General features: G+C 48.2%; 2 protein-coding genes across 2 annotated transcripts; one reads left to right on the top strand and one right to left on the bottom strand.

Moving 5' to 3' along the window:
- The first annotated feature begins 58,594 nt into the window (after positions 1 to 58,594).
- On the top strand, positions 58,595 to 115,100 carry CDCP1 (CUB domain containing protein 1). The gene is made up of 9 exons (XM_052646921.1): positions 58,595 to 58,676; positions 85,415 to 85,618; positions 94,236 to 94,601; positions 95,826 to 96,194; positions 103,337 to 103,558; positions 104,534 to 104,914; positions 109,328 to 109,693; positions 111,989 to 112,076; positions 114,668 to 115,100. Exons 1-9 carry the CDS (start codon positions 58,595 to 58,597, stop codon positions 115,098 to 115,100), a joined length of 2,511 nt encoding a protein of 836 aa, XP_052502881.1.
- A 20,228-nt stretch (positions 115,101 to 135,328) lies between these two features.
- CLEC3B (C-type lectin domain family 3 member B) lies at positions 135,329 to 141,432 on the bottom strand. Its single transcript, XM_052641567.1, has 3 exons — positions 141,180 to 141,432; positions 139,008 to 139,106; positions 135,329 to 135,847 (listed from the first exon to the last, which is right to left on the bottom strand). Exons 1-3 carry the CDS (start codon positions 141,286 to 141,288, stop codon positions 135,447 to 135,449), a joined length of 609 nt encoding a protein of 202 aa, XP_052497527.1. The 5' UTR covers positions 141,289 to 141,432; the 3' UTR covers positions 135,329 to 135,446.
- Positions 141,433 to 143,336: the final 1,904 nt, after the last annotated feature.

Below are 143,336 nucleotides of genomic sequence, written 5' to 3'. Positions count from 1 at the left end.
GGGTCTCACATGCTGCAACTAAGACTTCGAATGTCACAACTAAAATATCCTACATGCCACGAGTAAGGCCCCAAATAAATTCATAAATATTTAAAATAAATAAATTTATTAAAAAATAAGTATCTAAAACTCCTTTCTGATATGAATAAGTGATTGAATAAATAAATGGAGAGAAGAAACAAATCTCCCTTACAGAAGCATTCCAAATAATCTATGTAGGTCTCCACTCACAAGGGCGTGGAACACAACTCCTCACTCGTAAGTGTGGGCCGAGAGTCACTTTACAGTGGAGAACCATGGCAGAGGCCACCTCGGCCAGTTGACTGAGGTTTACATCAACAGTGATAGTCATGTCAACAGTAGATACCCTTGACCTGCTGTGATGACAAGGGCGTCTTACCTTTAGGGTCTTTCTTCCCAAAACCCATAACCCCAGTCTAATTATGAGAAAACATCAGACAATTCTAATTCTAATTGAGGGACATTCTACAACATACCTGACTGGTAGTCCTCAAAAAACTGTCAAGATCATCAAAACCAAGGACAGTGTGAGAAATGGTCACAGCCAGGAGGAGCCTAAGGCGATGTGGCGTGACATAGTGACCTGACAGGGATCCTGGAACAGAAAAAGACATTAGAGAAAAACTAGGGAAATCTGAATAAAATTCAGTCAATAATATATCACTGTGAAAGTGAAAGTGAAGTCGCTCAGTCATGTCTGACTCTTTGTGACCCCGTGGACTATAGCCTGCCAGGCTCCTCCGTCCATGGGATTCTCCAGGCAAGAATACTGGAATAGGTTACCATTTCCTCCAGAGGATCTTCCCAACCCAGGGATATATCAATGTATCAAAACTGGCTCATTAACTGTTACAAATATATCCTATGAATACACTTTTATTTTGAAAAACTTTTTATTGAAGTATAGTAGATTTACAATATCATGTTAGCTTCAGGTATACAGCACAGAGATTCAATTATATATATGTATATCCTTTTCCAGATTCTTTTCCCTTATAGATTATTACAAAATATTTAGCATAGCCCCCTGTGCTATACAGTAAGTCCTCATTGGTAATTATATGCTAACAATATTAAGATGTTAATAATTGGGAAATTGGGTGTGGGGCATATGGACTTCTCTATATTATCTTAGAAATTTTTCTGTAAATCTGAAAGTATTCTAAAATTAAAAGTTTATTTTTAAGAAGGAGATCTAGGTGAAATTAATTTTAACGACATATTTTATTTAACCCCATACATCTGTCAGGCGAGTGTGTGCTCCTTGGTTCTGTCTCTTCCCAACCAAGGTTTGGAGTGACGGACATTAAAGCCCTCGGCATGTCACGGCTCTCGGGTCTTGGACAGACCATGTTATAGCTCTCAGGTCTCAAACGGACCGTGTTATAGCTCTTAGACAAATCAGTGTTACCGCTCCGTGTTACAGCTCTATTTTATTTAGATAATAGCAGGAAAATCCATCCTCGAGGCGTGAGGGCATGTTGACCCAAAGACGCGAAGAGACGAGCGCCCCAGCGCGCGCGCACGAGAGAGAGAGAGAGAGAGAGAGAGAGAGAGAGAGAGAGAGAGAGAGAGAGAGAGCGAGAGAGAGAGAGAGAGAGAGAGAGAGCGCGTGCCAGCCCTTTGGCTCCTCTTTCTATGCGTTCCCTCCCCCGGGCCTGCCCTGTGCAAACTGGGCTCGCCAGAAGTGCTGTTTGTTCTACCTGAAGTCCTCACTCCAGTCCTTGGACTTCCTTTGACCTTCCTTTGTTTTATTTTCATGGGCTTTTCCCTTCCTTGTCTTTTCAGTTCAGTTCAGTCGCTCAGTCGTGTCCGACTCTTTGCGACCCCATGAATCGCAGCACGCCAGGCCTCCCTGTCCATCACCAACTCCCGGAGTTCACTCAGACTCACATCCATCGAGTCAGTGATGCCATGCAGCCATCTCATCCTTGTCGTCCCCTTCTCCTCCTGCCCCCAATCCCTCCCAGCATCAGAGTCTTTTCCAATGAGTCAACTCTTCGCATGAGGTGGCCAAAGTACTGGAGTTTCAGCTTCAGCATCATTCCTTCCAAAGAAATCCCAGGGTTGATCTCCTTCAGAATGGACTGGTTGGATCTCCTTGCAGTCCAAGACTCTTCTCCAACATCACAGTTCAAAAGCATCAATTCTTCGGCGCTCAGCTTTCTTCACAGTCCAACTCTCACATCCATACATGACCACTGGAAAAACCATAGCCTTGACTAGACGGACCTTTGTTGGCAAAATAATGTCTCTGCTTTTCAATATGCTATCTAGGTTGGTCATAACTTTTCTTCCATTTTGGACTCCTGTTTCCTATTCTAACTACCTAACACATCCAAAATATTGGAGTAGGAAATGGCAACCCACTCCAGTATTCTTGCCTGGAAAATTCCATGGACAGAGGAGTCTGGCTGGCTACAGTCCATGGGGTCGCAAAGAGTTGGAAACAACTGAGTGACTAAGCACACACATATTCCAAATATTATCATTACAACCTGTGATCAACAGAAAACATTCACTAATGGGATAGCTTATGTTCTTGTTTCATACTAAGTCTTTGAAATTCACTGGGCATTTTATACTTACAGCACATCTCAGTTTGGATGGTACATTTTCATTGGAAATATTGATCTATTTAGTTAGGTTTCATAAAAGTTAAGAGTCAAAAATAGATTCACATATCCAAGTTGTTCCAAACACACTTAGCAGTTTTTTCCATAACTGAATCAAATATCAGCTTTTTTTTTTTTTTACCTTGCTGCTTGGCTTGCAGGATCCTAGGTCCTTAACCAGAGATGGAACCCAAGTTCTTGACAATGAAAGCACAGAATCCTAACCACTGGACTGCAAGGGAATTCTCAAGTATCAGCTTTTAAATTCAAATTAATTGAATTAGAATTTAAAATTCCATTCCTTAGTCACATTAGCTCAACATCCACAGGTGGCGGATGGCTGCCATACTGGACAATGCAGGGATGGATAGCTAACGACAGTATGTTCCAGCTTTTCTGCAACAGTCCTAATTCCAAATATCCTTTCCCACTGTCCCTTAAGTACAGTTGGCCTTGTCAGGTTGAGCCTGGATTGTTAGTTTGAAAAGTACAGTTCACAAATGTGAGTAACCCGGGAAGTATTTGGAAACCTGGCTTGGACCTTCCTTCACTAGAACCTCCAGTAGTGACACTCTCTTCAGACAGTTAGTTCTGCCATGTCTTGATTTCCCTGGCTTTAAAAAAAGGTAGCAGTGTCTTCTATCCTACATGAGATCACACCAGAAATGAAGCCTACAGAGCCATTCTGGAAGGCAGCTTTGCATTATGTATCTAAAGCCTTAAATATTTTCATAACCATTGATATAGGAAGTTCCCTTCTACAAATTTAATCCAAGAAGCTAGGAAGGCATGCCGAGATTCATGAGCATGCGTTATTCAAATGGAGATGAGTTTAACGGAAAACAAATCGAACATCATATAAATGCCCAACAGTTAAGTAACCAAGTGAAATAAATGATGGTATATCCCAGTAAATGTCAGACAGCTATTAAAAGTGTTTTTTTGAAGAAAATTTAATCATTCATGAAATGCTCAGGAAGTGATATGAAGAGGAAAAATAGTGTCAACAATATAGGTCAAGATAATCAATGAGAAAAAAGCTATAGTTGCTGTGTGACAAGTTTTTATCTAAATCAGGTCAGTTCCCCCCATCTGATAGGACTAAAAAAAAAACCCAAAAGACCAAACCATATCTGAGAAGTCAGAGCTGATAATGTGAGCAGCCCCCGACCCACTGCCCTTTCTCCCATCTCAGCCGGCGAAGAGGCAGCCCACTCTCTGGACTGAGGGAAGGAGAGAGAAATATGTACAAGAGTACGGATGAGCTGATGAGATGAGTGCTTTTGTAACTGCTACTCAGGTTACAAATCATTTTCATTGTGGGCCTCTTCTGACTGCATTTTAAGGCACATGAGAGAATCTGATAATATTAGAGATTTGCAAGCAAATGTTTCAGGAAGTTTAATTTATCACACTTTCATCAATGTTTAAGCACCTGGGGAAATTCGATTGGATGGTTTCTTACATTTTCAACCTGGCAATCATGACTGCTATGAACTTTTAGAATTGTTAATTATTTAAAGATAATAAATAAAGCACACATAGTGGTGGGTATTCTTTTCTGCAAACAAACGTGCCTCAGACATTAGAGACTCTAGTCAACAAACAAGATGCACCAGGGCACAATCACAGTAATACACACACACACACACACACACACACACATACATGTACATAGAAAAAAGACTGGAAGGAAATACACCAAGAGAGCGCAGTGGTTATCTGTGATTGGTGAGATCAAAGAATGATTTTTCTTTTTTATACTGTTGCTCTCCATAGTTTCTGAAATGAAATCATATTGCCACCAAATGGAAAAAAAATAAAGCATATTATTATAGAAGTCATGAAGGTGGTGTGTGCTGAGATGTGCAAAACTCAACTGAATCAACTGTCAGTAAGATCTCCGGTAGCTCACAAAGCTCCTTTTCCCACTGTTGGCAAAACACTCTTGTTCATGCCATTACAGTATCTCAGACTTTTTTAGCTTAAAATCTTCTCCTTTGGGTAATGACTTCGTCTTTCGTCTCTCCATCACTACAAGGGTTCTCCTTCCTCCTCTTCATTCTAAGATAACAGCTGGTTTCAGGGGAAGGTGACATGTCGTCAGGTCTGCAGCAGAATTCTATGCTGCCTTCAAGGTTGGAGGACTGTCTTGCCGTCTACGTCTCACCTGGCTCTTTCTGAGGCTCCTGATTGCCCAGGGCCTGCTTGGGAAAGCCATCCGATCTGTGGTTTGAGAAGTCCATCATGTTGCTCTCTGTTAAAATGTCACTTTGCTTTTTGCCATGGTGACACCCTAGTGAACTCACCAGCCAGCACCCCAGCTACTATTTGGGTCCTCCTGTGGCATACAGAAGATTCTGGACTGCCTCCACATCTCACACTGGACCAGACATTATGACCCAGGGCTGCCATCTCAACCCACCCGAGCATCCGCCCCCTACCCCCGCAGTGAGCTCTACTCCACGGCTTGGTCACCATGTTGGATGCAGTGTAAGGCTGACCCGATGGTCCCATGAGAAAGGTCAAGCCTCCTCAGGGGATACCCAGGGAAGTGGGGACCCCAGCCTGGTGTTCTTGGAGTCCTTAAAACTACCTGGGAGTTTCTATCCTCCCTTACATCTTGGGTTTGATCCCGATGAGGGGGGAGGAAAGAGTCAGAACATTCACAGACTGACCCCTGCCTGCTTTTTCTTGCTCTGGTTCTTGAGTCTTTCCCCAAGTCCCAAAATAACTGTATGTCCTGTAGAATAGAAACCTCTCTTTTGTCATATCTGCATTCTGCCGTCTCCTATGATTCACTCAATCAATGATCACTTAACTTCTCGCAGCTTTGATTTCTTGATGTGTGAAAACTCCAGCCTTGGGAGGTTTAAGAAAACCCTTTCTTCTCAAAGAGTCTGGCTTTAAAGACCATTTCCTGCTATGAGATTTTAAGACTACCTCGAAACTCAAGGTGGAGAAATGACGTCTTTGACTGAGACTCTAGCCACTTCCCGCTTCCTCAGAGAGCTTTTCCTCTGTCCCTCGCCTAGGCTCACTGGCACAGGCTGTGAGGGTGGAGAGGAATGGGTTATGGAGAAAGGAATATCTATTAGATGATATTCAAAGCATTATCCCACTGCATTATTTTAAAATAGAGATAAATGCAAACAAAAACCAACCCTAAATATTACTTTATAACTGTCAAATGAGGAAAAAGTTTTCAAAAAACCTTAACATCTAATGCTGGTGAGTTTGATCAGTTTGAGCAAGCTCTGGGAGTTGGTGATGGACAGGGAAGCCTGGTGTACTGCAGTCCATGGGGTTGCAAAGAGTTGGACAAAACAGAGTGACTGAACTGACAGGTGAGGATGTCCTCATGCAGGCACTGATGAGAGTACACATGTGTGAAAGCAACTTGGACTCAAATTGGGAAATATATATCACGATCAAGCCCCTTCCAGTAGGACGAATGCCCTTGGCAGGACTGGATATTCCTGGAAAATAGGCTTTTACTTTATCTATGATGTTATTTTCATGGTGAACACTCAGGAATGCGTTATTCTATCAAAGCCCTTGCACCGGTGAGTGGGCAGGTAAGTAGACAGAATCTCTAAAACATCCAGGGCTGCAGGGGATGTAACAGAAGAGAAACCACTCACCCTTCTTGTGAGGATGGTAGAGGGCAACTGGCAGTGCCAACCAGCTGCCCTGGCAGAGCCTCGATGTAAAGCTGACTCATGGGGGGCTTTCATTGTGGGGATTTGGGGAACCTGGGAAGCCTGATCGCTCCCTGGAAGCAGGCTGGGTTGCCTCCAGCTTTCTGTAACCATTTCCACATGTTTCCATGCATGTGTTCAGTCACTCAGTCATGTCTGACTCTTTGCAACCCCATGGACTGCAGCCTGCCAGGCTTCTCTGTCCGTGGGATTCTCTCGGCAAGAACACTGGAGTGGGTTGCCATTTCCCTAACGTCATCATTAAAGAGACTCCACTTACTCCACCTAAGTGTTGCATCTTTCCATCAGATACATTACTGCCTGTGGTGATAGTCATGTCACAGTGGCTTCTTGACACAGGATTCCCAAAAAGACCCTTTTGGCTGCTCCTGGAAAGGCTGTACTTCTATAAACACTCAGACAGGTCATCAAAATCCAGAGCTGAAACCACAGAGAAATGTTGCTCGGTCTGGCCAGCAATCAAAACAACTTAATCTGCTTTCCTGACAATGTCTGCATTTTTGTCAGCCTGTGAGATTCCCAGAAATGTTTCATCATGCCCCTAAGATAAACCAGCACCTCAGGTGACACGTCCTGGGTCAGTGAGCCTATTTCCTGGTGTTACTATGTCACATTCATCTGATCTGTTCATTGCGCAAACACCTATTCGTCAAGCACCAGCCGAGTTCTAGGCCTGAATCTTAGTGGAGGGTGGTGCTCACGCCGAGACTGAGCCCAGATTTTTGACAACCCTGATGATTAGAGGGGGAGCAGGTGAAAGGTGGGCAACTTTGACTCAGTCTTTTAAAATGTGAAGCAATTTTTTTTTTCTGTTTTCCTCAAGCCAGGAGTTTGAATTCATCTTGGAAGGAAGATGAAATCCCAGGTTCCCCAAGTCCCCACCCTGACAGCCCCCCACGAGTGATGCCAGCTTTAGATCGAGGCTCTGCCAGGGCACCGCCAGTTGCCCTCTGCCCTTCTCACAGGAGGGGTGAGTGGTTTCTCTTCTGTTACTTCCTCTGCAACCCCAGATGTTTTAGAGATTCCGCTTCTCTGGGGGGGAGAAAACCCTTTAATAGATGTATTATTGTTTAGTCACTAAGTCATGTCCAACTCTGTGTGACCCCACGGACTAACCATAAGGAGAAATTTTAATTAATTGGACTATAATAAAATGAAGGATTTCAGATTAGCAAAAAACACCCATAAGAGTGTGAAGATTCTCCAGGCAAGAATACTGGAGTGGGGTGCCATTTCCTTCTCCAGTGGTTCTTCCCCACCCAGGGATCAAACCCAAGTCTCCGGCAGCTCCAGCATTGGCGGGTGAATTCTTTACCACTGCGCCCCCTGGAAAGTGCGGTATGCGCGCTTCTCATTATAGAGGTTTGTCTTGCTGTGGAGCCCAGGCTGTAGGGCATCTGGGCTTCTCTTGTTGTGGCGTGTGGGCTCAGTAACTGCGCCTCCCAGACTCAGGAGCACAGGCTCAGGAGCTGTGGTGCAAGGCTTTGGTCGCTCCGTGGCATGCGGGATCTTCCCGATCAAGGGACTGAACCTATGGCTCCTGCACAGCAGGCAGATTCTTCACTGCTGAGCCACCAGGGAAGCCTAACAGATGTATTAGTCAGGAATTTTTTGATTGTTGAGGACCTAAAACCATCTCAAACCATCATGGGCCAAAAGAGGCATTCTCTGGATTAACTAACTAAAGGAAGTTGAGACTTTCCGCAGAGCCTCAGGGGAGCCAAGGTTCACTCCCACGTCTCTGCATCTCCCTCTGTGTCTGGAGATAGTGAAGGATAGGGAAGCATGGCGTGCTACAGCCCCAGGGGTTGCAAAGAGTCAGACAGGACTGAGATCAGAACAACAGCAGCCCTCTGAGCCTTGTGTCTGCCGCTCTCAGCTTCCTGGCTGTCTCCACAAAGACAGAACCAGCTCCACGGCCAACTCTCACCTCCCTCTGGCTCCACACCTGCCATTCCGAGAGAGAGCCAAGGAAGTTCTTCATATATTCTCAGTCTTCTGTTGAATTTATTTATTACAAATATCTTCCCTTAGCCTGCAACTTCTTTTTCACATTCTTAAGGGTGTTTTTTTTTTTTTTTGCTGATCTGAAGTTCTTCATTTTAACATAGTCCAATTAATTAAAATTTCCCCTTATGGTTAGTGTTTTCTTTGCATTATAGTTAAGAAATCTTATCCTATTCCAGAGACTGTTCATTTTAAAGGCAATTTTAAGTAAAAAGACATTGAACATTCAAAGCAGGATGAATCATTTAGAGGAGAGAAAAAATTTAAGCAATATTTTTATGTACCTCCGAGTCGTAACGTGAAATTTCCAACTCTATAACATATACTTTCCACCTAATTAGATTTTGAAAATGAAGTTAACAGAGGAAGCACTTTTTTAAAAAATCATTTAAAACATTTATTTATTTCTGGCTGTGTTCGGTCTTCACTGCTGCGTGGGCTTTCCTCTAGTTGCAGAGAGCAGGGGCTCCTGTCTAACTGCGATGCTCAGGCTTCTCACTGCTGCGGCATCGCTTGTGCAACACGGGCTCTAGGGCACACAGGCTTCAGCAGCTGTGGCGCGTGAGCTCAGGAGTTGCGGCTCGTGGGCTCTGGAGCACAGGCTCAGTAGTTGTGGCACAGGGGCTTCGTTGCTTTGCCGCATGTGGGAAATGTCCAGATCAGGGACTGAACCACTGCGGTGCATATCCTGCACTGCAGGCGGATTCTTTACCACTGAGCCACCAGGGAAGCCCGGGAAGCACTTTTTGAAATCATGGAGTATTAGGACTGGGAAAGTCTTGTAAGTCTTGCCTTTCATCAGTCTGATTCAGATCCACAGATGTCTACTGAGCACGGCTCTGTGCAGAGCTCTCGGCTGGGAATCAGGAGTCTGGGAGGAGCCTGGCAGGGAGGGCAGTGTGCACTCAAGTCAAAGGAGGCAGGTCCCAGGTGAAAGGAGGCCCCAAAGGAGAAAGTGCTTGAGAGGGGAGTTCTCAGAGGAAATAGAGGGCATTTTATCCCAGGGGGAGGGAATAGGTGATCTGTGGTGTGTGTTTGTGAGGGGCTGGACTTAAATGGGGCTTCCATCGTGGCTCAGTGGTAAAGAACCTGCCTACCAATGGAGGAGACACAGGATACATGGGTTCGATCCCTGGGTCGGGGAGATCCCCTGGAGAAGGGAATGGCAACCCTCTCCAGTATTCTTGCCTGGAAAATCCCATGGACAGAGGAGCCTGGCAGGCTACAGTCCATGGGGTCACACAGAGTCGGACATGACTTAGTGACTAAACAACAACGGACTTGAATGGGGCACATGGATCTGCCTTACAAGGCCTCTGTGCCTCACAGACTCATAGCAAAAGCCCTTTCTAAACCTGTGATGGCAACAGGCGAAGGGCTGAGCAATCGGGGATCCTCAATCCAAGGCCCAAGGCCTAAGGCCAGGATGCTGCGTGGGCTGTATCCACAGCTTGGTAGCATCCGGTTGCCTAGACCTGCACTTCTCACTTCTCAAGAGGAGATGGATTTTCAACTCACCAGGAGAAGATCTATTTGCAGAAAAATTCATTTGCAAGGCTCACACATGAAAAGGAAATCAGGGAAAGACTTCCTTTGCTGAATCCCCCAGAATGATAACGGCCTGCCATTTAGTATAACTATGTTTCAATTTAAATGCACTGCTTTATGGAGACACAGACATAGAGAACAGACTAACAGACACCCAAGTGGGGTGGGGGAGGTGGTGAGGTGGGGTCTTGTGAGGAGAGGGTGGGATATCTGAAGAGACCAACATAGGAACTTATATTATCATATGTAAAATAGATAGCCCGTGGGAATTTGCTGTATGACTCAGGGAACTCAAACCCCGGCTCTGTAACAACCTTGAGGGGTGGGATGCGGAGGGGGGCTCAAGAGGGAGGGGACATTATGTATACCTCCGCTGATTCATGTTGATGTTTGGCAAAAACCAACACAATTCTGCAAAGCAATTATCCTTCAATTAAAAGTAATAAAATTATTTAAAAAATAAATCTTTTCATTTTCTTCTAGCTATAATGCACACCACTCAAAAGAAACAAGTTAAAGACTGGTTACGAAATGAAACACGGCACTCTTTGGATAAATAAGAGGGAAAGGAAGAGAACAGACTTAATTAAGCACTAACTGGGTCCAAGGCTATTCCAGACACTTGATTTTTCTGTTCTCTCATTATTATAACACAAAGGTAGGGGAAAATAGTCCCCATTTTACAGTTTTCATGAGCAGAGATTCAGAGACGTTAAGTGACTTGCCCAAAGTTGCACAGATTAATAGTGACAGAGCCAGAATTCACACTTGGGTCTGAGTCCCGCCTTCTCTGGCTAGAACTACCACAAAGAAATGGAAAGGTATGTGTGGGGGGGGCCTGGTTATTTCATGGACATGTGAAAAAGGACACATACCCCAAGCAGGAGAGGGCAGCAGTTAAGTGTGGCTGCAGGGGACCCAGCTGATTCTGTGATCCGGTCTCTTGTGGCCAGAGCTCCGTGCTTCTCCAGGCGGCTCCCTTCCTCAGCCACATAGAATACCCCTGAATTTCTGCGGTCCTGCCTCTGAGGGTTCATGACCTCTTCCTAAAGATCATCCTCCAGGCTTCTAAATAGATTCTCTTTTCTCTTGACTTAAAAATAGGGCTTTGCTGATGGCTCAGTGGTAAAGAATCCGCCTGCCAATGCGGGAGACACGAGTTCGCCTCCTGAAGATCCCACGTGCCGAGGAGCAACTAAGCCCAAGCATCACAACTATGGAGTCAGTGCCCTAGAGCCCATGCTCTGCAACAAGCGAAGCCTGCACACCGCCGCCAGAGAGGGGCCCCTGCTCACCACAGCTAGGAAAAAGCCCACGTGGCAACGGAGACCCCAGCACAGCCAAAAAGAAAGGAAGTGCTTAAATTATAAAAAACAATAATAATGGGACTTCCCTGGCAGTGCAGTGATTAAGATTTTGCCTTCCAGTGCAGGGGGTGCCTTGCAGCCAGAAAACCAAAAAACATAAAACAGAAGCAATATTGCAACAAATTCAATAAGGACTTTAAAAATTGTCCACATTAAAAAAAATCCTCAATAAAAAAATAATAATTATTATTATTTTAAGGCTTTGATTCTAGGCCTAGAGTGGTATGTCATTATCCTCAACTGGGCTGCATGATAATAGGTGATGATTCACATATTGGCGATTTGGGAGTGTCCTTCCATGCCTGCAAGCTTGGAAAATATTCCCTGAGAGCCTTTCCCGGTCTCCAAGTGCATTTATCTTCCTGGCATTCTCCCCGGTCCTTACACTCCCTGGGTCCTTCCAGCCCGCCCAGCCCCCTATAATGAAGCCTCTCAGTGGTGTGTGCCCAGCTCAGATCTAAGAACACAGGGCTGTCTCAGTCAGCGAGCTGTCCCACAGCTGCCCTGCCTCACAGTCAGTGATCTGATGGATTTCCGCACTCTTTTCCACTCGTGAGAACTGTTAGCTCAGCGCCTTTTTAGGAAAAGACTCCTCAGCGGGAAAGCAGGAGACCTGGAGAGGTTTCCATCCAAGGCCCTGACTGTTAAGCAGGGCTCGGAGGAGATGAACTAACACGGCTGAGGAGCTGGGAGAAGAGGAGACAGCAGAAATTCCAGCACATAGAAAAGGTGGTGGGAAGGTGATCCAGATCAAGGCTGTTGGAAAGGAGGCCAGCCTGGAGGGAGGGAGACTCGGACGAGTGATTCCACCCAGTGTGGAGAGGGTGCATTTGGGTGCATTTTCCAGAGATGAGTGCAGCAAAGTCTCCCTCCCTCTGCCCCCATTACTCTTCTAGAAGCTTGCCACTCCCCCATCAAAGAGTGGGGTCCAGCAGAAAGAGCGGAATCTAAAAAGACATGATACAAACAAACTTATTTACAAGACAGAAATAGACTCACAGACTTAGAGAAGGAACTTACGGTTGCCAGGGGAAAGGACAGGTCTGGGATCTTGTACACACTGCTGAATTTAAAATGGATAACCAGGGCTTTCCTGGAGCTCAGTGGTACAGAATCCGCCTGCATTTCAGGAGACCCAGGTTCAATTCCTGGGTCGGGAAAATCCCCTGGAGGAGGCATGGCCACCCACTCCAGTAGTCTTGCCTGGAGGAGCCTGGCAGGTTCCAGTCCATAGTGTCGCATAGAGTTGGACACGATTGAAGCGACTGAGCACATGCACGCACTCACAACCAGGGCTTCCCCGAGGGTTCAGTGGTTAAGAATGCGATTGCCAATGCAAGAGACACGGGTTCGATCCCTGGGCCGGGAAGATCCCACATGCCGCGGGGCAACTAAGCCAGTGGGCTGCAAGTGTTTAGCCTGTGCTCTAGAGCCCAGGAGCCACAGCTGCTGAAGCCCACACGGCCTAGGGTCCCTGCTCTGCAACAAGAGAAGCCGCCACAGTGAGAAGTGCGTGCACCAAACTAAAGAAAAGGCCACACAGCAGTGAAGACCCAGCACAGCCAAAAACAGGTTTAAAACTATTTTAAAAACGGATAACAAGGGCCTGCCATATAGCACAGGGAACTCTGCTCAATGTTCTGTGGCAGCCTGGATGGGAGGGGAGCTTGGCGGAGAACGGATACACATATATGCATGGCTGGTCCCTCTGCTGTGCACCTGAAACTATGACCACATTGTTAATCGGCTACAGTCTAACACAGAATAAAAAGTTAAAACAAAGAACAGTGGGTCTAGTTCCCTGCCCTTGTGAAGTGAGTTTTAGAGACTGAATTAGCAGTGAACCCTTGGAGTGATGCTAGGTGACACTTGGGAGGCTCCGCCGTAGAAATCCACATTCATCCCCAGGCCTCGCCTGTGAAGCCCTCAGCCCTCCTGAAGCATTTCAGCTTCCTTGAGGCCTCCATGCTGTGAGAAAACCTAAACTAGGCCGCACGGAGAGGCCACACAGAGGCCCCGACAGCCCATGAAGAGACAGAGGTGCCTGGCCAGCCGCCTGCTGCTTCAGCCTGGCTCTCTGATCACAACTGTCTGATCACAACCACATACGAGACGCAAGCTGCAACCGCCCAGACGAACCTTTCCCAAGCTCTTCACCTACAGAAATCATGGCAGGTTACACAGTGGTTACTGTCCTAAGACACTAAGTTGTGGGGTGATTTGTTACACAGCACTCGACAGCTGGAACAGTGGTTCTGGCCAAGTTCAGATTAGACAGGAAACAAAGTGGGCGGGCAGTGACGTCACTGCAAATCATTTGAGGAAAGAAATGTTTGCCTGTCTTTCCTGAACTTTTCATTAAATTAAATTGCTAGAATCTTTACGAGACTATGACTTCAAAACGATGCTAACCTCCGTTATTACAGCCAGATGGTGAGGGACCAAGCTCCGCAGCCTAACTGCTGGTTATCAGCAAAACCGTGGTCCAACCTGCTCCTTCTAGGAGTCCCAGAGGGGTGTCCTCTCGGTCTTGCTAATACTGCTGCCATTTCTACCCCCCAATGCCCCACTTCCTACCCTAGCTCCACTCTTCCTGGTCAGGAATCACTGCCCACAAGGCCATCTAACGGCCATCAATGTCAAGACACTAAGATGCAGACCAGGGGCTTACCTTCAGTGGTTCTGGGGCAGAGGCAAGGTGACCAGTCCTCCTCACGGCCAGCTTCCCATTTTCTTCCTTGAACCCTCAGGCAGTTGTACTTGGATCCAGGGTCTTAAAAGCTCTCACTTGAGCAGCTACAGTCTCAAGTCTCTTTCTCTGCCTTAGAGCATGTGTGTGCTCAGTCGTGTCCAACACTTTGCGACCCCATGGGCTGTAGTCCACTAGGCTCCTCTGTCCAGGGAAGTCTCCAGGCAAGAATACTGGCTCAAAGAACAGGTGACATAACATTCCTCCTGGAGTCCTTCTGTGTCCTCCAGCCCATCCCCCAAATAAAACTCATGCTTCCTCCTCTCAATACAGATCAAAAACTCTTATGTATCCAAAGAGTTGCTAGGTGGGAGCAGAAGAGTGTTTTTATACATGGAGGCTCTGAGCAGCCCAGCAAAACTGCTCTCTTAACTGAAATCATCTCAACCAATGCCCCCCTCTCCACAGTGTACACCAGATCTTTGAAGAGCCAGAAATTAAGAACAGGACTATTTAAACTGAGTTTTAGTGAAATGGGGGTGAAGGAATGGAGACACAAAAGCTGCTGGCAATAAAACTTTCAGTTATGAGAATCTCTCCTGGTGGATGTGGTGGGAGCATCACTTCAAGTTTCATTCTAGACTTGAGCAGACACCAGCGCCATCATGGGAACACAGGATGGCAGAGTTATTTGCAAGACACTTGGATTTTAAAAGTGGGCTTCCCTCATAGCTCAGTCGGCAAAGAATCTGCCTGCAATGCAGGAGACTCAGGTTCTATTCCTGGGTTGGGAAGATCCCCTGGAGAAGGAAATGGCAACCCACTCCAGTATTCTTGCCTGGAGAATCCCATGGACAGAGGAGCCTGGTGGGCTACAGTCCATGGGGTCACAAGAGTCAGACATTACTGAGTGACTTTCACTTCACACTCACTTGATTTAAAAATGTGTTTAAATCACACCACACCAATGGAGATGACTTTATACTGTAGATTGGAAATTGGCTAAGAGCTGATTATCCGAAACAAGATCTATACAGGATTATTTGAATCCATTAGTAGAAAGGTATTTCCATGTAGGCTCTGGAGGTCTGAAAGGACCACTGTGCTTGGACTGAACATTTTTAGAACTATGCAGAACAGAATCTGAGCTGAAATCTCCATCTGTTTCCTCTACTTGGAGGGTCCAGACAAGACTTTAAAAACGAGGAAACTATTTCTTGAGCCTTTGTGAAAATTAATGATGTGGTAAAAAACAAACAAACAAACAAACAAAAAATTGATGCTTTCAAACTGTGGTGCCGGAGATGAGGGTCCTTGGACAGCACGGAGATCACATCAGTCAATCCTGAAGGAAATCAACCCTGAATATTCATTGGAAGGACTGATGCTGAAGCTGAAGCTCCAATCCTTTGGCCACCTGAGGCAAGGAGCTGAATCATCAGAAAAGACCCTGTTACTGGGAAAGATTGAGGGCAGGAGGAGAAAAGGGCAGCAAAGAATGAGCTGGTTGGATGGCATCACGGACTTGATGGACATGAGTTTGAACAAACTCTGGGAGAAGGTGAAGGACAAGGAAGCCTGGTGTGCTGCAGTCCACGGGGTCGAAAAGAGTCGGACACGACTGAGCGACTGAATACAACAAAAGAGAGAGAGAACAGAAAAGCTACTAAGATTCTGAGATAAGGAAAGACATGCCCAATGTGAGAGGAAGTCAGTGGACAAGGAATTGGAGTGGAAGTGTTGCGGCAGAAACGAGTGTGATCACACCCTGCAAACAAGATCTCATCTGAGGGTCCCTTGAGGAGCAGCATATTCAACAGAACTTATTCTCAGGGCCGCTCAGCCAATACCTTCTGCGGCCCCTATCTGCCCTGAGGTTTTATAGGAAATCACAGAAATGTCCCAACTGACAGCAGTCCATCATCCCAGCAGAGAAATATAACCCACCATCTCTTTCCTCCCCACCCAAGGAAATGACACCCTCCTTGGGCTGTGCCTTCCTTCCCCTCTGTCCTCCATGACTGGAAGATCAGTTAATTCATGTGGCAGACACATGGCTGCAAATGCAACCACTCACCCAGCAAACCCACGTTTATCCTGGTATCCACCCTCCTTGTGGCAGTTACATGAGCTGTGAGGGTTGAGTCCATCCTCATTCCCGGGAGTGTGTCCTAATTAGTCTAAGCCAAAGTCGGTGGTACTATTGCCTTGCCTGTGATTCGTTTAGGCAGGGACATGTGATAAGACAATTCTGTCTAATGAGATATTAGTGAGGGGCTCCGGGGAACTATTTCTTTGAGGAAAAGAGACACACAGGGGAGATGCTGACCTTTTCTCACTGGACGTTGCTGGGTCTGCTGATGATGCTTGAAACTGAGGCCACCGACCTGGGACTAAGAGGAGCTGAGGATGAAAAGAACCTGAGATTTTGATATCTGTCCGTGAGATTTCCCAGGCAAGAGTGCTGGAGTTGCCATTTCCTTCTCCAGGGGATCATCCCCACCCAGGGATCGAATCCGCATCTCCTGCATCAGTTGCTTTGCAATCAGATTCCTTTACCACTGAGCCATCAGGGAAGCCCCTGGGTATTTTTATAGCTTAATCCATTTCCTGTTGGTATTTCTATTACTTGTATTTGGAAATATACTGACATGACACTTAACTTTCTCCCACTTTCATTCTTCCTACCTGTCTGTGCCTTGTCTGCCGCCTTTGGGAAAGGGGGTTAAGGATACTCTATCTCAGTTTTCCTTTTTAATTCTTTGTGGTTGTTGTTCAGTCGCTTGGTCATGTCCGACTCTCTGCAACCCCATGGACTGTAGCCTGCCAGGCTTCCCTGTCCTTCACTATCTCCCAGAGCTTGCTCAAATTCATGTCCATGGCGTCAGTGATGCCATCCAACCATCTCATGCTCTTTCTCATGTGAACCCAAAGACAGCTCTGATCGTTGCTGTGAAGGTTAAGAGACAGCTCAACCTTGCACCTGTACCATACAAATAGAGACTCTTACGTTGTGACGTGACATGAGACATCAAGTTCCACAGCAGTGGTTCCAATTTCAGAGGCCAACGATATTTGGGGAAATCCGATAAGAGAGAAGCAGCAGCAGCAGAAGAGTGCACAGGCCCACACACAGCGCCCAGAGCCAACGCTTTCAAAGAGGCTTCAGAAAGAACTTCTACAGCCCGAAGAATGGCTACAGCACTGCAAGTCCAGATCGTTCTAGACATTTTTCCCTTAAGAAATGAGATGGAGAGTATTTTTTTCACCGGAATTCAGGAGAAGGCTTTAAAACAGAGCAGTGGGTTGGGGCCAGGGTAGGGAAGTATGGCTCTCGGGAGGAAAGTCACAGATCAGAGTGTATTCTCCAAATGTCTGTGGGATGGAAGAGGAAGTGGGGAGAAGAGAGGGGAACTCTGAACGACAACCAAGTGGAAAGGAGAAGAGGATCTGGAACCGTCCAGACAGCAGATGGTCATGGTGTGTGATGAGCTCCTCTGTTATCGTTCAGTCGCTTCAGTTGTATCCGACTCTTTGTGACCCCAGAGAGCCCACCAGGCTCCTCTGTCCATGGGATTTCCCAGGCCAGAATACTGGAGTGGGTTGCCATTTCCTCCTTCAGGGGATCTTCCCAAACCAGGGGTAGAACCTACACTTGCTCTTTACCACTGAGCCGCCAAGGAAGCCCTCCTCCATATAACCCCTCAAACCCATCAAGTTTCCAAACTCAGGAGGTGCTGAGAAAGGTTATGTTTCCTGTGGAAAAGAGCGATGGGGCTGAAGCTTGCATCTGGGTTTGACGTGAGCCAACAGACAGATGTGGAGCGTGGGGACAGAGTGCAGCATAAAAGAAAAAAAGAGTATTTTTTTAAAAAAGCCTTAGGGATAGAAATTTCCAGAAATGATGAGGAAAACTCTGGGATTACCTAATCCACTCCACAGGATGTTTCAGTTAAATGTGCCAAGTCTCCAAGGGGCAGGAAGGCCCCACATGACACTCAGATCACACACAGCCTTGAGTTTAAGCACAGTGCTCAGAATGATACAGTTAGTAAGAGATGAGCCGGGACTCCAAGCCCGTCCTAACTCGGATCCTCAAAGCAGAGAAACATGGCTTCAGTTTTTTTTTTTTTTTTAAGTACTGGTATTGCCACAATATTATCTTCTGGTTTTATTGTCACCGGGCAATAATTCAGCTTCATTCACTATTCTTTCCCCCAGATTAATCAAGAGTCTGTTACATGTAAGGTATTCAAGCTTGGGTTTTGGTTTCCAGATCCTGACTTTCCTCTCCTCTCCCTCTGGGACTTCTCACCAAAGGAGCTCACGAATGAGAACCAAATGGAAAGCAATGAACTGCTGCATGAATACAGAGCAAAAGCCTGACAACGAGGGGGACCAGAGCCCCTAGGTGGCTGGAAGCGCCCTGTCTGTGACTTTTCCCAGGGTCAGTATTAGTAACCTCTCCTTTCATTGTCAAAACGCCTGACTTGGATGATGGATTGCATGGTGGCCCAAATGAGACTCTCAGCCTCAAGGACAAGCTGGTTTGGAGACAGCAGTTCAGGTTCGTGGTTACTAGGTGGTCCCTTTGTTCTCACTCACCTCCCACTCTCAAACCCCCGAATCTCAGGTACTTGGATCTGCAGCCTCCACCCTCAGTGGAGAAAGTGGACCAGAAAGAGAGGCAGACCCTGCTAGGTGTGAGGACTGCATGGAACAGAAAGTGAAAGAGGGTGGCTGGATCCACCCTGAAAAAACAGGGTTTTCTTTGGCATACTCATCACTCGGAGACAGGAAGGGCAAGAGGAAGTTCATTAACGTGCCCTTACCTCTAACACCCACGAGTCTCCCCACCAGTAAAACACTGCCCGATGGATTCTCAGGCTCCGACCAACCATCCTGCCAATACTTCCTCTCGTGGGAGGAGCTTGAAGGGGAGAAGTCTAGGAAGAACCCTCTCCCAGTGACAGGCATATAACGTCTCACAAAGGTGCCCTCGAAATGGAATAACACAGGTTCCTATACCCTAGGAGCACCTTTAGTGCCACCAGCATGTCAGAGCTGTAGATTTTGTCTCATTGTTTTGCACACTGAAGAGTTCTTGATGCTGTATCTGGTCACTGGGCTTCCTGACTCTACACACACATGCAGTTTAGCCAGGGAGGTGAGGCATGTGCACAAGCACCCCCAGAATGAGGTAGACAGTGGGAAGAGGCCTAAGGGAGATTCAGATCCTGCTCTGGGTGCTTAGAGATGGAGGCATCTGACAAGAAACCTTGGAAGACTTCATGGAGGAGGAAAGGTTCAAAGAGACTTTAAAGAGAGGGCAGAGCTTCACGGCATGGACAGGGGAAACGGGGTTGTTCTAGACCAATCTTTTGGTAGCAAGGACAAAAAACCAACTCAGTTAGCTTCATGAAAAGAGTTTTCCTACAAGAGGTACATGGACTAAACTGAAAATGGGAGACTTGGTAATCAATGCAATTCCAAGGGCCTGTCCTTCCCTCCACAGATTTCTTCCTGCTTGGGTTTTCTGTTTTCCTCTCTGAGCCCTCTGACCCCACTCTGCCATATTTCTTCTCTAACAGACGAAGAGCACGGACTACACCCCAGGCACTCTTCTAAGGGCTTTAAACAACATGAACTCTCCCAAAAACCCTTGGAAACAGGCCCTATTCGCACCTCCACTTTATAAATGGGAAATGGGGCACAGAATGGTTGCATTAGTTGGCCAAAGATACACAGCCCATGGGCAGTGGAGCCAGGATTCAAATGGGCAGCCAGCTCCAGATTCTGCTCATATCCACTGTCCACGGCCGCCTCCTGAGAGGTCAAATGGCAGCTGATGCCCAGTGTGGTCAACAGCCCAGGATGTGGTCTGATGGCAAATGTCTTCCCAGCAGGCTAACAGTTATCAGTTGTGCCAATCAGATTTTCCGAGGTCTCAAATATGGACAGTAAAGGCCAATGAGTAGAAAGAAGAGAAGAGAAGAGGGCAGACCCCGAGCAAGTACCCAGTTCTCAGGTGGAGATTCTCAGCTCCTCCTGCTGTACTCTCTGAGGCATGTATATAGATTCTGGCCTTGGTAGACCCAATTCCATGGGTTTTTTTTTAGGACTGGATCTTGGGCTGCCCTAGCTTTCTTTTTTCTTTTTTTTAAAGTATTTATTTGGCTGCACTGGGTCTTAGTTGTGGTACCCAGGATCTTCAGTCTTCCTTGCAGGATGTGGGATCTTTCAGGTGTGGAATGCAGGATCTTTAGATGTGGTATGTAGAATCTAGTTCCCAGACCTGGGATCAAACCCAGGCCCCCTGCACTGGGAGCGTGGAATCTTAGCCACTGACCTGACAGAGAAGTCCCTTCTCTGGCTTTCTGAGCTCAGAAATCCCTTCAGTAACTACACTTGCCCTTGGTCGACGTCACTGGGGGGAAGTTTCCTTTTCTTGGAATCCAGGAAGCCCGCTTCTCCCCCTACCCTGTCAGGCAGTCTAGCCTGAAGAATAACACTAGTCCTGGCTTGGTTATCCACTCACTGGCTGCACTGGGCAAGTCACCTCCTCTTTCTCTCTGCCTGGTTGGCTGTGGCTGCACAGATGCTAAGATTTTCGGATGTGGTTCACTGGGATGGAATTTGGGTGGAAGGGGGTGCACTGGCTCATATGATGTCTCAGGCATGTGAAGAATACAGGGAGAGAGAAGATGACTGTAAGACTGCTACTGACACCATTCCTGCTTTAGAGAGAAAAAGTAATACCCTGAGGTGGTTGTTTGTGCGCATGCCCAGTCATGTCCGATTCCGCAACCTCATGGACTGCAGCCCGCCAGACTCCTCTGTCCATGGGATTTCCCAGGCGAGAATATTGGAGTGGGTTGCTATTTCCTTCTCCAGATCTTCCCGACCCTGGGTTTGAACCCAAGAAGCTTTGTCTCCTGCACTGGCAGGCAGGTTCTTTACCACTAGCACCACCTGGGAAGCCCAAAATACTTAGGGCAAGCAGTCAATTAAAAATATGAAAGTCAGAGGGCCTCGTTGGCAGTGGTTAAGGAAATCCTCATCTCCTGTAGCTAAAGGGCATATGAGGAGCGTCCTTTGTCACTGTCTACTAGCTCAGTCCGGAGAAGGCGATGGCAGCCCGCTCCAGTACTCCTGCCTGGAGAATCCCATGGACGGAGGAGCCTGGAAGGCTGCAGTCCATGGGGTCGCTGAGGGTTGGACACGACTGAGCGACTTCACTTTCACTTTTCATTTTCATGCATGGGAGAAGGCAATGGCACCCCACTCCAGTACTCTTGCCTGGAGAATCCCATGGACGGAGGAGCCTGGTGGGCCATCTATGGGGTCTCACAGAGTCGGACACGACTGAAGTGACTTAGCAGCAGCAGCAGCAGCAGCAGCAGCAGCAGTAGTCGCTCAGTCATGTTTGACTCTTTGTGACCCTATGGACTGCAGCCCACCAGGCTCCTCTGTCCATGGCATTTTCCAGGTAAGAATACTGGAGTAGGTTGCCGTTCCCTTCTCCAGAGACTCTTCCTGACTGAGGGATCAAACCCAAGTCTCCTACATTGGCAGGCGGATTCTCTACCACTGAGTCGTGGGCTTTCCTTGTGAAGGGCAGCCTTAGGCCCTAATTATAAGAGTAGCAGAGCTTGAGAGAAGTTGATTTCTGAGCCTCGTCAAAGCTCTGGTAGGGAAGGAGTGGGACTCTGAGACTCCGGATGGGAATCTCTAGGTAGAGGCACTTGGCAAACTTAACCTCTGATTCTCTGGAAACCTCTGCAGCCTCAGGAGTGACTCACTGTCCCTCGATAGAGGAAGCACCTCTGCTTTCTCCGTGACTGAGCAGAAGCTTCATATGAGACAGAGACCGCACAAGACAATGCTTGCCCTCCTCAGAACCTGCCCTACCTCCCCTTCTGGCCACTAGACTGACAACTAGGGTTAACTTTCAGCCTCTCTTGAATCTTAGCATAGCTAGCTTGTTTGGATGGGGAAGTTCTGCCCATGCTAAGGAAGGAGACAGATTATGTGTGGAAGGGCCTGCAGTTCTTGCCTAATATGTACAAGCAGGATCTGGGAGAATATGCCTGAAAGGGGATCCTCCTGGTGCTGGATCAAGGGGGCCAGAATCCAAACTAAGTAAGGAAGAGTTTGTTGATATGAGCACACTCTCCCATGACAGGAGTTAACACCCAGGAAAGGTCCTAGGATCTTGTTCTGATACCCGGCTTGAGACTGAGACAGGTGGGGGTTTCCTGGGACCTGGGAGCCTTTGCTGCAGTGCTTGCACCTGGAGAAACATCTCCTCAAGCAACAGAATAGAAAGAAACTCTGAGGGACTACGCATGCACAGCTGGGGCAAATTATGAAGAACAAGATACAAAGAGACCCAACTGTCACCTCTGAAGAGCTGGGAGCAAAAACAGGCTGTTGGGCAAAAGCAGGGTACTGCACACGTCCCCTGCACTCAACATCACCAAAGGGTGGGCAAACCACCTAAGATACCCCTCCAGCCTGACCCCTGGACACTCCACATGTAAAGGAACCAGCTCCACCCACCTTGGGGAGAGAGCAAGGGAACCTGCTGCTTGTTTTCGCTCCCCATTTCTGGAGCAGGGGCCCCAGTAAAGTCTTGCTTGAATTTTTTATCTGTCCTCTTATCAACTTCTATTTATTAAGGAGGCCAAGAACCCTGATTGGTAACAAGATGACCCTTGGAAGCTGGAAAAAGTAATCCCTAATACAGTAAATGGGCTTCCCACGTGGCTCAGTGGTAAAGAATCCGCCTGCCAATGCAGGAGACGCAGATTGGATCCCTGGGTTGGGAAGATTCCCTGGAGGAGGAAATGGCAACCCACTCCAGTGTTCTTGCCTGGAAAATCCCATGGACAGAGGAGCCCGGTGGGCTACAGTTTATGGGGTTGCAAAGAGTCAGACATGACTTAGTAACTGAGCATGCACACAGAGTAGAAAGAGGTGACGTTCTCAGGAATGTCTAGCTGTCTAGGTTCCTCTAGACTCTACTGTGGCAGAGAGGTGAATAAACAGAGCCCCAGAGCAAGACTATGAGTGTGCACTGTTGTCTGTCCCAACTGAATATAAACTAATCTGTGTGGAACACAGTACATTTGCCACGCTCCTTACCAGCGGCTATGTAATCTGCTCAAATAAAGATACCGTATCAGGTTTGGCAGTTGCAATGGGGCGATTGCTTAGAACTTTTGCGGTAGACTACTGTCATCAGACTATAGTCAGTCTGGCTTTTGCAGAGGTCAGGCCACTGAACTAAATGGAGGTAGGTTGGGGATGACCTTCAAGTCTCTGTGGAGGGCCTATTCTCTGTCAGCCTTCTGAAATGTGCTATCATTTGTGACTTACTGACCTGGCAGGAGGGGCTATAAGTTTTCACTTAGTCTTTGCTACAAAACATAGCTCTTACTCCTCTTTCTCCACTGATCAAGGAACCAATCAGAAGATTTATTTTCAAGTAAACCCACTGCAATTAAACAACTGGAACCTGGAGAATGACTATTGGATAGGTCCATGGACCCAGTGGGCCCACTGTGAGATGAACCTGGGCTGCAGCTTCATTTGTTAGCTGACCCTACAAGCCTCAGTCTCACAGGGGGAACAGCATGGCTCTTTGGTGCCCAAAGATCTAGGCATTCTCTCTCCCCATTGTGTCACCGGAGCTATGTCAATTCGCCTCTCTGCCACAAGAGAGTCTAAAGACACCTAGACTAGCGAGACATTCCTGAGACTACCATACTGTTCTACTCTGTGGGCATGTGTGCTCAGTCACTACTCACATCTGACTCTTTGCAACCCCATAAACCATAGCCCAGCAGGCTCCTCTGTCCATGGGATTTTCCAGGCAAGAGTACTGAAGTGGGTTGCCATTTCCTCCTCCAGGGGATCTTCCTGACCCAGGGATTCAACCTGCGTCTCTGGCGTCTCCTGCATTGGCAGGTGGATTCTTTACTACTGAGCCACTTGGGAAGTCCTGTTCTACTCTATAGATGACATTATATAAATTGGATCAGATGTGCAAAAGTAATGGAAGTACATTGGATTCCCAGTCACTACAAAGAATGGGTCACACAAAGACTCACGGGTGCAGAGGTTCTGGGACATAGGGAGACATTCTGTTCAAAGTAAAAGATAAAATTTTGTCCTTGGGCCATGTGACCTGTAAGATCCCATGCTGCCAGAGGTGTCTGAGGTAGAAAAGATGCTGTGCAGAGCCTCTGTGTGTCCCCAGAAGAGATGCACAGCACAGGTGGTCAAGCGGTTAAGAATCTGCCTTCTGGACTTCCTTGGTGGAACAGTGGATAAGAATGTGTCTTCTGGACTTCCCTGATGGGGCAGTGGATAAGAAACTGCCTGCCAATGCAGGGGACATTGGGACATGGATTTGATCCTTGGTGCAAGAAAATCCCACATGCTGCAGAGCAACTAAGCCTGTGCGCCACAACTACTGACGCTGAAGCTTGTGCCCTGGAACAAGAGAAGCCGTTACCGTGAGAAGCCTGGGCACCACAAACAGAGCAGCCCTCACACAGCAACGAAGACGCAGGGCAACCAGAAATAACAGAGAGAAAACAAGAAAAGAAGCGCGAGAAGAATGCGCCTTATAACGCAGGAGACTTGGGTTCCATTCCTGGTCAGGGAACTAAAACTCCCCATGCCAGGGGGCAGCCAAGCCTGTGCACCGCAACTACAGAGTCTGCGTGCCGGCAGGCTGTGTATAAGACCCCGCACGCTGCGGCCAAGATCTGACACAGCCAAAAACAAATAAATATGAAAACACCACCAAATGGGCCTTCCTGGTGGCTCCATGGTAAAGAACCCGCCTGCCAGTGCAGGAGACACCGGTTCGATCCCTGATCTGGGAAGATCCCACCTGCCGAGGAGCAACTAAGCCCACACGACACCACTTTTGAGCCTGTGCTCCACAGCCCAGAAGCCACAACCACTGAGCCTGAGCACCACAGCTAGCAAGTAGCCCCTGGTCTCCGCAACTACAGAAAAGCCTGCACAGCAAGGAAGACCCAGCAGAGCCAAAAATAAATAAATAAATACATAAAAAACTATTAAAAAAACCCCAAAACATACAAAAAAGAGATGCACAGCACAAACCCATGGGGTTCGGGAACAAGGTCACACAACTGCAGGAAAGAGCTACATGCCACTCAAAGAGAAGCGCCAGCATTTTAGTGCACCTAAGTGGAGAGTCACCAGATGACCATTTGGCAGGACCGGCCATCATGAGGCATGTACCATCAGACCCACTCGTTCACTAAGCGGGCAGACGGAAGAGTAATCCCTCACACGACGGGAGAGGACAAGCAGGATCAGACGTAAATTGGGCCGGAAGGAACAACTAAGCTGCCTGACCAGGTGGCACGGACCTTCAAGCCACACGCCACTGCTGCATGGGTGTCTCTCCAGCTCACCCTGCTGGCCCCGTGTGGGGTCCCCGTGGCCAGCTGACAGAGGAAAAAGCCTGAGCTTGGCTGCTGGGTGATCAACTCACGGTGTGGGTACCAAATGGAAGGGACTGCTGTAGCGCTGACACACACAGACAGGAAGGAAAAGACAGGAGAGTAAGGGAATGTCCCTGACGGGTGGGGCTTTGGGGCAAAGGGCACCTGGTCATCCATCCACCCTGCGTGGAAAGAGAGGGGCTTGAGGTAAGAATATACACAGATGTGTGAGCGGTGATAAAAGACTTAGCAAGTTGTGCAAATAAGTGCATCTGTATCATTTTCCTAAATTCCACAAGTGATATTTTATGCTATTTGTTTTTCTCTTTCTGATTCACTTCCCTCTGTGTGATAACCTCAGTTCCATCCACATTCCTGCAAGCGGCACTCTTTTGTTCCTTCTATGGCTGAGTAATATTCCATTGTGCGTATGTACCATACCTTCTTTATCCATCCTTCTATTGCTGGACATTTAGGTTGCTTCCATATAGACACAGATGTAGAGAACAAACATGGATACTAAGGAAGGAAGGGGGCATGGGATGAACTGGGAGATTGGGACTGATATATATATACTGCTGCTATGTCACTTCAGTCGTGTCCAACTCTGTGTGACCCCATAGACGGCAGCCCACCAGGCTCCACCGTCCCTGGGATTCTCCAGGCAAGAACACTGGAGTGGGGTGCTATTTCCTTCTCCAATGCATGAAAGTGAAAAGTGAAAGTGAAGTCGCTCAGTCATGTCTGACTCTTAGCGACTCCATGGACTGCAGCCCACCAGGCTCCTCCACCCACGGGATTTTCCAGGCAAGAGTACTGGAGTGGGGTGCCATTGCCTTCTCCGATATATATACTACTATGTATAAAATATATAACTGATGAGATCCTGCTGTATGGCACAGGGAACTCCATGTTCTGCGGTGACCTAAATGGGAAGGAAATCTAAAAAAGAGGAGATATATGTACATGTATGGCTGATTCATTTTGCTGTACAGTGGAAATTAACATAGTATTGTAAAGCAGCTGTACTCTAATAAAAACCAATTTTTAAAAAAAAGACTTAGCCAGTTGATTGGAGGCCTGGGAGGGGCAAGACTGGAAGATCAGGAACAAAAAGGGGGCCTGGGGAAGAGGCCCACAGTGGACCAATGGGTGAAGGATCTCTGTGCCATTTGCTCGTGCCCATCGTGAAGATCTGCTCCAGAAGAGGCACTAAATGCCTAAGTGAACAGGATGACTTAGCCGTTAGATGAGTCAGTCTCTGCTGCCGACCACTGAGTGCTTGCACTGTGGGCTTGTGAATGAAGTAGTCGTGTGGCAGAGATGGAATCAGTGGGCACCCTCTTACCAAAGCTCATCTAGTCCTTGTCCCCGCTAGTGTGCTACCTGCCACCAGCAGACACCCCTGAGGCCCCCACCCAGAAAAGCCCCATCACACTTCCATCTATTCCCTCCCTTGTACAACAGGGCTGTACTTAGTGGGCTCCTTGTCATCGGGCATTACCAGCTAATAACTGCCCTCACTGTCCAGCGATTGTGCACTCATCGGTAATTACACAGTGCGAGCTATTTTCTGCGGAGGCCTGTTCAGTGCCGCGCACTTCATAAAAGGACAGGAAATTGTCTGCCCTCCAGGGGTGGGGCAGTGTCTGGGAAAACACCAACATGGTGGAATTAGGGGTCCTTTCATTCTACCAATAAATTATTTATTATTATATCTGGCCGCACTGGGTCTTCACTGGTGCACTCGGGCTCTCTCTAGCTGGGGCGAGCAGAGCTACCGCATTGCGGGGCACAGGCTTCTCACCCTGTGGCTTCTTTTGTTGCAGAGTACGGGCTCTAGGTGTGCAGGTTTTGTTGTGGTGCGTGCCCCGTGGCATGTGGGCTCTTACTGGATCAGGGATGGAACCTGTGTCTCCAGCGTTGCAAGGCAGGTTCATATCCGCCGAACCACCAGTGAAGTCTTGAAGTGGTACCTTTTGAGGAGTGTTTGTGATATGACTTAATTTTCCAAAACGCACCTAGCAGGGCCCAAAATGGCTCTACACCCCACTGCAGAGTGGAATGCCTAGATCCTGATCGCCATCATCCTGGCAGGCAGAGAAGAGCTAATTGCAGCGAAAGCCCCAGTAGCTGGTGCTTGGTACACTCCCAGCCGTATTACCCCAGACCTTGGGATAACTCAACGGAAGATAGAATTTCCCTATGTCACTGGGAGGACATGAAGCTCCAAGATGCACAGCAACTCCCAGGGTCTTCAGCTGTCACCAGTCAGATTCTGCCTCCTCCCCCACCTGCGGAGCCGCCGGCCAGGGCCTGGCTTTGCCAGCAGCGTCCTCTGTCCACCTGCGGTTTGGATGTAAAAACCTATCTGTAGTTTCATCATTTCTGTCTCACATTTGGAAGCCTAGGATTTGAGGCTTGCTTCTTTTCCTTTCAGGAGGTGAATCTTCATTTGAAGCCCGTCTGGAAAATGGACCAAATGAAGCTGCTTAGAACTGAACCTCTGCTTCCCCAGGCCCGTAGATTTGGAGCTCTGTTTAAAAGAGGTGGTGCATGTTCCTGGGCCTGGTGAGAACACAGGCCTTGGGACTTCCATGATCAAAGGCAGGAGCTCCGATGTAGCACAGGTCACTCCATCCCCACACCAGGGCAGCTAACCCCTGCTGGGGGTGGCTCTGAGCCAGCCGCCCGGGGCTGGGCACATGGAGGGATGCCTGGACAGGGTCTATCCCCACGAGGCTTCCATCAGCACGTCTTGCCATAGCAGTACCAGGGAGGAGGAACTGATGCCAGCACACAGGAGGGAAGACACTGGGACTCTAAGCCCCCTGGTGCTCCACTCCAACCCCACACACCCATTTAACAGATGGGGCTCACTTGAGCCCCATGTCACCCAACTAAGGCTGAAGAGCAGGAAAATGGGAGGAATACTAAACACGATCTGAAAACAAGTACTTGACAGCCTGAATCTCTGGGGTGGGAGGTCTGGTCTCCTGATGGCCCCCAACCCAGCCCTTCGCACAGAGCCATACTTCGTAGGTCTTCAGAAAGCGGTGGGTGGTGGAATGTCAGAATGAAAGAGGCCTTGAATCCTTGTGGTCAGGACTCCTATTCCCACAGGCTTCATATTAAGCTCCATTGTCCGTCTCTTTCTTTCTAGATTCCCCAGCCCCTAGAGGTAGCTCAGCCCTCCACCCTAAGAGAAACCGAGACAGGAGTGAGTCAGGACATTCCTCCCTTGCCGACTCACCCAGACTGCCTGGGATCAGAATCAGCCAACACCCATTGCAAACTCACTGGTTACACCGGCCAGCCTCGCACTGATACCCACCAAGCTGTGCCTTTAAGGGTGGTGCCTGGCTTGCTGTTTCTCGGAGGCCCACACCCTCTCTGCAGCTTTACCCTCTACTTTAACCCTCCTACAGAAGCACAGAAACACGTGATCCTGGCCCCTGGGAGGCACCTCCAGTTTCTTAGGAGGCAGGTTAAGTCAAGGCTGGTTTGTACTCTGCATACTTCTGGGTACCGCTGTTCACAGTGAGAAACAGACAAGCCCGCTGTTACTGCCAGGAATGAAACCACAGTAACAGTGTAACAAAATCCCGTGTGTTTACTTGGCAGGGGGCAGGAATCTGTTGTATCAGAAATCCTGACATAGGAGGAGTACTGCAACTTACACAGAAATCTTGCTCAGAGCCTCCTAGCAGACAAGGGGAAAAGTGATTGATGCTGCTCTTATTATCAAACAAAAAAAGAGTACACCATATCTGCTCAGGGACCCAGACTTTTGGCAAATTTTTCTAACCCAGAGAGGACTTGGGAAAATAAGCAGGGAAGGAAAGAAAGGAAAGTGAACTTACTCCCAGCCTTGATGCCTTGACTACTAAATGCTAATTAATTATCACCCAGAGAGAGCATGGAATAAGCATGGGCAGAAGCATTCATGAAAAGTGTTACCAAATTTACCAAGTTATCTTCCTGGTGCAGTTTCAAAACCTACTGTGAAGCCTGCAAAAATACACCTTTGTGATCCCAATCCTAGACCCATAGAATTGGAATATCTGAAGGGAGGGACCCAGGAACCTCCATTTCCTTTGTATTCCCCCATGCGACTCTTAAAAGCACCCTGAAATTGGATAACTGATTTAGAGTTCCTTATACTTGGAAAGGGGCTTCCCAGGTGACTCAGTGGTAAAGAATATGCCCGCCAATGCAGGAGACATGGGTTCAGTCCCTAGGTTGGGAAGATCCCCTGGAGAAGGCAATGGCAACCCACTCCAGTATTCTTGCCTGAGAAATCCTATGGACAGAGGAACCTGGTGGGCTACAGTCCATGTGGCGGCAAAAGTTGGACACGACTTAGCAACTAAACAACAACAAATACTTGAAAAATGCATTAAAATTTGGACCAAAGAGTGCTTCCTCTTCCCCCACAAGTACAGCTTTGAGCAACAAAAGGTGGCCCCACTCCCAGGACCACACCAGCTGAGATGTTTGTCAGCCAAGCTTGCACACTTGTGCTCACCACTCCCAGCCCTGCCCTGCTGGCTGAGAAGTAAATGCCAAGAGGGGTTAAACATGAAAGGATTTTATCAGAGGAAATGCATGTGTGACAGGAAATAAGAGAGGGATCAGAAGAGGCTTCAAGGTGAGCCTGACCCCAAGTAGGGTTATCGGAGGTAGCAAATACACAGCTATAATGCCCAATGTGAATTTCAGATAAACAACAAATAAATTTCTTAGTATCAGCAAGTCTCATGCAGGACTGGGGACATGCTTATATAAGAATCGTTTGTTGTTTATCTGGAATTCACATTCACCTGAAGGTCCTATAGCTTTTATTGTGGGGGCGGGGGGGGGGGGGGGGGGCGGCGGGAGGCGGTGGGTAGTGTCCTATAGTTTAGCCAGCAGCCCTAACTCTGAGGAAAGGAGAAAGGTAGGTTTACTGGGAGCATCCTAAATTGCTGGTCTGTCTAAGGAGGTTCTGCAAAGCCACTGGGGAATCCTTGAGCCAAAGTTATGGGACATCTGAGGCATCTCCCAAAATGATATTGCTTCTGCACTATTGACAGGTTGTGGGAAGTGCCATGGCCTCAACACAAGTGAGGGGTGGAATAAGAATTCAAAATCCAGGATCTGGGGCCCTGGGTTGGTTAAGTTCCCTGCAGTGGGAAGTCTTCAAAGCACAGGCTCAGGGCCACCACATCCCAATACAAAGTCCAGTGTGGCTGAGAGGTCAGCAGCAGCTGCCACTGGACACATGTCTTCCAGATCCAGCTCAACTGCCTTGAAATGAGGTCAAGAAAAAACAACTCTGCCCCAGTTCCTCCACCCTCCCTCCCTGCCCCGCCCCACAGGTACACTGGAAAGAAAAATGGGTGATGTGGCTAAGTACTTCTTCATCCTCAGATCAAAGGATGGGTGTGTGCTGAGTGGACCAGGCTTCATCCAGGCTCAGATCTTGCCTGGGGACTGGGACACGCTGCCTCAGCCCCACGAAGACTACCTCCACCCAGCACCCCTGGCAGATGTGAGCACACTGAACAGCCCTTTTCCACAAAGGTGAAATCACAGGTCTGAGAGCATCTCAGGTCCATTTCTGGGAAAGCAGAACTGAGATGCCTGGAGAAGAAGAGGGGAGAAGGGTGGGAAGAACCACAAGTGTTGCAGGTCTGGGGAAGGGTGGGTGCAGCAACTGGTGGGAGAGAGTCCTCCACCCCCACTCTGGGGCAGAATGACACAGGGGAGTTCATCAGCCAGGGAGCTGATTAAGGGCAGCACTCTCCAAGCACCCCTGCAAGGTGGGGAGCAGCTCTATAGCACCACCCTGCTTGTAAATCACATCCCTAGGTTCTCTGATATTTCTCCCTCTAAAAGGCACTTCCGGACTTCCCTGAAGGCCCAGTGGCTAAGACTCCATGCTTCCAAAACAGGGGGCCTGGGTTCAATCCCTGGTTGGGCAGCTAGCTCCCACATGCCACAACTAAGAGTTTGCATGGTGCAACTAAAGATCCCATGTGCAACATAGACCTGGTGCAGCCAAATAAAAATATATTAAAATTAAATATAGATATAAATAGTAAAATGTTTTAAAATAAATATATTTTTAAAACTATCAACAAAAGGCACTTCTCCTTCAATTAAGTATGGAGGTACTCAGTGAGTTGCTCTCAACAAATACGATGTGGCAGAAATGATGGTGTGTGATGGTATGTAAGACTGGGACATAAAAGATGTGTGGCTTCCTCCTTGCTTTCCCTCTTGAACTGCTTGCTCTGGGCGAAGCCAGCTGCTGTGGCAGGGTATACCCCAGCAGCCCTATGCAAAGCCCAGTGGCAAGGAACCAAGACCGCCAGTCACCAGCAGCGTGAGCGAGCCCACTTGGTACTGGATCCCCTACCCCACTTGAGCATTCAGATGACCACAGCCCCAGCCAACAGCTGGAGTACAACCTCACCAGAGACTCTGAGTCAGAGCCACCCAGCTAAGCGGCTGCCGGATTCCTGACCCACAGAAATGCTGAGATAATAAAGGTTTGTTGTTTCTCTCTTTTAAAACAACATTACTTTGTTTGGATGCATCAGGTGTTAGTTGTGGCGCATAGGATCTTCAATCTTCACTGTGGCGTGGGATCCTAGTTGGCATGTGGGATCTAATCCTAGTTCCCTGACCAGGGGCTGAATCTGGGCCCCCTGCATTGGGAGTGGGGAATCTTAGCCACTGGACCACTAGGGAAGTCCCATGTTTGTTGTTCTAAGCCACTAAGTTTTGGGGTGATTTATTATGAAGCATTAGGTAACAAATATAAGGACTGCAGCTGCAAGTTCGAACGGCCACTCTGTACCATCGGACAGATTCCCATATCCCAGAGAGAACACCAACCTGGAGTCAGATGTGGCCAGCTGGGGTGCCCTAAGGGCAGGCAAGGGGCCTTCCCAGCCTCAGGGAAAGGAACATAATCACTTTTCCTTCCAAACACCTTCTATCTTACACCAGACACAGGCTTTCAGACTTAAAAGTCAACATGTTGTCAGCTTTGTTCTCTGGCAAGGGAATGGGTCCTGGCCCCGCAGGCTGGCTTGGGAAAGCCCTGAGAGCACGAGTGGAGACATTCAAGGTCGTGCAGACCTCCTCCAGTCTCTTCACCAGCTCTGTACACCCCTCCCCCAGCTTCTGCATGCCCTGTTCCTGGGGGCTGGTCCCTGGCTCTAAGATGACACTGCGGCCACCTTGTCCTTACAGAGAGCTGGGAGCTCCCTCCAGCTCCCCAGCAGGCTCTGACCAAGAACTCCCTAGTGGGAGGACAGACACCAGCTCCTTTGCCTTGAGGTGAGGACAAGCGCAAGGCTCCCTGATGTCTAGGACCAGGCCGAGACGGCACTCCCCTGAACTCTTCCCCTTGGGTGGAAGGATGGTGATGTTGGTGAGGTGGCTCCTTCCCATCCCTCTCCTGCTTTCCCCACTGCCTGACCAGGTTCTCCTGAGAACACTCCCTTCAGAAACTGCTGGCATCAGGTCCTTGACCAGGTTCTGGAAGACTCTGACCTGAGACTGTGAAAACACAGGACCTTCCAAGAGTCATGCAAGAGTTACTATCATTGGACACACACTTAGGAGTTGGGCTTTGCCCTCCATCTTCAGAGTCAGAGGTCAAGAGGAGTATTTGGGGTGCCAAATCACATCTGGAGAAACTGGGCATTCGGAAGACTAAGAGACTGGCCCAAGGCTTACAGCAAAGGAAAGTACTAGGACTCAGGTCTGTTCCTCCAAAGCCATGCTCCTGGTTGGACCTCGCTGCCTCCCCCATCTGGGCTGCTTAGGGAGTTTCTACATGTTTGTCTTTTTAATCCACTTATCCAATTACCACTAAGACCACACACGCTCCAAAGAATATGCACTCCTCAGGGCTCGCCCATGAATGGCAGTGCCAAGATTCCACACAGAGTAGTGGAGGCAAGGCTGCAGTCAAGCCCGGTGTTACGATGTGGCTGGTTGTGACCGTGGATGGTTGAATACTGTGCCCCAAAGGCCCTGGCAAGGCAGAGAACCACACTTTCAAAGGAAGCCACAAGTCCCAGTTTCAGACACCCAAAGGAAAGGCTCTCCACTGGGGGCACTAGAGGTGACTTGGGGGGATGAGCTGAGACTTCTCGATGTCACCCTGCCTTCCCCAGAGCATCTTGGTCCACCCTATTCTCATCTTCATGACCTCTCTCCCAGTGACCCTGAACGCAGAGCTGCTCCACCCCTCTGGGCCTTGGCTTGGGCTGGTCCCCTTACCTACAGCGCCCTCGTCATGCAGGCTTCACTCTGTAAACAATCTTAAACCATCTATTATTGCATGCTAGTGTGGCACAGCGGTGAAGCACTTGGGATCAGGTTCTGGGAGCCTCTGGTCTGGGCTCTGCTCCAGGTTAGCTCTGCTGTGGAACAAACACGTGAATGGGAGTGAGTTACTCACCTTCTCTACAGCTCTCGTCATTAAGTTCTGGGTAGATGGCCTATAGACAGGGCCCTTGAGAGGCAGAGTGGGCTCCTCAAGTTTAACTGTAGTTGCTATGGCCTGACTCACTGTACCTCACCTAGAGTGATAGAAGGTGCTTTGGGAGACAGAGGGACTACACGGTGTTGGCATTAATCACTCAGACTGCCTCCACTTGACAGCCTCTTCACCGACAGTGTGGGGTTCAAACCCCAGTCCCTCCCTCTCCCGCTGAGGAACTTTGGGAAAGGCTCTGATTTACTTTTCAGGGCTGCTGGAAGGACAGCTAAGTGTTTTGGATAGTACAAAACAATTGCCACACAAATGGGAGATATTGGTGCCAAAAAGGGGCTTTCTGGAGATGAAACAGGAGCAAAAGTATGGCTTTCTAATGGTGACATCTCACTCATATGCAGGACAGAAGAGGAGCTGCCTTTAGAAGCAGATGACCTACAAGTTCTGGGGGATCCAGCTTTGACAGTCTCACGTAAAGCCATTCTGGGCCCAGCCAAGGAGCCATCACCCCTAAAGACAAAGAGCCCTGCAGAAGCTGGGCGTTCAGACTGAAGAGTTCTTAATAAAACCAAGCTTTCGCTGGGGCTTCTCCGGTCATCCAGGGGTTAGGATCTACATTCCCCTACATGGGCCATGGGTTTGGTTCCTAGTTGGGGATCTAAGATCTCACATGCTGCAGGCTGCAGGCAAAATAAAAATGAAGCTTTCATTCAGGAAAAGCTGAGTGTGGAGCTAAGCCAGACACTTACATGTTTTGTAGAGGCTCATTTACACTTACGACAACTTTGCAAAGAAGATATCATTTTACCCGCTTTATAGGTGAGGAAAGTAAAGCTCAGAGGTGTGGCTACCTGCCCAAAGGTTCACAGTCCATTACCAGAGGTGCCAGGATTGCAACCCAGAGGAGCTGGTTCTAAAGTGGAAACAACTGTCACCCATTGCGTGTTACAGTCTTCCTCTCTAACAGTATCTTATTTGACCTTAATGTCAGTGTCTGATATAAATGTCCCTGGCCCAGGTCCAGCTCATGGTGGTGCATCCATGGAACCAACTGGTGGTCATTTCTCTAGTTCTCAGATGTGTAATGTACTGAGTGCGTATACTTGGGAGTAAAAACCACACCTCAGGTCCTTGGACTGTGGGGTGGGAGCCAGGATGGTGGAAAAGGGGAAGGTTCAAAGCTGCCCCCAGCCATGTCACATCCTTAGGAGAATGGTGGAGACTAGTGCTCTCTCAGTGTCCTAAAAGATACAAGAATTGCAGCCCCCTATCTAAGCCACAGGGTACTGGAAGATGGCAGTGAACTGTCCCAACCCTAACCATGCAACTAAGCCCAAGTGCTGCAACTCCTGAGCCTGTGGGCCACAACTACTGAGGCCCGAGCGTCCTAGACCTGTGCTCCGCAACAAGAGAGGCCACTGCAGCGAGAAGCCTGCGCGCCGCCACAAAGATTAGCTCCCGCACACTGCAACTAGAGAAAGCCCGCGTGCAGCAATGAAGACCCAGCACAACCAAAAATAAATACATAAATGTTTAAAAACATATAGAGCAAAAAAAAAAGAAAAAGAAAAGCCAGCTAATAGCCCCAGTAGCTGTTATCAAATGCAGTATCTTTGCTAGAGCACATTAACAAGACTGTATACATAGTATTCAGCTATTAATCTGGCAAAGACATTTTATATTGGATAGCTCAGATGGGAAAGAATCTGTCTACAATGTAGGAGACCTGGGTTCGATCCCTGGGTCAGGAAGATCTCTTGGAGAAGAAAATGGCAATCCACTCCAGTATTCTTGCCTGAAGAATCCCGTGGAGAGAGGAGCCTGGTGGGCTACAGTCCATGGGGTCACAAAGAGTCGGACACGACTGGGACTAACACAAGAAGAACCATCCTTCTCAGAAGAGGGGATCAGAGAAAATTCACTTTCTCTGGGGATGAACAGCAGTACACACTGATGAGCCTGCCAAGGGCTAGGTCACCTCTCCTGTCCTCTGTCATCACATAACATCCAAAGGGATCTGTCTCACCTGTGCCCCAGAGCACTGCAGGTCCGCTGCATTTTGAGATCATGTCATCAGAATAGAGGATAGAGAGGTGACAGGTATGGGAGAGATGTTAGTAAGACACACACACTCGAGAAGGTGAGGGATAAATCCTAGGCGGACTCAGGTACCTACCAGACAAAGCAAGTGTTTACGGGTGTGGGGACACACCAGAACATGCCCTTTGACATAAAGAACACACTGGAAAATTAATGGAGAGGCCTGAGAGGATGGGGTAACATCCTGCAAGAGGCAGTATATACCCTGGTGCCCTAAGTCAGTGGGCACTGCATGGGGCTGTGTCTCCATTAGAGGGGTTACATAGTCTGGAAACCAAGAGCGGGGAGCAGAGTGGTTCCAGTCACTGTAACTTCTGGGAATCCAGATGGAAAGTGCATGTCGCCAGGAAAGTTTAGAAACCCTGGTAACCAGAGGAGAAACACTTGCCCTGGTGAGAGCAAGGATTCCACCAGACTCCAAGCTGTCCAGTCACTTTGGGCTCCTCGTGCCAAGACACTGGCAGGGAAGGACAAGAGTCCCCTCCCCGACTGGGTAATAGACTCTGGTCATCAGGAGACAGTCTAGCTGCTGATCCACAGTAGGGGCAGGAAAGAAGACGTTTGGCACCTAAGTGGTTCACTGGGACAGCTCTCAGTTCTCTCGTCCCCAGTTTCAACAGGAAATAAAGAAATGCATGGACTGGGCCTGGTAATAAGGAGTGCAGACCTCTCAAGGATGAGGGTCTCATTCACCACCACCCCCATCCAAGCCACCTAACCCGTGGGGGTGCCAGCTCAGGGCGCAGGGGCACAAGGAGGTGGTGCAGGAGAGGGTGAGGGTGTCAGTTATATCCTCGAGACCAGCTGCAGAGAGGCGGGAGCTGAATTCTAGACCTCCAAGCTTCCCCCGCAGGAGTCCCCAAGAAAAGAGGCCCAGTGGGGACTGGAGGAGCTGCTTCCCAAAACTTATAAAACTGGTGAATCTGGGCTTCCCTGCTCAGTGGTAAAGAATCCACCTGCTAATGCAAGAGACATGGGTTTGATCCCTGATCCAGGAGGACCCCACATGCTGTGGGCCAATTAAGTCTATGTGTTACAACTACTGAGCCTGTGCTCTGGAGCCTGGGAGCTGCAACTACTGAGCCTGTGCACCACAGCTGCTGAAGTCTGCATGCCTAGAACCCCTGCTCCACAACAAGAGAAGCCGCAGCAACGAGAAGCCCTCGCACTGCAACTGGAGAGACGCCTGCACAGCATCAAAGACCAAGCACAGCCATACGTAGATAAAATTATTAAAACACACACACAAAGGAACGCATCTGAATCAGTTCCAATGAGGTGGATGAACCTCGAGTCTATTATACCAAGTGAAGTAAGTCAGAAAGACAAAAATCGTATATTAATGCATATATGTGGAGTCTAGAAAGATGGTATCAACGATCTTACGTGCAGGGCAGCAAAGGAGACACAGACATAAAGAACAGACTTTCAGACTCATGGGGAGGAGAGGGTGGGGTGATTGGAGAGAATAGCATTGAAACATACTCATTGCTGCTGCTGCTTAGTCACTTGAGTCGTGTCCAACCCTTTGCGACCCCATGGACCAAGGCCTGCCAGGCCCCTCTGTCCATGGGATTCTCCAGACAAGAATACTGGAATGGGTTGCCATTTCCTTCTCCAACGATAAAGAAAGAAGTGAGTGAAGTGAAGTCGCTCAGTCGTGTCCGACTCTTTGTGACCCCATGGACTGCAGCACACCAGGCTCCTCCGTCCATGGGATTTTCCAGGCAAGAGGACTGGAGTGGGGTGCCAACATATACATTACCAAAGGTAAAACAGATAGCCAGTGGGAGTTTGACGTATGACACAGGGAACCCGAAGCCAGTGCTCTGTGACAACCCGAGGGATGGGGTGAGGAGGGAGGCAGGGTGGGGGGGTTCAGGAGGGAGGGGTCACATGTATGCCTATGGCTGATTCACAAATGAACATTCACAAATGTGGCTGTTGCCACAAATTTTGACTTATGGCAAATTTTGATTTATGGCAAAAACCATCACAATGTTGTAAAGTAATAATCCCTCAATTAATAAATATTAGTAAATACCCTCCAATTAATTAGTAGTTATCCACCAATTGATAAATAATTAAAAACCAAACAAAACTAGTGAATCTGAATAGTGTGAAGGATGGTGGACACTGAGCGAACTACTCAGATATCTCCTTCCTCCAGGACCGGAGACTTGCTCCCCTGCCTGCTGGTGGCTCACGCCGAGTCTCTCTCTCTGGGACCCACCTTCTGCTGCAGTGACGCCCTCATCCAACGCCGAGGTGTGTTCAGAAGGGCTGCCTGCATGCAGAGCCTGGTCACGGTGACCAAGCAGCCTCATGTTCATACAGGTCCACTTGGAAACAGAGCTCTGCACTGGCTGGACCAAAAGGTGAAAGCTAGTTGCACAGTCGTGGCTGCCCAGCTCCTCTGTCCATGGAATTCTCCAGGCAAGAGTTCTGGAGTGAGTTGCCATTTCCTTCTCCATTTCCTTAGCTGCACTGAGGCCTTTGTCAAGACTGAATCACGTTCAACCTTGCCCTCCGGTCAAGCCTGCTCTTTTCACCCCCAGAGGTCTTGATCCCAAGAGCTCTGAGCCTGGATTTTGCAGATAAAACGATGCCAATCTGTTTCCCCTGGAGGGCTGACTCAAGACAGGGATCCTCATTCAGCCAGGCTCTGCTGAAGGCTTCCGAGTATGAATCTCACCCCAAGCTCAGGGGAGCAAGAGGTAGGATTTTATTTTTCTACAACTTAACCCAACTTCCACAGAAGTCCCATTCTGCTGAGTTCTGGATGCTTCCCCCGCTGTGAGGTCCAAGTTCAGGGTCTCACACTGTGCCCAGGTCCTTTCTGGACGACCCTCCGGAAGCTCCATCCCCAACACCCATCTCAACTCTGTCCTTTCCAACCTCCTCCCCCACCCTACCTCCAAACCTTTCTCCCAGCTCTAAATGTTTTCCACCAAAAATTGTGATAGAGGTGGAGCAAATGCAGCTCATGGAATTAGCCCATGTTCTAAATTCTTAAACATAAATAATTACAAATTAGGAAATCCCACATAAAAATCAATTTTTTTTCCTGCTTCTCAGGAAAGATCAGATGATCTATTCTTCAGTTCCCCTGGTAACTGCTTGCTGAGGCAAGGAGCTGCTACCCCTTTTTGTAGACCAGATGGCTGGGGTCCTTCCTACGGTCTAGATGGCCTCCAGCTTGCTTCTCTCAGCCACTTTGCCCACCTGTATCAAAGCTTAGCCCTTGCTGCTCTTGGGCTTCCTTAAGGATTCAGGATTGCAGTTTTGGGAATTAGGCCTGATTTTCACTTCTGTTGCTCAGGCAGTGGTGGGGGAAGGAGTTGCTGGTGGTGAGAGAGAAATGCCAAGAAAGTTCCTTGAGGTGGCTTGTGAAAGTTGGCATAGTTCAAAAGTAGAGAGAAGAGAGGGCATCCCAGCAGGTGAACCCACCTGAGCAGAGGCTGTCTGCAACCCCCAGGACAGAGTGAGGGCGTCTGATGAAAGCATGGGATGGAGTTTATGGAGGAGTCGGGGAAAAGCTGGGTGGGAAAATGGGCCAGATGACAGGCAGCAGCCTTGACCCACCCAGATGCCAAGCTTGTGGGCAGCTGGAGGCAAAAAAATCCATTACTTCTCCAAGTGCCCTATATTTCTGAACAACACAAAAGGTGAGCAAGAGGGTTCACCCCAAACTATCCTCTGCACCCAGCCCTGCAGCAACCTGAAAGGAATTCGGCTCTCCCAACAAGTTTGGCTAATGTTTAGTTCAAGGCTCTGTGTCAGGCCCAAGGAGGAGGCGTACAAGGAAAGGCCAAGAACAGAGGTTAGAAAACATAAATGCATGTTCTTGGACATTTCCTCACATTGATGGTGAATTCTAACTCCCCTTTCCTTGTGTTTGGGTCCCTTTAGTTACAAGGTTCTAATCAGTAAAATGGGCTTCCTAGGTAGAGCTAGTGACAAAGAATCCCCCTGCCAATGCAGATTTAAGAGACACAGGTTTGATCCCTGGGTCAGGAAGATCCGCTGGAGAAGGGAATGGCAATGCACTCCAGTATTCCTGCCTAGAGAATCCCATGGACAGAGGAGCCTGGCGGGCTACAGTGCATGGGATCACAGTCTGACACGACTGAAGTGCCTTAGCACGCACAATCAGTAAAGTACTGTGGGGATGACACTATGTGACTTCTGAGGCCAGGTCATAAAAGGAATACAGCTTCCTCCTTCCTCTCTCTCTCTATCTTCCTGCCACCTGGGTGTAAGGAGGCCCAGGCCATACAGAAGAAGGCCCATGAGCCAACAGTCCCACCAAAAGCCAGTATCAACAGCCAGCGTGTGAGTGAGGGTCCTTCAGACAATTCCTCTCCTGCCCTAGCCTCTCACTGCCCCAGCTGTCACCATAAAGTTAAACAAAATAGAGGCGGTTTTGCTGTTTTAGCCTCCAAGTATCAGAATTGTTTGCTGTGCGGTAATAGGTTAAGTGGCCCAAATACACAGACCCTGTCCCCGGATGATAGACGAAGCCACTTCTGGATAACACACAGCCAAGCAGTGTCTGGAATATCCTAAATGCTCCTTAGCTGTCAGGGCTGGTGGAGGGTTCTGGACAGGACAGAGGAAGCCTCTTGCCTATCAGAACACTCCTTATCTCTTAGTATCCATCTCATTCCCCACCTGCACCCCTGCAGGGGCCAGCAATTCCTTTCACCTACTCAGCGCTTCAACAGCCCTGGAGTAAATGACTCAGACTTCAGCAGCCCCTCACTACTGAATGCTTCCCGCTTGTCCACCTGCTAACATCGGGGCTGGGTCTCTACCCGCCTTCCCTGTGAGATGGTGGCTTAGCAGGAACCAACTTCCCAGATGAACAGCTACTAATACTTCCTGTGTTTTTTAAGTTATAAAGGCAAGACAACCACATTACAGAAAATGTTAGAAAAGCAAGAAAAAATTACTCCCAACTCCAACATCCTGCCCTGCCAGCTCATTCTGCTCATCTTTGTGTTTCTCCCCAAAACCTACACCATTAAAAAAAAAAAAGAAAGAAAAAAACCTTACATGCTTTTGTCATAATTTTTTTTTCCTAATGAACACATAGCAGCATTGAGTAATTGAACCACATTTTCTGTAATTGTTACTCTGCTGTCTGGCATTTAGGTGGTTTCCAGCTTTCCTCTGCTGTAAACTTCTTCCTGCCTAGAGATCTGCCCGCAAGCAGAACTGCTTTCTCAGGACAAAGTCCTGGGAGAGCAATAACTGGGACGGAAGGTATGGGTATTTTATGGTTCTGAATATGCATCTTTTGTCAACTGATGACAGTGACTTTAAAAAATTTGGAATTGTGATTGTAATAGCTGCTCTTGCTGTTATTATGAACATATTAGTTGACTGATGTAGAAAATCTGGAGGGAAGCAAATCAAAACCACCCATATTTTACCCAGCTAAGGACAATCATTATCAGTAACATGTTGGTATATTCCTTTCCTGTATTTATTTTTCTTTATGTAACCTTAAGGGTTTTGGGGGTTTGTTTCAGTGCATGTGTAAATTAACATAATTCTGATGATACTCTAAATAAATTGGAGATGACAGTTTTCCTTGAGGATTACAACTAAGCATTTTCCAGTTTATTGCTCATTCTTCATAAGTATCATGTTTAAGAAATGCATCATTTCCCAGAAGGTAGATGGATCCTCATTTACTTGCCCATTATCCTATTCGGGGACACTTTAACTGACATCAAATTTTTGCTTTTAAAAACGTTTTTATTGAATAAATTTGCAAATTATGATCTAAAAAGCAATTTGTAAGTTAGGAAAATTGAAAAATTATGGAAACTCATGATAGAAGACTTGACTAATTGGTCTTAATTGTGGAACAGATTAATTTAAAAATGCTTTTCTAGACTCATGATTGGAATTTAAATAGCCAACGGTGTTTTAGGGTTTTCTTTCATTTTTAACTTAAAAAAAAAATTATTTGTCTATGCCGGTTCTTAGTTGCAGCACACAAGACCTTTAATAGTGGCATGCATGACCTAGTTCTCCAACCAGGAATCGAACCCAGGCCCCATGCATTGGGAGTTTGGAGTCTTACCCAGTGGACCTCCAGGGAAGTTCCTGTTTTGTTCCATCCATTGGAACCTGAGACACTTGGTTTTCCAATGGCTTTGCCTCTTGCTATGTGACCCTGGGCAAGTTACACAGCCCCTCGGAACTGGATAAAATGAGCAAGCTAGATGATACTGGCCCTGGTGCCCGCGGCCCGGGCTGGTTCCTAGTCCTGAGCCTACACTTTTGTAAATGGGGCCTTCATTAGGCTCCTCAGTTGTCACCTGCTTTCAGTTGTCACCTGCTTCCTTCCTCCCCGAGTCACAGGGCAACCTGGTCTGCAACCAGTCTGCAGGCTCCAGGGTGGCTGACAGCAGTGCCTTAGAACTGAAGTGTGTTTGATTAACCATTAAAAACGACTGATTTTGCTTCCTATGTACAGACATTCTGAAATAATCAAAACTCTTGTTAGGATGAAGGGGGAAAAAAATCCTGAGGGGGAGAACAAGATGATAACAGGCTATTATTTGTATAAAAATAAAATAGAGAGTCAGACACTCGTATGAAAAATATATAAACAGCTGTGGACACAGAGGGCAGCAAAGGGCTACATAGTGACCAGTGGCAATCACAAAAAGTGTGGATGTTTGCTTCCCAGATAATCGCTTTATTTTACACACAGGCAAGAGTTTGCTCATTGAAGAGGCCACTTGGTGAATGACACAGACATGGCTGGATGAAGTGGAGCTAGTTTTCCCAAACGCTTCCTGGGCCCCTGGGCTGACCTGTAGCTGAGACCTCACCTCCTTACCTCTTCACGTCTGACCCCTGCTCAGCCTCACCAACAGACCAGCAAGGGCTGAACCATCAGAAACTACAGCTAAACAGAGAGATGGACAGAGAGAAGGAGTAGGGATACAGAGGGAAGGGAGTGAGAAAAAGAAAGAAAAGTGTCCATCGTCTGAACAACCAGAAAGAACTTGGCGAAGTTTTGATGATGTTCCAGTTACAATGAGCCTTTACAAATGAAATTCTTTAAAGTAGCCTGCCTTCTGGATGTCTTTCTGTCTCTTAGCAACTCAGAATGGCGAGGGACTATGCCTGCATGGGATAAGACCTGGGGTCCCAGTTGGCCCAGGCTCCAGTCCCAGCCCCATCCCTCCAGCACAGCAACGGGCGGCCAGCCACCAGTCTCCGGGAGCACTGGGCACCAGAGCCCCCGAGAGAGCTCACCCCCTGAAATGAACCACTTCAACAACTGGACAAGGCTTTGGAGTGAAGGCCTGGGACGGAAGATAAGAAGGAGCAGAGTCAACATTTCCAGATGTCTTTTTGTTATCTGTCGGGATTAATCTTCAGTGACAGAGCAATTAACTGCACAGAACACGTGGGGAATGGATATGAAGCGGGTGTCCTGAATAACACGGGGAGGCAGAGGGAACCTCGGGGACTGCATGGAGTGCCCAGAGTCCCGCCCGAGGCAGGGGGCAGACAGGACCCTAGAAGACAACCAGCCTCCTGGAACTTGACCACCACTCACTGCTTTTGAACCTTCTGGCTGGTACATTGTCAGGCTCCCCTGTTCAAGAGGCTGGTTGGAAGAGAGTTGCTTTCTTGCTCTCTCTCCACTTTTTAGCTGGAGTCAGGAACCCTAAGCTGCAGGCCAAGGTTGGTTTGATCACAGAAAAGTTCTCTTCTGCCTTCCTGCCGACTGCCTCCTGCCACCATAAGGACCTGAGCTAGTCACTGTCTCCAAGTCTTTTTCTTTTTTTTCATATTTATTTATTTATTTTTGGCTGTGTCAGTCCTAATCGAGATGCAGTGGCTGTGGTGCACATGCTAAGCTCCCCTCAAGGCATGCAGGATCCTAGTTCCCCAACCAGAGATCAAACCCACGTTTCTTGCATTAGAAAGCAGATGCTTGACCACGGGATCATCAGGGAAGTCCCTCCAAGTCTTTTTTATCCCTGAGAAATGACTCAGGAACCAGAGATTAAAATGTTGCCTTTCTAGTAACAGCCGATGCTTTAGAGTAGCTTGCCAAGTGCCAGGTCCCAGATTCAGTGCTTTATGGGTAATACCACATCTGATCCTCATGACCCAATCAGTTCAGTCCCTCAGTCGTGTCAGACTCTTTGTGACCCTATGAACCACAGCACTCCAGGCCTCCCTGTCCATCACCAACTCCCGAAGTCCACCCAAACCCATGTCCATCGAGTCGGTGATGCCATCCAGCCATCTCTTCCTCTGTTGTCCCCTTCTCCTCCTGCCCCCAATCCCTCCCAGCATCAGGGTTTTTTCAAATGAGTCAGCTCTTCGCATGAGGTGGCCAAAGTATTGGGAGTTTCAGCTTCAGCATCAGTCCTTCCAATGAACACCCAGGACTGATCTCCTTTAGGATGGACTGGTTGGATCTCCTTGCAGTCCGAGATACTCTCAAGAGTCTTCTCCAACACCACAATTCAAAAGCATCAATTCTTCAGCGCTCAGCTTTCTTTATAGTCCAACTCTCACATCCATACATGACCACTGGAAAAACCATGGCCTTGACTAGACGGACCTTTGTTGACAAAGTAATGTCTCTGCTTTTTAATATGCTATCTAGGTTGGTCATAACTTTCCTTCCAAGGAATAAGTGTCTTTTAATTTCATGGCTGCAATCACCATCTGTAGTGATTTCGGAGCCCCCAAAAATAAAGTCAGCCACTGTTTCCACTGTTTCCCCATCTATTTGCCATGAAGTGATGGGCCAGATGCCATGATCTTCATTTTCTGAATGTTGAGCTTTAAGCCAACTTCTTCACTCTCCTCTTGCACTTTCATCAAGAGGCTTTTTAGTTCCTCTTCACTTTCTGCCATAAGGGTGGTCTCATCTGCATATCTGAGGTTATTGATTTTTTTCCCGGCAATCTTGATTCCAGCTTGTGCTTCCTCCAGCCCAGCGTTTCTCATGATGTACTCTGCATAGAAGTTAAATAAGCAGGATGACAATATACAGACTTGACGTACTCTTTTCCTATTTGGAATCAGTCTGTTGTTCCATGTCCAGTTCTAACTGTTGCTTCCTGACCTGCATATAGGTTTCTCAAGAGGCAGGTCAGGTGGTCTGGTATTCCCATCTCTTTCAGGATTTTCCACAGTTTATTGTGATTCACAAAGTCAAAGGCTTTGGCATAGTCAATAAAGCAGACATAGATGTTTTTCTGGAACTCTCTTGCTTTTTCCATCATCCAGCAGATGTTGGCAATTTGATCTCTGGTTCCTCTGCCTTTTCTAAAACTAGCTTGAACATCAGGGAGTTCACAGTTCATGTATTGCTGAAGCCTGGCTTGGAGAATTTTGAGCATTACTTTACTAGCGTGCGAGATGAGTGCAATTGTGCGGTAGTTTGAGCATTCTTTGGCATTGCCTTTCTTTGCGATTGGAATGAAAACTGACCTTTTCCAGTCCTGTGGCCACTGCTGAGTTTTCCAAATTTGTTGGCATATTGAGTGCAGCACTTTCACAGCGTCATCTTTCAGATTTGAAACAGCTCAACTGGAATTCCATCACCTCCACTAGCTTTGTTCATAGTGATGCTTTCTAAGGCCCACTTGACTTCACATTCCAGGATGTCTGGCTCTAGGTGAGTGATCACACCATCGTCATTATCTTGGTCGTGAAGATCTTTTTTGTACAGTTCTTCTGTGTATTCTTGCCACCTCTTCTTGTTTCTGTTAGGACCATACCATTTATGTCCTTTATCGAGCCCATCTTTGCATGAAATGTTCCCTTGGTATCTCTGATTTTCTTGAAGAGATCTCTAATCTTTCCCATTTTGTTGTTTTCCTCTATTTCTTTGCATTGATCGCTGAGAAAGGCTTTCTTATCTCTCCTTGCTATTCTTGGGAACTCTGCACTCAGATGCTTTTATCTTTCCTTTTCTCCTTTGCTTTTCACTTCTCTTCTTTTCACAACTATTTGTAAGGCCTCCTCAGACAGCCATTTTGCTTTTCTGCATTTCTTTTCTTAGTTGTACATAAACAATAATGTTTCTTACCATGGGTACTATCTTTGATTTGCTAAAATCTGCTGTGTGTAATGAAGGAGGAAAAAGGAACTATCTTCCTGTAGGAATGATTACATTCATGATAAGCTTAGTTTTGAGGACTCTAAAGGCATTAGAACTGAGGTGACACACTAGGCATTAGTAGCTGCTAACATGACAAAAAGGAGACAATCACTGCCTCCTGACTGAAGCCCACAGCTCCATCCCTACGGCGGCCCTGCTGAAAAAAATCAAGCATGAGGCAGATCAGACCTTGAGATCCAGCTTATAGGAACCACATAGGGCAAAGGAAACAGGACAAACAGACCAGTTTTTTCAACAAATACATTTTGAGAAAAAATAAGAGATAAGGGAATTTTGATTCAAATGAGTTTAAAAGACATACCATGGGCTTAATGTTGGTTCACTTGCAAGTAATAGAGCAAGAAAAGGGGAAGATAGTAACTTCATGGTGTAGAAGCCAAGAGACACTACTTACCCGACATAGGAAGGTGAGTATCACCAGGGATGTCCTGTGGCTGTTACCCACCCCTGATGAGGTGTGATGGAGCACTCTGCCTCTGTGCTGTCGTTACCAAACCCACATCCCCAGTCTGATCATGACACAAACCTCAGACAAATCCAGACTAGGGGACCTGCTACAGGATACCCGGCCAGCACTCCTCAAGACTGTCCAGGTCATGAACACGGAAGAACTGAAAAATGTCACAGAGCAGAGGAGCCTAAGAAGACATGATGACTAAATATATACAATGTGGTATCCAAGATGGAGTGTGGTAACAGAAAAGGGGTATTAGTGAGAAAACTCGTGACATTCCAGTAACGTCGAGAGTTTAGTTACTAGTAAAGTATCAGTGTTCATTTCTTAGTTTTGACCAATGTCTCATGTAATGAAAAATGTTAATGTTAGAGCTACTTAGGTGAAGAGTACATGGGATGTCTCTGTACTGACTTTGCAACTTTTCTGTAAATATAAAGTTATTCCAAAATAAAGTTTATTTTAAACAAAAGGCATACTGATCAACCACAATAGATGAACCAACATGAACCATGTTTTGATTCTGAATCAAACTAAAATAGTAAAAATGATTTTGATGAGATAATTGTAAATTTGAACACTGACTAGATATTTGATGCTATTAAGGCATCGTCATCCATTTAGTTGGAGGTGTGATGATGGCACTGTTGTTGTCTTTGTTGTTGTTTAGGCACTCAGTTGTGTCCTGACCCTTTTCGACCCCCTGGACAATAGCCCACCAGTTCCTCTGTCCATGGGACTTCCCAGGCAAGAATACTGGAGTGGGTTACCTTTTCCTCCTCTAAGGGGATCGTCCTGACCCAGGGATCTAACCCGAATTTCCTGCATTCAGTTCAGTTCAGTTCAGTTCAGTCGCTCAGTCGTGTCCGACTCTCTGCGACCCCATGAATCGCAGCATACTAGGCCTCCCTGTCCATCACCAACTCCCAGAGTTCACTCAGACTCACGTCCATTGAGTCAGTGATGCCATCCAGCCATCTCATCCTCTGTCGTCCCCTTCTCCTCCTGCCCCCAATCCCTTTCCTGCATTAGCAGGTAGATTATTTACCACTGAGCCACCAGGGAGGCGGTGATGTTACCTTGAAAGTGAAAATGAAAGTTGCTCAGTCATGTCCAACTCTATGAGACTGCATGGACTATACAGTCCATGGAATTCTCCAGGCCAGAATACTGGAATGTATAGCCTTTCCCTTCTCCAGGATCTTCCCAATCCAGAGACTGAACCCAGGTCTCCCACATTGGCAGCAGATTCTTTACCAGCTGAGCCACCAAGGAAGCCCCTTACAATCCAGAAATTTTGCTCTGGCTATATAAACAAAAGGACCAAAAACAGATCCAAATAGATACTTGTACCCCCATGTTCATAGCAGCATCATTCACTGTAACTAAAAGGCAGAAACAATACAAATGTCCATTGATGAATGAAGAGATAAACAAAATGTGGTGTATCTACACAGTGGAATGTTAGTCAACTATCAAAAGGAAGGAAATTCTGACACATGCTACAACATAGATTGACTTTGGAGACATTAAGCTAAGTGAAATAAGCCAGATACAAAAAGACAAATGTTGTATGATCCCATTTATCTGAGGTACCTAAAATAATAAAGTCACAGAGACAGAAAGTAGAATAATTGTTGCTCAGGGGCTGGGGGGAGGGAGCCTAGGAAGCTGTTTAGTGAGTACAGTAAGTACCTTACACATGAACCTTCAAGTTGCAAGCTTCAAAGACAAGATCGTGCCTTCACATGTCCAATCACGTAAGCAAGTTCAAGTGTCTGGCGTACACTGCCATTTGCGTGCATCCTCTACAAGTGGTTGTGCTTTGGGGTTCTTTACTGTAGGGTACTATATAGAGTACAGTAGGGTAGTATTTTTATTTCAAGCCCAGGATATCTGGAAGCAAGCATAAAAGCAGTGGTGTTGTAGCAGGTACTGACATGAAGAGAAAAAAAGAGCTATTAATCACTGGATTGTTTTCTTAAGAGGATAGATAGAATTGAATCCAGCAAGGAACCAGAACCTGTGACATCAATGTCAGGCATGAGTGACATTGCAGCTTGCCTTTCATCTCCTATTGCTGATGATCCTTCAGCTCTACCATCTCCCACCTTCTCTCCCTCCTCCAATCAGTAACTCTTCTTGCATGTTCAATTCCAGCCCCTGTATGCCAGTTCTTGTACTTTTCAAGGTACTGTACTGTAGGATTTTAAATGTTTTATTTTTTGCGTGTTTGCTTTCTATGTATTATTTGTGTGAAAAGTATTATAAATCTATTATGGTACAGTACTACATAGTCAACTGTGTTAGCTGGGTACCTCGGCTAACTTTGGTGGACTCAGGAACCACTTGGACTTATGAACACACTCTTGGAGCAGAACTTGTTCTTATGTAGGGGACTTTCTGAACAGAGTTTCAGTTTGGGAAGATGAAAATGCTCTGGCGGCAGATGGTAGTGATGGTTGCACACGTGAAGCGTGAGTCTCCTGAGGATGTGAATTGGATTCTCGGTGGTGTGGGAGGGCACTGCAGGCAAAGTCTGTGACCAATGGCTCCAGGCTTGCTGAGTTAGCTGTGTCTTTGCCCATCCAGCTCCCAAACCAGTCCTAGACTAGGGGAGTCTCAGAGTGTAAGCCCACGCCACTTCCCCATCCCCTCCTCCTTCCGAAGCCATCTTCCCATCACCAGACCTGGTGTGACCACGGGGAGGGGCTTTGGCTATTCTGGAGAGAAACATTTCAGCAGACCACTGAGAGTGGAGGCCAATCGGCCAAGAAGAGGGTCAGAGCGGGTGAATGAGTGGCAGGAATGAGGATGGATGCTGGCAGAGTTGGACGAGGATTTTTTAAGGAGCGCTCAAAGGGCTCCTGGCTGGACGCCTGGCTTCCTTCCACCCTGAACACCACTTGTTGGGTGGCTTGATGTTGTCACATCCCCTCTCTGTGACTCCATCTATCAAGAGGTGACAACGAGATGAGCTCCCATGTTCAACGAGATGAGCTCCTCCAGCTCAATGGTTATGACTCAATTCCCTCTCCTGGGGGAAGGACAATCTCTGAAGGCTTTCTAAAGACCGTCTTCCTCCCACACTCCAAGCGAAAATATAGAAAAGAAAGAAGCAAGGTTGGCAGGCTCAGGCCTGATGTGGATATGGGTCATATCCAGGGAGGGGCAGGATCTGGATTTCTTCACCCTGTGGGCCAGACTTACAGCGAGCTGACTGCACAGGCTTGAAGAGGCAGGAGTGGGGAGCTCTGTCTCCCGCTCATTCTACCTTGACCTCCTAGATACCATGATCCAGGGAGGTGATGGAGCTTGGGAACTCCATGGCTTCAAGGCACCGTGGGGTGAGCACATCAGTGCTTGGCAGCCTGCTGGCAACTTTCTGAGTCACTCGGATTCAAATTCACTCAGGCCCGGTCTGCAGCATCTGACTAGCTGCTCCTGGAGGATTTTCCTTATTTTGTCATCTCAGGACTGAAATTGTACCACGTGCCTCCCACTTTGGGCAAATGACTTGGCAAACCAGGAACACCCATCTTATCCCCAGACCACAGCCAGCTCCTCTGTTTCAACACTCACAAAGGGACCTCTGCCCCAGCTGTGACTGGGAGGTTTTCTCTCTGAAACAGTGGTTGGCGTTAAAGCGACAGTTAAGGGCTGTTTGTGCTCCCAAAGAATCTCCACTTTGTTAACTTGCTTAATCGCCTGGAAAGCAAAGTCTCAGAGAAGCTGCCTGATGCAGACAGATTCTTTCCACCCCTCTGTTCAAACCAGATGAAGTCTTGGCTCACCAGACACTGGCCAGTCCCATAAGACCATGGTTGCTGCCAGACACCTGGCCTGGGCCATAATGACCTCTTTCTAGAAGCTGCCCCCCTTTTTAAAAATGAACAACTTGCATTCATCTTTTCAGGGTCCCTAGTTTTAAAAAGATCCCCAGGCTCAGCTGGCTGGATTAGCAGGGCCATCCACACATTCATCAGCTTGATGAATCCATTCATTGCTCAACTATCTGCTGAGCAGTGACTGTGTACCAAGCACCGTTCTTAGCACTGAGAACATCCAGATGAGTAAAGCAGAGGCAACTTCCTGTCTTGGGGAACTGACGCTTTCATGCATGAATGAGATCATGAAGATGTTGGTCTCCAGACCTCTCCCCTCCACCCCAACCAAGCTGAAACCCTCTCATTTCACACCAGCCCCCACAGCAACGGCAATCTTGGCCACATTTATTGTGCATTTACTACGTGCCAAGCACTATGCACATATTATCTGTTACACGTATTATCTCATGAATCTCTACAACACCCTCTGAAGGTCATCCTCTCATAGCCCTGGTTTGTGGCTGAGGAAACCAAGGCACGAACAGAGTTGCACAAGCTGGTAAGTTGCAGAGCCTGTATTTGAACCTAGGACATCTGACTGCAGAATCACAGTGGTAGTCAGTAAGCCATTCCACCGTGCTCATTTAGGTCAAATTCCTTTTTGCAGCGAATCACTGGATCTGCTTTCCCTTAACATTCCACGGCACCAGAAAAATCTCCAGTGCTGGCCTAAGGATGAGGTTCCGCTACAAGTAACTGGAAGCCGCAAATCACAGAAGCTTGAAAAGAGAGTATGTTCCTTGAGGCTGGTGTGTCACTCCATGGCCAGGCTCCTTGTCTCTGGTTGCTCAGCCGTGTGTGGCTCAAGTGCATCTGAAGAACACAGGTGTGCTGTGTGGATTATGCACATCTTGGCCAAACACTGTTGAGGATCTCATCAATAAAACTAACGACTCCATTGGATTTTATTCTGTCCATCGGTTCACCTGGAAGGGGCTCCCATAATCCTTGGCCATACATTTCACAACTTGACTCAATCTGGACTCCGGGTCTCTCTAAGCACAGTGCATGTCAGCCTGGGCATTCCTTACCTCCCCCTTGAGCTGGATTTTGTGCTTCTTGTGTCCAGAAGCAAATAAATCATGAAGATAAGAAAGTTTAAATAACACTGCAATCCTTCTAAAGGAATGTGCTCATTTACTCCTGTTTTTTGTAATAGTCGCAAAGGCATGTATTTCAATTGCAAAAGAGTTTTTCCTCCACCTCCCCTCCATCTCACCTCCCCTTATGCAATGCAGCACTGAGTGGCTATGAGCAATTTGGGATCCGGCTAAGGAGAAGCTTAACTGGAGATACATTTAATTGGGAGTTAGTGGGATATCTTAGTGGGACATAATTCATAGTCACTTTGGGGTCATTGCTTGCACTCACGCTGTAGTAGCATCTTCTAGAAATACTTCTCCGACCCACTGGGCTGACTCATCAGATGAGGTGACCAAAAGGAGCAAGGTCAGAAGTGGTATCATATGATGAATCTGTCCTACAGTACCCACCCAGAAACATGCAGATAGTGGAGGAGGAAGAATCAAAAAAGGTAGTCTGGAAAATTCTTTCAACTATCAAAACTAAAATATTAAGCATAACATGCAGTTCGCATGTCTTATAAAAAGTGAAGGATTTTTTTTGTCAGAAATAAACGAATAATGCAGCATATAAAATTATAAATGTGTCATACTACTCTGCTCTTTAGTAAGAATCACACATAAAGAATTTGTAAGAATTTCTGTACTCTGCATGGCACAACACGATGTTTCTAGAAGCACTGAGCGTTTCTGTGTGTGAATTCATATGTCTAATGCATCACAACACATCAAGTTGTATCTTACCTTATCTGATGCATCTTGTCATGATGAAATTTGACAGTTCCAGAAGAAATGATACATATATCAGTGACGTAGTATGACCTGAAGAAATGAACAAATGAAGGACGTGGTGCTGTGAAAAGTCAAAGCGTTAGTTGCTTAGCTGTGTTTAACTCTTGGCCACCCTATGGTCTATAGTCCTCCAGGCTCCTCTGTCCATGGACTTCCTCAGGCAAGAATGCTGGACCAGTGAACTCATATTAGAGATATCACACTGCTTCCTAGATTTAGTGACATTTAGGGCATTTTTCAACTTTCTCAAGTTTGTGATTTGTTGTCTTTTCTTTCCTTATTATAAATAAATACTCACTTTTCACATTTGATTTTCTATTTGTAATTCTGTATTCTTTTTCTTAAGGTAAGTAAGTTCAGCCCCACAAACCTGTATCCACTCCTCTCTGTCTCATGCATTTCCTGTTTTAATGGAATATATCCTCCAGTATTTGTCTGAGAAAAGGTGTGGGGGAGTTTGTTGTTTGGAGGTTTTATTGGTTTTCTTTCTGTTTTAGATGTTGAATGTCTAAAAGTGCTCTTTTTCTACTTTATCACTTAATTGATAGCTTGGATGTAGAATTCTTTAGTTCAGTTCAGTCACTCAGTTGTGTCCAATTCTTTGCGACCCCATGAATTTCAGCACGCCAGGCCTCCCTGTCCATCACCAACTCCCAGAGTTTACTCAAACTCACATCCATCGAATCAGTGATGCCATCCAGCCATCTCATCCTCTGTCATCCCCTTCTCCTCCTGCCCCGAACGCCTCCCAGCATCAGAGTCTTTCCCAATGAGTCAGCTCTTCGCATGAGGTGGCCAAAGTATTGGAGTTTCAGCTTTAGCATCATTCCTTCCAAAGAAGTCCCAGGGCTGATCTCCTTCAGAATGGACTGTTTGGATCTCCTTGCAGTCCAAGGGACTCTCAAGAGTCTTCTCCAACACCACAGTTCAAAAGCATCAATTCTTCAGCACTCAGCTTTCTTCATAGTCCAACTCTTACATCCATACATAACTACTGGAAAAACCATAGCCTTGACTAGATGGACCTTTGTTGGCAAAGTAATATCTCTGCTTTTGAATATGCCATCTAAGTTGGTCATAACTTTCCTTCCAAGGAGTAAGCGTCTTTTAATTTCATGGCTGCAATCACCATCTGCAGTGATTTTGGAGCCCCCCAAAATAAAGTCTGACACTGTTTCCCCATCTATTTGCCATGAAGTGATGGGACCAGATGCCATGATCTTCATTTTCTGAATGTTGAGCTTTAGGCCTACTTTTTTACTCTCCTCTTTCACTTTCATCAAGAGGCTTTTTAGTTTCTCTTCACTTTCTGCCATAAGGGTGCTGTCATCTGCATATCTGAGGTTATTGATATTTCTCCCGGTATGCAGTATTTCTCTTTAATAGAATTCTTAGTTGGAAATTATTATACCCTCACAATTTTGAAGGTATTGCTTCATTGTCTTCCAGTGCTGCTGCTGGAAAATCTAAAGCTAGTTTGATTTTTGTTTCTTTGTATAAGACTCTGGAAATTATAAAATGTTCTCTTTGTTTATAGGCTCCTGAAATTTTGCTGTGATGTGCCTTGATGTGAGCTTGTTTTATCCATTGTGCTGGACACACCATGAGTTTTTTTTTTTTTTTTTTTCACCATGAGTTTTTAAATCTAGAAACTCATGTCATTCCAGACGTGGGGAATTTCTTGAATTATATTACTGATGATGATATCTCTGCTTAATCTGCTATCTCTATCTGCAAAACCCACCATCCACGTTAGATTCCCTGAACTAGACCTCTAATTTTCTTACCTTTCCTCTCCTATTTTTTATCTATCTTTTCGCTTTACTTTCTGGGAAATCTTTCAATTTTTATATTTATTTTTTAATATTTACTATCATTTAAAATTTTTTCTAAGAACTCTTGTAGGTCCCTGAATACTCATTTTTTTATTACTCCTTATCCCTACAGCATAAATACACTGTTGTTTGGTATTTTTCTAAAGAAGTTAGCAATTGTTTTATTCTCTCTCTTTTCTCCAAGTGCCATTTTCTGTTAGGTTAGTTGGTTGATTTTGATTCTCTCATGTTAGCTGCTTTCCTCAGATGTCATGAACTTCTACTGTCTGGTCATATTTAAAAGTGAGAGATCAAAAAGTTTAACTGGTGGGGCTTATCAACTGTGAATGTCACGGGAAGAATCTGGTTAGCCTCTAGACGGGGATAAATGTCTGTATCTTTAGGTCTTTCTCCTCGAGCTTGTCAGATTCACCAGAAGAAGACTCCTTCCATCTCTAGTATGAATTGAGACTACTGGAGTCAGGGCAAACTGGGGCCAGGCACCTAGGGAGCTAAGCATAAGGAATACATTTGTTCCTTTTATCTACCTATTTTCCAGAATGTTTCCTAAGCCTACAGCTATGCCTAGCACTCCTCAGTCCAGTTTCCTCAGTTGTAACCTCTTCAGACGGAGAAGGCAATGGCACCCCACTCCAGTACTCTTGCCTGCAAAATCCCATGGACGGAGGAGCCTGGTAGGCTGCGGTCCATGAGGTCGCGAAGAGTCGGACATGACTGAGGGATTTCACTTTCACGCATTGGAGAAGGAAACGGCAACCCACTCCAGTGTTCTTGCCTGGAGAATCCCAGGGACGGGGGAGCCTGGTGGGCTGCCGTCTCTGGGCTCGCACAGAGTCGGACACGACTGAAGCGACTTAGCAGCAGCAGCAGCAGCAACCTCTTCAGAAAACAATGCTTCAGACTTCTGCTTAGGGGCAGTCGCCCAGCCAGGAGAAATGGAGGACAGTTTCCAGAGATCGAACTATAGTTTTTCAGCTTTCTCCCAGATTTCACTGTTTTAGCCCCTTCTCACTCTCCCATTACACAATACCTGTGCTGCCAGTTCCTTAGTGGTGGTTGTTTGTTTGTTTCTTTTTGAGAACTCTATGGTATAAATCATGCTATTTCCCAACTTTCCCCTCTAGTGGCTTAGAGTTTCCACTTACCCATCTGCTTTCCAGTTTCTAAGAGGCTGTTGTCTTCTGTCTGCTCCCCTCATCTTTGTAGACTTACATCTTTTACCAAACGGAGGAAAAAAAAAAGTCCCTGCTTTGTAGCTTTTGCAGGGTTTCCAGAGGGGTCAAAAATGCTTAAAAGATGCTTGCTCCTTGATAGAAAACTTATGACCAACCTAGACAGCATATTAAAAAGCAGAGACATTACTTTGTGAACAAAGGTCCGTCTAGTCAAAGCTATGGTTTTTCCAGTGGTCATGTATGGATGTGAGAGTTGGACCACAAAGAAAACTGAGTGCCAAAGAATTGATGCTTTTGAACTGTGCTGGAGAAGATTCTTGAGAGTCCTTTGGACTGCAAGGAGGTCCAACCAGTCCATCCTAAAGGAAATCAGTCCTGAATATTCTTTGGAAAGACTGATGCTGAGGCTGAAGCTCCAATACTTTGGCCACCTGATGCAAGGAACTGACTCACTGGAAAAGACCCTGATGCTTGGAAATATTGAAGGTGGGAGGAGAAGGGGACGACAGAGGATGAGAAGGTTGGATGGCATCACCGACTCAATGGACATCAGTTTGACCAAGCTCCAGGAGTTGGTGATAGTCAAGGAAGCCTGGTATGCTGCAGTCCATGGGGTCGCAAAGAATTAGACATGACTGAGCAACTGAACTGAACTGAACTGAACAGAGGGGTCAAAATTAAATATAACAGTTTTAAAACTCATCTTTCAATGTCATTTTTCTCTGGCAACAGACTGCAGCTGCCTGGATTTCTTTCAGTTCAGAAATAACTTTTAAAAATTGACTCCTTCCATTCAGGCAAGTTTGTAAAGAGAAGACATTTCCAAAATTTGGCAAAGCTTTGCTTACATTCTTCCATGAACCAAGCCATTACCTCAAGACATCTTGATTTCAACTGCAGAGGTGGGTCATCTTGCAAAGGATGTAGAAATGCCTCCTCATTTCCTTGACTCTTTCTCACTGTTGCCATTAACTGGAACTACTACCAATCCTTCACATCTGAGACTTAGTGACTCTTGTGTCATTTATGGAAAGTTCATTTAGGACTTCCCTGGTGGTCAAGCGGTTAAAAATCTGCCTGTCAATGTAGGCACCATGTATTCAGTCCCTGATCCGGGAGGACCCCACATGCCTCAGAGCAACTAAGTTGGTGTGCCACAACTACTCAGCCCACACCCTAGAGCCCGTGAGTTACAACTACTGAGCCCACGTGCCACAACTGGAGAGTAGGCCCCTCTTGCCTCGAAGAAAAAAAGTCGATGAGCAGCAAAACGAAGGCAAACCGCAGCCAGTTTCACTCGTCCAGAGAGTCGTTAAGCAAACTTTGGAGAAATGAGATAGTAAAAAGATAACTTGTACCTTAGGCTTAAACTTACCACAAAATATTTCTAGTATTTTCAATTCAACTCATTGCCGCTCCATTATTATTATCATCATCATCACCATCATCGTATATAGGAAACAATGGAGTTAGGGATGCTAGGAAAAGATGCTGGGGTATATACGCCTGCTTACAATTAGGAAAACAGACAAAATCTGCTTTACTCTCCTGTCAGCATAAACATATTTGAAAGATGTTTAGGTTTTCTGGTAATTTTTTTCTCTTGATGAGTCTGCCTTCAATTTCTTGGGGAAAACCAAAAGCCTCCCTACTTTTCTCATCCTCTTCCTTCCTTCTAGGCCTCAGCTTCCTCATCTATCTTCCAAGTAACTGGAAGGTAAACTGATGTTCCCTCAGCTCACAGTCCATAGGTGGAGGAGGGGCGGGGCAGTCATGTCCACAGCTCGGACAGCCCCGCATCCCTCATGAACTGCAGGCTCCCTGTAGACAGAGGCTGCTTTATTCTCATCACTGAAGACACACAGAAGGAAGGGGATCACTCTCCTAAGAGATGGTTTCTTACCCCTGTTCCTGATAAGAGTAGGATCAGCCTGGAGAAGCTCAGTTCCCCAAGAATTAAAAAAAAGTGGGAACTGGACACAGACCAATGCTCTTGCATGTACTCTGCTTCCAGGTTATTCTGGGTGACCCTGGACAAGTTGCTAGCTGCCCACTGGCACAGGCAGACCCACAGGGGCCTTTGGAGTCATTCTGATAGAACCCTGGTATGCTAGCTGAGAGTCCCTGAACCATCCACTGTCTCTCCTTGTGACACTGAGACCCTGAACTTGGTGCGTGGCCTGCAGAGCTGGAAGGAGAATCCACAGGACCTCAGAAACCAGAGAAAGGCAGCTGGGAGGAGAGAGAAGGAGGCCCAGGGTCATTCATTTACAGCCCGATGATTGTAGTAAATGCCTCAGGCCAGTGCCATACATGCTATTCAGAATTCAAGGAAGGGGCCCCCCGTGGACCTGTTCAGGTTTCTCCTCATGGCTCTCTCCAGCCTCCTGTATTCACTCATTTCATTCACTCTTCAGAAATGAAACAAAGCAACTCCGGTTGTGCAAACCCCTTCCAGGGGTATCAAATCCTGCCTCCGCAAGTTACTAACTGGCCTGGGGACCTTCGGAAGGTTGCGTAACTGGGTGTCTGTTTCATCTGTTCTGCGAAGGGTTACTGTGAGCATTAGAAACACTGTCCGTGAAGTGCCTGGAGTTGGCTGCGGGCTCATCATTCTGAAAAGAGTACCAGTAGCATCGGCCTTAAAAGTCCAAAGCCTGCAGCCCAAATCTGGAAGCAGAGGCGGAACCACGGCTTGGGTGTTCCACAGACTTGATTTCCCGGGGAAAAGGGCTGCACAGTGGCCTCCTTTCAGTGTCTCCCAGACAGTGAAAGGAAGGCAAGTGTCTTCCCCAAGCGCGACTCTGGCCCCTGTAGAGAAAGCCGTGAGAGGGACGGCGGCTAGACCCCAGGAAGGTGGCTCCCGGCCACAGTGCTCCAGGCGAGAGGCGGGAGTGGAGGCAGGAAGGGAGGCAGGAAGGGGAGGCGGGCAGGGAGGAGGGGACTGGGCCGGCCAGCTCGTGCTCCCGCGGCGCTGGGCGGAGCCAGGGCGAGTCCGCCCCGCGCGCAGGTGAGCGAGCCGGGGTGGAGCGCAGCGCCTCGGCTGCCAGGCTCGGGGGCCCGCGGCCGCCACTCTGCACCACGGGCCACAGTCGCTTTCCCCGCCGAGGCCCAGGCGCCCCGGAGCCATGGCCAGCCTCAGCCGCGGGGTCACGGTCGCACTGCTGGGGATCTTACTGCTGGGCGCCGCGCGCCTGCCCCGCGGAGTGGGTGAGTGCGGCGCTGAAGGGGCGCTGCGCGCTGAGGGTCGCGACCGCCCGCCAGCCGGCGCCTGGTGGAGAGGGGCGCGGGTTGCCGAGGGTGCAGGGCGGGGCGCGGGCGGCGCGGTCCGGGGGGTCCCCGGGACGGCCCGGCGCCGCAGGCGGGTGGGCGCGGTGGCCGTGCCCTCTGGATTCCGCGCCACCTCGCCCAGGACGCAGGCCTTGCTTGGCACGCGGGGAGCCCCGCGGTCGGGCGCCCGATTCGGGCGCCGAGAGGGAAGGAGGGAAGGGCGCGCGGAAGCCGGGCCCGGGGACCTCGCTGAGGCGGCGCGCCGCGCGCTCGGGCGCTCTGCCTGGATGGTTGGTGACGCCGGGCGGGCCGTGAGGAGGGAAACTTCCCTCTCGGGTGCACCCTCTCACCTCAGCGCCCGGCCAGAGACGGGGGCGAGGAAACACTGGTTTAGCGTCACCACAGCCTCGCTTTCGCCTCACCTTTCCCCAGTCCGCCCGCTCTTTTCTCGCCGTCCCGAAGTTCGGGAACACGAATTGCACAGGGAAAGCGCCCCTGCGCCGCCGAGGCAGGGCAGCCCCGGGCCCTCGCGCCTGCGGGCCGTGGACCCTGACGGCGGAAGGGGGTCGGCGGAGGGCAGGGTCCCGAGCTGTGCGGGAATCCGGAGTTCCGGTGGGGGCGGGGCGGGGGCGCGCGGGGAGGTGCCCTGCGGCCCTGGAAGGATTAAAGGCGCGAATCACCTGGTCTCCTCACGGAAGGACTTGATTTGAAGCCTTCCCTGAGACTACGACAGGTTTTGTGTGGTGTGTTTTTTTTTCCCCCTTTGGAAAGAACTTTGGTGGTTCTTTGGTTGTTACCCTTTGCTGCATCTAAGGGGACGTTTGTGTTTGGCAGGCAGACAAATTAGAGGAAATTAAAAAGAATGAAACGGAGCGGATGAGTTGAACTTGGGCGTTCCGGCAACTGCCATCATGACAAATCCGAGACGGGAAAGCTTCCTGGTTCTTTTCCTCAGCGGTGTCAGGCGACATACTGCTGCACAGTACATGGGATATTGAACATACTGTGGGTGTATTTATTGTATTTATTGGAAGTTAGGACTGAGTTTTCAAGATTTCCGTTGGAAAAAGTCTGCTTAAGAATAAAGAGTAACTTAGCAAATGAAGAGGTGTAAATGTGTGTATGAGAAAAAAAGTGTGCCCACCAGACTGGGGAGCCGTCTTGAAACTCGGGGAATTGTCTGAGATGTGTCTGGCTGTGTGTGATAACAGTGGAGAACTCCAGTAAGAATATGATGTAAATCAAGGCATCAGTACATTACCGATCACAGTGACAGACTGTCCTGAACTGGCTTCTGTTACGTATCTGATTCCTACTTGTGGCCTGGGGAGGCTGCCATTTTGGTCTCCAGTGGAGCCTGTTCTTTCCAGGAAGTTATTAACTGTTGGAGCAGTGTCTCACCGTTCATTGTCTAGATACAAGGAAGCCCGGGAACTTGCCCCTTTCGCTTTCTTAAATCCCTTCTGTGTTCTTAGGAACAAGACCCGTGAGGCCACATCACTGGGCTGAACTAATGGTTGTGCCTTTTTGGTTGAAGCAGGCAGAGTACGTTTGCTTTGCCCAGAAGTTTCTAGAGTCTGTCCTGAAAAGACGGAGAAAACCAGAGACCCTGGCATAGTGGATTTATTTTATAAATCCCTGAACTGTCTTAATACTCCTCTGAATGAAAATGAAGTTGGTGTCCCTGCACAGATGGAAATGTAAAGGAAAGTTGACATCGCCGTGGGGTGTGTTTGTTTGAGTTCGGTATTCTCACAAGTTCCCCCACTTCTAAGAATGAAGGACTGATTAAGTTAAAATAATCCTGTTAAAACCTCAACTTAGTGGCTTTCCAAGAACCACTCAGGTACCAGAGTCTGGGTCGGTGACCCCATTCTCGCTACCATTGTTTCTTGCCAAAAGTATGAGTAGACATCAGATGATGTGTTCGCTTACCCTGGGTGCGTGTGTGAGTTCCTCGTTCTTCAGATTCAAATGAGGAGCTGGTGCCTGTTGTCTGGAATGTGTAACTGGCAGAACTGCTGGGTCCTCCCCCCAGTCTCCCCAACTGCCACACAGATTTGTGTGAGACAGTCAGAGACCGCTGCTCTGCTGGTTGTACGATGCGCCCGGGTGCTCACCTCAGCCTCAGGGTTCACCTCAGATGCCGGCATTTTGTCTGTGATGACTGGACTGTGCTCCGCCTCAACATTCTTCTAGGGGTTCTCCCAAGCTATCAATGTGGGGAAAGGAAGTTGAAATTATTTACATATTTTAAGTACTATATATATTGTTGTTATTGTTTAGTCGATAAGTTGCATCCAACTCTTGGCGACTCCATGGACTGTAATAGCCCACCAGGCTCCTCTGTCCATGGGATTTTCCAAGTAAGAATACTGGAGTGGGTTGCCATTTGCTTCTTTAGGGGATCTTCCCACCCCAGGGGTCGAACCCGTGTCTCCTGCTTGGCAGGCAGATTCTTATACCCCATGCCTCAGCTTTGATTTTGCTCAGTGGGGCTGGCTTTGGTTTGGATGGAGGAGAAGCGGAGTTTGCTGGTCAGAAGGACCCATGATTGAGGTCAAGATGGGTGGAATGCTAGGGGCTGATACAGTGCTAAGGCTCTCCACCTGGGCGATTAAGAAAAGTTCACACCCTTTCATTATCATTCTAAATTATAAAAATTATTCCACAATCAAATTATTTCAAACCTCTTCCTACCACCTTGTAATTAACCCATCCCTTTCTCCGGGCAGCTGGCAGTATTCCAGAGAAACAGGCAAGGAGAGCCAAGTTCCCTCCCTCACCTCTTTGTAACCTTGGGTTTGTATTCAGTCCATCAGTGTTGTTTTTCTTTTTTAAATTACTAAGTGCTACTTGTAGTAGCTAACACACATTGAGCTTCTACTCTGTGCTGGTCATTCTTCTAAGTATTTTATGTGTAAGCATCTCCCACTTAACATCAGTAATTCATCCCTAAAAACCAGACATTCTACGTGAAAACAGTCACTGATGCCCTATGTCTCATTATTTCTTGTGGGACAAACTGTAACAACCCATTGCACAAAACCCAAACCCCCAACAGTTTCTGAAAGCGTAATGAAACACCGGGAGATACCAATATATAATTAACAGCCAATTCTATTAACTGTAAAACATGTAAGACATCCTTTCCAAATTGCAAGACGTCTATGTGGCTCTTTGTAGACAGTTACTTTGTGTGTAATAACTTCTTGCACCCCCACTTGTTGGCACTCAGAGCATCTCCACTAGATCCTGACCTTCTGCCTCTGTGTACAACATATATTTTGTTTAAAGTGTTGTGTTGTGTTTCGAGATGTAAATATACATGTTTCCTAAATAGACTTTGGCCAAAAATAACTATGATGGATGACACAGTGTTTGAGTAATAAAAGCTCAGCTGTTTCCTCTCGAGAAAATGTAAATCAAGAGTCATTTAGCTCTCCGTCCTCAAGCATGTACTCCTATAACCCTGGGAATAGAGGAGCTCAGAGAGGTGAAGTAACTTGCCCAGGGTTACCCAGCAGGTATGTAGTGATGCTGAGATGCTACATCACCAGGGCACCATGCCCCCTGTGTGCAGTGGGACTCCTCAAGACAGCATTTGCTGGTTATCTTAGAGACTGTCTGCACGCCAGACATTTTTTTAAAATGTACATATTTCTTTATTTGGCTGTGCTTGGTCTTAGTTACAACATGTAGGATCTAGTTCCCTAACCAGGGTTTGAACTGGGGTCTCCTGCATATGGAGCATGGCGTCTTAGCCAATGGATCACCAGGGAAGTCCCTCTTTCATTTTTTAAAAAATCAGCACTTACTGAGTGCTGTGTTCATATCAGTTCTAGAAATGTATATGTGGTATTTTTTATTGAGATCACATTTGTTTATAGCATATAAATTTCATGTATACAGCTTTGTATTTCAACTTCTGTATATCCTATAGCATGTAAAAGTCACTTGGTCATGTCTAACTGTTTGCAACCCCATGGACTATACAGTCCATGGAATTCTCCAGGCCAGAATAGTAGAGTGGGTAGCCTTTCCCTTCTCCAGGGGATCTTCCCAACCCAGGGATTGAACCCAGGTCTCATGTGTTGCAGGCGGATTCTTTACCAGCTGAGCCACCAGGGAAACCCACGCTACAGCAGGCTCACCACTAAAAATTTATTTTCCATCCCTCCTTGTAAAATCGACCCCCTTTTCCATATTTGTGTCCCCATCCCCCATCCCTTCCTCTCTGCTAACCACTACTCTGTTCTTTGAATGTATGTTTTTGTTGGATTTGTTCATTTATTTTGTTTTTTTTTTGTTTGTTTTTTATATTCCATATATGCATGAAATCATAGAGTATTTGTCTTCCTCCATCTGACTTATTTCACTTGGCATAATATCTTCAAGATCCATCCATGTTATCACAAATGGCAAAATGTTTCATCTTTTTTATGGCTGAGTAGTATTCCTGTGTGTGTGTGTGTGTGTGTGTGTGTGTGTGTGTGTGTGTGTGTTTCTGTCTGTCTGTCTGTCTGACATCTTCTTTATCCATTCATCCATGGATGGGCCCTTGCGTTGTTTCTGTATCTTAGCTGTTGTTAATAATGCTGCTGTAAACATTTGGGTACATGTGTCGAATTAGTGTGTTTGTATTCTGTGGATAAATACCCAGAAGTGGAATAGCTGGATCATATGGTAATGTGTATTACTGTTAATATTTAAATAATTTAAAAGCTGTGCTTAGAAAAATAATTGTCTGTTCACGGTAACATAATTTCAAATAGCACAAAATGGTCTGTGGGAGGAAAGAAGTATGTCCCCTTCTATGTCTGACCCCAGGCCTCCTCCCAGAGGCAGTTATGATTTCTTATGCATTGTTCCTGAGCATGTACAAGTTAACAAATGTATATACCACCCTTCTTTACACAAAGAGGAGCATAAATACAGTATATAGTGGAGGATATATCCCATATGTTTCCTGATTTTTTTCACTGAGCAATCCATCTTAGTGCTCCCTATATACCAAAATAGACAGAGCTATCACATGCTTTCTGAGAGCTGTACAGAGGTCCTCATCATGGGAATACCATATTATATTTAATCAGCAGCTTATAATGGATTGTTCCCAATCTTTTGTCACTATGCACTGAGCCTCAGTGACCATCTTTGCAGTTGATTTGGTTGGATATATGGACAAGTTTATCTGTAGTTGAAATTCCTGGATAAGGAGCTACTGGGGTTTGTACAGAAAGTGAAAATCTCTCAGTCATGTCCAACTCTTTGCAACCCCATGGACTATAGTCCATGGAATTCTCCAGGCCGGAATACTGGTGTGGGCAGCCATTCCCTTCTCCAGGGTGTCTTCCCAACCCAGGGATCAAACCCAGGTCTCCCAGATTGCAGGCAGATTCTTTACCTGCTGAGCCACCAGGGAAGCCCAAGAATACTGGAGTGGGTAGCCTATCCCTTCTCCAGGGAATCTTCCTGACCCAGGAATCGAACCGGGGTCTCCTGCATTGCAGGCGGATTCTTCACCAGCATATCCAGAAAATGTCAGAGGAAATGGAAGAAAGTGAGTAACAGTGGAATCAGTTAAAAAGTGGTGGTGCCATCTGTGAATCTGGGCAGTTTAGTTTCAGAATACAAGCTCTTAACTGCCCCCAGGCTGCAATTTATTCCTTGCTTTATTCTTTCCAGTTGAAACTAATTATAAACTTTAGACAAGGGAAATATTTTGAATCTCCTTTCAACTACTCACTTCAGGTCATGTGATCAGAATGCCATGAGGCTGTGTATCAAGAAGGCTGAAGATGCACCTGGGCTCTGCCAGCTCCCCGGTGAAGCGTTTGCACTGAGGGCTGATGGATCCTTGGTGACCTTTTACCTGATGAGTCTAATAGTTAAGGTGTGACGCACTCCAGCCGCTGTAACACAAACCCAAATGTGTCTAATGGCTCAAACACAATAGATGTTTATTTCCTGCCCGTAGTAGGCTGTAAACACCAGTCTGCTCTCTACACCTGCATCTCCATTTCTTCTCTGGAAACAGGTTCATCAGTACTATTTTTCTAGATTCCGTGTATAGGCATTAATATATGGTATTTGTTTTTCTCTTTCTGACTTACTTCACTCTGTGACATATATACATTATCATGTGTGAAATAGATAGCTGGTGGGAAGCTGCTGTATAACATAGTGAGCCCAGCCTGGGTCTCTGTAATGACCTACAGGGTGGGATGGGCAGGGCAGGGAGGCCCAAGAGGGAGGAGATACAGGTATAATTATGACTGATTCACGTTGATGTATGGCAAAGACCACCACAGCATTATAAAGCAGTTATCCTCCAATAAAAAAGTTACGTAAATCAAAAGGCCCTAAATGGGATCTCCTCCAAGCAGTGATATGGGGACCCAGGCTTCTGCTTTAACTCTACCGTCTTCAGGAAGTGTGGCCTCTGTGTCCATCCATATCAAACCTATGGTCATGACAAGGACTTTGATACTGTTCTCCATGTTCTCCCCTGTGACCCACCTGGCTTCACAGTATCCCAGCCTGCCCAGAATGCAGTAGAAAATCAGAATTTGTTTTACTGACTTGCACTTCACACAAACATTTGTAAACCTTAAAGTTGTTTCTTCAGATACTGTGCTTAAAAAACATCTGCACTCTTCACTTCTCTCCTGAGTATAGCCCAAGCCAAGGGCACCACTGAAAGCCTTGTTGGTCTGACTTTGCCAGGGAGGGGCTGTCCTCCTGAACAGGCCGTCCGTTCTGCCAGAGAGAAATACAATATTCTTTGTGGGTTTCTTCAGTGGCTCGGTGATAAAGAATTCACCTGCAGTTCAGGAGATGCAGGTTCAATCCCTGGTCGAGAAGATCCCTTGGAGAAGGAAATGGCAACCCACTCCAGTATGCCTGAAAAATCCCATGGAAAGGGGAGTCTGGGGAGCTACAGTCCAAAGGATCGCAAAAAGTCAGACCTGACTGAGCAACCGAGCACAATATTCTCTGAGGCCATTAACCACCTCCCCTGAGAGTCTGAACATCTTTAAGTAATATTTAATATTTGGAAAATATTTTGGAAATATTTTGAAAAAAATTACAACTCTTCCATGAGCACAAATGGGAAGCTTTCTTTGTTTTTAATGAAGTGTAAATATTCCCTACCCTCAATGACAGAAAATCAAAGCCTTCTGGGGGAAATGTGCCATTTCTGCAACGACGAATGGGTGCCAACCTGCTGCCTTTGGCTGGGACAATGAAAAACAATCTCCAGGATTAAGTTCATCAACTGCCCAAGTCCAAAAATCACATGGAGTTCAAGTCAAGCTGTTGTTTTTGTTTTGAGGTCTGCCCACGTGGCCACATTCAGTGTCACACAATGCTTGGAGCCATGAGGGCGACTTCTCAGTACTTGACAATGTGTGGTCCAGCCGGAGCTGGGCTAGGACGGTGTATGTCCAGGCACGTGCCAGATTCCTTCAAGCAGATGCTTTGTCTTCCATCACTGAGCTGGTCATGGGGACATCAAGCCATTTCCAACAAGGATATATGGCAAAAACATTTTTTAACCTGAAGACAACTCACAAGCATTTGTGAGAGGTCTCAGGACATCGGGCTTCTCTCACGGCTCAGACGGTAAAGGATCCGCCTGCAATGAGGGAGACCTGGGTTCAGTCCCTGGGTTGGCAACGTTGCCTGGAGGAGAGCGTGGCAACCCCCTCCAGTATTCTTGCCTGGAGAATCCCATGGACAGAGGAGCCTGGTGGGCTACAGTCCATGGGGTCGCAAAGAAACATCACGGAGGATGCAGAGGTGGTGGGATGAAGCCCCTGCATGTGATGGGCTCAGGGCATCTCCTGGACCCAGACAGACGCTTGACTCTGGTGCAGGGTGGCACTGCGGCCACGGCAGGGAAGTGACAAGCCAGCAGCACAGAGGGTGAAGTTACCATGTGTTGCTGCCCCTGCTGGAAGTCTGCCCTATGCTGGAAGTCTGGGGCAGCAGGAGACACTGTCTCAGGAGAAGTCAGTCTGGGGCGATGGGTCATCTTCACCACCAACCGCCCGGCTGACACGTCTCACTGGAGAGCAGGGCCTCGGAGCATCTTCCAGGCAGGGACCCAGTGAAAACAACATCTGTAAATCACTCAGCACAGTGTCCGCCCTCGAACGGATTCCTCGCTTAAGAATTGATACTACTTTGATTATCTAAATTGAGCCCAAAAAGAACACTGAGATTTTTTTAGCAGCATACCATCTGGACCAAACTGCCAGGCCATTGTCTGTGTAACCAGGTTGCTCTGGGGAGACGTTTTGGTTGTTTCAGCCTCTAACTACGCAGTGTGCTTCAGGCGGTATCGCAGTAGTCAGCTTTGGGCCCTTATGAGAACATCTGGGGAGGCTCCTGGATTAAAATCTGCAAGAAATCAGTACGCAAGAACATGTTTTCCTTTTGTGTGTGTGTTTATTTTCATCATGTGTTTAAAAAAAATTTTTTTTTTGCTTGCACTGGATCTCCATTGCTGCATGCGGGCTTTCTCTCGTTGCAATGAGTGGGGGCTAATCTCCAGTTGGAGGTGCACGGGCCTCTCACTGCAGCGACTTCTCTTGTGGAGCACAGGCTCTAGGTGTGTGGCTTCAGGAGCCACAGCACACAGGCTCAGTGGTTGTGGCTGAGTTGCCCCACAGCATGTGGGATCTTCCCAGACCAGGGATCATACCTGTGTCCCCTGTATTGGCAGGTGGGTTCCTAGCCACTGTGCCGCCAGGGGGTCCTAGAACATTTTTTAAAAAATAGTTTGCAAGTGAGCAGCTGCGCGCGTGCGTGCACACACACACACACACACACACGTGCATACACATAAGCACACATATTTTCTTTTAACCAAGGAACTGACCAGACCGGTTTTATATAATGTAAACATCATACCCAGTTACACAAGAGAAGTGAAGAGAATGCCCCAGTGGGCTTCTGAAGTTTACACCCGTCCTTGTGAGCAGGTGTCAAAACTAAACCCAGTCTGAGCTGCAGTGTGCCAGGCCATGAAACCAGAGCCTGGTATTCCGTGGAACCTGGCAAGGCCGCCACCTTTCACCGCTGCTGAGAGGTGGAAGATTGCCCAACTGCTCTGAAGTCGCTGACAGTCTTATCAGGCACTTCAGCTGTAGGCTGTCAGGAGCAAGTTCTCAACTTACCACGACAAGGAAGACGTTTTTCAAATAGTAAACCGTGCTTGGGTCGTCTTGCAGAAGCCCATGTCAAGGTGGTGCAGCCAAATCCTAGAAATAACGTCTTCCAGCTTCCCTGATCTCAGCCTCTGTGGGAATACAATTCAAGTTCCAGCCAGGAACCTGACACACCCAAGAAGGTGTGTCCAGCTGGCACCTGGAAACTCCAGATAAACATCTTCTGCTCCTTCCTCTGGTCACTGGAGACTAGAAACAACCCAAATATCCATCCTTAGAAGACTGGTTACATTAATGATGGTGCATTTAAACAGGGGAATGCTGCACAGCCATTTAAAAGAATAGGATGTAGAGACATGGAGTGGACCACCCCCCTGCCCCCGACCAAGATACATTCTGGAGGGAAAACACAGACTCAGAACTGCTGCTGCTAAGTCGCTTCGGTCGTGTCCAACTCTGTGCGACCCCAGAGACAGCAGCCCACCGGGCTCCCCCATCCCTAGGATTCTCCAGGCAAGAATACTGGAGTGGGTTGCCATTTCCTTCTCCAAGACTCCGAGCAATGAGGATGATATGCTACCTTTTGGCAAAATGAAATGAAATAAAACAGGGGTGCCTTATGCGTACATATTTCATTTTGTGCTTCGTGTATCATTTATCTGAAAGTAAAATGTATTTTTCAGCTTTATTGAGATTTAATGTACATACCATAAAATTCACCTCTCCGCTGCACTCTTTGATGAGGCCTGTCAAGTGCGTGATACAATGTTTCAATCCCCCTGAGAAGTTCCTCCAGACCCCTTTGCAGACAGTCCCTGCCCCTTGGCCCCTGGCAACCATTTGTTTGCCTTCTAGCAACACAATTTTGCCTTAAAAATAGTTTTAAATTTAAAAAGAATTTAGAGACTTCCCTGGTGGTCCATCGGTTAAGAGTCCACCTTGCAATGTGGGGGACCCAGGTTCAATCTCTGACAGGGGTCTAAGATCACACATGCCACAGGGCAACGGAGTCTACTTAGCCACAACTACAGAGCCCGTGCGCCACAGCTAGAGTCCACACGCCACAACAAAAGTTCCCGCATGATGCAACAAAGATTCTGTGTGCTGCTACGAAGCCCCAGCCAAATAAATAAGCAAAAATAAAAAGAGAAGGATTTAAAGCCAGGTAATGAATATCTCAATGATTCTGTCTTCGAAAGTCTGCAGACACTTCCTGCAAGAAGTTGGTTGTATGGAGGGGATGGAGTAGAAGTATTAAACCACTAGGAATCAGGGAACTAATGACCAAAACTGATTTCTCCACCCAGAGCAACTGTTTTTGAAGAGCGATTTGCTGCTTTTCCCACCTCCTAACCACTTTTAAGTCCTAGCATTGAGCAGAACTAGAGAATTTGATTTTTGCCTAGAATGTCTTTTAAAGACCTGGCCTAGTCCTAGGTCATTTGGTAACAGATTCCATTCATTCCACAGATGTTGGAGGCCCATTGTACTGGATACTCAGAGGTAGAGAATCCTAATCCCTTGCTCTCTGGGGGCTCACCTTCCAGAAGGGATTCACACATGTAAACCAGGAGCTACGACAGGTGGCCTGGGGGCCTTGGCCAGGTCTGCTTGATGTGTTTTGGAAAAAGCTGAATTACAAGGTGCTTAGTAGAGCGTGTCCCCTCCGACTGAACACAAAGCCTCCCTACTATGCTGGCTTTTCTCATTTACATTATCTGCTAGAGCCCTGAAAGCATTTGAGTTTGAGGCTCAGTGTGATAAGTACAGCAAAAGATGTACTTGTGGCGAACCTTCTTTAGGAGCGAAGGGAGGAGGAGGAGGCAGGTGCTCTGATGCCTGAGGCCTGCGGGCGCCACAGCAAAACCCTAAGACAGGCCCTGGAGCAGAAGTATGGCACTGTCATTCGCCAGCAGTAATCCCCAGTGTTGTCTTGATATTTTAAAAGTGTTCTCTCACCACCTCTGAAAAGACAGTTTAGTAAGTGATCCTCTAACTGAATGTCATGAAGAATAATCCTTCAGTGTATGACTTCTGATTGGAGACCAGCTACAGGAGCAAGGCAGAATGTAGTTTGAATGATGATTAAAGGCCTCATTTCTGTGGGACTTCCTCACTGAGTCTTGTTCCCATCGTCCTCTTCCTTTCTTGGCAATAGCACTTAGCAGCACGACCAACTCCGCTGTGAAGAAAGAATACGGGTCATGAAGGGGAAAGTGCTCTGAGCCACAGCCTCTCCCCCTTCCAGGAATAACCATCTGCTCGTTCTTCCACTTGCCAGCCTATGTGCTTGGGATCCAGGCTCCTCCAAACCCCCATCTTGGCACTCTTTGTCCCTCCCCTCAGTTTTTTACCTCCCTGAATGGACGGCACAATTACCTTAAGATGATTAGCTAGACCCACACCACAGTCCAGGTGCAACACGGCCCCCCTAGTTGGTGTGACACCCTCCATAATGACTATCCTTGTTGATACCATCTCATCCACGATGGCTGAACCCCTAACATGTCCATTCTTGTTGATTTGACACCTCCCGTATCAATACCTTTCATAACAGCCATCCTCGCGGACAAACACCTTCCGTAATGACTGTCCTCGTTGACATAGGACCTTCTGTAATGGCACTCCCCATCCCAGGGGCTGTCCTGGCCCCTCTTGATGAGGAAAGCTTGTGTCCGTCTGGCCCCAAAGAGTTCCTGGAGTGTGTAGCCTTCCTCTGCTGACCTGCTTTACCTCGGGCTACCTGGTTTGCCACAGGAGGCAACTGTGTTGACCTGACCCATGTTCATTTGAGGGAGCTTTGTTCAAAGACTTATTCTCCAAGTCAGGCTACGTGGGTGGATCTTCCGTCCCTCTCCCCTTGCCTTTAAGACTGCTGGAAACGGTAGTGACTACAGTAACTGTGGTGATCATTTCATGATGTATATAAGTCAAATCATTATGCTGTACACCTTAAACTCACACAGTGCTGTTTTTCAATGATTTCTCAATAAAACTGGAAGGAAAAAAAATTTACTAAGAAAATCGCTGGAAACAGCAACAACAAAAGGTACTAACCCCCCCAGTCCCTAAAACAAGAGGTTTAGACAAAAGGATGTTTTCCAAGTTGGCTGCAGCCCTGGCCCCTGGAATATGATACACCCACGCTCTCCAGTCCTGTCCCGCAGCTGATCAAGAGGTTGCGTCTCTGCAGTTAAGAAACAGATAGACCTGGTGTGTGTGGATTCTTGTTTAACCATCTCCCTGCTAGCTTTTCATCAGAGCAACTAAAACAACTGGTCTCTGATGGCAAAGGTGAGACCACTGGCAAAGGGCTCCAGGGAACACGAAAGAAATGGGAATTTCAGTAACTTCTGAACTTCTGCATGGCAGGGCAGGGAAAGGCCCCTCCTCCTGCTGGCATCCCTGAGCACACACACAGATGGGTTTGTGTTCTGTTTTTTTGGCCACACCACGCGTCATGTGGGAACCCCCCACCGGAGATTGAACACTCACCCCCTGCAGGGGAAGACTCTTAACCACTGGACCACTAGGGAAGTCCCCAGATGTTTTTTGTTTTTTTTTTTTTAACTGTGCTCCTTTGATTCTTCCCCATCTGTCCTTGTGAACCTCAGTGACTTTTAAGGTCGTCGTGACTAACACCTCAAGGTCTGACAAAATGATTATTTTTAATATTTCATAAGATGTTAATGTGATTTACACTGGCCCTGTGGCACTTTAGCATATCATCGTGAATTATGTACAGTGGTCATAAACTCAGTATGTTTGTTTAATTCCGCAATTACCGAGTGCAAAGTCTCTTACTATGCAGCTTTCTCTCCTTGTGTAAACTCTTTGAAATCATTCTTCCACTCTGTACAGTTCCATTCAGTCTGGAGTTAAATGTTAAAGCTCAGGTCTTAGGGTGGCAAGAAGCCTTAAAATGGCCACGGTCTCAGAGGGGTCTACACATAGATGTGTTTGTTTACTCCAGACTGTGGTCCAAACACTTTCCTGGTGGCTCAGTGGTAGAGAATCCATGGTAAAGAACCCAGGAGACCTGGGCTTTGATCCCTGGGTCAAGAAGATTGCCTAGAGAAGGGCATGGCAACCCACTCCAGTATCCTTACCTGGAGAATCCCATGGACAGAGCAGCCTGGTGGGCTGCAGTCCATGAGGTCACAGAGTCGGACAAGACGGAGCTTGTACAATATCCAAACAGAGCTCACTGCCTAGTTATGTGTCTCTAAGATGCATCTTCGATACGGTGTGTGTCTTTGATCATAAGAGGGAAAGACACGACAGAAGGATTTAGATGGCTCCCTGCAAACCCATCTCCACTTAAATAATTCAAAGCACAAGCCCTGGAAACAGCCTATCGTTAGTATCTGCATTGGAGAATCATCTACTTTAGAAAATGTACATGCATCACTGCATATAAACTTCTCTCCTAAGGAATTCAGGATTTAAGAGGAGGACATGAATGCGTGGACACAACGGTCCTCTGTTTTGCTAAACGATTCAACAAGTCGGATTGACTGAGAATGCACAAGGTTCCTTTTAATATTGCTGTTTGAAGTTTGTTTTATTGTCTCCATGATTGTTCTAAGAGATATGAAAAGAGTAAACTAGTTTTTAATGGGAACCGTGGGTCTCTTTCACTGAGCAGGTGGGAACATGATGTCCTTTCAGCTCTGAAGTCTGTGGATGTGACTCCACAGGCTGGGCCCAGCCTTGGGCATCTCTGTATGCCAGCACCTGGCCTGGACCGAGCTCACCATTCCCTGGAGGCACATGGCCACAGTCAGCCTTCTTACAATGGCAGCACCGCCCTTCCAGTCCCAGATGCTTTGGGATCTGTGGGCCCCGGTGCAGATGTGGCTAAGTCTAAGAACTGCACCACCCACAACCAGTCCTGAAAAGGGCACAGAAACGGCGTCAAGCAACCCCGATCACAATGATATGAATCTCTTAAGGGGGTGGACCCCAGCTCCCTGAGTAACATGCACTTGGCCAAGAAGCACGGAAGAAGGGCCTGAAGAAGATGCTGGCCCACAGTGCCAAGGCCAGGAGTGCATGTGCTGAGTCTGCGGAGGCTCTCACGGAGTCCAGGGAGGTCAAGTCCAAGATCCCAAACGGGCTGCTGCACACTTAGTCAGCCTACCTGCATTGTTCACCCCTAGCCCAGGAAACATGCTTGTGCCCACATTGCCAAGAGTCTCAGGCTCTGCCGGCCAAAGTCCCGGGCCAAGGCTCACACCAACGCCCAGTCACTGGCAGCTGCGGCTCCTACTCTGGTTCCCAAAGGTGCCCAGACACCTACAAAGGCTCCAGAGTAGAGGCCTGGAGAAGGAAATGGCAACCCACTCCAGTATGCTTGCCCAGAGAATCCCATGGACAGAGGAAGGAGCCTGGCGGGCCACAGCCCATGGGGTCCCAAAGAGTCGGGCACGACTACAGCGACATAGCACAGCACAGAGGCCAGTGTGAGGACAGGAGGGCGGGTGTGACCCCTATGCTCCGCTGTCTGCATGGGGCTGGTGTCCTCCTCTGCTGTTTGTACAAATGAACCCGAGGCAGGATCTGTCAAAAAACAAAACAGCCGCAGCACCAGTTGTCTTTGGGCCTTCCACATCTCTTGTACGTGCCCTGGCCCTCCTCCTGCGGCTTCTTCATTGCCCTGACCCCTGCCCCCGCCCCACCCAGGGCAGGTCTGGGTCCCAGCTCTACCCTGGTGTGAGGTTGCACTTGGTCACCCCCAGGCCCTTTGTTTATAACTGTGGTTGATGTCCAGTCCTTCCTGGTGTGTTGACTGATGATTGCAGTGTTTAGTGTATGGATTTAAAGTGTGGCTCTGTTCTTTAAGGAGTCTGGGAAGCTCCTGTGCTGGCATTGAAATCGAGTGTGTCGTTTCCAGGAGCTCCAGAGAGCTCTGGTCCCATAGTCCTTTATGTCTCATCGCAGAGAAGAATTCGGGGAGAGCGAAGTGATAGATGAGTGAAAGTGTTAGGCGCTCAGTCATGTCCGATTCTTTGCGACTCTACGGACTGTAACCCTCCTTCTCCAGGAGATCTTCCCAACCTAGGGATCAAACCCCGGTCTCTTGCATTGTAGGCAGATTCTTGACCCATCTGAGCCACCAGAGAGGCACAAAAAGTGATAGATAAGAAGTGATTTGTTAGAACAGGATGTGAGGTTTACAAGGGGGATGGGCGAGAAATGCCGTGCCCTGAGAACTTACTGGGCTACAGTTTTTAATAATCAAAGGAAAAGTGGGGAGGGGGGAAAGAACTTCTTTTTCTTTCTTGAGCAGACGTTATGCTTCCATCATCAGCTCCTCCTGCAAGTTGAGCAGGGGAGTTTTCTTGTCCCTACATGGTCAAGCTAGGTCCACAGATTGTTTTTGTGTGCCTGTGCAGAGAGCGTGTCCTAACTGAGCTCACTGGGCAGAATGTGGGGCTCCATGGTGCCATTGTTTCATTGTTTGGGGGCACGTCTTATCCTTCTGCTGTATGGTTCTGCTGCCAAGCAAGCCTGCTTGGTTTTGTGGTTAAGCAAACCAACTCTCTTGAGTCATCATTAACTCACAGGGGTCTCCATATTTTTCCTACTTATAATCCCCTAGTGGGAGTAACTATTTAATGACCTGTTTTGTCCCTTCACTCTGTCCCTGTCAGAATGGCTGGCAAGTTCTTCAGTTGCTTTTGGGGGCTGAAATGAGGCCCAGTCCTATGGCCTGCCGTCCCTCCAGACTTCCAACAATAGCCCGAAGCATTCCTCAACCCCGGCCCGACCACCACGTGTGTGCTCAGCCACTCATTTGTGTCTGACTCTGCGACCCCCGTGGACTGTAGCCCGTCAGGCTCCTCTGTCCATGGGATTTTTCAGGCAAGAATACTGGCGTGTGTTGCCATTGCCTTCTCCAGGGGATCTTCCCAACCCAGGGATCGATCCCGTATCTCCTGCGTTACAGGCAGATTCTTTACTGCTGAGCCACCTGGGAGGACCCACTCAGCTTCTTTGTGGGGATGCTGTGTGTGTGGGCACTTCTTTTTAACTCCCAAGAAAGAGAAAAAGATTTGCCTTGTACTGTAAGAGGCTGGTTTTCCCACACCAACCCAGGGAATAAGGTGGGTGGAGTGGCCAGGGGGACAGGGTTGGGATGGGGGGGGTTGTGCCTTCTCAATCAGGCCCCACCTGGTTTCCAAACCAGCGGACGAGGGAGCAGCTTGACAGCTCTGATACCTGGAAGGACAGGTGGGAGTCTCCTACCAGGAGAAGGTATATCCTCCCCAGCTAACCAGAGGTCTGGGTTGAGATTTGAAGGCCAAGTAGAGAGGAAGAAGATTCGGTAGAGAGGGTTTGGGGAATTCTCCTTAAACATAGGTGTGATTTCACGCATGAGTCCCACTGACAGTGGCCTTCAGAAGTGAGCCTCTCCAGCCCGGGTTTCTAGAGATGCTTTTCTTCCAAGACCTGGCACTAGCCCTGTACACCCAGTGCTTCGTTCCAGAATGATGGCTGCTTTTTGTCTGCCACCAACTCAGCCACTTGCCTCCCATGCCCACAGCCCCTGGGCAAGCCTCACAAAGCCACCCAAGTCTCAACACGCCAGGTTCCCTTTTCTCAGGTCCTGTCCAGAGTCACTGCCCCAAAAAAAAAAAAAAAATCACACAGAAGAACCACACCCCAAACGTTTTGAATTCCGGGGAACTATCAACCTTCAGTTTAAATTCAGAACCACATTTGCAAATGATTTTGAAACAAAGTGCCTGTTTAACTATTTTAAACAAATGCCTGTCCCTTTTGATAGCCTGAAGAGTCTTTAGCAAGCCAGCCCACTGAAAAACGTTTCATTCAGTTTCGCTTGACTCTTGGGGAGAGGAGACTGTTCCCATCCCCAGGCTCCTGGCTGGCCATGTGTGGAATTCTCTGGGCAGAGCTGGGTCTGCCGTGAGCCAGTGTTCCTGTGGTGGGCTCCGATGTCAGGCTGCTCAGGCTGCAACCTGGCCCTGCCTCTTACTAATCACATGTGCCTGGGCAAGTTCCTTGACCTCTCTGAGCCTCGGCTTTGTCATCTTTAAAGTGCAGGTTAATGTTAGAACCTGCTCCGTGGGGTGGCTGTGGGCATTTTATCAAGTGCAAGCACAGAGCCTGCGCGTATTAAGTACTCAGTGTCATTCTGAACGCTGGCCTGGTATCTAGACTCCAAAGGCTTCCCATCCAAGAAAGACTGGTTAGTTTGTGAAACAGCAATTTGCCTTGTGGTCCTTTTGTGAATGTGGGAAATTAACTATTTCCAGGCCAGAAGATGGCTGGTCTTTCTGCCGTCGGTGAGACTTTCCCTTGGTTTGCCAGTCTGTGAACAGACCTGGCCAAGGCCGTGCCAAAGAGATTTAGGGTGGCTACACCAGTTTTTCCTCCACAGCCTGCAGGCCGTGCAGCCCCAGGTCCACTGGATTAATAACACTTCAACTTCGGTGGTGTGAGAGTCTGGCACTTGCTCCCAAAACAGGCCCTCTTCTGATGGGTTATGTTGGTACCCATGCTCAGGCCCTTGGTGTCTGCCAACGATTACATGAACTTGATCACAAGTCTTCCTCCCCTCCTGCTGGTTGATTCCACCAGCTTTGGCAACTTCCGGGGGGACAGCTCAATGTGGTACCCTGGGGAGTGGGGAGGGCAGGTGTACAGAGGTCAAACCAGAATCTCCCAGTTGCCTCCTGAGCTCAGCAGACAGGGACATGAGGTCACTTCTCTGAGCCTCAAAGGGATGCTGAATTCGAGTGAATCATCGCACGTGGAAGGACCTTAATAATAGCTGGGCAGGGCTAGGCCAGGGCAGGGGAGGTGTGGAAAATGTAAGGAAGCATTCACCCTTGCACAACCCCGAGTGTGATGGTTTGCCCCTAGGCACCTTACCTGCTCTGCCCTCTCCCAGCCCAGCCCAGCCAGGACTCTGGGCTCTAGATTGAGAGCCAAGCTGCTGCAACAGTTGTTTCTCTACTTCACACCCTCAACAACACCCCACGAGTCCTGCCCCAGTAGTTATAATGTGCTATCTATCATTACTAATATCAACAATAATATCATTGATTGACTTCCTGGCACCGTTCTAAGCAATTCACAGGTACTTTCTCATTTAGTCCTTACAACTATTCCATTATTACGCCCCTTTGCAGGGAGGAAAAGTAAGACACAGAGAAGATAAGGAGTTTGTCTAGCGGGACGCACTGGTAAGTGGTACCAAGCCAGGAATTGATCCCAGGCAGTCAGATTCTAGCATCCAAGCTTTTCACCACGACACACAGCTGCCAAGGTATCCTGGTCCCACTGGGTGACTGGGTGAAGCCCGAACTCCATGGCAGCAACCAAGCCCTTCCCAGCCTGGCCCCTGCCTCTGTCTCCAGCCTCCTCGACCCACTCTCTTGGCAAACCAGAGTCCCTGGAGTGGCTACAAGGAAGGTCTTCTTCACACCTGTGATGCTGCACCTGCCTTTCCCTCCACCTGTCCTTCCTGACACCCATTTCTCTGCAGGCAAACTCCTTACTCATTTTTCTCAACTCCGCTCTTGAGTCTGCTCTGTGAAGTCTTCCTTGACCGCCCCGAGACAGTTCATAGCTGACCTCAGCATCTTCAGAGTACCTTGACCTTCCTTGGTGCCCTCAAGTTGCTCACTATCCGGTGGGGTCACATGGGGCAGACAGACAGGCAAACGTACACTCAGTTCTGTGAATTCAGCAATTGCCTCCCATAAAGCAGGGGTCCTCAACCTCCAGTATCTAACGCCTGATGACCCGAGGGGGAGCTGATGTAATAATAATAGAAATAAAGTGCACAATAAGCGTAACGCACCGAAAGTATCCCCAAACCATCCCCCTCCCCTCACCCCCAGCCGTAGGAAAATTGTCTTCCACGAGGCTGGTCCCCCGTGTGGAAAAAGGTTGGGGACTGCGGCCCTGAGGGGTAGAGGCGGGAGGAGTCGTGGGAATGGTGTGACCTGTGGGGTGGGTGTGGGGTGGGAGGGTGAACCACGTGCCTTCTGCTGGTGTCGCTTCCTCTGCCTCTTGTGCTGTGAGTGTCTATAGTCTAACAAGCTGAATTTTGCAAACCTGGCCCCTAAAATCAAATCATCACTTTATTTGATGCTCAGCCAGCAAAACATGGGTCTGCTCTGTGGGGGAGCAAACTCCAGCCATCAGCCCCGTGCACTCACTGAGAGAAGGATGTGGGTCTGCAGTGGGATGTCTTCCCGAAAGAGGACAGGGCTGTTTCCCCAGAAGCGATTATCTCCTCGTGGGCTTGCCTGGGAATCTGACTCCCATGTGGGCTGCAACTGATCAGTCACGCTGATTCACAGTCGTACCGCCTGGCTCCTGTGTCCCAGTTCCCAGCCTGGGCATTTGTCCCATGGGTCTTTGTATGTGTCTCCTGGCCGGGAGCCGTTCTGTTCATCTTCGTTGGACAGAGCGAGTGGATGAGAGCAGTCTCCCAGGAAACCACACCCAGAGGCAGCAGATTCTGACCCATCTAAGAAACTGTAAATCACATTTGGCAGTCTTTTAACCTGTACTGGCCACATCTGGGAACAGATAACTTCCTGGTGTTTCCCTGGTGAATCCCCTTCCTTGCATCTGCCTTCCTTACAAAGACGGAGGCTGGCAGGGAGAAGGAGTAACAGGGGCATCTGTATAATATCCTGTGATAGGTGACTAATGAATGGTGAATAATGAATGGTGGTGATTAAAACAATTGGAAATTCCCGCCCGAGGAGCTGCTGGTGAGGCAGAAACTCCGCAAGGCATCCTAATAAGGAGAGGTCAGAAGGCAGGGGAGCTGAGGATGAGAGCTGTGACTCACGTGCCCACGTGTGGTGCCTGCAAGCTCTCCAGCCGGCAGCCCACGCGCTGCTAACGTAAGGGTCGCCTTGGATTTCTTTCAGCCCCGTGAGCTCTCGAAATCACACTGGAATCTGGAGCTTTGTCTGGGTTCCGGTGAACTTGGGTAATAGATCTTTAAAAATAACCAGACCAACGAAATACCAAGTTCCTGGGGAGACAGAAGAAAGAGATGCTGAAGAAGAAGACGCCTACCTATTTTCTTTAAGTCACAGAGCATTTATCGAGCACTCAGATGTGCCAGCGTGACTGGTGGGGCTTGGCTGGGGGTCGTGGTAGGAGGTTGAGACTGCTTCTACAGGGTTGAAATTTTCAAGGAGTGACAAATGGTGGGGAGTGGGCAAGAGGGAAGATGTGTAAGCAAGGTGTCCTTCTCAAACTCCAAGCATTTGTGATAAATGAGTTATAAGTTATTTTACTCAAGCCGGGGGCAGGGGGTGGGGTCTCTCTGCTACTTTTATGATAGTGAAATAAAAGTGAAAATTGGAAGTTAGCTGCACAGTCCTGTCCGACTCTTTGAATCCCATGGACTGTAGCCTGCTTGGCTCCTCTGTCTATGGCATTCTCCAGGCAAGAGTACTGGAATGGGTTGCCGTTAAAAATGCCATGGACAGAGGAATCTGTCGGGCTACAGTCCAAAGGGTGGCAAAGAGTTGGACACGGCTGAGCGATTGAGCGCAACACGCAAGGGGTTAGTATTGGTGAGGGGCTGGGTAAAGAGGGTCTAGGTTTGAAGTATATACATGCTTGAATCGTTATCTCCTCCCTCTGGCTGTCCCCCTCCAGCTGGTATGTTAATCACTGAGGATGAGGAGGGGGCGGAGCCGTCGAAAATGACAGTCCGGTGAGAATGTGGCCTTGGCTACACGAAAGCAGATATAATAAGAGATCCCTCCTTCTGCAAAGGCAGGTGAGGCCTTCAGTGTTGCCTGGGCTCCGACCCGTGGTTGGATGGCATCACTGACTTGATGGACATGAGTTTGAGTAAGCTCCGGGAATTGGTGATGGACAGGGAAGCATGGCATGCTGCGGTCTGTGGGGTCGCAAAGAGTTGGACACGACTGAACTGAACTGAACTGGACTCTGGACCATGGGGATCCTCTGGTCTGGGGCACTGAAGGAGAGAGATGAACTAGGGCCTGACCGTAGAGCATTCCAGGTTGTTCATCTCAAAGTCAGGGCAAAGAAACATGGTTAGATGTTAAAAGTCCACCCAAGTGAGTCATTTAACTCATCTAACAAGGCTCCATCTGCTTTATTTCCAAAATGAGTTTGGATGAAAATCTGGGTTATTTAGACCCCAAAATAAAGCAACAACAGAAGTTGCATCAGCAGTTCATTAAGGAAGAACTGGCATATTCAGTCATTAGCATTGGGACATTTGGCTTTCCATCTGGAGAAAAAGTAAATGAAAGGGAATCCCTACCTCCTACTGTTGGGGTTTAAAAAAAGAGACAAAGTTTCCAGTTCAGACTCCCAGGTCCCACAAAGGCCCTATTCTGATTTAGAACTTTATCATTTTTAAAGACCTTCACAGATCATTTAGTCTAGACTACTAACCCCCAGGGGACACGGACTCTGGCTGCTTCTATTAAATCATTCGCACCGAGGATGGTCCCTAGAACGTAGCTGTTGTTGTTCAGTCACTCAATCATATCCAACTCCTTGCCACTCCGTGGATTCAGCACGACAAGCCTCCCTGTCTTTCACCATCTCCCGGAGCTTGCTCAGACTCATGTCCATTGAGTCGGTGATGCCATCCAACCATCTCGTCCTCTGTCGCCCTCTTCCTCTCCTGCCCTCAATCTTTCCCAGCGTCAGGGTTTTTTCCGATGAGTCAGTTCTTTGCATCAGGTGGCCAAAGTATTGGAGCTTCAGCTTCAGCATCAGTCCTTCCAGTGAATATTCAGGGTTGATTTCCTTTAGGATTGACTGGTTGGATCTCCTTGCAGTCCAAGGGACTCTCAAAGGTCTTCTCCAACACCACAGTTCGAAAGCATCTATTCCTTGGCACTCAGCCTTCTTTATGGTCCAACTCTCACATCTGTACATGACCACTGGAAAAACCATAGCTTTGACTAGATGGACCTTTGTCATGTGACTCTAGAAAATGTTGGAATGAATAGGTGACTTCAAAGAATTTAAAAGAAAAAACAGTGAACTTCTGAAAGAGCTCATACATTTTTTTTTGGCTGTCATTGATAATGAGGTAGATAGTCATATGCGCAGAGTTATTTGGGGTACTGCTAAAAAGCAGGAGAGAGGATTTGAGTAGAGAAATGTCAGTGAGATCAGCCTTTTCTTCTCAAGATTTAATTTAAAGCTATATGAAATTATTACACTTACCTTGGGAGAAACTCAGCCCACCTCAAACTATTATTAAACCATATTTTAACTGTGGTCATGATTATTCTTCTTTTCATTTATTAAGTGCCTACTTTGTGCAGAAACACAGTCTTTCTAACACGTTTCCCCTCTTTTTTTTTCTTAAATTTATTAAGGCATAGCTTACACATAATAAACTTTACCAGTTTCAAGTGCCCGGTTTGATGACTTTTGGCATTTGTGTGCTGCCTATAATCACCATCATGGTCAAGATACAGAACGGTTAATTCATCCTACACTGTCTCCTCTGCCCTCTTTGTTTCCATCCCCTCCTTCCACCTCCAATCTTAGGGAACCACTGATCTGCTTAGGGTCTAACAGTCAATTAAAGTAGCAGTAATCAGGAATTCCCTGGAGGTCCAGTGGTTAGGACACTGCCCTTCCACTGCAGGGGGCCCCAAATTCAATCCCTGGTCAGGGAACTGAGATCCCACAAGCTTCAAGGCATGGTAAAAAAAAAAAAAAAAACAAAAACAGTAATTGTAAGAGTCAAGAATTTTTGAATATTTTTACCAAAGAGGAGAAATGAGAAAGAAATTGGTAACCTAGCCAGCCAGACTGCAGCCTTGAGACAAATCGCAGCTTCACTGGACAATGAGTTAGCCCCCCTGGAGGCCCAGGGTTGGGGACCACAAAGACTGGGTGCTCCAAGAATTCTTTTTTTTGTACAAAAAAGGTGAAACCTTTTTTTGTGATTACAGAAAAAGAAGGCAAGGGTTTATGTATTCAGTTCAGATATACATCTGCCCACTGGGTTTCTGATCATGCATCTGGTCTCATTTTTAAAATATTTCTTTTAAAAAATTTTTATTTATTTGGCTGTACCAGATCTTCATTGTGGTTTGTGGGATCTAGCTCCCCAACCAGGGATTGAACCCAGACCCCCTGCGTTGGGAGCATGGAGCCCTAGCCACTGGACCACCAGGCACGTCCCTGGACCCATTTTTAATCTATTGTCTTAAAGAACCCCTGGACCTTCCCCCCTCTCTCAGAAGATTCTCAAAGGCCATGCTGCTTGAAGATGAAGCAGTAAGTAAAGAAACTTCTGCCTCAGAGGATGTTTTCTTTTTCTGAAGCTATTAATCATAAAGCTCAGAGTCCCTGATTTACACGGAACTAAAGAGTCCCACTAAGATTTATAGCCCAAACTGAAGCACAGAAATGGTGGTAAGTCTATGAGAAACTAAACGGCGCAAAGACAAGGATGTGGAGATTTTATGCGGTGCTGTCAGGCGGGTCGTCAATTCTCCTCCGTGAGGGCACCCAGCAGGCACTGTTTGGGTCCCAAGGCTGTCACTGAGGAAGACAGGCAAGCTCCTGCTGCCCTCTGGGAGGCAGCGGCTCGCGTTCTGGTCTCGGGAGGTGGGAATGAGTAACATGGGTCCTCTCAGAGGATGAATAAACAGCAGGGGCAGGACAGCTGGGTTGGGGTGGGGTGAACACTTTGGGTAATGGTCACAGACAGCTCTGAGGAGGTGATCTTTGAGCTGAGACCCCCAAAACAAAAAAGAACCAGCTTTTGCTAGAGAAGGAGCGTTATGAAGACCAGGACCAGCACATGCAAAGGCCCTGAGGTAGCAAAGAGGCTTGTGTTCAGGAAAAAGGGCAAAGGTAGCCCGTGCTCAGTGACCAAGGTGGAGGCGGATGGGAGCTGAGGGTAGAGGGATGAGAAGCCCTGCTCCAAAATATGCAAAACCTGAGCCCCCTTGGAAACAAAGTAGCGAAGCCAGCTGTGCCCAAGACAGGTGTCAGGCTGGGCGGTAGTTGGGAAAGCTTACATTGGCAAAATCGCTTCTTGTTTCCTTGGATACTGATCATAGATGCGCTGCCTGGGAAGGTAGAGCTAGTCTAGCCCAACCTCCTCATTTTACAAAGGAAGGAACAGAGGCCCAGAGGGTAAAGTTCTTCCCTCATAACCTCGAGGAAGTATTTGCAGTTCATTATTGTTACCGAACGGATTGGGGGGTGGTGGCGGGGAGTCCAGCTGCTTGCTGCTCAAAAGGCAATAAACAGGCCAGGTTGGTGGAAAGGAAAGTTTGTTTTATTTCAGGTGGCAGCAACTGTAGGGGGAGGGTGGCAGACATCTGTGCAAAGGCCAACCCCCGCCAGCCAACAAGCAGGGGGTGAGAGCATTTATAGACAGAGTCGGGGGTGGGGGGCCACATGCAGAAACAGCACAGTCATCTCTGACAGCTTCAGATTGGTCGTCAGTGGTCCGCCCAGCATCATCTTGGTTGTTGTATGTACAGCTAACCTTCAGTTGCGGGTTGCACTGGTTCCCATTTCTTTGCAGTCAGTTCTCAGAATTGTGGCAGCTCAAGTCCTGGGTACAGTCTGGTCAGCGTGTAGTTAACTTCTCCACCTGGTGCTTTGGTATCTATAAGACAGCTCCCAGGATACACTCAGAATATTATCGACAGCCCTTGAGAAAGGACTAAAGGTTCTTGGCTGTGCTTAACGACTACATTAATATTTAGTCTCCTTTGACTGTTTTCCTTGGTTTCAGCATTTCTCACTTCTCTGATGAAACTTATTCTTTGACTCAAGTTTGACTAAAGGCAAAAGGCAGGCAGAGGCCATGGTGTGCGGGGGCGGTGTGGCACAAGGACTGTATGGTCCTGCTCTGTTTCATTATCTCAGATTGAGAGATTGGTTTCCACCCCCCGTATAAAGAGCTGCTGGCAGGTGAGCCTGGCATAGAGTGAATGAGGGGGAGGGGGTTCAGAGAAGGTTGACAAAAATCCAGATGTTTGATAGTACACAGCAACTGGGAGGTGGGAACACATGGGCCCTGAGTGGGAGAAGTGAGCACAGCTCTTGAGCAGGCTTGCAGCTCTGGGAAAATGAAGTCACATGGTTGGTCAAAAACTGGAAAGAACTCCATTGTCACTGAATGGGTGCCCAGATGAACAGACTGCAGTCTGTCCAGACAGTGGAATACTATGCAGCAATGAAAAGAAACAAACTGCAAATCCATGCAGTAACGTGGGTGACCCTCAGATATGCTGAGCAAAAGCAGCCAGCTGCTGTTTTGCGGGAAAGTCTAGGTCAGGCAAAACTAATTGATAGTTTCCTGGGGCCAGGAGTGGAGGTCAGTGGCTAAGTGCACCGAGGGAGCTTCTGTGGATGATGGACATTTTTATATCTTAATCGCGGTGGCATACACACGTATACACATTTGTCACAAGTCTTTTAGGTCTTTCTTAGTGTCTGTAAATTATGTCTCAATAAATTTGATTCTAAAAATTTTAGAAAGGAAAGGGGAAGGTAAAGCTTTTGGTTAAACTGCTGTTCACTGGCTAAACGGTTATGGAGCACCTCTTGTGCGTGTGAACAAGGTGCCAAGAGGCTGTTTGTGCCAAACATGGTGGGGCAGAGGACTGACGAGCCCCATGGTTCCCTCCTCCAGAAGACTGTCCTTCCATTCTCTGTACCCAGCCCAGCAGCCACCCAGAGACCACAGTCAGCACCCAAGTCCAGGAAGGAACAGGGATCACTCAGGAGAAAAACAGCTCTTCCTTTTGGCCTCGGAGGACCTAAAAATCCCTCAAGCAGAGGGAATGGGAAGGAGATGGGACTGGTTCATCCTGACCCGGATGCACCCACCTCTCTGTTTAGTAACCAACCCCCGTCTGTCTTGCTTGATACAGTTTGCTCACATAATTTTGCTGAGCGCCAGTCTGAGGTCTGAGCAGTGTTTGGCTCTGACTTGCCAAGTTCATCGATCAATATGTTTATATCTAATTTCCGCAAGTTTGCCCAGCCTCCACTACTGCGTATATGTGTGCACAGGGCATATGAGGCATCCTGGGCAGTGGACAGCAGCTTTTTACAGATAAACATGTGTCTCTACAGAAAGACAGTTTCTATGTGTGGACTTTTACCTACAGTTGTACTGTGAAGAGATATGGCAGTTTCTATTTAATATCGCACAGATAGAGGTATCTGAACACATACTGCTCTGGACACCTAGAACATGGTGTAGTGCTTTTAATTTTTCAAGAAATGAATGAGCCACATCAGAGATGAACATCAGGGCCTAGCCCACAGTGGTCGGGTTCTTCTCTGCAGGTAAGGATGGTACTGTCATTTGGTATCACCCCGCTTCTCAGACCTGGAGGAAGGAATAAAAGGGTTCAGAAGACCATCCTCCTGGACCAGCTGAGGGGACAGCAGCAGGTAGGCAGCCCTAGTTCATCCTCTTCATTCTATTATTTTTCTTCCTTCTTTCTGAAGCTTATGAGATTGATCTGCCACGTGGAAGCGGCATCACAGTCCTCCTGAAGCCTGGGACCCAGGCTCTGCCAGCAAAACTCTGTTACATCATGGCTAAAAGATGGGAAACCACTCTGTCCATCAAAGCCGGAGAGAAAAAGGTCTTTTCCTTTAGCTGCCAGGATCCACATAATTACTTCGTTATTGAGATCCAAAAGAACATTGGTAAGTACATACTCGTGGACTCTGGCCTCCCTGTCTCTTCTTTCCAAGCTAACCCAGCCTCTACTGCTAGAGAGGTGAGACCTGTTCTGAAATTCTGCACTCTCTTTAGCTTGTATGTGGCCAGTCACAGTCCTAAGCGTTTTGCATGGTTTCAGGGTTGGTTGGTTTGTTTTCTTTTAATCCTCAAAGCAGCCCTAAGAGAAGTGCTCAAAGGAAGTCACTTGCCTAAGATGGCACAGCTGGTGTGTCTCAGCAAGATAGGAACCCCAAGTATTTGGGAATTCTGGGTCCAGAGTGTCTGCCTGTGGCTGCTATGCCACAATGTCTCATAGCAGAGCTGTGGATCCTCGGGTGATGCTCTGTCTGATGTGCTAAAAACATCTGGCTGAGCAGGAGCGGAAGTCAAGGGAGCTGGAGGACAGAGGAATTGGAAGATTGAGGAGCTAAGAGTGGGGCAGTGGATCCACTAGTTACAATGGGAAAAAACCAGCAGCTTTGCCAAGGGACCTGGTTTGACTTCAAGTGCCAGGGCAACTGATCATGTGCCTTGATTGCACGGCTTCATATAAGTCACCTACCGGCTTTGCGATTTCGTTTTCTAGTCTGTAAAACGAGAGTCATTGTGCCAACCAATAGGGATGTTTTTGGGATGAAATAAAATAATGGATTGAGGTGTATGACATACCAGCATTCAATAAACTACAGATACTTGGCATTATTAATGATAAGTTGAGTTTGGGATAGGAGATTGACGTAAGAAATACTAATCAGGCAGAAAGAATTAAAGGTCTACTTTCCCAATTATTTTAAGGTGGCATGCCAATGAGGAACTAATAGATATATTAACAACAAGGAGAACACTCTTTTGATGTAATCAAAGTCATACTCAGAAAACTTCTTCACCTTTAACTGAAAATAGATGAATTGGAATAGATCATGAAGGAAGAAGAAGAAGAAAATAAACCTTGAGAAGAAGGAATTCATAAAAATAAAAAGAGAAATTCAAGTACTTAAAAGCAGTTTTAAAAATTACGTTTATGGACTTGCCTGGTGGTCCAGTGGTTAAGAAGCCGCCTGCCAATGCAGGGACACAGGTTCAATCTCTAGTTCAACTGAGCCCATGTCCCACAACTGCTGAGCCCGCGCTCCACAACAAGAGAAGACCCGGCAGTGAGAAGCCTGTGTGCAGCTAGAGAGTAGCCCCCACTCAACGCACAGCAGTGGAGACCCAGTGCAGCCAAACAGAAGTGTCCATAACCAAAGCCGAAACCTGGTTCTTTGTAAAGGCCAATTAAATAGACAAATCTCTGACTAGTCTTCAGGAAAGAAGAAAGACAAATTGCAAATATGTAACAGTGAATGTATACATATGGATTTAATGACATATAGAAAGCAGATTGCTGAAACTGTAAGAGACTGACAATAATTGTGAAAATCTGAATGACAAAATGATTTCCAGGGAAAATTTACCGGGCCAGATTGACTCAAAGAAAGGGAGGATATGTGAATAAATATATAATCAAGGAGGAGCCTGGAAAAAATGTCCAATGTGAAGGAGAAAGGGTTTGGGTTTGGCAGAGGTGGTTTCACAGAAGTGTCCTATAAAACTCCAGGTAGCAGATAATTTCTGTGATATTTAAACAATTCCAGAGGAAGGTTGACAAACCTTTTTTTTGTAAAAGGCCAGGGAGTAAATATCTTAGACGTTCTATGCCAGATGGTGTCTGTTACAACTCCCCCGCTCCGCTATGATAGCACAAAATCAGCCATAGACAATAGGTAAACAAATGGGCAATGAACATGCCTTGTTTATTTACAAGAACAGATGTTTGACTGGATTGGGCCTATGAGCTGTGGTTTGTTAAACCCCATTCTAGAACGTTGAAAGAGGTGAAATTTCACAGTTCATTTTCTAAGGTCCTTAAAACCCTGATGTCAAACTCTTCCACTGCATAAAAAGAAAATAGACTAATCTCTTAGGAATATGCTTTGCCCCCAAAATCCTAAGTAAAATAGAAGTATATCAGATCCAAAAATTGCATGGAAAGACCAAAGCAACAAGAGCAGGGGGACTTGCTGGAAGACAGGATAGTTCTAACCATTAGCCAGTCAGCTCAGTGTACTGCAGCATGTGAGCATGTGAAAGGGAAGAACTGCAGTTGATTTTTTTTTCTTTTTCAGTTGTGTTTATTTATTTTTGGCTGTGCTGGGTCGTCGTTGCTGAGCATGGGTTATCTCAAGTTTCAGAGTGTGGGGGCCACTCTTGATTGCGATGTTCGGGCTTCTCATTGCAATGTCTTGTCTTGTTGCAGAGCACAGGCTGTAGGCACATGGGGTCAGTAGTTTTGGCTGATGGGTTAGTTGCCTTGTAGCATGTGGAATCTTCCCAGACCAAGGTTCGAACTCATGTTCCCTGCATTGGCAGATGGAGTCTTAACCACTGGACCACCAGGGAGGCCCACACTTGATCATCTTAATAGATGATTTTTAATGATTTTAGTAAAATGCTCTGGCATGCATGCTCAGTCACTTCAGTCACGCCCGACTCTTTGCAGTGCTATGGACTATAGCCTACCAGGCCCCTCTGTCCATGGATTCTCCAGGCAAGAACACTGGAGTGGGGTGCCATGCTCTCCCCAAGGGGATCTTCCCAACCCCGGGATCAAACCTGCCTCTTTGGCATTGCAGGCTTCCTTACCGCTGAGCCAACAGGGAAGCCCAAAACACTCTTAGTAAACCAGAAACAGAGGAATGTTTTCTTAATCCAATAAATTGTATTCATCAAAAACCAATAGCAGAGACTTCCCTGGCGATCCTGTGGTTAAGACTCCGTGCTTCCACTGCAGAAGGCATGGATTTGATCCCTGATAGGGGAAGTTCCGCTTGCGGCACAGTGTGGCCAAAAAAAAAAGAAATAACAAGTATATTTAACCATCAGACATAGAAGCATTACCAGTAAAACAAGGAACAACATAAGGATTCCCACTGTGCATGCTTTTGGGCGGCAGTATTCAAAAGTTCTATTTTAGTACTTAGAGATAATCTTAATAAATACATAGGATGTATATGAAGCAAAATATACAATTTTCCTGAAAGACCAAAGAGAAGATGTAAGTAAATGGAGAGATGTTCCCATGTTACCTGATGAAAATCTCAGTATTTTTTGTGTCGTTTCTCCCCAAAATTAATTTATGAGTTTAAGTAAATTACAGTTAAAATGTCAGTGAAGCTTTCACATAGGTGAGGAGACTGTTGATATACTTAGAATTCAAAGGGATGGTGTATTGCTATTAAAGAATGAAGGAAATCTATGTATTAATGTTTGACATGGAAAGATACCCCTGGTCGCTTTGTTCCATGCAAAACAGTGCAGCTTTCAGTAGGAGAATGGTTTTCATAGTTGTTATTTTAGTCCCTAGGTTGTATCTGACTCTTTTTGGACCCCATGGACTGTAGCCCGCCAGTTTCCTCTGTCCATGGGGTTTTCCAGGCTAGAATACTGGAGTGGGTTGCCACTTCCTATTCCAGGGGATCTTCCCGAACCAGGGATCGAACCTGTGTCTCCTGCTTGACAGGCAGATTCTTTCTCACTAAACTATACAAGGAAGCCCTTGTATAGTTTAATTTCACTTTATTAAATACACAGAATCATACAGAGCCTCAAGTCTGGAGGATTAAACACCAAAATGCTATCCTTATATCATTTCTTTAGTGAGTAGGGGAGGGGAACAGCTGACATCCATGGTCTTCTTTCTGTTCCTCTGTACTGTCATTTTTTTACAAGCAGGCATTACTTCTATAATCAGTTAAGTCAAGAAAATGACTGCCATCTTGCAAAAAGGAAAAAGATACCACAATCATATCTCACAAGACACATCTCATGAGACTCGTCTCACACAGTTTCCTGAATAATAAAAACCCATGCTCGTAGTTTTTGAAAATGATACGAAAATAACATTTTTAGAATTATAAATCTACACACTGGAATCAAGTTGTGTTCTGCTTACCTCTGGTTTTTAAAAACCTTTCTGAATAAACATTCTGAAAAAGTTTCAATGTTTAGCCCCTCTGCTGTCATCCCTTCTTTTTAAAAAAAGAAGTTTAACTTTTATTTTATATTAGATATAACTGATTTACAATGTCATCCCTTCTCGAATGACTTCATTAAAGCTAATGAAAGTAGAAGTCTGTGCAGGGGAACTGAGGTGTGAATCACTACAGAAATGACGCTTCTCCATCCTCTGCATAAGGAATCATTTGAGTTATGTAAACGTTTTTACACTGGATGGGCAACTGAAGACTTGGAGCCTCCAAGATCACTGCAGATGGTGATAGCAGCCATGAAATTAAAAGACGCTTACTCCTTGGAAGGAAAGTTATGACCAACCTAAATAGCATATTAAAAAGCAGAGACATTACTTTGCCAACAAAGGTCCATCTAGTCAAAGCTATGGTTTTTCCGGTGGTCATGTATGGATGTGAGAGTTGGATGGTGAAGAAAGCTGAGCACCGAAGAATTGATGCTTTTGAACTGTGGTGTTGGAAAAGACTCTTGAGAGTCCCTTGGACTGCAAGCAGATCCAACCAGTCCATCCTAAAGGAGATCAGTCCTGGGTGTTCATTGGAAGGACTGATGTTGAAGCTGAAACTCCAATACTTTGGCCACCTCATGCGAAAAGCTGACTCATTTGAAAAGACCCTGATGCTGAGAAAGATTGAGGGCAGGAGGAGAAGGGGACAACAGAGGAAGAGATGGCTGGATGGCATCACAGACTCAATGGACATGAGTTTGGGTGGACTCTGGGAGTTGGTGATGGACAGGGAGGCCTGGCGTGCTGCAGTCCATGGGGTTGCAAAGAGTCGGACACGACTGAGCCACTGAACTGAACTGAACTGAACTTGTGTGTCCATTCTGAAAACTAAGCTCTTAGCAACACATTAAAAAATGTCCACACAACCTGACAGCCGCAGGGTCACATGACTGGTGGCAGGGCTGTGGCTGAGAGACGGAGCTTTTTTGCTCCAGGTACTTGTTATGGAATTAAGTCAGAAATCGTTGCCTTCGTTGGGCTAAGTGATCCCATAAGAACACGGAAGCCAGTAGGAGCCACTCCGAGCCACATGGGAGGTGTAGCTGAAAGGTAGCCCTGGCTGAATGCAAACAGTAGAGTTTCTGTGAGCTCCAAAACGTTGATACTATCTTTACCTACACAAAAAACCTGATTTTACCTGCATTCATCACCTCGTTGTCTAACCTTGCTTTATCACTCGAGCAGTGCAGGGGACGGGCAAGACTGCAAGTCAACAAACAACAGTCTGGGCTTTGGTCCTGGAAGCATGTGCACTGTGAGTGCCACACAAGCCACCCAGAGCCCAGGGCTCTTTGCGAAAAGTGACAGGCTTGATGTGCTGACCTCAGAGGTCCTTGACAGCTCTGAAATTCTCCCATAAGTCCTTTTCGAGTTGGCAGTAGTTTCACATAGTCCCCCGGAGCAGCAATAAAAAACTTGCAGATTATTATTACAGTGGCCAGAGTGCTTTGCACCTTTCAGATTCCCTGGGCTCGAGACCACAAAAGCCACACTGCCTGCTTTTCCTTACTGCCTCCCTGAGACAACATTTCTCCCTTTGTTTTCTTTTGTTTCTTTTTAATTTCTTTTCAGTTGGAGCATGATTGCTTTTCCATGTTAGTTTCTGCGTGCAACAGCGTGAATCAGCCATAGGTATACTTATATCCCCTCCCTCTTGAGCCTCCCTCCCACCCCTCTAGGTCATCACAGAGCACCGAGCTGCGCCCCCTGTGCTATACAGCAGCTTCCCACGAGCGATGTGTCTTGCACAACGTCTGTCTGTCAGTGCTCCTCTTTGAGTTCATCCACCTTCTCCTTCCCCCGCTATGCCCGCAAGTCCATTCTCTGTGTCTGCGTCTCTATCGTTGTTCAGTCACTCAGTCGCGTCTGACTCTCTGCGACCCCATGGACTGCAGCACGTCAGGCCTTCCGGTCCCTCCCTCTCTATTCTGACGGCGTCTCTATTTGCTGTCCTGCACATAGGTTCATCAGTACCATTTTTTTAGATTCCATATATATGCGTTAATACACGATATTTGTTTTTCTCTTTCTCACTTACTCTGTAAGACAGATTCTAGTTAAATCCACCTCACTGAAAATTCTCCCTTTGTTTTAAAAAGGTTTAGGAAACAAAGTACATCAAAGGATTAGACATTAGCCTTAGGGGAAAAGATTCAACAGCAGTGGTGATAACGTACCAGCAGTAAAGCCAGGAGGCAAGAAGATGACCTGGCCTCTGGGTTCCAGCCATTAAGGGCTTGTACACTCAGGGCATACTCCATCTGCTCATGACTGCACTGATGGGAAAACCAGTTTTAAAGGGTAAAGCTTGGCGCAATGCCTGAAAAATTATGAAATCATGACTTTCCGGATCAAGGAGGTAGAACATCCCAAAGCACAAGCCCCACTGCAAAGGGCCCCCCTCTGGGGGGCTGAGAATGGAGCCACAAGCTGGACTTCACTAACTTAATCTGGAAAACAATGCTGGTTTCCCCTGCTCTTCAAAAGCAGTTCCTATGACACTTTTTTCACAAGCTGGAATGGTGTAAATCGAAGCAGCAATTACCATAGGACATATTTTGCTAATGGAAGCACAAAGTAATTTGAAATAAAGCACAGATGCTCACAGATACAGTACAGAGCTGTGACGGCTTGTTGCTGAGAGGCTGAGTCTCATTCCAGGGAGAGAGAGCAATGCCCACTCCTGAGGTATGCACTGCCTCTAATGGCTCCCTGCAAAATAAACACCAGACGCTGTTCACGCTTTCCACCTTTTTTCATAAAAGTAAAAATTCTCTTTGGATTTATTTTGGTTCGTGGAAACATGTACTAATGTAAGTCTTTCATAAAAGTGAAGTGGTATAAAGCAAACTTGCAAAAAGTGGGGGAGACGTGTAGTTAGGAGGTGACTTTGGTCTGGTCCACTGGAAGCAGAGCCTGACATGGGGATTCTTGTCTTTAAGTCGGTATCAAGAGAGTTCCCCTGGGGGAGGGAGTCTGCTAGTGGTCCAGTGGTTAAGGCTTCGCTTCCAGTGCAGAGGGTACAGGTTTGATCCTTGGTCGGAGAGCTAAGGTCCCACATGCCTCTCAGCAAAAAAAAAAAAAAAAAAAAAAAACACCATAACATGAAACAGAAGCAACACCATAACATGAAACAGAAGCAATATTGTAACGAATTCAATAAAGACTTAAAAAAAATAAAAGGTCCAAAAACAAAAAACCTCTTAAAAAAAAGGAGAGTTACTGTCGGAAGAAACGTGAAGAAGTGAGGAAAACAGGATAAAATGAGTAAAGTGAGGGATACTTGTGGTTTTAGCAGCAGGCTGAACTGGAGCTTGAGTGGCAATTGCCGGGCTGGGTCATGTGAAAAGGGGCAGAGGGTCAGGCTGGTGGTGACTGGGGCTTCCCCTGTGGCCCCGTGATAACGCACCTGCTGATGCGGGAAACGCAAGTTCGATCCCTGGGTCGGGAAGATCCCCTGGAGGAGGGAATGGCAACCCACTCCAGTGTTCTTGTCTGGAGAATCCCATGCATAGGGGAGCCTGGTGAGCTGTGGTTCATAGGGTCACAGAGAATCGGACACGACTGAAGATCTCTGGGCTGCCACCCTCTGCGGGGATGCGAGTCGGGGGCAGGGAAATCTCTCAGGCTTTTCTGCCCCAAAGCAGTTCCCTCCAGCCAAGGCACTTCCCCAGAGAGGGACACACTCCTGAGCGATTGGCAGGCAGCATTCAGGTAGCCAGGAGATGGGAGGTGCGGGGCGGGGTGGGGGGGGGCCGGGGGGGGATGGTTTGGGGACGATTCAAGGGCATTACATTTATTGTGCACCTTACTTCTTACACCAGTCTTCCCTGGTGGCTCAGACGGTAAAGCGTCTGCCTACAATGCAGGAGACCTGGGTTTGATCCCTGGGTCAGGAAGATCCCCTGGAGAAGGAAATGACAACCCACTCCAGTATTCTTGCCTGGAGAATCCCATGGACGGAGGAGACTGCAGTCCACAGGGTCACAAAGAGTCGGACACAACTGAGCGACTTCACTTTCACTTTACTCCTATTATTTTTGTAGCCTTTATTTTAATTATTTTTTACCTTTTTCAAACAATTATTTGCTTTTAATTGGAGGATGATTGCTCTGTAGTGCTGTGTTGGTTTCTGCTGGTGGTTGTTCAGTCGCTTAGTTGTGTATGGTTCTTTGCAACCCCATGGACAGCGGCGTGCCAGGCTGCATGCTGGCATCCTTCCCTATCCTTTACCAACTCCCCAGATTTGCTCAAACTCATGTCTGTTGAGTCAGTGATGCCATCCAACCATCTCATCTTCTGCCACCCCCTTCTCCTCCTGCCCTCAATCTTTCCCAGTGTCAGGGTCTTGTTTTTTTCTGCTACACAACATGAATATTTCTACTATTACCAAATCAGCGCCACCTCAGACCATCAGGCGTTAGATCCCAAAGGTTGGGGACCCCTGCACTCCAGGGGCTGAAGAGGTGGGGCAGTGAGGGGCCCAGTAGCATTTGTGACCAGACCGTTTTGTGACTGTGTTTCAGACTGCGTGTCAGGCCAGTGTCCCTTTGGCGAGGTTCATCTTCAGCCTTCCACGTCGGTGTTGCCCACACTCAACAGAACCTTCATCTGGGACATCAAAGCGAGCAAGAACATCAGTCTCGAGCTGCAGTTCTCCCTGTCACGCCTGAGGCAGATTGGGCCGTTGGAGGACTGCCCGGATGGAGTCACTCACCGTATCAGTGGCCGCGTCGACGCCAGCACGATGGTCAAGATCGGAACCTTCTGTGGCAATGGCACTGTGTCCCGGATCAAGATGCAAGAGGGAGTGAACCTGGCTTTGGATCTGCCGTGGTTCCACAAGAGAAACGTCTCTGGCTTCAGCATCGCAAACCGCTCGTCGATAAAACGTGAGCTTGCCCACCCCCGTCTCCCCAACTAGTGGTTGAGGTTGAAACCTACAAAATCAGCCTTGCTCTCCATCAGAAACAGTCTGATGGCGGCAGTTTTGTGACTCCATCTGACCCCTTAAAGCACATCCCACTCTTCTGTGAGGACGCGGGCCGCCTGGTGAGAGCCCACCCTTCTCTGTTACACAGATCAGGTGGCGACTCTGTCCTTTGTCCTTGGTATGTGAGACTTGTGTTCAAGAAGTAGAACGGGACTGGCTGCGCAGACCTACCACTCCGAGGCTCTGCTTCTCATGTCTTTGTCCTGTCTTCCGTCTCTTTCATATTTTCTCGAATTATATTGGTGGCGGTGTGCCAATGCTGGCTCACCGCAGCTCTGAGTGCCAATTGCTAAGTGTTTTGGAATTTCGTGAGCTGGTAGTAAACAGAGCAATTATTAAAACTCTATAAACTTATAACTAGATAAATTAATTTAGGAGCAAAAGTAATAAGAACTTGAAGCTCATCCCTGCTTAGTTACTGCAGTTTACTCTTCTCTATGCTCTGAGGGTGGGTATGCCAATTGGATCTGTACGGTAAAAATCCTATGTTATGGGAGAGGCTCTCCATCACCTCCCACCTCCATCTTCATCCATCTCCTTTTGGCAGTTTGGAAATAGCAACAATGGGAGTCTTTACACCAAGGAAGTGGGCAGACACTACAAATTAGGGCTTTATTTTTTTCCCCTGCTGGGCTGGTTATTAAACATTTACTCACACATGCTGATGTAGCCTCATTCTCAGTCTTGTTCAGTCACTTGTGTCCGACTCTTTGCGACTCCATGGACTGTAGCACACCAGGCTTCCCTATCCATCACTATCTCCCAGAGTTTGCTCAAACTCATGTCCATCGAGTGAGTGATGCCATCCAACCATCTCATCCTCTTCTTTTCCTGCCCTCCATCTTTCCCAGCATCAGGGTCTTTTTCAATGAAAGGTGACCAAAGTACTGGAGCTTCGGCTTCAGCATCAGTCCTCACAGTGAATCTTCAGGGTTGATTTCCTTTAAGACTGACTGGTTTGATCTCCTCTACCTTGAGTATAAACATGCCATATCCAGACCCAATGCTCAGGATCTGAGACCTTGCCCTCCACCTCTTCTCTAACCTCGGTCCCTCCAGCCACGAATGACCAAGGCAGAGTGTAATCACCTCCTATTCTCTTGTTTGGGTTCCACCCCCACAGGCCTCTGCATCATCGAGTCTGTGTTCGAGGGTGAGGGCTCGGCCACTCTGATGTCCGCCAACTACCCGGCCGGCTTCCCCGAGGACGAGCTCATGACGTGGCAGTTCGTCATCCCCGCGCCCTTGCGGGCCAGTGTCTCCTTCCTCCAGTTCAACGTCTCCAACTGCGTGAAGAAGGAGGAGCGAGTGGAGTACTACATTCCAGGCTCTACCACCAACCCCGAGGTGTTCAAGCTGGAGGACCAGCAGCCCGGGAACATGGCCGGGAACTTCAACCTCTCTCTGCAGGGCTGTGACCAAGATGCCCAGAATCCAGGCATCCTCCGGCTGCAGTTTCAAGTTTCCGTCCAGCATCCACAGAATGATAGCAGTAAGTGAGCCCCACCTTCCTTCCCCCTCCCTCCTCCTTCGTTCCTTCCTGGAATCTCTCGCCTGGGGCGAGATTCCTTCCTACTTCTCGTCTGTAAGTCAGTCACAGTTGGACTCTGGACCCTGTAAGACTTTCAGGAAGTGCGTTGCTAGTGACACCAGGTCACTGGGTGAACGCGGAGCATGCCTCCATTTCAGCACAATAAGCTAAGACGATCCTGCGTTCAGGGTGCTGAGTTGTTTTTAATGAAGACAGTGGAAGGTTACGCTCTACAGCTTGTGTCTTGACTGACCCTCCGGTAAATCAGGACATCACCATCACTGTGAGCAGTGCTGTTAACACTTTCATTGGCTGAATGCCCCATACCATGGGCACATACTTTGCGTGCCAAGTCCTGCCCTAGGCACACCACTCAGGTGGTCCCAACTAATCCTTATTGTAGTCTTGTAAGGGAGACGGGTTGCCTTCATTTGTTTCTTGAAATTGTGTGTTTTGACTGCGCGGGTCTTCGCTGCTGGGTTTCAGCGACTGGGAGCTGCCCTCCGTCGCGGTGCACGGGCTTCTCACTGTGAGGGCGTCTCTTGTTGCGGAGCGTAGGCTCCAGGTGCACGGGCTTCAGTGGTTGCACACGAGTAGTGACGCACAAGCTCTTCCCGGAAGAGGGATCGAGCCTCTGTCCCTCGCATTGGCAGACGGGTTCTTACCTGCTTTACCTGCAGGCAAGTCCCAAGAGTTATCTTCATTTATTGATGACAAACCGGAAGGTTCGGGGAGCTTATGACACTAGGCCAACATCACACAGCTTGCCAGGAGCAGAGCACGCTCAGAACCTGCAGCCTGTGCTTCTGGACCACACAGAACCCCAGGTTCTGTGACAGTGAGGTTGCATATCATTCCACACACATTTACTGAGATGCTGTGAACCTCAAGAAGGGTTGTCAGGGCCAAAACTACAGCGAGGCGACGTGCCCAGGGCACAGCATAGGAGGAGGCCCCAGCTCTGACGAGTGCACTCTCACAGAGCCCCTACCCTTGGATCAGTACGAGGTCAGCCCCTGACAGCAAGCACTTCCATAATACTTGCTCCATGGGTTCCCTTGCCTCACAGGAGGGGAGTGGTGTGGATATTGAGAAAAAGGTACAGGATGAGCCCCGGGGGCTCTTCCGGGGGTGGTCTATGAGCTGGAGTCTGTGGGTTATGACAGGTGGCCTTGAACCAGGACCTCTGTCACTTGTGCTAAGGATGGATCCTGCCCACGGGCTGCTTCTCATCCTTATCAGTATTTGCTTCGGGAAGTAGGCAGAAACAGGCAGAGAAAATAAGTGGAAGTGTGGACCGGCAGGCCTGGTAAATATCTGCCAAATGATCACATGGGATACACTCCCAGATCTGGCCATCTGATGCTGTCTTGGGAGTGCCCGCTCAGTGCCCACTTGGAGCCTGGTTCCTGGAGAAGTCTCAGTTCCATCATATCTTGGCCCAAGGTTCCTTCTCATTCACAAGAACCGTGTACAAGGCATAATGTTATATATACGTGTGTGTGTGTCCACTGATGACTCCACTGTCGTCAGTGTTAGCAGAATGTTGAAAACAGCCATCGGAGGAATCAGAAATGGACTGAGTTTGAGTTGTAGAAGATGTAGGGATTTGTTTACCATCTCCGTCATAGTGAAGTGCTACTGATGAATTGTTTTCTGAAACATCAGCTGGGTTGAAAGCTACATTTGATCAAATTGTTAAGCATGCTATTACCAGCATCAAGAAGGATACAGCTTTAGTTTTGAGGTAAATAGTGGTTAATTGCAATTTAGATGTGTTTAGCAGCATCAAGGCTTTACATCAAGCAGGGTTTGCATTTTTCTCGACTACTGAGTGAACCTGGCTGGCAGAAGTATCTTTTTTATTTGATTGGATTATTTTTGATTGCACTGGGTCTTCATTGCTTTGGGCGGGCTTTCCTCTAGTTGTGGTGAGTGGGGGCTGCTCTTCGTTGCGGTGTATGGGCTTCTCACTGTGGTGGCGTCTGTTTGGAGCACGGGCTGTAGGGCACGCAGGCCTCAGAGTTGCAGCTCCTGGGCCCTAGACACAGGCTTAGCAGTTGGGGCTCATGGATTTTGTTGCCCTGCGGTATGTGGGATCTTCCCAGACCCGGAATCACACCTGTGTCAACTCCGTAGGCAGATGAACTCTTACCCACTGTACTATCAGGGGTGTCCAGCAGAAGTATCTTTAGAGATAAAATTAGTCAAGGCTGGGTGCCCTGAGAGCTCTGAGTTTCTGGACATCTCCATCTTTGAAACCCAACATGGACCCTACATTTCAGGACATTGTGCAAGGCAGCCAGCCCTGTGCACTTACACGTCTGTCAGGTTCTATAAATATGTGTGGACAGCTTGTCTTGCAGGCAGCATAGCCTGGCAGTCAAGGGCACTCACTCTGGAGTTGGCCTCCAAGAAGTTAAAATCCTGGCTCCCGTACTCACTGTGTGAGCCCAGGCAAGTCACTTCACTCCTGTGTGACTCCATTCATCTTCCAGTGGAGCTAATAGGCCTGCCTTTGTAGGGGTGCTGTGAAAATGCAGTGAGGTGGCACTGCCTGGCAGGTCGTAAGCACTGTCTGAATGTTATCTTGCCAGGCGCCAGGTCAGGGAAGGGAGGCAGAGTCGAACAAGACACAGCACTTGTCCTTAGAGGTTAGCTGGCAATCCAGAAGGCAGACGAGATTTGTAGGATGCTGGTGGTCCCTTCCCAGAGGAGTTTCTTCTATTTTCTTTCATGTCTTGTTGATTTTAATAATTGCAATCTTTGTGCCCTGTTGGTGTAACGTGTGGTCACCATGTGGGTGGCCGTTTCTCCACAGGCTCCTCTGGGGCTGCAGTGGATCGCTGTAGGGGCCCAGGACCCCCGGGACGCTGTGCATCACTGCAGATGGCCGGGTGGAAGTCTTCAGGGCCGGGTGGAAGTCTTCAGTCTCTTGGTTCTGCTCCAGCCAATTCTGTCTGTCATTTTCATGCCCGCTCGGTGTCAGCTGGTGGTAACAAATGCTGTTGGTCTTGTTTCTCACTTTCTTGCACAGATGATAGAAGTTTCAGAGGAAATTTTGGCTGGTATCTCTACCCACTTGGCTGTCTTCCCCACCTTGGCACTGTCTCTGCACTTGTATTGGCAGAGGGGTCATCATCTCCATCCTTCCCTGAGTGCTGGTGGTCAGCTATTCCCAGCTTGTGGTTGGCTGTTCGGTGCTAGGAGCTGGTTATTCCACGCTTGTGGTTGTTCTGTACCCACGGTTGGCCAGTTCATATCTGTGATAAACTCTTACAGACTGCCAATAACTTCAGCCATGCTGGAGCCTCCCATTGTGTCCACGCTGGGGTTCCTGATCTCCCGACATATACCTTCTCCTAGGCAATGAAGAGGGCCTCCCAGGTGGCACAGTGGTAAAGAATCTGCCTCCCAATGCAGGAGACCCAAGAGACACGAGTTTGATCCCTGGGTCAGGAAGATCACTGGGTCAGAAAGATCCCCTGCAGCAGGGCATGACAACCCACTCCAGTATTCTTGCCTGGAGAATCCCATGGACAGAGCAGCCTGGCAGGCTACAGTCCACGGGATGGCAAAAGTCGGACATAACCGAAGTGACTTAGCACACTTGCGTGCTAACTTCGTAACGGCCAGATGGAAGAGAAGCATGGGTGTGTGGGAAGGAGGGCAGAGCTTCCAGGCCCTCTTCCCAAATCTCCATGTGTTCACCCACCTGGAAGCCCCCCAGAAGCAGTTTCAGGGGCATGTAACGGGGTTCAGAGCAGGGAGCGTGCCTCAGGCTTGAGGGGCAGGGTACCAAGAGGAGACTCGTGACAGAGCCTGGCCCTTCTCAAGCTGCCCAGGAGGCCCCAGACAGGATGTGCCCCTCGTGGCCACAGGAAAGAAACACATATGTGCTGTTTAAGCTCTTTGCTTTTTTTTAATTTACTTTTTTTGGCTGTGCCTGGTGGCATGTGGAATCTTAATTTCCTGACCAGGGCTTGAACCTACACCCTCTGCATTGAAAGCAGCGGGTCTTAACCATCAGACCAGTAGGGAAGTCCCTCTGCTCTTTCTTAATTTTGGAGATGAGAAAAGAGCTAGAGGTTGTGGGTCAGGGGGACGTCAAAAGCCTTGACTTTGCTTTGTCCCAGCAGAAGGAAGCAAATGCCCAGACCACCACACCAGGAGCCCCCATTAAAATGGTTTGCACTCATCACAAACCATGTCCCGATCATCCATCTGATCATCCATCTGTCCATGTCTGGGTCCTGCTAAAGACCCCATCAGGCATCTTGTCTTATTCCTCCATCTTCCCACTCTCAGCAGTATCCAGCCCTCCATAAACCCTGTTTCACAACTCTCAGGAGGCCCCTTTTTATCCAAAGTGGTTCAAGACCCAGATGCTTGCTCCAAAGGCACCACGCCTCAGAAGGGGCAAGGGTGGCATACAGTGGCGGCACCAAGAGCGCGGCTGCAGGGAAGTTAGACACAGGCGAGAAAAGTAGAGTCAGAGCAGGGGCAGAGCTGGGAGGCCTTCTCAGGCCACACGGGGCGGCTGTCACAGCCACCTTGAAAAGGCAGAGCCTCGGCAAGGGCAGAAGAGGCAGCTGTCAGAGGCACCCAGACCCTTATCACCCATCCATCCAGTAGGCCTAACTGCAGTCGGCTCAGACTGCCAAAAAAAAAACCCCAACTTAATGAATGTGGGCAGCAGGAAGGTACTCCACTGAGCCTGACTGCCCCCCAAAGCCCTTTTCTCAACCTCTGTACTTTGCTGAAAATATCAACTAGGCTCACACTAGACCCAGACAGCTCCTGCAGAGATTATCTTTCCACGGCTTGACCACAAGCATCCTGTGTCTTAAGACAGTAATGTACAAGCTGCCCCGGACTCGAGGAATGACTGATCTAGCCAGCTGTGACCAGATGTGTGAGCACAGATAGCCTACATTGCCCAAAACCTGCAGCTTAACCATGTCTGAGATTATCGGAGAGCTTGATTCACAATTATCTCCACCAAGCACCAACTCAACAGACATGAATTTGAACAAACTCTGGGAGATAGTGAAGGACAGGGGAGCCTGGCAGGCTACAGTCCACGGGGTCACAAAGAGCTGGACACGACTGAGCAACTAACATTTTCTACCTTCTGGAAGATACATTTACTTGCTCTGAAAATACCAACAGACTAAGTGTATCTTCAAGTCCTGTGGGTTTCCAAGTTATCATGATTCAAATAAGGTAAAGGGACGTGAGTTTCCAGCATTGTATATCACATGCTTCCAGTGACCCATCTGGGTAAACACTGGTTGCGGAAGCAGTTACACTGCTTCTTTTTCAGCTTTCATAACCACCAGAAGCCACCTGGCGCCCTTAACTAAATGTTGGCTTTGTTTTTATTTTTTGTTGGGTAACTCCTGCTCTAAAAATTCAAACGTCACAGACAAAGCTAAAATCTCCTTGACAATCTGTATTGTCCCTACTTCCAGGACCCCTTCCCAGGGTAACCACAATTCTGTGTGTGCTTAGTTGTGTCCAACTCTTTGTGACCCCATGGAGTGTAGCCCGCCAGGCTCCTCTGTCCGTGGGATTCTCCAGGCAACAATACTGGCATGGGTTGCCATGTCCTCCTCCAGGGGATCTTCCGAGCCCAGGGATGGGACCCAGGTCTCCTGCATTGCAGGTAGATTCTTTACCATCTGAGTCATCAGGGAGGCCCATAAACACAATTATGAATTTGTTATATTTCTCGCCAAATTTTTTTCTCATTTAAATATTAAATGCAAATGTATATAAGTATGTACATGTAGAAACAGCTATTTCATTTTACATAGAGATTTTACAATCAAATAATGTCACAGTCTAAATATGGTTCTACAACTTGCTATTTTGCCTCATACTACATCTTTTTAACTGCTGTGTAATATTCCATTCATGCGTTTCATGGTCTGTTTAGCTATTCCAGTATTATTCCACTAACTATCACTGGTGTACAAATGTGGGCATATATCCCCATGGCTAGATTTATAGGGGTGAAGAGTTTTTATTTTTATATTATACTTTTTTTTTGGCTGCGCCACATGGTCTTAGCTGCGGTATGTGGGATCTTTGCTGACACGTGCAGAATCCTTAGTTACAGCATGTGGGATTAGTTGCCTGACCAGGGATTGAACCCGGGCCCCCTGCATTAGGAGCCTGGAGTCTTAACCACTGGACCACCAGGGAAGTCCCACTATATTTGATTTTAATTTGCTTTTCTCTTATTACAAGAAGGGTTACAAGTGATGCTAAGAACCCTTCACATTTTAGATATTTGGGCATTTATATTTCCTGAACTGTGAACTCCTCAGTCATTCTGTTACAAATATTTTCTCCCAGTGTGTGCTTTGTCCTTCAAGCATTATTTATGGTACCTAAACCAGATAGACATTTTAATCTTTTTTTTTTGCTTTTATAATTTGTGTTTATTCTACATTTAAAAAGATAACCTCTTTGTTTTTATTTTGGTGACTGCTCTGAGGCACCAGTGTAACGTTACTCTTTTACTCCTGGGAGACACCATTCTCTTGGCCCAGCCTATGAAATAGTTCATCTTTTTGTCGCTTATTTGAAATGTAGCATGTATTAGAGACTAAGTTATATCTGTGATTCTATCCTTCTAGGAATCCTGTCTCGCTGCACTAATACCGACGGTTGTTAATTACTATTCATAGTAGGAGAATATTTAAATAGGTGATGCTACATCTCACTTGGTTGACTAAGATTTAATGAATATTTTAAAAGATTAGTGAGTATGAAAACTGTATAGTAAAGTAGATATATCTGTATAAAATAATAAAGTAAAAGCTGAGTATACAATTTTATATACACTATAATATGCCTGTGGATGAACAAGGACTAAAATGAATTTGAAGAAATGAAGTACTTCCATGAGAGGGGTAGAAATGCAGTCCGCTCATTTTCTTTTAAAATTTTGTTTCAAGCTATCACAATGTTCTCTTACTAATAAACAAGCTTACCAGCATTCCCCAGCCATGAGAGGTTCTTTGCTCATTTTTGCCTTCACACGAGGTTGGTCCTGACCATTCTTCACGCCTGTTCTGCACTTGTGGTTCCAGATAAAACCTACGTGGTCGACTTGAGTAAGGAGCGAACCATGTCGCTGTCCATCGAGCCACGGCCCAGCAAACTGAAACGCGAGTTTGTCCCCGGCTGCTTCGTGTGCCTGAACTCTCGGACCTGCAGCACCAACCTCACCCTGACAGCTGGCTCCAAACACAGTATCTCCTTCCTCTGTGATGATCTCACACGCCTGTGGATCAACGCTGAGAAAACCATAAGTACGATCCTGCCCTGTCTCAGTGGGGTCCACGGGGTGGGTTGTAAATAATCTGATCACCACCAGGGCAGGGTGAGCAAGGGCAACGAGGAAGCACAGAGTGAGGTAGAGACACACCTCCTTTCAGGACCAGCAGCCTCAGTGGGGACATGCTTCCTTCAGAATCGGGTAGCGTCCCCCATGTCCATGCTCACGTCTCCTCTGCCCAGCCTCCAGTCTCTTTTGAAGTCCTGTAGCCTTCGCTAACCTCCCCATCTGCACGGCCCCTGCTTCCACTCTCACTGCCTGCTTTTCTTCTCTTGCATAAGAGCAAGTCTTGAGGTCAAAAACTTTGGTTTCTTCCATTTTTTTTTAACCCCTTTAGTTACTAGCCATGCCAGACGTGTGCTCGTCATGTAAGAAATGTTCCGTCAGTGGAGAGCAGCAAAACCAAGAGGCACCTCCCTCCTGGGCAACCATCATCTCTCATATGGATGCTCTCAGGGTCTCCACCGAGGCATTAGCTGGGTCCAGGAGAGGCGAAGCAGCTAGCCCGAGGCCACCCTGATAGAAAGCAGCAGAGCTGATATGCCAGCTGAGATCTCCCCAGCTCCACTCTCTGCTCTAATCACTAAGCAGAAATGCTTCCCCACAGACAGGGACGCTAGGCAGTAGGGCTGCGTGCTGGAAAAAAATCGACTCTTGGCCCATGTGGCACTTGGCATCTAAGATATAGGTTGTCTTAGAGATGAGAACTGGCAGCAAACAAGAAGAGAAGTTTTCAACTCTGACTCCTCCCCAGAAGGTGGTCTGCCAGTTTAGTGGAGAGTAAGAAAGCGAGAGCAGGAGGTGAGCTAGGTAAGGAGCACCAGGGAGGAAGGAATGAAGGAAGAGAGACCAAAGGGAATAGCGAGAAAGCCTCGGGCTAACTTGAGAGCCGGAGAGGATGCGTTTCCGGCCTCCTCCCAGCCGAGTACCACCCGCCCCTCTTTCACAGGCTGCTTGGACCACCGGTACTGCCACAGGACGCGCTACTCGCTCCAGCTGCCACAGTTCATCTTCCAGCTGCCCGTGCAGCTGCACGACTTCACCTGGAAGCTGCTGGTGCCCAAGGACAGGCTCAGCCTGGCGCTGGTACCAGCCCAGAAGCTGCAGCAGCACACGCACGAGAGAGTCTGCAACACCAGCTTCAGCTACCTGGTGGCCAGCGCCGTGCCAGGCCAGAACCTTTACTTCGGCTCCTTCTGCTCTGGAGGGTCCATCGAGCAGATCCAGGTGAAGGAGAACATCTCGGTGACCCTCCGCACCTTTGCCCCCAGCTTCCAACAAGAGAGCGCTAAGCAGGACCTGACTGTGTCCTTTATCCCCCACTTCAAAGGTAAGGGTATGTTTCACTCTCTCCCCATCTCCATGCTCCCTTAGCCATTCTCGTTGGAGAATTCATTTTGCTTTTGTGATCGACTTAATTGCCGATTTGAAGAGAAAGGGGTACCTGAGTGGGCTATTCCTCTCGCAAGATGAGGAATCCTAATCCTGATTTTACCATTAGGCTAGTGTAGACAATTCCAGGAGTTAGAAATAAGTCTCTGACATCACTCTCTGACAATCAGAGGTGATGGTTGGTAGGCGGCAGAACAAATAATCAGCTCTTGAGCCTTTTTTGCAAGCAGGCAGGGCATAAATGAGAACTAACTATAGTCTTAAGTCCTGGATTCTTGAGGTGGTAACATAAAAATCCTTATGCAGACATGCTTATGATTCTGCTTTGACAATTCAGAATGTGGTTCAGAGGACACAGGAAGGAAAATGGGGAGAGAAATGAATCTTTGGAGCTCTTGCATGGGGGAGCAGAGCCCTCCTGGGAAGCCAGTGCATGATCTTCTCAGGCAGTAAGTGAGGTTTAAATCAGTCACAATGGATGAACTCTATATGGCTGATTTTGTTGGGGGTTTTTTTTGCTCTTTATTTTTTTTACTTTACAATACTGTATTGGTTTTGCCATACATTGACGTGAATCCGCCACAGGTGTACATGAGTTCCCAATCCTGAATCCCCCTCCCACATCCCTCCCCATATCATCTCTCTGGGTCATCCCAGTGCACCAGCCCCAAGCATCCTGTATCCTGTAACGAACCTAGACTGGCGATTTGCTTCTTACATGATAGTATACATGTTTCAATGCCATTCTCCCAAATCATCCCACCCTCTCCCTCTCCCACAGAATCCAAAAGTCTGTTCTATACATCTGGGTCTCTTTTGCTGTCTCGCATACAGGGTTATCATTACCATCTTTCTAAATTCCATATATATGTGTTAGTATACTGTATTGGTGTTTTTCTTTCTGGCTTACTTCACTCTGTACAATTGGCTCCATTTTCATCCACCTCATTAGAACTGATTCAAATGTATTCTTTCTAATGGCTGAGTAATACTCCATAGTGTATATGTACCACAGCTTTCTTATCCATTCGTCTGCTGATGGACATCTAGTTTGCTTTCATGTCCTGGCTATTATAAACAGTGGTGTGATGAACATTGGGGTACACATGTCTCTTTCAATTCTGGTTTCCTCAGTGTGTATGCCTAGCAGTGGGATTGCTGGGTCATAAGGCAGTTCTATTTCCAGTTTTTGAAGGAATCTCCCCACTGTTCTCCATAGTGGCTGTACTAGTTTGCATTCCCACCAACAGTGTAAGAGGGTTCCCTTTTCTCCACACCCTCTCCAGCATTTATTGCTTATAGACTTTTTGATTGCAGCCATTCTGACTGGCGTGAAATTGTACCTCATTGTGGTCTTGATTTGCATTTCTCTGATAATGAGTGATGTTGAGCATCTTTTCCTGTGTTTGTTAGCCGTCGGTATGTCTTCTTTGGAGAAATGTCTATTTAGTTCTTTGGCCCGTTTTTTGATTGGGTCATTTATTTTTCTGGAATTGAGCTGTGTAAGTTGCTTGTATATTTTTGAGATTAGTTGTTTGTCAGTTGCTTCATTTGCTATTTTTTTCTCCCATTCAGAAGGCTGTCTTTTCACCTTGCTTATAGTTTCCTTTGTTGTGCAGAAGCTTCTAATTTTAATTAGATCCCATTGTTTATTTTTGCTTTTATTTCCAGTATTCTGGGAGGTGGATCATAGAGGATCCTGCTGTGTTTTATGTCGGAGAGTGTTTTGCCTATGTTCTCCTCTAGGAGTTTTATAGTTTCTGGTCTTATGTTTAGATCTTTAATCCATTTTGAGTTTATTTTTGTGTATGGTGTTAGAAAGTGTTCTAGTTTCATTCTTTTACAAGTAGTTGACCAGTTTTCCCAGCACCACTTATTAAAGAGATTGTCTTTAATCCATTGTATATTCTTGCCTCCTTTGTCGAAGATAAGGTGTCCATAGGTGTTTGGATTTATCTCTGGGCTTTCTATTTTGTTCCGTTGATCTATATTTCTGTCTTTGTGCCAGTACCATACTGTCTTGATGACTGTGGCTTTGTAGTAGAGCTTGAAGTCAGGCAGGTTGATTCCTCCAGTTCCATTCTTCTTCCTCAAGATTGCTTTGGCTATTTGAGGTTTTTGTATTTCCATACAAATTGTGAAATTATTTGTTCTAGCTCTGTGAAAAATACCGCTGGTAGCTTGACAGGGATTGCACTGAATCTGTAAATTGCTTGGGTAGTATATTCATTTTCACTATATTGATTCTTCCGATCCATGAACATGGTATATTTCTCCATCTATTAGTGTCCTCTTTGATTTCTTTCATCGGTGTTTTATAGTTTTCTATATATAGGTCTTTAGTTTCTTTAGGTAGATATATTCCTAAGAATTTTATTCTTTTCATTGCAATGGTGAATGGAATTGTTTCCTTAATTTCTTTTTCTACTTTCTCATTATTAGTGTATAGGAATGCAAGGGATTTCTGTGTGTTAATTTTATATCCTGCAACTTTACTATATTCATTGATTAGCTCTAGTTATTTTCTGGTGGAGTCTTTAGGGTTTTCTATGTAGAGGATCATGTCATCTCCAAACAGTGAGGGTTTTACTTCTTCTTTTCCAGTTTGGATTCCTTTTATTTCTTTTTCTGCTCTGATTGCTGTGGCCAAAACTTCCAGAACTATGTTGAATAGTAGCAGTGAAAGTGGGCACCCTTGTCTTGTTCCTGACTTTAGGGGAAATGCTTTCAATGTTTCATCATTGAGGATAATGTTTGCTGTGGGTTTGTCATAAATAGCTCTTATTACATTGAGGTATGTTCCTTCTATTCCTGCTTTCTGGAGAGTTTTTATCATAAATGGATGTTGAATTTTGTCAAAGGCTTTCTGTGATCTATTGAGATAATCATATGGCTTTTACTTTTCAATTTGTTAATGTAGTGAATTACATTGATTGATCTGCGGATATTGAAGGAGCCTTGCATCCCTGGGATAAAGCCCACTTGGTCATGGTGTATGATCTTTTTAATGTGTTGTTGGATTCTGATTGCTAGAATTTTGTTGAGGATTTTTGCATCTATGTTCATCAGTGTATATGGCTGATTTTGAAATTCACAGTCACTGTTACAAAGTTTTCAGTTCATTTTTAAATTGACCGAGAGTTTAATTCAGGGTTTACTCCATAGTTTTGTTCTCAGAGCCATGAGTGGGAGGGAGATGAATCTTTGGCTGGTGAGATTAAGGTCAGTCCAGGCTGTCTGGTATCTTCTAGGTTACCAGAGAAACTCCTTCTGGGGAGTCTTTGAAAATAAGACACACCACCCTCAGTGTGGAGGGTTGGGGTTTTATCTTACCCGAAGATAAGGAGTGGATTAGAGACCCTTTCAGCTTTGCCATTCTAGAATTCCTCCCAGAACCTGAAGTTTTCTAAATCTCCAAAATATAAATCAGTATATACCAGTCCCACCATGGTGCAGAGCATGAGATGAATGTTAGCTCCATTGAGGGCATATTTCTTTCTTTCTATTTTTAACTTTTCTGGCCATACCATGTGGCATGTGGGATTTTAGTTCCCCAACCAGGAATCAAACCTTCGTCCCTTGCATTAGAAGGTGATTCTTAACCACTTGACCACCAGGGAAGTCCTGAGGGCATTTCTGAAAAGAACCTGAGATAACCACCAGTTTGGCAAACTGGCCTGTTTTATGTTTGGTTGGTTTTCTCCAAAGGCCTGAGAACCTACTTGAAGACTATTCTTTTGCTGACCAATATGGTAGCCACAGACCACAGGTGGCAGTTTAAATTTAAATTAATAGTAAATGAAGTTAAAAATTCAGTTCCTCAGTCACACCAAGTACTTTCCAAGTCTTGCAACAGACACCCATGGCTGTGACCACTCTCCTGGCCAGTGCTGATCCAGAGCTTCTCTGTCACGGCGGGATGCTCTGTGGTCTGGATGCTGTGGTCTGGACTTCTCCACCTTCCTGTTCTCTCCATCTTCTTTAAATATGATTTATTTTATTTATTTTTGGTTGCACGGGGTCTTCGTTGCTGCCTGCGGGCTTCCTCTAGTTGTGGCGTGCAGGGGCTACTCTTTGTTGTGGTGCGCGGGCTTCTCATTGTGGTGGCTTCTCTTGTTGCAGAGCACAGGCTATGGAAGCTCGGGCTTCAGTAGTTGCAGCACATGGGTTCAGTAGCATGGAGCTTAGTCGCTCTGAGTCACGTGGAATCTTCCCGGACCAGGAATAGAACCTGTGTCCCTTGCTTTGGCAGGCAGATTCTTATCCACTGTAGCACCAAGGAAGTCCTGTGTTCTCTCCATCGTGATTGAGTGAAACAACCTCTGAGTAGATTCTCTTCCCTTTCCTGCAGAAGAAAGTGTCTTCACAGTGACCCCAGACACGAAAAACAAGATCTACCTGCGGACCCCTAACTGGGACCGGGGCCTGCCGTCCCTCGCCTCGGTGTCTTGGAACATCAGCGTGCCCCGCAACCAGGTGGCTTGCCTGACCTTCCTCAAAGAGCGAACAGGTGTGGTCTGCCAAACCGGGCGTGCATTCATGATCATCCAAGAGCAGCGGGCCCATGCCGAGGAGATCTTCAGCCTGGAGGAGGAGGTGCTGCCCAAGCCAAGCTTCCGCTATCACAGCTTCTGGGTCAACATCTCCAACTGCAGCCCCATGAGCGGGAAGCAGCTAGACCTGCTTTTCTGGGTCTCGCTTACCCCAAGGACCACAGGTAAGGTCTTTTAGGGGTAGTGATGAACATCAAATTGGTGGCTCAAGAGTCGGGAGCAAGCCTAGAAGGCAAGTCAGAAAGCATGGATTTGAGCCCTGGCTGTCCATGTATCAGTTAGCTATTGAATCAGTAATTCTGAGTAACAAACCACTCCATAATGCAGTGGTTTAAAAACAGCTGTTTGTAATCGCTCACATGTTGGCTGGGCATTTCTGATCTGAGCTGGGCTTATCAGATTCATTCACTCAAGCCCCTGTGGGCAGCTGCAGGTGGGCTAGAGAACTTCGTCAGTCTTGACCAAACACGCTCACATTCTGGGGCCCAGACAAGATCAGCAGAGACAACTGGGATTCCTTGGCTCTCCTCCACGTGGATTCTTACCCTCCAACCTGGGCCCCCCTCATGGCAAAGCCAGAGAGATGCAGGAGAGGCTGGGGGAGGCATGCTAGGTCGCCTGATGCTTCAGATTAGAAACTCATACCCAATCCCTGTGACAGCATTGGTTTGGTCAATCCAGATTCAAGAGGAGGACAGGTAGACTCCACCTTTTGGTGGGAGGATCTGCAGAATCACACCTAAAGGACATGGTTCGGGCAGAGGGGAGAATTAGGGCATTTTTTATAGTCAATCTACTACTGATCTCTTTCTGACGTAGAGAACGTCTCTTTTGCCCTCTGATCTTCCTCATCTTCCTTCTGTAGAGAAAAGATGACTGTAACTACCCTGTAAAATTTTCACTGGGCTTTCAGAGTTGGTGACTCAAATGTGAGAACCTGAAAAGTGGGACACAGATGCGTGACACCGGCACTTTTTATTTAGTCCAGTGAAACATCAGAATCCTTGAAGGCCCTTGGTCGTGAGCCACAGAGCCACGATGAGGATTTTGCTTTTATGCCCAGAGTGGCAGCATCCACTGGAGGGTGTGAGGTAATCTGTGCTGGGACCATGTTTGCACTTTATTCCAAAATAGTCACAGAGCATCCCAGAGTGTTGGAACCACGGAGATGTTTTCCCTGACCCCTTCTCTTTTTTGATGGTCAGATAGATTGTGTATCCTCCCAGGTGAATAGATTGTGACCACCCAGGCCACACAGGTGGTCAGCAGCAGGAGAATCGACAGGGACCGGAAACCACGTGTGAAAAGCTCGCCCACATTCTCAGATTAGCTCCTGGGTTTTTTTCTTCTCTTCCATTAATTTTCTGTCATTTATTTCTAGCCCTGTTTCTCTCTCAGTCTCACCTCTTGTTTTCTTGTTGAGCAAGCCAGAAAGTCTAAATCCCAGTTTGGTGCGGGGCTCTCTCTCTGCCTTCTTTTCTTTCTCCTTTGTACAACTGTAGGATAAGGACAGCACACATGAGACAACCCTCTCCTCACTCCTTCTCCTCTGACTTTTGACTCCCTGCCTTCTTCTGCACTCTTCTCTCCTCCAACTCGGGCAGTGGCGATTGGGGGAGCACAGCTGGGATAGGCCAGGAGTAGCCTTTGGAGTAGATCTGGTAGGTCCCCCAGTTCACTGCGTAACAAACTACCCCAGGATTTAATGGCTTAGATGGTCACCTTTTTTTTACGCCCACACTCCAGGGGTCAGGAGGACTTCCCAGGTGGCACTACTGGTAAAGAATCCATCTTCCAGGGCAGGAGAAGTAAGAGACACGGGTTCCATCTCTGGGTCTGGAAGACACCCCAGAGGAGGGCATAGCAGCCTACTCCAGCACTCTTGCTTGGGAAATCCCATGGACAGAGGAGCCTGATGGGCTACAGTCCCTAAGATCGCAGAGTCAGACATGACTGAAGCGACTCAGCATGCAGGCCATGGGTCAGGAATTCAGACAGGGTATAGCAGGTGGCTCATCCCTGTTCTAAGATATTGGGAGCCTCCGCCAGATGCCCTGAACAGCTGTGGGGGGTGGGCTGGGATGGTTCACCTTTGTTCACTTTCAAGGCTGGGTGGGAACCATGGGTTTTTTTTTCCCTCCTGGAGTCTCAACATGGCCGCTTGAGCTTCCTCACAGCATGGTGGTCTCAGCATAGTCAGACTTCTTACATGGTAGCTGGATTTTCCTCAGGAAACACAAGACACTTCCACATTTCTAAAAGGTTAGGCGCACACCAGCGCAGCTCATATTCAAGAGGAAAGGAAGCAGATTTCCCTGAATGTGAGAGGAGCGGCATGGGCCTATGGGGAGGGAAGGAATGGATGGTGGCCATCTTTGAAGACTGTCTACTGAAGTTCGTCACCAGGCTAAACTAACCCCACATGTCTCCTCATCTCTCCCTTGTGTCTCTGCTCACAGACCTGACTGTCATCATTCTCGCGGTGGTGGGAGGTGGCGCCTTACTGCTGTTTGCCCTTGGATTCATCATATGCTTCGTGAAAAAGAAGTAGGTGGAATTTCTCAAACTCTTCTCCTGAGCTGACACCTCCTTATATCACACAACCCAGAGCTGTCATTAATTACTGACTTTTTCCCCTTGCTTTCCATTGTCCCCCCCAAAGATCAATCTTAAATACTATTGCGGGGGGGGGGGGGGGGGGCGGAATTCCCTGGAAGTCGAGCAGTTAGGATTCCGAGCTTTCACTACCTCGGGCACAGGTTTGATCTCCGGTCAGGGAACTAAGATACCACAAGCTGTCTGTCATGGCCAAAAAAAAAACGGAAAATAAACAATAGTGCCAGATGTGAATTATGCTTGGGGGTTGGGGTTGGTGCAGAAATCCCCTACCTAGCAGGAAAAAAAAAGAAAACACACATGTGGTGACATTTTAGCCTGCAGTTTTTAGGCAGCTGCCTCAGCACAGGTTCCCTGTGAATCATTTACTGTCTGCTCATTAGACTGCGGTCCTCATGGGGGTGATGTTGGCAGAAAAAGCTCACGTAAGCCCTGCCAGACCAGGCCTGTGAACCTGCTCCACCGTCACCTTGAGGTACACGTGCACGCTGCCCAGCTTGTTCTCCTCCAGTTTTTTAAACAAACTGTCTGCTTATGCTTGTTTGTTGGCCTCCAGACGAGTACCAGAAAGCCAGCCCTGTGGGCAAGAGACAGGAAGAGCCAGTTAACTGACTCAAGTCTCACCTTCCACCCCCTCAGGATGACAGCTTCTTTTTTATGAGAGGACAGTGTTGACCTTTTTAGAGGTTGACCTTAGTCCACGCTGCTACTAGAGTTCATCAATTCTGTTCATATTTCTGATTAAAGCCATGGGTGGCAGGGACAGCAGGGGGGGGTGTCTATTTTCCTTAGCAAAAAAACTAAAAAAAATTTTTTAAAATTAACCAGGGCCATGAACAAACAGTTGAAATTGCTGATCATCAGTGAGACTGTCTAGAAATGTCTCTGCTGGTGAGGATGGGCTGGCGGGTCCAGGGGAGACGTCTCCTCGGGGAAATGGGATCGCACGTCTTGCATGAGGGGAAAGGGCTTCTTTTAATGACACATCATCGTATGGTTTCTCTCAGAAAACTTTCCTGTCTGGGGTGCATGGTATGTTCAACCTAGATGGGAAAGCGTGTCACTAATACTGAGAGCCAGCTTCCTGCTCAGCAGGGAATTGGGTGGGGAGGGGAGGGGCCCGCACTTGCCTCTATCCTTAAAGTGCCCCAGTCCCGGCCTGAGAATCCCCAGCCCCCTCCTTGCTGTGGGGGAGGCTACTGGCTGGCAGATTTACATAAGGCTCCTCCATCCCGAAATTAGGGTGGGAGGAAACACGGGTTCTGTAAGGGAGAAGGGCAGACAGTGCCGTTGAACTTGTTCCTTAAGCATGTATTTCCTGGGACTTCCCTGGTGGTCCAGTAGCTAAGACTCCACGCTCCCAATGCAGGGGCCCCGGGTTCGATCCCTAATCAGATCCCACATGCCACAGTTAAAGATTCCGTGTGCTGCAACGAAGACCCGGCACAGCCAAGTAAAAAAAAAATTGTTTTTAAAGCATGTATTTCCTAAGGGTCTTCTGGGCCTTAGGAACCAAATGCGGTGCTGGGGGATACACAGGGGACAGAAGAGCTTAGTGGGGACAAGAATGGCGCTGTGGGAGCACAGGGGAGGTGCATCATTACAGGACCTCAGGCTGGGGCCCTGGCAGCCCGCTGTTCTGGCCGGGGAACCTAGCATTACAAGCTACATGTACTGGATTTATTTTTATCTCAGAAAAGTCCGGGTTCATCATTAGGGAACCGCCAGCCTGCGAACTGCATTATGTGATCGCTTATGCTGATTGAGCTAATGTCCTCCATTTGAATCTCTGATTGGCCCAAAAGTCAGCCTACCCTGCTTTTTCACTGGTGGAGATGGAGAGCGAGGCTTTGTTTTCGAGGCAGGGAGTATTAATGCTCGTCCACGTCCAAGTACCAAAAAACATTACTGGTGGGAGGGGAAGTCGGGCACCCTGGGCTGACTTTTGTCTTGTTGGTTGTTCTTTCCTCTGTTGGAGGTTACTGCTGAAAGGACTGGCTCCCTCTGCTCCTTCTGAGTCCAAACTGTCCCCAGCTCCAACTAAAAACTAAGATACAAGCTTCCATCCTGAGTCTCGCGTGCTGTCATTTAGAATCGACATGGATGTAGCTTGTACACGTGCGAAAGTGAGCTGAAGCGTTAGCTACAGGAAAGAATTCAAAGTCGTGGGAGGCTGGCCTGGGCATGCCCATTTCTGCTAGGAAAGGGTATTATCAGACCCTCCACCTTTGGACACCATGCGGGTAATCAAATTGAGGCATGATGGTGTTGACAGTGCCCACTCCACACCACTCTCTGCTCCTTAAGTGTCCACCTTAAAAACTGGAGACAGAGTTGGTCCCTCCTAAACGTTCTCTGAGGACAGCAGTTTCCATTTCAAATGCTAAAGCGACCTGAGGGACTCGGGGAGACCTGGGTATAATCGACCCTGAAGGATCTATTATACGTTCCAGTAGGGACATACAGTTGATGGGGTTCTAAGGTCACATTCTTCCTGACTTCTGTCTCTTTCCCTCCCTCAGTAAGAAAAAGAAGATCACCAAGGGCCCAGCCGTAGGCATCTACAATGGGAACGTCAACACCCAGATGCCAATGCAGCCGAAGAAGTTTCAGAAAGGGCGCAAGGACAACGACTCGCACGTGTATGCCGTCATTGACGACACCATGGTATATGGGCATCTTCTGCAGGATGCCAGCGGGTCCTTCCACCAGGCAGAGGTGGACACCTACCGGCCCTTCCAGGGGCCCACGGGGGACTTCCCTCCCTCTCCACCCCCCACAAACTCCAGGGCCCCGACCGTCAAGCTGGCCACAGATGAGCCGCCCCCTGGCTCCCCTCCTGAGTCTGAGAGCGAACCGTACACCTTCTCCCACCCCAAAGACGGGAAGGTCAGCAACAGGAGCACAGACACTCCTCTGCTGGACGCCCACGAGCCCACGGAGCCCGGGGAATAACAGGGACCCACCCAAAGACTTGGCATACAGCAGGGCACTGAGATGCCCTTTAGGGTTCCCACCCATATATCCTGAAGACATGGAATTGTGTGGAAAGACAAAAGGAAGTTTTTCCTGAATGCCACCAACTTCTGATTTCCACGTGGACTCACTCCGCCGCTGAGACGTTGATCATGATGATTTGTGATCTGGATGCTGTCATCTCCGGGCATGTCCTTCTGTACTCAGGTTGGGTTGTAACCAGCCCATAATGAGAGGGAAGCGGCTGAATCACCCAGGACAGGGCTGCAGCAAGCCCCACATTTGGGTTTCGACCTCTTCAGGTTGACAGTGTCAGTCCCTGGGTCCTTGCTCTCACTGGGGAGCCCCTGGATGAAAATATCAGTGTGCTTTTTAAACTATTATTATTTATTGGGTGGCCCCGGGTATTTAAGAAGTCAAATGGATTGCCGTGCAGCTCTTCTCACCTGGCATAGTGGCAGCTCATGCTCACTGATTAGATGGCTGGGTTTTGACTTTTGTCCGCCACTAGATAAACATGTGCCTGTCCTCTGGGCGGTGGGAATAATTTGCAGTCTCTCCAGCCGGAAAACAGTGTGTGTGTGTTTGAGGGCACTGACGCACATCTGCTTTGAGCAGAGACTTGCTGGTTGTCTTCCTCTGCGTGTGGTTCTCTCGCTGCAAAAATCCGTCTTGAGTCGCATTGTCCTTGGATCTAGGAATAGGAGAAATGTCCTGGAGTTGCAGTGTGTGGCTCCACCCAGCTGCAGCAACGCTTTAACATTTAAACAGAAATGCAGAGAGTATCTTCATCCTCTAGAAGCGTTGAAAGAGGATTTCTGTGGTGGCTCAGTGGTGGGGAGTCTGCCAGCGCACGAGACACGGGTTTGATCCCTGATCTCTGAAGATCCCACTTGCCTCAGGTCAGCTGAGCCCGTGTGCCACTATGGAGCCAGCACTCTAGAGCCTGCGAGACACAGCTGCTGCACACTACAGCAACCAGAGAAGCCCCAGGGCCGCAACTAGAGAAAAGCCTGCCCAGCAAAAAAGACCCAGCACAGCCAAAAAGATACCAGTAAATACAGGTACACACTAGAAACATAACACTGAAAGGTACAGGAGGGAGTGGCCACTTGTATTAGTTGCTAAGGCTACTGCAACAAATTACCACACGTTTCCTACCTGACGGTTCTGGAGATCAGAAGTGCAAAACGGGTTTCCCTGAGCTAAAATCCACGTGTCAGCAGAGCTGTGCTCCTTCTGGAGGCTCCAGGGGCGAATCCATCTCCTTGCCTTTTCCAGCTTATAGCGGCCTCTCACATTCCTTGCCTCCAGTTGCAGCATTGTGACACTGCTGTTGTTCAGGCGCTCATTGTGTCCAGCTGTTTGCAACCCCATGGACTGCAGCACACCAGGCTCCTCTGGCCTCCACGCTCTCCCACAGTTTGCATCTCTGTCCTACCGACAAGGACCTTTCACTTACGAACCTCACCCAGGTAACCCAGGGTCATCTCCCCATCACAGGATCTTTAATTACACTGAAGATCCCCTTTGCCCTGTAACACATCCACAGGTTCCGGGGATTAGCACATGGACCGTTCTCCTGCCTACCACACTTTACCCGCCCCAGGAGAGACTACAGAATGTTCCAGCCTACAGATGTGTTTTGTTAGGCCTGCAGCATCTTTTTAAAGAATTACTCACCAACATTTGAAATGATAAAATGTTTACATAACAAATCTGGATTGGAAGATCTGGCCATGCTGGGACTTGCATGCTCATCAAAAAACAGCCTGCTAGAGTTGAAACAGAGCTGCTCTCTAGAGGGGGCACGCAGTTCACCCATTCAGGCCACACCTCTCCCTATTGCCTCCCACACAGAGGCTGAGGGTCTGTTGCCGTGGGTGAGTGCCCTTCAGGGTTGCTTCTCTCATGATGAAACGGAAAGTTCAGGACCCATACCTCAAGTGACATAAAAAGACAAGTCTTGAGGTTGATGTGTGCTTCAGGAAAGTTGTTTTGTTACACCCAGCCCACATCTTTCATTTATACTAATTACTAGCCCAGCTCCTGCAGGCGTTTGCCTTCGTGGCCCCTGCTCTCATCCAGGAGGAAAAGGATTGTGTTATGGCTCATCAGCACAGTCCCAAGGTCAATATTTCTGTGGCAAAACCTCCTTTAAAAAACAGATGCGGGTTGTCAAATTCAGTGACTTCACCTTGAAAATGCACTGTCTGGACTTGTCCCCTTGCTACTTTGCCTCCCTGGAAAGTTTTGCAATCATCTAAATGCTGTGAGGTCCAAGGTCTCTTGAATTCTTTCCAGAAAGAGGAGTATTATATTATTATTATTGTGCCTTTGGTGCTCCCTGTGACACTTTTACTCTGAAAGGCTGGCTCTGCCCAGGGACCCTCATTGTCTTGGCCTGAGATGCTGGCAAAGCCCCTCCAGGAAGGACCAGAGGAGGTCTGTGGCTCCTTTCCTTTCTTGAAATTGTGTCACTATTTAAAATCATCACTGAGGCCCTGCTCCTCCATTCTCTGCCTTCTCCGATCTCTTGGCCTCTTCTGAGGGTCACTCAGCGCTCTGAATTCCACCCCCAAAGCGTGGCTGTCATCACACACATCATCTTTACCTGCAGGGGCCCCATGTGGCCATTTCCTTTTAACCAAGAGCTCAAAACTCCAGACCACATTACTATCTTCCTGAGACCTCAAGTAAATCTCAAGTTCTTCAGAAACATGCCTCCTTGAAGGGGCCAGAGCGATGTACCCCTGGCTCTTCCCTTTAGAGCTCAGGCCCCATTTCTGTAACATATTTCAGGGTCACTGAAAACTAAACACATTTGTTGAAGCCTAGCTGGTGCCAGCAGAGTGCCCTCCATGCTGCGTCTCCCCTCAAGCCCATCCTCTGACAAAGCCTGGCTCAGGCAGACTGATTTAATGCTGCAGCCATTTTGCAAGACTGGGTGGGGTGGGTGGTGTCTCAAGGAAGAGCCAGGGGGAAAAGCAGAAGTCTAGGGGACGTAACCTTGGTGAAGGTTAGGACAGATTCGTGTGGATCTGCAATGCTTAACTCAAAATAATTTATTTGTTATAGATACTTTTTAGGCAGCATTTTGTTCATTTCCTATACTTTTTTAAATAAACAAATATACGGAAAAAAAGAGGTATCGGGTTGTTTAAATGCTTTGGCAGCTTGTCCTCTGGGTCACCTGAAGCCCTCGTTGCCCGGTCGTTGACTGAGACAGGTTCAGCAGGAGCTCAATGCATTCCATCTTCTCTATGTGTTTATGTTCTAGCAGGCCAGGCTTTGAGCTGCCAGTGGGTGACTCAGAGGCCACAGTTTGTTCTGTTCTGTTCTTACTGAGGCAGCTGGAGTCCCCTCTGTGTGACCCTCCTGACACCTGTCCCCTGTTGAGGCCACCTTGGCCACTGACTGCTCAATGGCTCAGCAGTAAAGAACCCACCTGCCATGCAGGAGCTGCAGGAGACCCGGGTTCCATCCCTGGGTCAGGAAGATCCTCTGGAGGAGGAAATGGCAACCCACTCCAGGACTCTTGCCTGGAAAATCCCATGGACAGAGGAGCCCAGCGGGCTACAGTCCATGGGGTCGCAGAGTCAGACTCGACGGAGCACGCACGAAAACGTATGCTGCTCTAAGCCCAGGGCAGCTCACCAGCCAATGGAACAGAAGCAAAGAGAGAGTGGTGGGAGAGGGAACCTCCAGGTGGGTGCCCGCGCACTTGGACAGGAGACCCAAGTGCATGAGGGAGGCGTACACAGAGGGTGCGTACACAGCATCGCGGAAGAACAAACTCATAGAGAAGTGACAAGACAAAGGAGAAGTACTCTGAGCTTCTAGGAGTGGCAAATTGTGGAAAGGTAAGAATATGGGGGAAACAAATGGAAAACACAGGTCTTAGCAAAGTGCGTTGTGTCAATTTCTCTGGTGGTGTCTCCGGGCTAAGAGTGTAGAGTCGTCTCTGGTGATTAGCAATTGTCCTGTCCTTCCTGGTAAAGAGAGGGAGGACAGAGAGCTTTTCTTGTGTCTGTTCCTTCTGAATTGCCTTCAATTCAAAATAATCCTCATGCCAGGCTGGCATATTTTGGGGTGGAATACCCTGAATCCCTCACTTTCCCATTTGAAACATAAGTTTCATATATTAAAAGTTGAGTCGGCAGCTGTGCAGAGAGACTGGAATGAGAAGTAGCGAAATAAGAGATCTGCAGAGGCAGAGAAAAGCCGAAATGGAAGAAGAGGGAAAGAACAAACCGAAGTCTATTGCCCATGTCTTCATGAGTCAGTCTCTCAGGCCCAGGAAGGAGTCACTCGGTGAAACAGTTGTGTTTCATTTTAGGAAGCTGTGCTGCAGGCGGGAGCACGGGGCCTGCTGAAGTCCAGCCTTTATATGGTGTCAGCAGTCAGGCACCTAATGAGGGCCATCTCTATAGAAAATGAAGGGGAAACAAACTGGATCCTCATTTTTTGAGTCCAGAGGGTCATCAGTGAGAAGATCTCTAGATGTTGGGCTCAGAGCATTTTTAAATGGTGGACTGAGAATAGCAGTGCCAAGCCAACAAATCTCCTAGTCTGCGATTCCAGTGTCGGATTCGCGCGTCTACGTTAGCATCACTATCACCAGAGTTTGTGGTGCAGCGTGTGGAGGTGTCCAGCTGCACTTTGCAGGGCTTCTCCTCCTTCGGTCGCTCCTTCTCTCTCTCTTTTTTAAGGTAATCCCAAGAAGGATCTAGGCAGTCGGGTAGTTCTCAGTGGCACCAAGCTGGGGGGAGGGAGAGAGAAAAAATGGAAATGTTAACTGCTAAAATGCACGCATGTCAGAAACCAGTTTACCAAGAGGTCAAAAGGCTCAGAGGCAGTGAGCCTGGCTGGAGTTCCACAACCCACCCACAACAGTATGCTAGAGTTTTGTTGTTGTTGTTGAAAAACAGAATTTCTATAAGTACCCCCATTTCTATCAAAGATAAGCACGCATGTCAGAAACCAGTTTACCAAGAGGTCAAAAGGCTCAGAGGCAGTGAGCCTGGCTGGAGTTCCACAACCCACCCACAACAGTATGCTAGAGTTTTGTTGTTGTTGTTGAAAAACAGAATTTCTATAAGTACCCCCATTTCTATCAAAGATAATCAAAGACTATTTTGTTTGCACAGTAAGTCTAGTCTTATGCAATTTGGCCTAATTATTTACAGAAGTGCAGCAAGAGTGGTACCACGTCTCCCCAGACCGAAGAGACCTCGGAATTGGCTAAGAGGCCGCCATGAAACGTGAGCTGTGTGACAGGCAGCCTAACTTCTCTGAGCCAAAATTTTCTCAACTGTAAAATGTTAATCCTAATACCTACTTATTAACAAGGTGACTGCCAGGGTGGGGAAGAGACGCTGTATGTGACGGTGTCTGGATTTCGTAGTCACTCTGTTAAACCTGCATTGAAGAGAGAAAAAAAATACATAGCCTATAGGCTGCTCCATTTGGCATGGTCTCACCTTCAGCAAACTGGCTGCCTTTCCCTGTGAGCTGACAGTTCTCTAGCTAATTGTGTCAAATTCGAAGACGCTGTACTCCGCGTCCTCTCCACACTCATTTTAGCTGTCAGCTTCAGCAAGCTGACATATGATCCTCAGCATTCATGCAGCCCTAGAAAGAGATGTTCCTGGGGGAAGCATCACAGCATGAGCCGTGCGGGCTCCACAGCCAAAGAATCCAGAACCGTGGGCTTTCATTTTCTAACACGATTGCAGTGTGATAAGATACTTGGCTGCCCATGGCAGAGGCAGCACCGGCTGTTTGGGCTTGCCTGACCAGGCACCCAGACCAGAGAAGGACCTCAACAAACACATATGAGGTGCGCACCATTGTGGCTTGAAGTTACCATAGCAACTGTCCTGTCTTTTTCTCCCTGTTCCACTCCTACCCCACCACAGAACACCTTTCCTCAGTGACAAAGAGGCCAAGAGTTGTTGTTCAGTCGCTAAATCATGTCTGACTCTTTGCCACCCTGTGGACTGCAGCACACAAGGCTTCCCTGTCCTTCACCATCTCCTGGAGTTGGCTCAAATTCACGACCATTGAGTCAGTGATGCTATCTAACCGGCTCATCCTCTGTCGACCCCTGTCGTCCCCTTCTCCTGCCCTCAATCTTTTCCAGAATCAAGGTCTTTTCCAGTGAGTCAGCTCTTTGCATCAAGTAGCCAAAATATTGGAGTTTCAGCTTTAGCATTAGTCCTTCCAGTAAATATGCAGGGTTGATTTCTTTTAGGATTGACTGGTTTGACCTCCTTGCAGTACAAGGGACTCTCAAGAGTCTTCAGCACCACAGTTGAAAGGCATCAGTTCCTTGGCGCTCAGCCTTCTTTGTGGTCCAACTCTCACATCCGTACATGACTACTGGAAAAATCATAGCTTTGACTAGACGGACCTTTCTTGGCAGTGATACCTGCTTTTTAATACACTGCCTGCTTTTGGCAAAAAGTATCCCCACGGTAAAGCTGGTCAGAAACTCATCACTTCTCTAATGTAGAACCAAGCCAATGCCTCTAAATTGCCTCTAAGCATCTGAAAAGTTTCAAAAAGAAGTTTGAAAAAAATCTTACTAAAGGGGAACTGTGGACAGTGTTTGCCTTCATAGAAGGAAACGGTGACTGGGAAATATCCCCCCTTATACCATTCTGTAGCTTTTGAATTGGAACCGTACTTATTTTACTTACTTTACTTATTGGAAAGTATCTTATTTTACAGTGAAAGAAAATGAAAACAAAAACTTCTTTTTAAAACTTGTCAAAACTCAAGATTCCTGGGACTTCCTGGCAGTCCAGTGGTTAAGACCGTGTTCCCAATGCAGGGGACATGGGTTTGATCCCTGGTCAGGAAACTAAGCTCCTGCTTGCAGCAGGGCCAAAGAGAATACATTTTTTAAAAAATAAATAAATAAATAATAATAACAACAGAGTACCCTTAAGATTCTTCGGTGGTTCAGTCTTGCCAGCCTCTCGTGAGTGCAATTTTTCAGAGACTTTTTCCCCCTTCCTCTGCCCCGCCCCCAGTGGTGGGACCAGTTTGGCCAGATTTCACCCTTTCTGGTCAAAAATCCCAGGTTACTCCCAGAGAGGCTAAAGGTTGGAAAAGACTGGAAGGTGTGGTAGCTGCTTGAACACCCTGGAAGCCTCTTGCATACTACCTCAGGGATCATTCCTCAGTGCTGATACTCCCAGGCCAAGAAGTTCTCTGGGAGCTGACACCAATCCTGGGACAGCAGGTTTTGCACCCCGCTCCCGCATCGGAAAGAGAAGTCCCAGGACCAGCTGGTGATCCGGCGTCAGCTCCATCACTGCCCAGGACGTTCAGATCTGACCTGCCCAGGAGCCAGGCTGGAGGGACTAGAATCCGCTCAGATCTTAAGCCTAGGAAGTATGGTTGGGAGGGTATCAGCTGCCCCTTGGAGTTCAGGGAGAAGAAATCATTTTGTGATGCTTAATCATTTGGAAAGAAAAAAAGTTTTTCTTTTTTTTTTTTTAGCCCCCACCCCCCCCAAAGAAAAAACATTAGTTAAAGAGTGAAAGAGCTATTCTACCGCAGGCTTGGGTTCAGTGTGTACTGTGGACCCTGGGCTGGCTCCCTGGATCTCAGGATAGCAGGCGGGTCCAAGTCCCTCTAGGGTCCCTTTTTTTCCTGGACACATTAATTGCTTGGCTGCCTGCCACTGGCAGCGTCACCAGAGCTCTTGGCAGGCTGAACACTAATCCTACCTTCCACCTGGGAGACTGGGAGGGAACCTGCTCTCCAACCTCCTCCCAAGGCTGCAACCCCCACTCACCCCCACTGATGGTTGCAGCTGCTACCCAGGAGGCCCCTGCTGGTATCCTGAGACCAGTGAGCCAGCTGAAAGTGAAAAAGTGAAAGTGTTAGTTGCTCAGTCCTGCCCGACTCTTTGGGATCCCATGGACTGTAGCCCTCCAGGCTCCTTTGTCCATGGAATTCTCCAGGCAAGAATAGTGGAGTGGTAACCATTCCCTTCTCTAGGGGATCCTCCCGACCAACGGATCCATCTCATATCTCCTGCGTCTCCTGCAATGCAGGTGGATTCTTAACCGTCTGAGCCACTACGGAAGCCCAGGGGGCCAGCTGAGGGAAGGATAATTGGGACATGTGAACTTCAGAGGTGATCCTTTCCAATCAGGAGTTAAATTGCCCTCACTTCCTCTTGAAACGCAACCCGGTGATATTTCTGCAAATAACAGTCTTTTTGAGAAACACTGGCAACATAAATACTTCCAATAATGAATATGAAAATCCCTTATACCTTTTAAAAAATGTCTAGTGTCAAATCAGTCCAATATATCCAGGATAAAGCTGTATTTTCAATTATATTTTTCTTAAAGCAACATGGGTAACAAGCTCCTTTTGCGATAATGAAGGCTTTGTCTTTGGTGTTAAAAAAAAAAAAGATTATTTTCTCCAGACCAGGGACATCAATTTTTAAAATGAGAATTTACACTTGCTACAGATGCTGCAAGCTGACTTTTTGCACAAATAGATCAAGATGTTTCTGTTTGCCTTCAGATCCTTGCCAAGGGTTGAGCGATAATTGAACATGGCAACAAATCTGCTTTGATCTTCATGAGGAATTTCAGTGTGGGTAGCACTCAACTGCCTGGTATTCATTCTGCTGTGGATCCAATTCAATTCAGTTATCTCAGTGTACTCATTAAATGCCTACTATGTGTAAGACATAAGTGTGGGATTGTGGGTAAGACTTAAGTGCGGGCTTCCCTGGTGGCTCAGCTGGTAAAGAATCCACCTGCATTGTGGGAGACCTGGGTTCGATCCCTGGGATGGGAAGATCCCCTGCAGAAGGGAACCCATTCCAGTATTCTGGCCTGGAGAATTCCATGGACTGTATAGTCCATGGGGTCGCAAAGAGGCAGACACAACTAAGCGACTTTCCTGTGTAAGACAGTATGCTAAGGCTGAGTGCTGGTGGAGGAGAAGTTACCATATAAAGTGCTATGAGGGAGGGCTGAGACACAGGGTGGGGGAGGAGAGGAGATGACAAAACTTCAGCGGCAACATCTGCTCATTCATTCAACAAGCACTTCACCAAGTGAGGCGCTGGATGTCTCGGTTCCATTAGCTCCTTTCTTGAGTGGTTAAGACGTTTCTAAGCCGGAAGAGGAATGAATTGTGAGGCTTGGCTGGAGAGGCAGTCATAAAATATGGTGAGTTCTTTGCCAATTTTTAGTCACTTTTCCCAACTGTAACGTTTTGCTTCTCGCCCTGCTCCTGAGGCAACAGACCATATTGAAAGTATTTAGTAAACAAGCTACATTCATCTATAAACCAAGCAATACATATTGTGCTGACTCCTCAGCTATATGCTTTTTTCACTTCGATCATTTTATTTGTTGATTACCTTTGGCTGTGCAGAGTCCTTGTTGCTGCCTGACTTTTCTCTAGCGGTGCCGAGCGGGGGTTCCTCTCCAGTTGCGGTGCGCAAGCGTCTCACTGCTGGTTTCTCTCGCAGTGGAGCCGGGCTTTAGACACCGGGGCTTCCTTCAGTAGTCCTGGGACATGGCCTCAGCCACTGGGGCTCCCAGGCTCTAGAGCACAGGCTCAATAGATGTGGCTCGCGGGCTTAGTGCTCTGAAGCATGTGAGATCTCCCCAGACCAGATATCAAACCCGCGTCTCCTGCTTCGGCAGGCGGATTCTTCACCCCTGAGCCCTGAGGGGAGCCCTCTCGGTAATATTCTTACACAACGAACTTTTCGCTGAGGATACTGAAAAAAGAAAACCATGCTCTTTGTCGTGGCCCTCAGGAATGCTGATGACTGGAGTGGCTAGAATGTTCTAGAGTCTATGCCTGTAAAACACAGGTCACCCCCAGGATTTAACCTTGATTCCAGATCTTTGCACAGAACTATCGCCACTTTAGGAAGAGCAGCCTACTATTCTCTCACCTGAACTGGAGACGAAACACACATTCAGGCCCCCGAGGAATAAAAGGGACCAAACAGCCTCAGTTGGGGAGGGCGGAACCCTGGGGCTTCCTGGATCTAACTCGGCAGGCCCAGAGTTTGGGGGTGAGAAGGGCAGGCTCGTCTACAATGCTTTAGTCCCATCTCAAGTTCCTGAACTGTCATTTTCCAGGTCCCCTTTCCCGAGTTCTTTGAGGGCCCAGAACATTAGAAAGAGGGTCTCTGAAGATCATGGCTGTGCTAGGGCTGAGCTCCTGCAGAACAAACACTGTCCTCCTCTCTGAACAGCCACCCTCAGATGCTAAATAGGGGGTGACCTGAGGACAAGGGGAGGGAATTGATGAGCTCTGTCTTGTCGGTTGGTCAAATTCCAGCAAATTCCAGAGAAAGGGTTCCTGTCACAGCGACCACTAAATAAAGGACTGTTTGTGCTCAGGGAGCACCTTCCCCCCACACGCGTGTTCAAGGACTGCCTTCAAAATGATAGCAACACAAATCCCCACCCAACCAGCGATCCTGGATTACCTCAGTTACCAATCCTTCCAGGCCTTTCTAGCTTGAAAAGCAAAACTCTCATCTTTGGATTGTGAGGCAAGGGTCTGAGGCCAGACTCATCCTCCCAACCCCCTTCCTTCCACCCTGTCTCCCTGAGGGGCGGGGATGAGACTTATCTTGAGACCTATTTTTAAACCAACTGCCTGGCTCTCTGCCCTGCCTCCCACTTCTAAGCCATCATTTTAAACTATGTTTAAAGTGGACCACATGGGGACAATTAAGGCAAAAAATTCCTAGGCCTGAGGGGCCCAGAGGATGAGAAAGACCTTGAGGAGAAGTGAGGGAGCCAGAGGTCCAAAGAGATCTTCCCTGGTGGCTCACGGTTAAGAATCTGCCTGCAATGCAGGAAACATGGGCTCGATCCCTGGGTAGGGAAGATCCTCTGGAGAAGGAAATGGCAACCCACTCCAGTATTCTTGCCTGGGAAATCCCATGGACAGAGGAGCCTAGAGGGCTACAGTCCATGGGGTTGCAGAAGAGTTCCAGCAGCAGCAGCAGCAGAGGTCAGAGAAGGGGGAGGTTCTGAGCGAGGTGTGGGGAAGGGAAGGGAGAGGCAGGGGGACGTCTCCCGGGGGGAGGCTGGCTCACTTAGCCTCCTGGTGGCAAGTCCAGACTGCCTCCCTCCAGGCCACCTGCCAGGATCCTGAGACCCAGAGAGCCAGCCGAGAATCAGGAACCACACCCTGGGCCGCCTTCTCGTGTGCTAAGTCACTTCAGTTATGTCCGATTCTTTGTGACCCCATGGACTGCAGCCCTCCAGGCTCCTCTGTCCATGGGATTCTCCAAGCAATAATACTGGAGTGGGTTGCCATGCCCTCCTCCAGGGGATCTTCCCCACCCAGGGATCAAACCTGTGTCTCTTAGGTCTCTTGCGTTGGCGGGCAGATTCTTTACCACCTGGGAGGCCTGCTGCCTGCAAAGAAGCGTCCCATCACATCCAGGTACAGGTGAGGAACCTGGGGCCCTCCCCAGGGTGCAGAAGTCCAGGTTTAAGGCCACCAGCATGTGGGTAAGGACACTGCCAGACCCCTAGTCAAGGACAAGGGCAGATTCCCCGTGACACTGCCGAGGGCCTTTCTGGTTAACATTTTCATCACTGGGGGCGACAGAGGTTGCTCCACCTAGGTTTGGGCCCCTTTCTCCTTTGGAGCTTGCACTACCCCACCTGGGGCCCCTGATCCACCCCCAGTTAAAGCACACAGCGAGAAGTGCCAGCCGTGTGGCAGGACGGGTGGCCTCAAGACCTTCCGGCTAGCGGCACCATTCAACACAGGCAGCCTCCCGTAGCTCGAGCTGACTTGGCCCAGGGATGATGCAGAGAAAACCTTCCTACCGCCTTTCAGTTTCTTCTCTTTGAGCTCACAGTTCCTTTAGTCTGGTTCCTTCTAGAAGAATGAGTTTTTCTAACTGGTGTCCTCTACTTCCGCCTTTGAGTTAAAAGGTGAGCCATTAGCTTTGGACTCTTAAGTCTCTGGAAGGTGACGATCATTATTGGTCTGTTTTTGCTCCTGAAAGCTCTGTGCATTTCTCTTTTAATTAAAGTACAGTTGATATACAAAATTATGTAAGTTACAGGTGTACAATATAGTGATTCACAATTTTTAAAGATTTTACTCCATTTATAATTATGATAAAACATTGGCTATATTCCTCATGTTGTACAAAATGTGTTAGTCGCTCAGTCATGTCCGGCTCTTTGTGACCCCATGGACTGTACGCCGCTAGGCTCCTCTGTCCATGCAATGCTCCAGGTAAGAACCCTGGAGTGGGTTGTCTCTCTAGTTGTGGTGTGAGTTTCTCATTGTGGCGGCTTCTCTTGTTGCAGAGCACAGGCTCAATAGTTGTGTCCACAGGCCACAACCGTGCATATAAGTCTTCCCGAAGCAGGGATTGAACCCGTGTCCCCAGCACTGGCAGGCAGGTTTTTTTTAGTTTGGAAGATAACTGGTTTACAATATTGTGTTGGTTTCTGCCATACAGCAACACAAATCAGTCATAAGTATACATATATCCCCTCCCCTCTCCCCTCCTAGCCCACCGCTCTAGGTCATCACAGAGTGCCAGGCTGGGCTCCCTGTGTTATATAACACCTTCCCACTAAGCAGGCAGATTCTTAACCACTGGACCACCACGAAGCCCTGCAAATATTTTTTGCATGCCCACCATTGTGCATGGCTTGCTGTCATCCTTGACTTGTTTCAGACTTAACTTTGCAGTCCTGTGGAGCTTCACTATATTTCCAGTTGTGTACGACTTGTTCGAGCAACTTGAGTTAGATTGGAACCCTACTCAGAAGATTCATGTACATCTTGGCTCTGTGTCCTGAAACCTTTCTTTTTCATCATTGTCTTGCCTTTCTTTTCTTCTCTTTTTCTTTCATAGGCTGGATTCAGCACCTTGGAGACAGACTCAGGACCTGACCATCTGTGGACCACCTGTGTGTGCCCTGTAGCCAAAGACCACCAAGAACAAAGTTGGATTTACTGATCTTTTGCAGGGAGGGAGGCTGTGTACATGCACAGATAAGGAGTCATGGGGCCTCTCAGCACAAGGGACTTAGAATAGAACATGGACTTGTGTTAAGTGGTGTGTGGGAAGTTTCAAGGAAGAAGAGGTTTGCTCTGGATTGAATGGTGTCAGGAAGCAGGATTCTACCACCAGGAACTTCAGTTTTTATACAGAAGGTGAGATGAAGGCATCAGAGCTAAAGCCATGGTTGTGAAGAGACAGCTGTCACTTGGGTTAGTTGAGTGATTTCTCTCGTGTGGGCAGAGGCTTAGTTTGTGTCTGTGCTCAGACATGACTGCAGAATGGTCTTGTTTTGTCAGGCTTATCTGAAGTTGGTGATGGGTGAGACTAGCTCTGTTTGAGAGGAGAACGTGGCACCTAGCTCTGAGTGCCTGGCTGGGGGGAGCTTGATGCTAGGGACTACTTTTGTCTTTGTCATTACAAAGGCAAAGCTTTGATCCTCCAGTCCAGTCTTCTTTATATCCTAGTCTTGTATCTTCATGATGGGATACGGATCCTCACATTTGAAGAGGAGGAGGAGGGACAGATGAGAATGAGAAGGGGGATCTGTTTATGGTGGGGGTGGGGTAAAATAGTGTCTTAGCTTAGAGGATTCATATCTCTGTAACCTAAATGGATCCAGGATTCCATTCCGCTGCCTGAACAGAATGATATTCCAAAGCCATGTTAAGCAGACAAGGGAAGGAATTAGGATAAGCTTCCTATGTAGGTGCCTTGTGAGTTACTGGAGGAACTTCCAGGTCGAAGGGTGGGGCAGGCATAAGAAGCAGCCGTTCTTATTACAGATAACCCTCACTTAGAAAGGTAGTCCACTCTCTTCGGAAACACAGGGTGATTGTACATTCCAGTTTTCTGGTATATCCTCGATTTAAGTAATGTAACTATTTGATACCCTACATATAGTTTGGCTACATATTATATTGTTCTATATAATTTTTTTAGAAGTGCAAGAGAGTAACTGAGGGAAACACCTGTGAAAGGTCAAGGGCTCACGGGAGCAGGAGTCGGCAGAGAGAGGCGTCTTCAACACAGGTCTGACCCTGTGTGAAGAACAGCAGGGGGAAAAGCAGACTGGGTAGGAAGAACCCCAGACTGCAGCACACTTCTGAGACAATTGAGCCCAGGCCTTTGGAGAGTTCCCAGGCTAAACTTTCCACTTAGAGGGGTCACCTCTCCAGAGGGAATGGTTCAGTACTCAGTCACTGCCCAGAGGCAGCCAGGGAAAGACTGGCCTCTGCCCCTCCCCAGACAGCCCAGGCTATCGGTCAACTCCTGTTCAGCAGAAGGTTCTCCTAGAGCCGTCTGAGCTGCACCCTCCACGGCCATACGTGTCTTCGGTCAGCAATACCTTTCTTTTTTTTACTTTTTTGAGTCACTGAAGCAGATCAAGTCCTCCCAGAAGAAGAGGCCAAGACAGGATTAGACATGCAAAAGATTTGTTAAAGGAAATGCCTGCGGAGGATAAAGGGGGAAGAGAGGAGAGGGGGAAAAAACCTATACAAATGTGACTTACACTGTGAATAAATGCGCTTCTATAAGTTCTTTGTTGTTTTAAGCCTCTGTTAAGACATATGCCCTGAATTTGGGCTTGACAACTATGGTTTCTAAGTCGTGTTAAATGACAATACTGTAATTTAGGAAGGGCAAACAAGGTGATATGGGCTTCCCTGGTGGCTCAACAGCAAACAATCTGCCTGCAACGCAAGAGTCGCAGGAGCCACGGGTTCCATCCCTGAAGATCCCCTGGAGGAGGGCATGGCAACCCACTTCAATATTCTTCCCTGGAGAATCCCCAGGGACAGAAGAGGCTGGAGGGCTACAGTCCATGGGGATCACAAAGAGTCAGACACAGCTGAGCGACTTAGCACGCACTCACGCAACAAGGTGATGGAGGCACAGGAGAAGGGGACCTTCCTCAAGCTCACCTACGTCTGTGCGGACCTCGACCACCAGCGGGACACACGACCTAAAAGCAGCGGGAGGGCGACTGCGCAAGGAGCGAACACATGCTGCTAAAGCGCCTGCGCAAGTCCTAGACTGAGGCTCCGCCCACAGTGGAGCCCCCGTGGTGAAGACGAGGCGCCGCAGCGTCGCCCTGCCGGAGATGGCGGGCAGCGTGGGGGGCGCCTGCAACTGTCAGGACCTTCAGCCAGGTGTGAGTCAAGCCTGAGGTGATCGGCCACCACCTAGACGAGTTCTCCATCACCCATGAGGCACGGCTGGTCCGGCATGGAGCCACCCATTCTTCCTGCTTCGACCCCCGCAAGTAGCTTGCTGGCCAGGAAAGGCACGGACTTGGCTTTAGAAAGAAAGAAACTGGAATCTAAAGCATCAAATCAAGATCTGCCTCAGCTACGCTTTTTTTCACATGGCTCGCTTCTGGGAGGACTTCGCATGTGCCCTCGCCCTCCCTGCTTCTCCACTTCGCTAAAGGGTAGTTTTGCCTGGCCGGGGACACTGGGCTGTCAGAGCCGGTGCCTGGGTTATTGGGGGAGTAGACGCTTCTCTCGTCCCAGAAGGAGTTCAGAGAAGAGAGAGGGCGGTCAAGAAAGCAAAGTGAGGATTTAACTAAGCGACGGTACACTCTCAAAGATGAGAAACTGCACCGACTTTCTTTCGCAAGCAGGACAGGTGGGATGTACAAATGAAGGGGTGGAATATGCAGTGGGGAGGGAGGGTTTTGGGGGGTCACGTACCCGGATTTTCATCCTAGCTCCACCTTGCCAGGGGAGGAGGGATTTTTGTCCTTATGTAGTCTTGATGGGAAGTGTCATGACCTCGGTGCATGACAGGAACTTCTTATCTGCAAGGTTTTATTGTAATGAGAGCTCAGGAAGCAAAAGGTTACATTTGGACGCCAGAAATTCCTATCTCTTCCCACCTTTCTTTAGCTGTCTCCAGGACACTTATCACCCCAAAATGTGTGGTTTCCCATGAGTCCGAAGGGTCCTTCTTTGTCTGCCTAAGGACCCCCTTTGTTTACAAGATATATGATTTCCTGCTGTTGGCCTGTGTGCCCCTTTTAGTTTGCACCTGGCTATCTCCCTACTCCAACATTACTCCTTCAAGGAGTCTGGACACTTAAAATCTTCTAAAGGCGAAAGTATCTATGGTCCATCTTGTTTGTTTTTTTTTTAATTTTTATTTATTTATTGGTTGCATTGGGTCTTCATTGCTTCGTGCAGACTTTCTCTAGTTGTAGTGAATGGGGGCTGAGACGCTGTTGGGGCGGCGCTCCGGCCTCAGTAGTTGCAGCGTGATGCGCTGAGCAGTTGCGGTGCACGGGTTAGTTGCCCCAGGACATGTGGAATCTTCCCGGACCAGGGATCAAACCCTCATCCCTGCGTTGGCAGGCGGATTCTTAACCACTAGACCGCCAGGGAAGTTCTAGTCCATCTTCTGTAACTGCTTTGATCACGAGTGTTGTCCCTGCCTGTGGGTGGAGATCTCCTTCCTGTCTGTGAGAGACGGGGATCTCAGGGTGGTTTACGGTTTTGGAGGTGGAGCGTGGGGAGTAGATCCAGTGGATGGCGGCACCTCATCTTCAGGTGGGATAAATTAAAATCCCTGATGCATCATCATTTGAAGAGCTGGAATCCAAATCCAGGGTTTCTTCCTGATCGGCATTGCACCATCCATGAGTAGCTTCAGCCTGGTTTAAGGTTTTCCCGGCGGAACTTGCTGATGAACGGGAGGAAACACTAGTTTCCCGATTTGACTCTGGCTTATTATCTGGCTTGCGTGTCTTAATCGGAAAGACACTTTCCTACTACTACTGCGCAGTTGTTTTCCCAACAATGCAAAACAGGAAAGCCACCCTTAGAGGATACAACCAGCCCCATCCCTCTGTCTTTGAGCAGCCTCAGAAATGCCAGGACAGTGAACACCTCAAGAACAGGATCCAGGGCTTGTGGCCTAGCTTCTGTCTGAGCAACTGGCATATGGAAGGAGCTCAGTACTTACTAGCTGGCTGTTTGGAGAAATGGTTTGCACAAAGCTCTTTCTGCTAACAAAGTGAGACTCTTCGGCTCATTCTCTTGCAAGCTACATGACCTTGGCTAGTCACTTAGCCTCCCTGGGCCTCAGTTTTTTTCATGTGAAGATTGCATTGATCTTTGAGCTGTTTCTCCTGTGACTGTGTTCTCATGCTGTACAAAACAGCAGTGCATTCTAGTGGAGAAAATGGTTAGTTTCATAGATTGTGTCATGATTTTTAGCATGAAAGAGACTCATAAACCGTGCTTTTCATGAGTCACCCATGAAAAACAGGTGAAGTAGAATCTAATGTTAAGCTTCAGAAATAGCCCTGGAAAATCTGGGTGGAAAATGTGTTTTTACAGAATTCCTTTCCAGCAATCACAAATATACACCAATGCACATGACCATCAACTCCTTTTCACAAAAGTTTCACAGTCACATCATGAAATATCAGAAAACTTTCTTCAAGATTCAGGAAGGACTGAATGTAAATAATAGATAGTACATGGGCCTTGGAACTCAACAGACCTGAAATCCAGCCCCATTCATGGATGTTCTTAGAAAAATTATCCTCTCTCTACTGTTTTCTTCAACTATAAAATAGGCTTAATAAAAGCGCTCTCCTAGGTTAGTATGACTATTGAGTGAGGTAATTCATGAGCTGTTGTCAGGACATAGGAAGGGGGTTGTGGGTCAGTGCCCAGCATACAGTAGGAATGCACACACTGCTCATTTTCTTTGTTTTTATGAATACTTCCACCTTCTCTCAGCAAAGCCAAAATCCAAAGAATGTGCCTGGAGGTTGTGTGAGGACACATGAGTGGTTTAATGTTTTCATTTGAAGCAAGTATGTTTATGTGTGTGAGAGGGAAGCTCACATTCCAGGGGCCGAGTCTGACCAGAGTTTGAACCGGTCTTCTTTGCCATGCAACTAGCAATTATGCAGGAAAACCTGTGGTTTAGGGAGGTTGGGAGAGACTGATAGGTGAGTTGGCAACCAGGAAAGATAGTACTGACACCTTGATTAACCTCTTCTCCAAGGCAAAGAACTGGAAACAGCTGAACTTGCAAAAGCTTTTACCCAGCGTTTTGCGTGACCGGCACCTACAGCAATATTTCAAATTGTCCCTTTGTTGGACATCCTCAAAATTTTTGCACACCAGGGCAGCACATGGTAAAGAGGGAAATGCGTGATGATGAAAGAGGGCTCTACCATCAATTCTAATAAAGAGTAGTATAGAAGCTGAAGATCTAGAAACCAGTACCTTATTATTGTTTATGCACCTTGGAAATTTTTAATTTTATAGCCAGTGCCATAAGGAATAGTAAGGTGAGTGAGGCATTTAACTGGGGTACAAAATTTAAGGAAGTGCCTAAAAAACTCAGTAATCATGATACAAAATATTTGAACACAGTGTTTTAAAAAATAAAAATTGATGCAAACAACAACAACAGGTCAAAACTTAAAGCAAGATCCCAGGGCAGATGTACCCTAGCTTGAAGTCCATGAGTCTCAGTGTCTTAAAATCCTAAGCACTTTCGCAGCTGATTAAAAATTGTCAATGATTCTCTTGCTTATGCTGCCACCTGCTGCTGAAATCAGGCAGCGCCACAGAGGCAGTTCTCTACCAGGACCCTCTCTCATAGGCGAAGGCCTGGTGCCCTCTTTCCGGCATCCACCCAGTGCAGGAACTTTGAAAACCTGTGGCCTCCTACATCCTGCTAGATAGCTGAGTGGGGTAAAAAGAGCCCAAGACTCAGCCAGACCGACATCTGCATCTCATTTTTGCTTCTCACTTGCTAGGTCATCTTGAAAAAAAATCACATCGCTGTTCTGAGCTTCAGTTTCTGCATCTATCATGAATGTCTTCCATCATTACATCTTCCTAAACTGTTGAATTACATGAGATGGTTTCCATGACAATGTCAGGCAGGCTGTGTGGCACAAAGTAGACACACAGAGTTCACTGTAAGCCACCTCCCCCAGCATAGCCCACTCCCCGTGATCAAATCAAAATATCATTAATTTACCTCTGAAGGCAGGACACACTCAAAGACGACCAGGGAGAAAAGATATGGCAGACATGGCTGATCTGGGAAGACCTCCCCTAAGCAGGTTACTAGAGCTGGGCCTACATGGTTGGATGGGCCAGAGGGGTTCATGGGGCCACTTGTCTGATGTTTTATCTCAGGGAAGGTCCAGTACCATGAGACAAGCATCACGGTGGTGGTGGAAAGGCCAAGGCCCTGGTCATCCTGGCTCTGTGACCAACGGAAGTCACTCAGCTTCCCTGAGCCTCAACTTCCGTTTCTACAAAACTGAGATAATAACATGCCTGTCCCTGGTGGATAAGATTAAGTAAGATGACTTATTTAAAGTTCCTGCGATTCAGTGGGCTCAGTAAGTGGTAGCTGGTATTTCTAGGATGGAACTTTCTTTGAGGAGCAGGAAGGGGGTCACACCAGTCAGGCAGTGTTGGCCGCTCTCATTTTTGACTCCTGTTCGGCAAGAGGGGGGATGCAAATGTTCCCTGTGGCAGACCGTGCTCTCACCCTAACAGGACTCAGCATGTCAGTGCACCCCAGAAATGAATCCCCAACAGAAAAGGGTGGGATGGGGGTGTCCCTTCTGCCCTGCAGTTGTGGAGGGGATGCTGGAGTCTTATGATAAGAAGCCTGGAAATTGGAATAAGGGCTGTAACTTAGATAAGAATAGAGTATCAGTGTTCATTTCCAGACCTTGAGGAAACCTCCATGCTTCCATGAGAAAATGTCCTTGCTTTCAGGAAACACACTTAAGTATTTAGGGGTAAAGGGGCAATCACGTCTGCAATTTATGGTCAAACGGTTCAGGAAAAAATAAAAGGATAAGCAAATGGGGGAAATATTAGTGTTTGTGGAATCTGGATGAAGGGTATTCGGGAATTCTTGCAAATCTCTCTGTAAGAGGGAAATCAAATGAAATATAAAGTTGTTTAATTTTAAAAAGGCGGCAGCAGTCAAGGGTTGACACCTCCCTTCTGTTCTCTTCCTCCCTCCCCTACTCTGTGCACCCAGCTCACCATCCTTCACCGCCTCTCTGCTCACCTCCTAAGAGCCTTCTCCCAGGGACCCCAGAAGGGCACCTGGACTCTCCCCGCCCATGGGAACCGGCACAGACTGCAGCCACTCTCCATCACGGTGCACCCACTTTATTTGCGAAAGGAGGCGCCCAGCGCGCGGGGGGCGGGGAGGTCCCCGCACCCCTCCTCCGGGGCTCAGGATCCCGCGCCCGGCCCGGCCCTCCCGGCCCGCTAGACGATGGCGAACTGGCAGACGTAGGGCAGCTTGTCCCGGCAGCGCTTGTCGAACCACTTGCCGTTGGCCGCGCCGGACAGGGTGGCGCAGTTCTCGACCTTGCCGCCGTCCGGCTGCGCGGTGATCTCCGTCTCCCAGTTCTTGTAGGCGATGTGGCCGCCGGTCATGTCCACCCAGGCGCCCTCGGACGCCATGTCGTTGAAGCCCAGCCAGACCTCGGCCTCGCTACCCACGCTCTGGCGCAGGTACTCGTACAGGGCGTCGTTCTCGGAGCCCGTCTGCGGGGTGCCCAGGGTGCCCCCGCGCGAGATGCAGTCCTCGCTCGCCTCGTGGAAGGTCTTCGCCTGGACGAAGGCCAGGAAGCACTTCATGTGCACCTTGGTACCCTTCAGACAGACTGGGGGGGAGAAGTGGCCGTCACCCCAGCTTCCCCAGCTGAGAGCCCACTGCCAGGGGCCGGCTCACCCCCTCCACCAGCCCTGTCCGCAGCGGAGGGGCTCCAGACCCAGCCCCGAGGGCCCTGCTGTGATGGGCACTGAATCCCAGACCGCCGATTCACAGGGTGTGGAGCCCCTGCTGCTGGGCGTGGGCTCAGCCCCCTCCGCTGAAGACAGACGGCCCCTCCCTCAAGGTCACACCCCTCCCCTGGGTGCCCCATCCAGCTCCCAGGGGGGAAGTGGTCATCTCTCCCCCAGGCAGGTTAATTCTGCCTTTTAGCAGAATTAAAAGGCCCTCTCGGGGCCTTTTAGCTTGGAGGGTGCACAGGGGGGTGCAGAAGCTGGCCTTGGGTGTCCCTCTGCCCAGTCTGCTTCCCACCGCCCCCTTTCACAGCTGGGACCCCAGACTCTCCCTGATGAATGAACCCCATCTCAGAGTGGGCTTCCCAAGGAGCCCCGCCAGAGCCACCCGCTCTGATCTTCCTCACGCCCCACTCTCCCTGAGATTGGGGCCAGGGGACATGCTGACCCAGAGTCCAGACCACACTCCAGGTGCCCAGGACCCCAAATCCCTGCCCCAGGAGCCCAGACAGGCTCCCAGCGTCTGCCAGCAGCCTCTTCTGAGTCAGTGCTCCTGAGGGCTGGTTGGAGTGGCAACTGGGAGCTCAGTGCTGAGACTGGCCAGGCCCCGGACAGAAGAGATGGCCCAAGCAGGGGGCCAGAAGCTCAATGTCTCGGGCTCAGAACTCTGAGTCCGAGAGTTCCAAATTTGATTCTGGCCTCAAAGGTTGTAATGAGGGTATTTATTTGGTCTAGTTAGGGATATAGGCTGTTTCTGCTTAGCAGTTTATTCTTTAGCTGGGTTTATAACATAAATATTTAGACAGTTGGAGTGTATGTCTCCATTTGTCCTCTTGCTGCTGATCCTCAAAATTTTAGGGGTGGGTCTGCACTCCACCACCACCCCCTCCCCTCACTCACCCGCTCACTCTGTTACTCTCACTTAACACACTTCTCTGTGCCCCCGTGAGCACCGGACACTCCTGGAACTCTCAGCTCCAGGTCCGGAGCATCACCGAGGTGTCTTCACTCACAGACACTGTCCCAAGCCGGTCAGCCCTGGCACGTGCTCTCGTGCAGTGCCTCCTAGCCGGGCTTCATTGCCCTTCCCAGCCTGGCCCCACACTGTCTTTCCTTCCTTCTGGGGTCACTGTGAAATGCCACCTAGACCCCCTTGGGGTGAAGGCCTGACCACCCCAGCTGCTGGGAGCACTCAGCCTCCCTTTGGGGATTGCCTCAGTGGAAGATAGGCCCTCGCCCACAGCGTGCCCCTCCCCGGAGCAGCCCCCACCCAGGGACCAGCCCATGAGCCCCCTTGTCCTGACTCAGGACAGCTCTGAAGGGCCCTCCAGAGGTCAGGGCTCCCTCTGCCGTCTCTGGGGCCTTCCCTGAGATGCAAGGCCCTCTGCCCACTCCTGAGTCCTGTCTCTGCCCTTCTGATCCTGGGTGCTGATCAGGTACTGGTCCTGGGAGGTGCTCCCTCATGAACCTCCTGCAGGCCGAGCTCCGCCTCAGGGCGGCGTCCTGGGAGCCCCGCCCACAACGCTAACGTAGTCCTCAGGGCGTGTCAGTCCGCAGTGCCTTCCCATTGTAACCGACCGTTTCTCACTCTGGCCTCCTTATGATCCGGTGGATTGATGCTGGCCCTGCCTAGCCCTGCTCCTGCTGTGCCCTCTGCTTGGAATCCCTCTTTATGTTCCTACACCTGCTTTAAGGGTGCCAGGGAATACACTGACTCCATGAATATATTGAGGCCCCAGAGCAGGGCCCCACTGGGTCACCTGTCTCTCTTTGTGCGTGGCAGAGGCTTGCTAGTTGGGGACCTCACGGTGCGTTTGTTGATTGGGGGAGAGGAAGGGCAGATGGCGGGAGGGAAGGATTTCTCCCCTAACCCCTCATTCTCTCAACTCTTTGGCTAGGTCAGCAGAGCTCAGAAATGCTTTGTGTGGGGTTCTTGGCGAGGTGATTTGCAGCTTGTCGTAAAGGAGAGGGTGATGAGAGGGAGAAGGCTCCCAAGAAGACCGGGAGCCCATGAATCTTCTGGGAATCAGCAAACATGGAGGGGGTGTTTGGATCTCCGTATGCCATGGACTTGGCACAGGGAGGTCCCCACGACATCGCCCGCCTCAGAGGGCAAGTGGCATCTGGGTTGCATGGTCTTTGCATAAGTGCAGAGCTGAGTCATGAGACCTTAGAGCTTGCCCTGCAAGTCCAGCCCCAGCCCTTCCACTTTACAGATGAGGAAACTGAGGCCCCGAATGGCACTGTGCTTATCTTAAACATTCCCCCATGTGTTAAGTATTACTGATTGTCTGTATTCTGTGTCCTCCAGGGCAAGGCCACGGAGTAGGTGAGTGTGAGGTGTGTGAAAATTGGAGACAATATGAAAGGAACTCAGTGGAGAGAAAGAGAGTGGGTTGTCCAGGCAGGTTGGCCAGGAAGTGCCAGGGCAGGTGGCTGTGAGCTGAGTGTGTCCCCAGGCTCCACAGCTGGGTGTTTCGTCCATCCTGGCTTAGCTGGTTCATGCTGGGTCAGGAAGACCAAAGCCCACCTTTCCTCACACCCAGCATGCACTGGGCAGGCTGCCTCCATTTCCACCCTAACCTGCACTTGCCAGCCAGGGGCGTATGGGCAAAACCAGGGCCTCTCTGTGTCTCAGCTCCCGTCTTTAGAATAGGGATAATAAATCCTGCCCCAGTGTAGCGAGGATGACTGAGGGTGGCTGTACAGCAGGTACACAGGTGTTGAGGCGCATGCCCTGCGGGACCGTGGGGCCGGCTGAGTGCAGGGTCTCGGGGGGCTCGTTAGGATGGCCTCTGCCCCACCAGCCCTCCAGGGCTCATGCTTCCAGTGGGCGGTAATGGATTCTTGGGGGCAAGTTCGTTGTCCTTTTGGGACATTCCTGCTTCCACACATCAGGACATCTTCCTGAGGCCTCCTTGAATCTGGTGCCCTGGACTAGGGGTGCTGGGCCAGAGGCTAGAGGCGCATCCCTGACTGCGGGCCCAAGCCCCTGTGTCCAGCGCACCCCTGCCTGGAGAGACCACCACGTTCACTCACCCGTCTGCAAGGCCTGCTGCTCCTTCAGCAGGGCCACCTCCTGGGCCAGGCTGTCCAGCTGAGTCTTGAGCTCCTCCAGCATCTTCGGACTCACGGCATCTAGGATGAAGTCAGAAGGAAGTGGGGACAATCCCGTGATGAAGGCAGTAGGGATGAGGCAGGGCAGGGACTGGAGGGGTGGACCACCATCAGCCACAAGGGGACAGGGGATGACCCCTCGACCTTGATGTCATGGCAGACTCTGTCTCTCTCTGTTCCTGCCAGTGGTCATCCAAGGGATTGCTCGTGATTTCCCTTCTGCCGGGGACCCTCCTGCACTTGCTTTTGCTAACGTAATGCAGTGTAGGAGGGATCAGATGGGATGGCGACAGGCAGGGGTGGGGAGGGGGTGCAGGCAGAGCCTTCAGTGACCACCCCCGACCCCAACCACCCTCCCAGCTCCAGAGGAGAACAGAGCACAGGAAGCAGGGCCAGGGGCCCCGGAGACCTCCCAGGTGTACTTTCCCGGAGGAACAACACGCAGACCAGCAGGGCGGGCGGAACAGGGAGAGCCAGTCAGGCACTCCGCTCTCGCTCTGTCCGCTGCTCTGCGGGCCTCCAGCGCCCTGGGCCTCCACGGGTTCTGCACGGAGACCACATGGAGCTGGGGTGCAAGTGTGACAGCTGCAGAGGGCCAGGGCATTGTCTGGTGTGACCTTCTTGTCCATGTGATGAGATCTGTGATTTACACGTTCGAATAAATACATACAGCATCTTTGGTAAACTTGAGAAATTAGCAACTCTTTTCCACATTTAAAAATTCTGTTATTTGCCTTTGGAACTGTGTATCCTTTACAAAGAACATCCTTGCTGGCAATTTTAGGTAACATTTGTGGACATACCGTGCATGCCACGAGTCCTCTTTTTTTTAATGAACATTTTGTAGAAGGTAACAGAGCCATATAATTTTTAAAGACCCAAACAGTTCAATATGTTCAAGTCTCTTTCCCAGTCAATCTGCTCTCAGCTCTCTAGTTGCTCTTCCCAGAGACAATCACTGTTGCTAACTCTCGTGAATCCTTCCAGAAAAGTTCTATGCATATACAAGTAAATATGTATTTTTTTCTTTGAAATAAATATAATATTTTTATATAAATCCCTTTTTCAAAACAAATGTTACATAAGTATCCATTCTGTTTTGAATTTTTTGTTGTTTACTTTATGAACTGAACCTTGGGGATTATTCCTGTCGGCACCGGGACCCGCCCATTCTGTGTCGCAGGCCTGTGGGGCTCCGTGGTCCTAAAGTGCCCTTGCGTACATCGTCCATGGACCGTGGGCGGCTGTCCATTTACAGTGGAGGCTCCGGGAGGGGCCTGAGGGCAGCTATGAGCCCCGGCCTTGCCTCCTCTGGGCCCTTGGCCCCAGGCCAGCCGTTTGCTTGCCTGCATCAGCACTCTCGTCTGCTGGGGGGTGACAGCCCCCTGCATTGCCATGACACTCCACTAGTGTTGTCTCAACACAGCCCGGGGTGACCTCACTGCAGGCCTGGCTCCAAGGGCAGGCCTTGCTGAGGCCAGGGCCGCCCAAGGACACCCCGGGCCCAGAGGCCGTGGAGGGAGAGCAAAGCTGCCTCCACTGTCCTGGTTCAGCCTTGAACAGTTTCATTTCCTGAAGGCTGTGATGCACCATAGAACTACAAACCGTCCGTTTTTCCTTCCCCTGTGCATTACATTATACCCTGTGTTCCAGAAGCCTTATGTGTTTTTCTATTGTTAAATCCTCCCAACCAACCTTTTGAGCCAAGGCCCCCATCTCTGTTTCACAGTTCAGAAGCCTGAGGTTCAGAGACGACAAGGTGGAGCCTTGTCAGCCCTCCCGAGAAGAGTCGGACATCTCCAGGCTGCCGAGCCAAAGGTGTGGTTTCTCTTAAAATCTGGGGGAGGTGGGGGAGGAGTGTGTGTCCGTTAAGGTGATCTGGAAGGTTCTTTCCGATTCTAAGAGTCCATGACTCCGACAGTCTGACAGCTGCCCCTGCGGCTGGAGAATTCACCCAGGTCCCAGTTGGTGGGGGTGGGGGTGGGGGGGGACTTCACTGTTCGCTGGGCTCACGGAGAAGGGAAGGGAAGGAGAAAACAGAGGGTGAGGGCCAGTCAAGGAGAGAGCGACCAGCTCCCGCACCCACCTCCTTACCTTTCTTGGCATTTGCAGCCTTCTTGACCTTGGCGGCGGGGGCCTCGGCGGCGACCTGGGTCAGGAGAGAGAAGACGCAGAGGAGCACACAGGGCCCCCAGAGCTCCATGCTGCTGCTGCTGCTGCTGCTGCCTGCGGTGGGCCTGGGTCAGAGGGCACTGGCCGCTGGGGCCCGAGCTGCGTGTCTTAAGGCAGCGGCCACAAGGACCTCTGTCCAGGAAACCCTCCCAAAGTCGGCTGCAGGAGAGCCAAAAAAAAAAAAAAAAAAAAATCCTTCAAAAAGAGGAAGGCCTGGGAGCCACGGAACCTGGCTGCTGCTCCGGGAACACCCACCCAGCATCCTGGCCCCGCCCTCTGAAACAGTCATTGTTTTCTAGGATTCTGAAAAATACATGCTTGTCCTCAGAGCTCACATCTGCTGGGCAGTTCTCGGGCAGGCGCTGGGTCACGCTTTTCCCTGGCCTCACAGAGGCCTCACACCAGCAATGTGATGCGGGTGCTGGCATTTCTCCATTTTACAGTTGAGGAAACTGAGGCTCAGTGAGGTTAAGGGAGCCTAAGCTACTGGACCTGTTAGAGGCAGCACTGGTATCTGACCCCAGCCCGGGTACAGAACAGTCATGGAACCGTGTCTCCTTAGGGAGAGAGCTGGGCTCACTGCCAAATTGTCTGGAGTGTTTGCTGCGAGTCTTTTGTAGTTCTGCATCTGTGTTCTTGATGCATGTTTGGTTAAAAATACAAAGAAGACCTTTCTTTTCTTGCCTCACTCTCTGTTGTTCAACCATCCTTTCCTGACGCCGAGGTGACCATGGTGGGAAAGGGGCAGCCTGGTGTCCCAGAGTGGTGTCAGATGGAGCAGGGAGGAAAGAATGTCCCCAGGAAGGGGAGCCTGGTGTGGGGTGTCAGGACGCAACAGGGTGGAAAGGGGCACCCCCTGGGGGAACAGAGGTCCTCCATGGAGTGTTGGAGTCCAGGCGAGGAGAAGAGATCTGCATGGGAGAGCAGGTGGGGGCACATGGGAGAGAGTGGTTACACATTAAATAAGTACATTTATTAAAGAAAGAAAGAAAAAAAAAAGACCACGGGAGCCAGGTTTCTCATTGTCAGGAAAGGGAGGTACAAATACATAAAAACATAGAGAATGTTTCCTACCGTGTAGGATTGAAATTGGAGCTGTCGGTGTGCAGTTGTGGACTTTGACACATGAAGCCCAATCTGCAGCTGTCCACAGAAATGTGCGCTTCAGTCCCCCAGCCAGACGTCTGGGTGGAGCAGCAGCCCCACCAAAGGCTTGAGCTCCCCTGGCATCCGAGTGCCGGCTTCTCAATACGGCTTTCCACGGAAAGGAACCGCAGCACCTTGGAGCAACGGCTCATTCCAGGGCCGCGGCAGGAAAAGGAGAAACTAAGCCCAGCACAAGTTATTTTGCCAGAACATAAGAAAATGTTTAAAGAAGGGTGAGAACGTGGCAGGACACGGAACCAGCTTGAAGGAGCTTCTTAGGGCCCAAATTGGGGACAGTTTGAGCATCAAAACAGTGACGATAACAGTCAAATGGGAAACCATGAGGGCAGACAGATACAAATAAATAAGTGAATACTCTGGAAGTCTGACAAGCAATGGGAACTTTTCATTGTCTCAGATTATTTGCCCACAAAATCCTTACTAACTCCAAAGAGGAAAGAGTCCCCTTGCAACGGAGAAGCCTGGCAGACGTCACTTTAATGAAGTGACCGAGGTCAGCATCGTCAGTAACGGACCCAACAGAGAGCCTGCAGCCCCCAAGCACCTGATGGGCTGGGGGAAGACTCCTGCTGAGGGCACAGTGCACAAACCCAACCGAGGGGCTCTCTCCACAGCAACTGCCCAGCAGTCTTCAGAACTGTCCAGGACACGTCTGAGGACACGAAGGAGGTCGCAGACACAGAACAGCAAATGTGCTGTGCTCTGGACCAGACCCTTATGCTCTCTGGATGCCCCTGGGATGGGGTGAGGAGCACGTGGCAGGGATGGTAGGTCATGATGACGGAAGAGAGGGGCCTCGGCCACAGGGACCAAGCACTAAAGCGGGAGGCGGTGATAGGGCATCAGGTCAATGACTCCCTTGGAAATGGCTCAGGGGAAAAACGTTCTCTGTGCTGTAGTTGCAGATTTTCT

The sequence above is a fragment of the Budorcas taxicolor genome, chromosome 1 (assembly GCF_023091745.1).
Source record: "Budorcas taxicolor isolate Tak-1 chromosome 1, Takin1.1, whole genome shotgun sequence".
Taxonomy (NCBI): domain Eukaryota; kingdom Metazoa; phylum Chordata; class Mammalia; order Artiodactyla; family Bovidae; genus Budorcas; species Budorcas taxicolor.
Note: the sequence above shows the minus strand (reverse complement) of the source record. Positions and strands in the feature narration are given on the sequence as shown.

Bases quoted from the DNA above. Each gene is read 5' to 3' on its own strand.
- CLEC3B (XM_052641567.1), bottom strand. From the start codon at position 141,288: ATGGAGCTCTGGGGGCCCTGTGTGCTCCTCTGCGTCTTCTCTCTCCTG. The intron at 139,107-141,179 runs GTAAGGAGGTGG...ACTTCATCCTAG, and splicing joins GGCTGCAAATGCCAAGAAAG to ATGCCGTGAGTCCGAAGATG. The intron at 135,848-139,007 runs GTGAGTGAACGT...TCTCCCCCCCAG, and splicing joins GCAGCAGGCCTTGCAGACGG to TCTGTCTGAAGGGTACCAAG.
- CDCP1 (XM_052646921.1), top strand. From the start codon at position 58,595: ATGGCCAGCCTCAGCCGCGGGGTCACGGTCGCACTGCTGGGGATCTTA. The intron at 85,619-94,235 runs GTAAGTACATAC...ACTGTGTTTCAG, and splicing joins TGAGATCCAAAAGAACATTG to ACTGCGTGTCAGGCCAGTGT. The intron at 112,077-114,667 runs GTAGGTGGAATT...TCCCTCCCTCAG, and splicing joins ATATGCTTCGTGAAAAAGAA to TAAGAAAAAGAAGATCACCA.